Raw genomic sequence first — 130114 nt, 5'->3', positions numbered from 1 at the left:
GCTGGCCCTGCCTCACCATGTGGTGCCTTCTATTACACAATGGGGTGGCGCTGGGCCCTAAAGAGATGAACTTTCCAGCCAATCAAACTTGTGTTCTTAGCATATTATCTAGTCTCAGGCTTTTTATTATAACAACAAAAAAAGATCCCTAAGGAAGGAGGAACTCCATCAGCTTGTGAGCGCAAACAGGCTTTCCAGGGGAGGGGACATTGAGCGAGAGCTGGAAGATAATTCCCCAGGCAGAAGGAAAAAGAACTGTAGCCAGAGTGCAGCCTGGCCCAGGATGGACGGTGTGGTGCCTCCAGATAAGCTCAGAAGTCTGGAAGGTTGCACTGCAGGAACCTGCACCAGCAGGTGAGACAAGCCTAAAGTCCTAGCAGAACGCTATAGTAAGGTGAGGCCAGGGCCTTACAAATGTGTTTGGATTTCATTAAAGGTGATGGAGTCGTGGGTGTAGTGTGTCAGTGGCAAAGGGCCTTGCAAAGCAAAGATCGTATACAGAGGAGAACATTGGTGGTCGTGCCTATACTGTTTCCTTAGAACTCCATTTTCCATGCTTTGTTGTCCTTACCTGGATGTTGGTCTTTTTTTTGGGGGGGGGGGGAGGAAACAGAATAAATTGTGAAATAGGTGATTGATTCTCCTCCTCACCCCCTCCCAGACCCTTCTTCTGGGATTCTAGGGGCTATGGGTGACCCCTGGGGCTGGTCTGGGATTCTAGGGGCTATGGGTGACCCCTGGGGCTGGTCCTTGCTAGATGTGCGTGGTGGCTCCTCAAACACTATCCCTGGCCATTTTCATGTTCATCGATCCCTTCAGAGAAACATTTAAATGGGGTTAAAGAGTCTTAAAGGGGGAAGTCTTGTTTCTCTAAAACACTATACCTAATGCTTAAAAATTAAGGCAGTCAAGACAGAAAAGACAGTGCCACATCATCACAGTGTCTGATGCCTGCTGCAGAGGCCGGAAGGCCGGCCTCTGTGGCTCTGGAGAACTGAGATAACACACGTCAGAGCCTTGGTGATACGGGAAATAATCTCATCACAGATGTCATGACTGCACAGCATTTTCCTCGCTCCAGGCATCAAGGGCTTTGTTTATAAAGGCTAAGGATTTTGCATCTTGCTGACATGCCAAAGAAATGCCGGCTTTTGAGAGAGATTGGGTTTTGAAGCACGTTTCGTTTCCTAGGGCTAACATGTTCATCATATCTAAAAGCATAAGGCAAATCAGAAGACAAAACACAATCTTTTCTATCTTGCCCAGTGCCGAAGGACCATTTATATGTATAGATAGCTTCCACCTGCGTCCTGTGGGGACATTTCTTATAAAGTTGTCACTTCGGAACACACAATATCATGAGGGAGGGAGGGGTCGGTAACAAACATCTTTCACCAAACAACATTTCTGTTTGCTTTCTGTTACTGTAACAAAAATACTGACCAAAAACAACTTGGGAGAGTAAAGGATTTATTTCATCTTACAGTTGCAGGTAACAGTTTGGTTATTGTTAATGTTTGGATCTTTGCTAGAATCTGCTGTAATCCCACCCATTTTATCTCTGATTTTATTACTTTGGCTCTTCTCTTTCTTTTAGTTATTTTGATTAAAGACTTGTCAGTCTTCTTTATCCTTAAAGAACCAATTCCTTGTTGCAGCAATTCTTTGTATTCTTTTCATTTCTCTTTTATTAATTTTTGTTCTGCTCTTAATGGTGTTTTTACTTCTGTTGACTTGGGATCTAGATTTTTCTTCTTTTCCCAAAGCACTGGGTACATCATTAAGTTGTTTACCTGAGATCTCTGTGGTTTCCTGATGTAAGAACTTAGACCTATAATCTTCTCTTAGAACTGCTTTCTTTGTATTCCTAATCTTTGGTATGCTATGTTTTCTTCTTCATTCAATTCCAGGAATGCTTTTATTTCCTTCTGGATTTTATCAAGGATTGCTCATTGTTCAATAGTGTGTTGTTCAACCTCCATGAGTTTGTGTATATTCTGGAGTTTCTCTTGTTATTGATTTATAGTCTTGTTCCATTGTGATCAGATAGAACACAAGGAATTATTTCAGTTTCTCTACTTTTACTAAGACTTCCTTTGTGTTGAAATAAATTATCTATTTTAGAGAAAGTTCCATGGGCTACTGTGGAAAAAAAAATGAGTGTTCTGCAATATTTGGATGGAATGTTCTATAGATGCATACTAGGTGCAATTGATCTAGGTTGTCATTTAATTCAGATATTTCTCTTTTTAGTTATCTACCCTGCATAGATAGAATGGGTAAATCTGAACCCATAAGTCATGAGTTATTAAAAAAAAATATCCAATGCCAGGTATGGTATGCTAACCTACAGGTTGTTGTGCAGGGAATCCCCAAAGTCCCCCCCCAAAACAATATGGATTTTTGACATTGATGTTGGTGGCCCACCAGAACCAGACAGTAAGATGCTATTGTTGAAGACACCATACACTTTGGATGAAGGATATAGAGAAATCACGCTGTAACTGAGCTGGAAGATTTCTCTTGCTGGATAGCTTCCATGGTAGGGAAGTTGTTATGAAGGTCACTGAGGACAAGGCCAGGGTCTTAACGCAGCTATAGATGTTACATACTGCAATACCATTCTGCCATGCAAGAGGTGCTGCAATGCTATAGCGGCATGTGTGACATAGCTACATTCTGGTTGGATCTGAAGCCTACTCAGCAGGAAGAGGTTCATTCCTGGTATTACTGATCTGGTCAAAGGTCCATAGTTTCTCTATTTTTACTCAGACTTCCTTTGTGCCAAAATAAATAATCTATTACAGAAAAAATTCCATGGGCTGCTGCAGAGATCATTGATCCTAACAGGGATCCTACTATTTCTGTTTTGAAACATGGGCATGTTGTTAAGCTATCCCCTACATACTTATGTTTGTGTTCACAGATTAGAGCTGCCCTCAGCCTTGTCAGAAGTTAGTGTGAGAACTCATGACTGGTCAAAACGCTGAGAATAAATGACTACTAAATGCTAAGAACTCAATAAATAACCATAAGACCTTTTTCCAAGATTCAACGATCATCAAAGATGAGAGGGTAGAGTGAATGTAAAATCTTAGGCATGAAGAGATGGCCATGAAGTGCTGTCTTCTAGGCATAGTGTAGCTATCCACTCATGAGCTAACAGCATCCATGGTTACCTATACAGAACCTATCTAAGGTAGAGTCCACCGGCATTCAGGCATGGATGGGAAAATGGCTTATGGGTCCCATATCCTCCCTAGACAACCATTATGAATGGTGCCTTCAGTGAGATAGGCACTGGTGAGTAAGTTATCCATGCTCCAGTGGATAGCTCCACACCCACACCCATGTAGGCTGTGCAGGCTCAACTCAATGGATCCCAAAACAAAAAAACATAAGATGGGAGAGGGTGAGGACTTGATGAAGAGGGGTAGGAGAGGGTGCTGTGCTGTCAGCAGAATGTGTTATTTACATGTATGAAAAAAGACAATACATCAAACAATTTTTTAAACTTTGGGGGAAAACAGAAATGATCAACTCAGTAGGATCAGCAGATAGCATTGAGGAAAGCCTGTCCCCCATTTAAAAAAAGGGAAATAAATAAGAGACCCAGAACCCAATATTCAAATGATGAAAAGAAATAAAGAGAAAGTAGAAGAAAGATTATCATTAAAATATACTTTAGAAAAATCCCCAGATAGACAGGAGAGTACAAATGGAAAGAACCCATCCCAAAGCCAGCACAGTGGATGAAAATAGCCTAACACCAATGCAAAGAATTGTGAGATATCAGAGCACTGGCAGGGGAAATCACATCTAGGAGAAAATTGTCACATCTAAGACATCTGGTGTAAGAGTTGCTTTGGATTGCTGTGTGCAAGTTAGGAAGCAATAGTAAGCACCTTAGCATTCTGAAGGGAAAAAAATTCTGTGGAGGATTCTGGAGACAGCCAAGTTGCTAATGAGGCAGGAATATAGATTTAGGATATTTTCAGCACCACCGTGCCCCCTTTCTGAGGAGACTGGTTGAAAGTGGGCTGTGCCTGAAAGGCATGGCAAGCGGAGAAACAAGAAGGCAGGGACCAGGAAATGGAAGCAGCATGAAGAAAATCTTCAGAGTGATGGCTAAAGATGGAGGCGGGTGTACCATGTACCCCTGAGCAATGCTGGACCACAGTGGAAGAGGCCACACTCCACGGAGATCAATTCAGGAAGCCTGAGCATGACTTGGTGACAGCAAACATTCTCAGCGACTGCCTAAGCTGGCAAAGTGTTTAAATTTAAGGTACAGAGGGCTAAACTGACAAAGAAGTCAATAGGAAAACAATTACATCTTAGAAACTCTTGGCTGGATATTACATCATTGAGCCAGGAAGAAAAATTACAAAGTCAGGTCATATACAGATTTTATTGATGTGGGTTGAAAGAGAAAAATGGTAATATGGAAATGTATTCATTACAAATAAGTGGCATACATCTAAAACTAATAATAAGTGAATGGAGTTCACCTGTTATCCCAAAGCTGATGAGGCTAAAGTGAGAACATTATGACTTAAAAGCCAATCTGTGGGCCAGGCATAGTGGCACATTCCTTTGATCTCAGCACTCTGGAGGCACAGGCAGGCTGACTTCTGAGTTCAAGGCCAGCCTGGTGTATATGACATCCAGATCAGCCAAGGCTGCATAACAAAATCTTGTCCATAAATAAAATAAAGGCTGGTGTAGGCTAAATATAAATTCTAGACCAGCTTTAGCCTTATAGCAAAATCTTGTCTCAAGAAAGGAAGAAAGAGAGGAGAGGGAGGGAGGAGGGAAGGGTTGGATAAAATAGAAAGCAAGACACAACACAGTAGTTATGTGTTCAAAAATAGAAATAATCATGTTCTATTTTAAAAAAAAGATTAAACTAGAGTAGACGGATGGGACGTCTTTATACAGCTCAGGCTGGCCTCAAATTCACAAACATTTTGTCTCAGTCTCAAGAATGCTGGGATTAACAGGTGTTCGCCTCCTGAGCTGCCTCAGAATTAACGCTCTCATTTAAAACACAAAGAAGACCACATTGCACAAGGGAAGATGTATTCTGTTCTATGAGATAACATAATGCCACTGCAAGGTCAAAAACAAAAGGTTTTAAAACAAGCCAATCCAGTCAAATAATAAGAAAGAACAGAGAGGAAAATTTTGCCTGGTAAAGGTCTAATATAAATATCCAGCCTTTGCCAGCTGTTAGAGTCTGTTCCCACGTGCCTCCTGCTACAGTGTGAAAGCAGCGAGAGACACTAGTAAGTGAATGTGTATGGCTGTATTCCAGGAAAGCTACTCAAAACCCCAGCCATGCAGCTCACAGGTGTGGGTCGGTGTCTCTGGATCCAGTTAGCCCTTCCCTCCCTTTGGCCTTGCATCTGCTTTGGTCCTCTTTGCCTGCTCACCATGGGAAGAAAGCCTTTTCCCCCATCACACAATCTTAATATTGCGAGTCCTTATGCAAGGTCCTCATCGGGCTCACATCCTGGTTTCATGAAGACATCTGCTTGGGTGTCAGTCTCCTAAAAGAAATCCCCAGGTCACCTGATTTAACGCACCTCCATGTCCTATACCGCTCATCTCTGATTTAATCATTTCTGAAGTGCACACTGCGTGCTGGAGTGTGGTGTGCTGAAGACCACCTTCCCTGCTTAGTGTGTGCACACCGGGAGCAAGAGCTCTGTCCATGGACTCCCAGCTGCATTTCCTGAACCTGGACCACTGCCTGAGAGAGACGCTACTCAAGCTCAGGGAACATCTGTTGATTCAGTCAAGGCACAGGTGAGTAAATGACGCTTAACGTGTGATTCCAGCCATGAGGGAATCTCACCTTCCCTTTTAGTCTAGAAGAAAGAATGTTATTTCGTGGTCAGTCTGGCTTTCCATCTGTGGCAGCCTGAGAGTAAACAGAAAGAGAACAGTTGCATGGTTTGTAGCTGAAAGATATAGATGCGAAGTCACACGCCTAATCAAAGAGCTATTGCAATTGATGACTACTGGGAAAGGGGATCTCGGTCTTATCTAATGGAGAGTCATTGGGTAATACCAACACACTTCAGGGCAGGCCGGATGCCCAGGAACCATTGGCCAAAACAAAACAAACTCCAGTGTGTGTGTGTGGTGTGTGTGTGTGTGTGTGTGTGTGTGTGTGTGTGTGTGTGTGTGTATAAGAGGCTTTTTGTTTTGTCGTCTTCTTCTGTTTTGGCACCTTTGTTTCTTACTGAATTTTGTTTGTTTTGATTTTCTTTTATTGCCCTTGGTTTTTGAAGGGGTATTGGGTAGGGGATAGGGGATATCTGGAAGGAACTGTGGAAGGGGAAAACATGATCAAAATATACTGTATAAAAACATTTTAAATTTTAAAATTTATTTTAAAAAGAAATGAAGGAGAAAGGGAGGGAAAGAAAAGGAAAGAGGGGATTCTTCTTGTACCTTAAATGACAAATGCCACAAAACCCCTGTCCCAGACACACTGAAGTCCTGTGGATTGCAGAGGCAAAACAAGCTACTGTCATTTTTTTTTTTAATTTGTGTTTTTCAAAAGATGGCTCCACGTTTTCACAGAATCTCATATCATCAGAAGCCAAAAGCCTGTACCATCTTCAGGAGATTCAGCCTTCTCTCCCCAGAGAGGAGCAGCAGCCTCAGAGATGAAAGGGTCTTGAAGGTCACAGGGCACGAGTGAAATCACTGACCAGCACTCACACCCACACTCACACCCACACTCACACCTACCCCATATCCACCCTACTCCACATGCACCCCACATCCACCCCACCCCACATCTACCCTACCTCCACCCTCACCCATTCCCCACCCATTTTCCCCGACTCTCACACACCCCAACCCCCACATACACATCACCCATACCCCCCATACTCACACCCACCCCACATCCCCTGCCCCACCCTCATTTACTCCCCACCTATATCCCCCCAATTCTCACCACCACTCACCCACTCCCACCCACACCCACACCGCCATCCCACACCCCATCCCCCACCCACTTCCACTCACATCCTCGTCCCATACCCCCATCCATATCCACCCACTCCACCCACCCTCCCCCACCCCCTCCTCCCTCACCTATCCCACCATCATCTCTCTTAGTTATAAATAACCAGAAGATGAATATACTCCCCACGTCTTTAGGGGAAAAGTCCCCATTGCAGCTGAAATCACTTTTATCTTTGAAGCAGAAAATATTGGCTTTGGAGTCTAATTAGCTAATCCTTGGTATCAGGCCTCAGAATTTCCGGCTCTCCGATTTCGGTATCTAAGGGCTGATGTTAAGCAGGGAGAGGCTTTCATCTGCTTTCAAGCCATTTTCCTCTGATTTGCAGTATTTGAAGAAGAAAGCGTGTGTTCATCTTACCCCCCCCCCCCATTCTCCAGCCCCCACCCCCTCCCTCCCAAGCCCGCAGAGGCTGAGGACGGAAACAAAAGTTACTCAGAACAACATTTTACTCTGTTGTGGAGTTAGCTGACACAGCCTCATTAACCCCTAGCGCAGCTCTTTGAGGACATCTATTCCTATTTTCTAGATTTAAAGACAGGGTGGGAACTAAGTTCTCTCTCTCTCTCTCTCTCTCTCTCTCTCTCTCTCTCTCTCTCTCTCTCTCTCAAAGTCAGGGAAGTCACACAAACACAGAACTCAGAGTCAGACAGATTTGGATTTACATTTCATCCCCTGGCCCCTATTTCATACCCTAGGCCTCCCTGGGGCCTTTGGGGCTGAGTTGTTCCATTAGACACCTGTGACAACACAAGTGCCCTGCACCTAAGCTGTCCATGCAGACACCACGAGCCACATGTGTTTTGCAGCTCTTAACATGTGGCAGATGCATGTATGATCTGGCTCTTGTGTTTATTTGATTTCCACATGCAGAGTGGTATGTGTGACCATTACATTGCATTGCATTACGTTACATTATATTACATTACATTAGTGGGTGCCATTTTTCATGCATGCACTTTGCATAGAAGAGTCTCAGACCCAGGCAAAAGAGACCTTCCTGCAAGCCACATACCTTAGAGGACCTACACAGCTGTCTTCTGGTCACAGGCCTCCCCATGGTAGGGAGTTTGCATGATAGCCTGGCTCACACTTCTTTCTGCTTCTGTCTGTCTTGTGCTCTGGGTATTATGACCTGGGACTCCTGACTGGACAGCCCAAGTCCATTTCCTGGACCACTGGCATCTCTTGCCTAGTTCTGTACAAGGTGGCATGCTCCTGTGCCATGCACTGGACACAAACACCATCCAAGGAGTGGCCACTCAATGGAAGAAGAAGCAGAATAGTCCCGTGGGCTTCTGTGTCCATGTGGAGGTGCACAGGGCCCTAGAGGGACAAATAGAGTCAAATCTGGAAAGTGTGGAGTGTGGATAACATACCAGGTCTGAGCTTTTCCTCACATACCAATTACCACCGTTAGGGAATGTGGTTGTTTGAATGGCCTACTCTTGGTCATTTGAACGATTGGTCCATGGTTGGTGGCATTGCATGGGCAGGTAGTACATCCTAGAAGAAGTATGACACTGTTTTGCTCTGTGTTTTAAGCTTGCCATTAAAGATGCGGGTTTCCTTTTCCTGTCCCTGCCACCATGCCTGCTCCCTATTGCTGTGCCCCTCACCATGGACTTCTATGTCTCTGGAACCATAAACCAAACCCTCCCTTCCTTAAGTTTCCCTGATCATGGTGTTTTGTCACAGAAACAGAAACTAATGCAGGGGATTCACCCAGCACATTCCCATTACTTCCCCTTCCACTGAAGTTTTAGACCTTAGTTTACAACTCTCGCCACCATGATCAGCCAGAGAACATGAGTGCACCATCCTCAGCCAGTTTCCAGTTTCCAGTTACTGTGGCTGCTATTACGTGCCACAGGAAAATAGAGCTGTGGAAGTTGCTACATACCTGTGGTCCAAAGATTATATCTTTTACAGACCTGTCTTCCAGGGGCGGGGTAGGGCACAGTGGGGATATCTCTAGATTCACAATTGCATCTACCCCTGTTCACCTTCTTTGTCATCACTTGTATCTGTGAGCAAATATTTTTTCGATTTCTAACAGCTTATTTGTTTGTCTGCATGCTTGTGGACGCGCACCTGCCCCAGCTCAAGAGTGAACATCAGAGGGCAACTTGCTGAAGTCAGATCTCTCCTCCCATCATGTGCGATCCTGGAATGAAACACAGACCATAAGCTTGACGGAAAGAACCTTGGCCCATCAAGCTGTCTTCACAGCCTGGTCAACAGCTGTTTCTTAGATGCGCACAATAAGGGTAAGGTTAGAAACAAGATGCCTCATTGACACATTGAGAACCACTGAGAACTGTATCAACTTCCACTGAACCAGATACCAATGTATCAGTCTTTGTTGGTGTTTGTGTAGCTTTGGTGTGAGTCAAGAGAAGCCAAAAGATTGGAAACCCTGACTGGAAGTACCAGAGGATGCTCATAAGTTAATGCAAACACAACACTGTTGTATATGAGGAGCCTCAGCTGTGGACTTTGATGTCCACAAGGGATCCCTCTAACCAATGGAAAACTGTTAAAAAGGTAACTTTGAGCTTTGAGTTTTAAACCGTGGACACATTTCCCATTGGATTGCTGTACATGGTTTTATTTTGTTAATTCAATTTTTTGCTTATTTATAAAATTCAAATCATTAAATTGATTTTTACTTCTAATTAATAATTCATTCAGTCAATAAAATGACATGGTATTGTATTACACTGAAATAAATACAGAAATGGCTGTCTGTAAACTTTCCTTTATGAATAATTGAAATGCCTAGCTGCATCAGCTTCCTTGGCATAGAATCTTCTCAAAAAATTATATGGCGTTTGATATTCCAAAAGTAGAGAGTCATAGGCTGAGCTACGATTCAGAGTTAGGAGTCTTCTTCCTTCCTTCCATCAGACTGTGAGAGTTCTGGTTGTCTTCCCTGACAAAGATAACTTAGGGATAAAGGGATTTATTTTAGCTCAGTGCTCCAGGTCACTGTCCATCATTGCTGGAAAACCACAGCGGCAGAGCCTCTGGCCGGCTGGACACATTGTGTACATAAAGAAGCAGCAAGAAAGCAATTAACGAACTCATGCTAGAGCTCAGCTCAGCATCTCCACTCATACAGCCCAAGAGCCCCTGCCTAGGGAATGGTGCTGCCCACAGGGGGCAGTCTCCCCCAACAGATGTACCATGGGCCAACCTGATCTAGACAGCTCCTCACTGAGAGTCCCCGCCCAGGTGATCCCAGGTTTGGTCAAGGTGAAAAGACCAGCCTTCAATCTTAACATTTCTTTCTTTACTTAGGTTGTTGGGAAACTCAGAACAAGCTTGGGATAAATTTAAAAACAGCTAGCTAGTGCAAGGTACTAAATTTTTGTGCCCACTCCCTGCCACCCCCCTTCCTCTGCCCCCCCCACCAGCTTCTTGCATTCTTGTGCTGAAATCCTAACCTCCATGTACTATTGTGCTGGTATGATGGTGGGATCTTCAGGAAGTCACTTGGGTCAGGAGGCTGGAGTCCTCATGAATAAGATTCATGTCCTTACACTAGGGCCCACGGGACTCTCTTATCTTCTTTTTGTCATGTGAAGGTACAACAAAGAGTAAACCAGGAAAACTCATCACGGAGCCATGCGGTATTGTGATCTTACACTTCTGTCTCCAGGCAGTGAGAACCTTCTGTAGTTATGAGCAGCTCAGCCTGTGGTGCTTTGTGACAGCATTCCAAACTGACAAAGACACAGTCTGAGGTTTCTTTTCCAAGCTTGCTTTCTATTTCCTACAACTAGGTCCTTTCTCTATCAATATTTCCTGTTTCCTCCTATTGGGTCCCTTTTTTGTTTGCTTGTTTCATAAATATTTACTTACCAAATGAAGTGTATGAGATGATTATATGACTTACATAAACATTCATGACGGTCAGCACCATCCACTCACATTTCTCCCCAGGTCCTTAGCATATGATGTGGCTTCTTCTGGAGATAGGACAAAACTCAGTAATTTGGGAGAGATTCCATAATGGAAAGGCTGTGATACATGCACACTAATATTGAAAATTAATTACTTGAGCTAAACTTTAGATATACTTATGTTGATGCATAACAACAGAAGAATGGATGAAGACAAACCACTTTTTGTCTTTAAATTCCTTTTTAATAAATGTACTTTGAATAAACTAGATTGAGTCTAAAATCTAGATAACTTTACCTCTTACTTTCAGTTTCAGTAAACTGTAAGCCAAGGCTGTTGAATCTATATCTTGAATCTATAGTGGAGTGGGATAGATCCTTACCCACATTCACACAAGGACAGATAAGAAAAGTCACAGGGCTGGGGAGATGGCTTAGTGGTCAAAGCCCTAGCTAGCTGCCCTTTCAGAAGACTGAATTACCAGCACCCACATGACAGCTCACAACCATCTGTACCTCCAGTTTCAAAGGATCTGACACCTTCTTTTGGCCTCCAGAGGCACTGAGGACATGTGTGGGGCACAGACATATTCACAGGCAAAATATCCATGCACGTGTTTTCTTTTTTTAATTTAAACAAACACCTCACATCTCTTCCATAAGGTAAGCTCTTCCTTGAACAGGCAGCAGGTCACATGCTGCACCTCAGAGGTACTAAACTCACAGCTGCTAAGATGTCCTGATGCGGGGAGCCATCCTGGCACATCCCGTGACTGCGACCTGTCACTCTTCTCTCCTATGACTGCAGATGCCCGGCAGCCGCTCCCTTCTGCCCTCTCGGACTCTCTGAACTGGATGCTCACAAGACTGACTGGACCCCTCTGCCCCACTTTTTTCCCCCTGAGATTTGACACCGATACCATTTTCTATATCTGAGTACCAGCCGGTGCCTCTCTCTCTCCCTGTCCCACCTACGTGACTCCATGCTCCTCTCTAGTCATAGTCTGGAGCCTGGTGTCCACACACCCCAAGATAAACAAATTCCCAAAATGTATAACCTTAGAAGAGAAGGCAAAACAGTGTCTCGGCAATTCCCCTGATTTTGCCTTCCCTCCTCATCTTTTCACAGAACTCACAGGAAATGAGGTGGGGTGGGGGGTGGGGGAAAAGACAATGTCTCAAACTGTATAACACAACCCAAAATCTAAGCATTCTACATCCTTGCAAGGACATAAGAATCGGAACAGAACAGATGTAAGAAACTGAAACCCCGCCCCCACCACCTCTAAGCTGGGTAGCCTTGGCACGTTCTCAGAGCTGCTTTCTTGCCCAACAAATTTATGTAGTAACATTAACCTCCCAGAACTTTAGAGAAGACTGAGGTAATATGTATAAGTCAGCTGGCACACACCAGGCATTAACCGGCATTCTAGCACCTAGCTCCCACCTGGGCTGTGTCAAACAGGACAGAGTTCTCCCCACACCCAAGAGGGCATGCTTCGAGCTACAGGGGGAGCTGATTTGACACAAAGCCATTACCAGAACTCACAAGCATTACTGGATATTCCCCTGGTGCTCATAAACTGTTGCAAATCTTTCACCCTTGAGTTTGTCAAAGCACATCTAGCAGCAGTTTTACATTTTCAGCTCATAAACCCTCCTGGGATAACGAGTCGCACCCATTAGTCATAGTCCGCAGTCACCTTTTCAGTAACAGTAAAGGTCAGGGAGCCAAGGCGAGGGGAAGGAGGTCAAAGGCTGCGCCAGATGTGGGTTGAACTCGCTACTTTCTACCTGTGAGGTCATGAGTAAGCAGCTTGCCTGCATGTTCTTCAACTTCCTGAAAAGTAGAGACGGTGGTACCCAAGCTGATTGTTTGTTCCTGAGCCTCAGAACCTTTGGGCCACATTTGCTTTCATGAGATTGATTTTATGTATACGTCCATATCTCTTGCCTGTTCCTACTGGCCCTGATAGTCTGGCTTTCTTATTCTCCAGCTGAAGCCCCTCCCCTCCCACCCAGTAGGTGCATGACGATCCACATCGCTGAACATGCTACCTTTGCTTTCCTGAATCTTAACTCTTCCTCTTTCTCCTCCTGGCAGCTGATGAGATTTACAGCTTGCCTGTCCTATTGTTTTCCCTCAAACTCTGATATAATTGTCCCTGAGCTTTCTCCTGGGTCTGTTTCTAAATTCTTTTACTGATAAAACTAAGAACCCAAAGAACTGATCTCATTCTCTTCCCATGTGGCCTGACAAGGCAGTCCTGCCAGAGGAAGTGATCAAAAATCAGGCAACAGAGTCCATGTCAGAGACAGACGCACATGAAGCCTGAGCTGCCCATCGACTACATCTATGTTAAGGATCTAAGTCCAGTCCATTCATGGTCCTTGGTTGGTGCTTCAGACTCCACAAGACTCTCTGGGCCCTTGTTAATTGGCTCTGTTGGTCTTCTTGTGCAGCTCATATCACCTCTGGGTCCTTTTGTCCTTTCCTCAACTTTCCCACTAGACTCCCTATGCTTTGCCCAGTTTTTGGCTGTGAGCCTCAGCATCTGTTCAGAACCGCAGCATGGTGCAGCCTCTCAGAAAACAACTCTGCTAGGCTCCTGTCTGCAAGCATAGCAGAGTATCATTAATAGTGTCAGAGGTTGGCTCTCTTCCATGGCATGGGTCTTAGGTTGGGCCCGGCTTTGGTTGGATGTTGCCTCAATCTCTGTTCTATCTTTATCCCTGCCCATCTTGTAGACAGGGTGAATTTTGGGTAGATGTTTTTGTGTGTGGGTTGATGTTCTCCTCCCTCCACTAGGAATCTTGTCTAGTTAGAGGGTGTCCTCTTCAGTCTCCATGGGCCGGCTCATATCCTCCCAGATCCCCATCCTGACTTAGGTTAAGATCAACTTCTTAATAACCATGATATGGCCTAAAGGTTGTAAAGTTGCCCAATGCTTTTAGTGCATCTAGTTTGACATTTCTGTGTGGGAATCTCTATCTCAAACAAAAGACCAGTTACCTTTATGCTTCAACTGAAATTGAGATAGTCTCATTTAAAAGGCCTGATATAGACCCATAGAAAAATTAGGCAGACATAAAACTGAGTATGTATTCAACCACCTTTGTGGTAGATACTGCGATTAAATTTTTAGGGTTAGAAGATTCTTTTAGTGAATTTTGGCAAGTTTGATAAACTAATCATCATTTCTATACCTCTGTTCATCAGGAACATATCTAAAACAAACTCTTAATATTAGGTTGGTGAATTCATGAAGGTCCAATGTGTTTCTAAAGATATTTTTATTTCCTACCCTTAAAACAATTGCATGATTGCCAAGTAGTGGTGGCACATACCTTTAATCTAAGCAACTTTTGAGACAAAGGCAGGTGGATTTCTGTGTTTGAGGCCAGCCTGGGCTACTCCAGAACACCCAGGGCTCCACAAAGAAACCCTGTCTCGGTAATCCCCCTCAGGAACAGTCAGAGGGGAGGGGAATAAGGGGAAATTGGGAGGGAGGGAAGAATGGGAGGATACAAGGGATGGGATAACCATTGAGATGTAACAAGAATAAATTAATAAAGGAGGAAAAAGAAAAAGAAACCCTGTCTCAAAACAAACAAACAACAAACAAAAATGAAATGTATGTTCATTGTATAAAAGGAAAGGAAAGTCTATCATGGATTCATAAAGAGAAAAGAGAATGCTATGTTGCATTTTTTAAAAAATATGTTCAACCTAAATCTAAGTTTTTGGTGGCCAAGAAGAGTATGGAATGCAGAAGAGATTGTATTAGGAGATTCTTCCCCTCTCCTGTGTTATGTGACCATTTTCAGTACCGTATACCCAAGAAGCCCATGGCAGAGCCTGGTTTTTAATAAATAGTAGCCATTCTGATCCCCTTCCTCCCTGTGTGTACAGAGGCCTCTGAGCAGCACCAGCCTTCTATCACCTATTCGAGACCACTGTTCTTGGTGAGTCATTGGCAATCTCTCCCAAACACATGGCCATGGTTGCTACTGTCATTGTCATCATCGTCATTGGTGGCAGTGGTGGCAGCAGCAGTGTTGTTGTCATCATCATGGTTGTCATCATCATCACCATCATCATCATCAAGTGATCTTCCAATGGAGATCTTCAGAGGTTTCCTTATTAAAGATGTCTACCATCCTGTCACCTCAATGACTTGTTCTGTCTTTGTCAATTACAGACTCAGATTTTTAGAAGAACTCCTTGGTCAGTTTTCTGCAGTTATAACTGAATACCACATAAATAAAAAGTTCAGAAGCATGGTACCAGCAACTACCTGGCATCTGATTCTTCATAGTGCTGCATGGCACAGTGTGAAGTGCATAGCATGGTGAGACTGAGCAGCTAGCCAGGAAGAAGCTTCTGTTTTAACAAAACTGCTCCTGTTATAACCCACTAATCATGAGTGGATAAGTGCACCCTGGAGACCCAATCACCTTCCCACAGTATACCTGCTCCCACCTGGAAATACAAATTCTGCTTGAATTTTGATGAGTACATTCAAGCCATACTGTGTTGGCATGAGTGCATGTGTGTGATAATCATGCTACATGTGTACATGCTACAGCATGTGTGTGGTAATCAGAAGACAACTTATGGCACTCCTTCCACCACTGACTCCAGGTAGTAAGATCAGGTCAGCTAACTTGCATGGAAGCATTTTTATCTACTGAGCCATCTTACTAGTCCAAAGTCCTATCCTTTGTAAATGAATAAATTATAATAATGTACAATAATTTAAATATATTTATGAAATAAATAGTATTTAATTTTAATTGCTTTGTTTAAATAAGATAAAATTAATCTATTTAATTTGTTAGTATTTTATATAAATTAAAATTATATGTATATATATAGATATATAACTAATTGGTAAAACAAATTCTTTTGTGAAAAATGTAATAGCTCCCTCCTAAATGCCTTTATATAAATAGGTACAAGATGTGGCAGTCAACTAAAAAAAAAACCAACAAATAAAACACATTAAACAGTTTTGTTCTCAAAGTTCAAAATGAAAATTCAGATTTTTCACCTATTAAGTTAGTGGTAGAGAATTTCACTTCTGGGAAGGTGAATCCAATTCTCTTGTCCTTATTCCTTTTGGTAAATACTTCTAAGACTTTTAATGGTACATGTCATGAGGCAGTGAGGATCGAGGCAGGCGGGCTAGAACCCTGGGTGCCTGTGGAATATCACTGAGGCAAATTCTCTGGGCTGTCCTTTCAGTTCACACAACCCAAGCTTCATTCAGGTTGAGGATCCCTAATCCAGAAATCCAAAAGGCAACATCTAAAACATATTGAGTGATGGTTTGATGAATGGAGGATGAAAACATGGCACATAACACAATGGGATTTATTCACATGTAAAGGAAAGCAAAATTATAAAATGCCCAGGTGAGTGGGTGAAAATGGAAAAAACAGAGTGAGAGGGCTGGAGAGACGGCTCAGAGGTTAAGCGCACTGTCTGCTCTTCGAAAGGTCCTGAGTTCAATTCCCAGCAACCACATGGTGGCTCAGAACCATCTATAATAAGATCTGGTGCCCCCTTCTGGTGTGTAGGTGTACATGCAGACAGAACCCTGTATGCATAATAAATAAACAAATCTTTAAAAAGAGAGAGAGAGAGAGAGAGAGAGAGAGAGAGAGAGAGAGAGAGAGAGAGTGTGAGGCAGCCCAGGCACAGAAAGACAAAAGCTGTACATTCTCCCTCAGATGTGCCTCTAGCTTTGAATCTCTAATTGTGCGTGTGTGTGTGTCCGTGTGCGTGGGTGCGGTTGCTTGTGGGGGGAGCTAGCCAAAGCGAAAAGGACATGAACGGCCATATGGAAACCTACTATCTTGTAAGCAAGCTAAAAATTATAACCTTTAAGGAGACTTGAAAGGGAAATGCTCTACATGGCTAACAAAAGCTCCTTTTTGAAGCCGTGGGTTATTAAACAAATCCTCCCTCCACCCCCGAGCGCCAGGCACACAACAGCATCTTATGAGGTACGGGTATAGGAGGTTCCAGAGCCACCCAAAACAATATAAACTTTTGTCCTTCTTCTTGGTTGCCCACTAAAACTAGATAATAAGGTCTTTACTGCTGAAGCTCTTACTTCTGTGGTTGCATGATGGGAAAATCAAGATGAAACCTTCCTCCCAACTAGCTAACTTTCATGGTGCTCAAAAGTTCTCTATGCAGGCTCTTGGGTTGGGGAAAGACATGAGTGGTCTTCCCAGCTGAGAGCTCTTTGAACTCTGATAGCCACCTTCCAAGCCAGAGAGCCCCACTTGTGTAATAGTGACATGGATTCCTATGGGGGTGACCACTGGCTCTCTGGCTGGACTGGAGACTCACTCCATAGGAGGCAATCTGTGCCCAGTGCTGTAAAACTATTCAAAAGTTCTTGGTGGCAGAGGACGAAGGTCCTGGGTAGAGACTTAAGTGTGTTGTTTAGCTAAATTTACATCTCATAGACTGTCTTTTAGCCATATGTGCTTGTATTCATTAGCGGTTTCTGTTCTCAGACTTAATTGGAGAAGACTTTCTTTCCAGTGAATGTTGGTAAATGCGGATATTTCATGGCTGTTCTGGGGGTTGAAAATAAGTGACAGTTTGATTGCTCAGTTCCAAACAACGTATTTATACCATGCTCTCTAAGGCTCGGGGACCACTGCAGAAGATGAGACAAAGACTATAAGAGCCAAAGGAAAGTAAAAGGAGCTGTAAAATGCCTGACCCAAAATACCTGGCTTTCGCCATATTCTGTCGCTCTTCCATAGGACACTCCTAGTTTTGGGAAAAGAATTGGGACAAGGAGGGGACTTGACAATAATGAGATTGGATTTCTTTTGAGGACTGGAAATTCCCAAACTTGACAAAAATAAAAATAAATAAATAGCATAATCACCCACCAAGCCTCCTGTGTACGCATGAAGCGTAACCACCCAACTTCCTGTGATTTTCTGCGGCTATGCTTTCCTGCTTTTGCCATGATGGAATCTGTCCCTCTGGAGCTGTAATCACAAATAAACCCCCTTTTTCAGGATGTCTTACCACAGCAATGAAAAGCAGCTAACAGAGAAGTCCGTATCAGGAAAGCAGGGCTGAGAGCTGTGACAAGCCTGATCACGTGACCATTTTGTGAAAAGTTTGAAACTTTGGGCTGGAAACATCACTGAGAGCTCAACAGGCCATACCTTCGAGGCTTAGCAATCAGTGGTCCTGACAGAACTATGAAAAGTGAGGTCCAGCTTATGAAGTTTCAGAAGAAAGCTAGGGTCTCGGTGTCCATGAACATCGTGGTGGGGAACACAGTGGCAGGCAGGCATGGTGCTGGAGAAGTGGCTGAGAGCTCACATCTGGTCCTTAAGTTGCAGGCAGAGAGAGACAGACTGGCATGGGCTTTCAAAACCTCAAGGCCCACCCCAGTGACACACCTCCTCCAACAAGGCCACGCCTCCTCATCTTCCCAAACAGTTCCAATGGAAGCCGTTTCTCATTCAAACCACCTCACTGGGAAAAGGTTTGTTTGTTTTTGTTTGCATAGTACTATGTTTAGACTACATCCTGACAATCAGTACAAGGCTGAATTTAAAAGCAATGGACTGATTTCTTCAACAGGGGACATGTGAAGACCAGATAACACTGAGGCCGAGGCATGCTCATTACTCTCATGCTGGTCTACAATGAAAAGCGGCAACAAGTGGGGGCGGAAGGAATTTTTAAAAATGAAGCTTGGGGCGGAAGGAACTTTTAAAAAGCGAAGCTTGGAGCACAATGTAGCACCAGCAAGCTTAAGATTGCAGTCAGGCTGTGTGCTGAAAAGAAGGCTGTAATTATAAGAGCTCGGTGCCACTGAGAGAAGCCTCTGGGTCTCACAGATCCGTAGGAAAGGGGCCCTGAGGGAAAGGCCTCAGTCAGCGAGGGCTCCACCTCGCAAAGGAATGAGCTTAAGGTCTTTTCTGCCCCCTAGAAAGCGATTGCCCAGGGAAATCTGCCCCCAGTTTCAGCTACTGCGACTGTGGTCCAAGGAGAAACTGAATCAAGCTCAAGCTGTCAGCAGAACTTAGCAATGTCATCCCCTTGGTACAGTTTTCAAGGCGAAAAAGACACAAGAGTGAAGTGTCTGGGCCTGAATGGCTTCAGGACTGGCCTAACTAGACTAGGGAGAATGAAGAAAAAACAAGCAATTGCGTGTACAGAAAAGCTGGTACCATGTGGGCCGCGTGCTCTGATGGAGACACACTAGCAGCCTGGAAATGCAGCATGTTTATTACATATGACAAATGTGGTGTGGGTGTATTTATTGCACACAGCTGAACAGGGCCACGTGCTTATTTATGACAGACAACTGAATGAGGAGGGTTAGCTAATCCTACAGCGATCTCTGTAGGAGAGCACTCTTCATGCTACAGTCAACTGAGAGGGGGACGCTGTGGATTCATGCTCTCTGCACACAGTGTCAGCCTCTGTACTTGGACCAAGGGTAGGCCTTGTCATTCCCGTAGGCGTGACTTAGTTACTGGGGTCCTTCATATGGCTGGCCTTGTGCCAATAATACGTATTCCCTCGGAACTTTTTCTGGTCCCCACATTGAAGGGGCCATAACTTCTTCCTCCATGACTTCAAAGGACAAGAAATGCGTACTGTGGTCAGAGCCCCTGCCTGGAGGCCTTAAGAGGCCACTGTGTAAAGCCATGAAGGTGAAACCCAAGACACAGCGGAGATTCTAAAATGTTGGGGAGTCCAGAATGGTGAGACATCCGCTAAGGAGAGCTGTGTAGGGGAAGTAACAATCCCCCCTCCAAAAAAAAAAAAAAAAACATGTTTGCTGCAGATAGCAAGGCTGGAGGAGACCCAGACACCAGACATGATGCTGAAGGATTCGGGGTTACACTGCTTAGTCTTGTTTTTGCTTTGGCCCAATATTTCCTCACTTTCCCTGTACCTGGGTATTTTAGTTACCTTATTGGATTCTTGTATCTACCACCCTTCCCCTCCCCAATCCCTTCCATCCCCCCCCCCCCCCCCCCCGCCACCTTCACTAGGTAGGAGAAAAAAAGGTTAGAGAGAAAAGGGGACATAGATCTCTTTAGACTAATTCCTGCTGATTAGGGCCAACGAGTTCCTAGGGGCAAACTTGATCTTCGCCAACAGGATGTCCAACTTCCTGTATGCATCTCTTTGAGTACAACCACTTGACAAACAGCAACAAACCACAACAGGAGGCGGAGCAGCAGCCGCCTCTTTGGAGCACCTCTGGCTCCCCTTGGGGCTCTGGCATTTATAAGAGTCCCCAGAACCAAATGTAAACTGATTTCAGCTGTCAAAAATCAATCACACCCCTCCTAGAGCAGGAGCCAATCATAGTTAGTGGCTGTGGGCAGTCTGAAGCAGCTCCATATCCCATACCTGGGATTAAAGCAAAAACATAATCACACAACTTAACTGGGTATTTAAAAAAACCAAAATTCTCATTGCAGTGTCCCTGTTCCTCCAGGAATGCGCATTTATATTCTGTGCCACTGTGTATTGGAAGTGTAGAATTTAGCTTTTGACTTTACAAAGGGAGGGAGGTTACAGTCAAAAACTTTCCCTGAGTCTCAGAAGAGACACATTGAACTTTTGAGTAGTGCTAAAACTGTTAACGACTATGCAGACTCTTAAAGTTGAACTAAGTGCATTTTTCATCTTGAGATTGCCATGAGCCTAAGAAGAGTAGTTATAGAATGCAATGGCTTCAGAGGAAATGCCCCATAGCCTCATGCATTTGAACACTTGGTCCCCCAGATGGTGCACTGTTGGGAGGCAGAGTTTTACTGAAAGAAGCACATCACTGGAGGAGGGCTTTAAGGTTTTACACACTAGCCCCATTTCCCATTTCCTCTCTCTCTGTCTCTCTGTCTCTCTCTCTCTCTCAATGGTGTGCATATGTGGTGTGTGTGGTGTGAGTTTGTGACATGGTATGTGTGTGTGGTATATGTGTGTGTGTGTGGTATGTGTGTGTGTGTGTGTGTGTGTGTGTGTGGTATGTGTGTGTGGTATGTGTGTGTGGAATGTGTGTGTGTGTGTGTGTGGTATGTGGTGTATGTATTGTGTGTCCTGTATGCAAATGAAACGTGACCAGCCAGCTTCCTGCCCTGTCATGTTTTCCCTGCATGTCACCATGCCTGCATGTTGCCACGCTTTCTTTGCTTTTCCTGCCACACTTTCCCTGCATGTTGCCATGCTGTCTCTGCCACAATGGACTCTATCCCTCTAAAATCATAAGCCTCAATAAAGAGGGTTTTTTTTTTGAGAAAACAAAAACAAGTAATAACAAAAGAGTCTAAATCTAAGTAACTCATGGCAAAACCCATCCTATCTGACTTCTGAAAACCGAATACTAAGCTGTAAAGGCACTGCAGTATCTACTGGGGACATGTGAAATGGCAATGTTCTCATCAGGAACCTGAAAACACTTGCCACTACTGTCAGATCTGAATTATCAGCCAATGAGCATGTTCTTCAAAAACTAAGAAAAATTAAGGCATTTTCAGATTTAAAAAACTCAAAAATAAAGATATAATACTCATGAATTGGAAAACTCAAGGAACAGAAGTACCAATTCTTAAACTGATAGCCAAGTTTTACATGTCAAAATTATATCATTAATGACATCTTTAGTCTAAAGTGCATGTGGGAAAGCAAGAAATAGGAACTAGGATTAAAGTCCAAAAAAAACTGTATTATATGAAATAATTCTATAAAAGAATAAAGTATGCAACCTTGTTCTACCTGGGTTATAATTTTATTGTCCTATGTAGATATAGAAATTAGGAATGTACTATTGGTAGAATAAATATGCCCAAATAAAGAGCCAAGAAATAGCCCCATGCATGCGCACCCATACATAGCTGATTCTGACAATGGAACAGGATACTTGGTAAGAGGATGAGCAAAAGCATGGATAGACGCTGCACAGAGCAGCCTTGCACCATTTTTCTATTCACAGCCATATTTCTACCTGACATCAAACTAGACATGCATGTTCTGCCAGGTGTGCTGTCATGGAGTTTTGCACTGTGCTGTTGTTCTCTGGCATCCATTGGTTTATTGATTCCAACCCCCCCCCCCCCGGGGATACCCAAATCAGTCATTGAAATTAAATGGTGCAGTGTTTGCAATGGAAACTGGGCAGCCCCGGGTGCCTTAGATCATCCCTTGATTACTTGTATCAGCAATATAAATGCTGTGCAAAGCACTGTTGTGCTGCACTGTTTTGTGGAAAAGCAACCAAAACAAGTCTCTGCTTTCAGTACAGGTGCAATTCATTTAAACGTGTATTTCTTGTGTGTGGTTAGTTGGTTGAATCTGTATATAGGCAGCTGATACAGGAAATGGGTGTGCTGTTATCGTGACGCAAGGAATAGAATGGGAGATTTCTCCTGAACCACTCCGTTTAGCCCACTAGCCAATCGCTCTATGGTAGGCAGGCTGATGCCCACTGGGTCATTGTCACTCACCCTCCCTGGGGTACTTTCTAGCACTCTGTGTTCCCATGCTCCCACCAATAGAGCTGTCTGCTTACCAAGAATGAGTTATATTTGTTCCCAAGCCTGAGAAGGCCCCTTGAACTGTTTTTCTAATTATGTAATTAAAATAAACATTATGAAAACCAATTAAATAGAAGTGGGATAAATAAAGAGTTGCTGTTTCAATGAAAAGTAAATTAAGGGCTTTGGAAGGGGCAAAAAAAAAAAAAAGCAAATCACTCGTGTAAAATTATAGGTGTTGAATTAGGTGTGGGTGGGCCAACAGTGAGAGCTTCAGAGCGGGTAGGGATATAAAAATTCCAGATGATTTTATAAGGCTAACTCTTCTAGAGGAACTATGCCTTTCACAGAATCCCAAACTGGAAATTTAGAACAGCAGCTGCTAGTCAGTTCTTATGCAAGAAACAGCACAAAACTCCCAACAAGACACACAGCCATCTTGGCCCTATACCAAAAGATCACCGGCATCATATTTATGCAGACATTGTTGGAATAAAATGTTTACCATGGCTACATAGTTCCCAATTCCTCATCTTAATCCACCATAATCTCAGCTACAGATGTTCCCTAATGCCCACAGGGGATTGGTTCCAGGACCACACCCCAACCCCCGCCATGGATACCAAAATCCACAGATGATCAAAAGTTCCTCACATAAAATGGTGTAGTATTTGCATATCACCCACGCACTCACCCAAATGCTTCAGGTTACCTCTAGATTGCTTCTGATGCCTAATGTAATGGGGAAACTGTACAGATGCTTGTTTACTGTGTTACTGAGGCAATAGTGGGGAGGGGAGTGTCTGTACTTTTCAGTCTCTTTTGTTCCCTGTTGCTTGGATGTGTGGACACAGAGCTGTGACTGTGGGGAGTGCTGACCCCCAGCAAGGGTTTCATACACACACACACACACACACACACACACACACACACACACACACACACACACACACCTGAAGGTGCACAATACGAAACACCCTAAGAGTCTGACCTTTTTGCCCAACTATTCCACCTTGGCAAATGTCAACTAGGAAAATTGTTTCAAAACCTAAGAAGAGCACACGTATGAAGGCAAAGGATTTATACAATGAAATGGAGGTTATTGTTCAACAGTCCCAGCGTCTTTGTTTTCTTTAAAAGATATTTTTACCTCTGCCCTACTGTGTACAGTTTTGACCCTACTGTGTATCTAGGCCTATGGTCTTCACCTCCTCTGGCATATGTCTTCTCTCTTGAAACTTTGGTGTTTTGTGAAATGCTTGCGCAGGGACAGGAAAGCACATCTGAGTCTGATTCACCTCAGTAACACCAATGCCTGTCAGGTTGCCCCTGGCATTCAGACCCTACGATGCGCAAGCCCTAGCCTTCCTGTCGTTCTTCAAGCCCTTTCAAGTTTTGTGAGCATTTCTCCAGCATCCATGATGCCTAAATCACACAGCACTGCTCTCTCTTAACTCACCCTACCTGATTCAGCTTGGAAAAGTAGCAAAACATAGCAACGACTCCGTAGTCAAAGAACTGGAAAATACCCAAGTAAATTATACTTTATCTACTCAAAGAAATACCATGTTGTTGTTTAAAAATTATAGTTATTAGGACGTATGATGAAATAGAAGTGTCAATAATATCTATAAAAATAAGTCAGGGTACAAGATCTTATTCACAGCATGATTACAACTGAGTAAAATATAGACAGAAAAATTGGAAAATCATAGCCATTGTGTTGAGACTACATAGCTTTTGGCTTTTGAGATTTTAAATGCTTTTCTAATTAGCTAAATTCTGTTTTTAAATGGAGGCATTAGCTTTTGTGTTTGTAGACCTTTTTCAAAGAGAAAAAAAGAAGTCAGTTATGGTCCCATTTCTCTTGCTTTCAGTCTGTCTTTACCATGAGGCATGGAGTCCCTGCAGCGGTACAGGCTTTTTCCGTCATTAACACATGATGAAGAACCATAGCTCAAGTTCTTGTACGACTGGAATATGCTAAGCACAGTTCAGCGAGTTGGCAGTGAGGCAGTCTTGTGAGGTTGATGCCATGGCTTCCAGTTGTCAAGGAAACACACTGAAGATCAGAGTCTACATGGTGCCTCTGCAGTCTGCAGAACCTGTAACGAGAGTAGGGGGGCTGGGGCACAGACAGGCTCAACAGACATGGTGTACGCTGTATGGTCGACAGCACAATCTGCTGACCCATTCTGCTAGTCTGTGTCTTTTGACTACAAAATTGAGTCCATTCATACGCAGCTGTTACTGACAGGAGCGTATTGATTCCTATTATTTTGTTGATTTTTATAGTGTTTGGTGTTTTCTTTGTCTTCCTTTGCCCAACAACTGCCATCGTACCCTTTTTGTTCCTGTCACCTCTCAGTTATTCTCTTCAAACCAAAGTATTTCTTCCATATTCCTCAGTAGAGCTGGCTTGGTGGTTATAAATGCCTGTAGCCTGCCTTTGTCATGGGAAGGTTTTTCTCTCGCCTTCAATTATAACAAGTACTTTTGTTGAATATAGTGGTCTGGGTTGGCTGCTGTAATCTTCGGAACTTGACATACACCCTTTCAAGCCCTCCTGGCTTTGAAAGTTTCCTTTGATAAGTCAGCTGTTTTTCTGACGGGCCTGCCTTTATCTGTAACTTGATCCTTCCTAATCTTTCTTGTTCTGTACAGTTAGTGTTTTGACTATACTAGGACATGGTGAGTTTTCTCCTGTTTTTATGTACGTGGTGTTCTGTGTGCTTCATGTACCCAGACGATGGGTATCGCTTTGCCTAGGTTTGGGAAATGTTTTTCTATGTTTATTAGAAAATTTTCAATGTCTTTGTCATGGAATTATTACTATTATATTATTACTATTACTGTTATTATTAGTCAGACACCTACTGCTCTCATCACAGCTGACTGGAAGGCAGTTGCTGTTTTTCTAGCTTGTGTTTCCATTGGATGAAGGACTCATTGGGATGAGAAGCAGGTTACCTATCAACTGATTCCAGGACCTAACAGTACTTGGCATACACAGGCATGCGGTATGAGAAGAGCAGACGATGGAGGACCAGGGTGGTAGGAAAGTGAGCAGTGCATCCTCTTTATCCATGGGAGGTACATGTTAGGGCTCTCAGTGGATACCTAAAACAACATGTAGTACTGAAATACGTACGCTATGTTTCTTACCATATATGCATACCTATAATGAAGCTTAATATATGGATTTGTATATAATTACTGATAATAAAACTGAACAATTATAAAGATTAAAAAAGCGAAGTGAATGTGGACTCTCTGCTCCTGCTCCCTGCTCTTCTTCCTGTGATGATGTAGGGTGGTTCAATGCCTGTGTGACGAGATGAGGTGAGGGAGATAGCATTGGCATTGACATAATGTTAGGCTACTACATGAAATGTTACTTCAGTACAACACTGGGATACCAGGTCAGTTGATGTAATAATCCAGGTGGCTGCAAAGGGGAGTACTGTGGGTACTCTGGACAATGGGAAATTTGCTACTTGGGCAGGAGATAGCTTAGAACAGTAAGATGTTTTAATGCATCAGTCACAACAGGACACAATTTGAAACTTACAAATTTCCTGAAGTTTCCATTTAGTATAGGCTAGTGTTCATTCGAAATAACTGAAACCGTGAAAAGGTATCCTACAGACATGAGGTCACTATTTGACTTTGGTGTATAAATACAAACTTCACATGCATAAATCTATGATATCTTAAAATACACATACATGTTTAACAGAATTAATCTATGAAAAATGTCAAATACATTTATACAGGACTGTGAGTAGCATGAGCTGTGTGTATGTGTGATCTACTTTTTAAATTATTTCTTTTTTTTTCTGAGATTGTATCATTACCCTCTTCCCTTTGCTACCTCCACCCCCTCCCATATGCCCTTTTGCTCTTTTTAACATTCATAGCCTCCTTTTCCATTAATTGATGTTTTATACATATATGAACATGTATATACATAGATATTCCTAAATTCATAAGTGGAAGCATTTTTATTCTTTGCTACATTTTTAAATGACAAATGAATGTGAATTTATGCCACTGCTTTCTTTACATCAACTGACATGGCCATGTGCTTTCCCTTTATGCAGCTAGTGCAGTGGATACGTCGGTTAGGCTGTTGAAGGAGCCTTCCATCACGGTGAGGATGCCAACTCCATCATGGTATGTTGTTCATTTCGGTCGTTTTATTCTTCCTGACTTAAGGAAGTTTTCTCTTGTCTTATTTTGTTTTGTTTTCACATTGGACTCCTTGATTATGCTTTCAAGCTATGAGATTTGTTCTTCTGTTTCAAATCTTATTCTTATGATGCTAAACATGGAGAATGCTGCCAATACTGCTCTTAGACTTGTATTAAGATTTTCCTAGTGGACAAACCTGTGTTCATACCTTTTCCTGGAGTACACAGAAAGAAACTTTATCCATGGTTTACAAAAATGAAGTTTTCTATATGCTGATTTGTCTGCCTTATCAATTAATCATGTGATTTGACCTGCCATTGTCAGAATGAACTGAATTAAAGCCCCTACTAGCCCTGTGCTTGTGTTCTGTGTCTGTTTCACTCTCCAGGTAAGTATTGTCCTCTTCCATTGATTGGTGCTGATACTTTTTGCAGCTATAATGGAGAACACACCATATTTTCATTTTTCACTTCAGCTTAGTATAATCTTCAATTTTACATGGGGGTCATGAACATCGTGGTATGTGTCTTCACTTGTGACCCATGTGTGTTCACTTTTTCACTAACAAGTGAGTAACATGTTTTCTGCTGCTGCTATTACAAGTTCAAAGCCATGACAGTTCAAATACAGCTTTTGATTCTGCAGGCTAGATTCTGAAAATGGCTTTCATGAGGCTAAAACCAAACTCTGGCAGGCCTGTGTTCCCTGTGGTGGTTCTGGGGGACCAATGCCAATCGTGATCCCCCCAAAAATGCACAGTGCCCAAGACCACAATCCTGACTGTCAGGTAAAAGGCTCTGACGTCTAAAATCCTGGCGATGACAACTCCAAAGTTTACAAATCTCAAATGTTGAGAAACAAAATCCCTAAGACCAAAGTCTCAGGCAGGAGGGAGCAAATACAAGCTGGACACAATGCCATGTTCTGGAGAAAGAGTTGGGTTTTGATGAGACAACGGCAAAATGTAAGCTAAGTAGGGGCTGTCTGTAGGTAAGTGGCAGAGCCTTGGATCCCATTCCCAACAACAAACAGACAAACAAAAGCATTTCTCTGCATGTCCTCGAGCTGATGGTATGCTGGGAGCTTTTAGAATGCAGTTAGAAATTACACCGCCTTAAGAAATTGGCAGTCGCAGGCTTTTTCCTACATGGATCATGGCCTCACCAGCCATGGGTAATAGAATGTTTACAGCAACAGGCAGGAGTTCTCTTCTTTTTTAAGGGACTTAAGTCAAGTTGGATGGCTGTTGGTTACCTCCCAGGACATAAGTGCCACTCACTACTGCACCTTTAGAGCCATCTTGCCTTTCTAGTCACCATTCTGATCGTGTCAGCTGGGTAGGGCTATTAATAGCTTTTCCCCCTTGGAGGCTTGAGTAGCCTCTTCCAGGTCTGTGAGAACCAGTCCTCGGGAAGGAGGCTTCCGGGCCAGTCCCCGCTGGCTTCCTTCAATCCCTCTGCCCAAAGTGTACGCATGAAGACAGGGAGGTTACTGACTAGCTCCAAAGTGGAGTAAGAGAGCATTTGATAACGCCATTGTTCTAGAACCGTGATTATTTCTGCCAAATTGGTGACCCATGTACTAATGGCCTAAGGGGAGGGGAATTTCATGTGCCCAAATCAACACAGAAGCATGGCACAGGAGAGAGGCAACTATAGCAAGGGGTATTCTTAAACATGGATGTCAAAATGTGCAGTGCCATGTGAACATACTCCTTAAGGAGAGCCACGGCCTGAACAACAACAAAAACAACAAAAGCACAGCAAGTGTTCTGCCAGATGGGAGCCCTTAAACTGCAGTTAATGGTGTGCATTCCCACGGGCTCCTCCACACGGTAGGTCTAGTGGCAGATAGACTTTCAGATGTCAAGTGATTTTTTTTTAAGTTCCTTTGTTTCTGTTTCTGTTTCTTTCTTAGCAATTTTCTTTAGCCTTTTAAACTGCCGGAATTATTTTGTGCAATTTTCTGTGCTGTGTATTTCATCTTCGCATCATTTTCAATTTATACTAGAGGTATAAACTGTGCAAAGACTTCTAATTTGTTTTATGTGCGTTTATAGATGTGACTCTGTGACAGTGCATTTTCACAACATTTCTTGTGTGTGTGCAAACACTTCCAAGCTTCCCTGGAAAAAACAAACATCCTCTTTGTATTTTTGCATTTGTGGAGGATAAGTTTCTCTATATCTCAGCTCTTTGGACAACCATACATACAGTGGTGGTTACTTTCAGATTTTGGTCAATCATATCAAAAGATAGACTACTTCTTGTGGTCCTAGAAGATCACAGCTACAAACTACTCACCACAATGACTGGGATTTTTGCCTATTTCTATGTGAGTATAGTTAATGTTCTCAAAATTGTTACATCTATGTAACTTCTAAGTGAGGATACTGGAAGGAATACTTTGGAATGAAAAGGTTAACTCTAGCCATGATGTCATGGACAATAAATAGACTTCTTTGGTGAACTGCTCTAGAATTGTTTAAGAAAACAGAACAAAAGCAAAGCAATGACAGGAGTTGATGCACATTGTTCAATAATAACTCACAGTTAATGGCCTCTAATCCCCAATAAAGTGACACAGACTAGCATATTGGATTGAAAAATAGGTCCATCTCTTTGCTACCTCAGAGAAACACATCTCACTGTCAATGATAGATATAACCTGAGGACAAAAGGATCAAAAAAGTATGTTCCATGCAAATCGAACCAAGAAACTGTCAGGCATAGTTATTCTAATATCTGACAAAATAAACTTCAAACCAAACAAATCAATAAAAGTGATACTTCATTTCATACTCATTAAAGGACAAGTCCAAGAAGATATTACAATTCCAAATGTTTATTCACCAAACATAGATGCACTCAATTTCATAAAAGAAATACTATTAGATCTAAAACCACAGATTAATCCCAACATAGTGATAGTGTATGACTTGAATATACAACTCTCATCAAAAGACAGGTCATCCAGACAAAAACCAAACAGAGAAGTGCTGCAGTTAAATAACATCATTAACTTAGGTGGACCTAACAGATGTCTACAGAACAGTCCACTCAAACACTAAAGGACATACATCCATCTCATCAGCCCATGAACATTCTCCAGAATCAACTACATATTAGAACATAAATTAAGAGTCAACATATATAGGAAAACTGCAGCCACAGCCTACATTCTAGCTGGCCTCAATGGATAAAGCTGGATATCAACAGAAAGTACACAAACTCAAGGAAGCTAACCAACACACTACTGAACAGTAATTGTGTGAAGAAGAAAAAATAAAAGAGAATGGTTTAAAATTCCTATAACTGAATGAAGATGAAAATGTAACATATCAAAGCCGGGCGTGGTGGCGCACGCCTTTAATCCCAGCACTCGGGAGGCAGAGGCAGGCGGATCGCTGTGAGTTCGAGGCCAGCCTGGTCTACAAAGCGAGTCCAGGACAGCCAAGGCTACACAGAGAAACCCTGTCTCAAAAAAACCAAAAAAAAAAAAAAAAAAAAAAAAAAAAAAAAAAAAAAAGAAAATGTAACATATCAAAATCTATTTGACCATTTCTATACTGAGTGAGTTAACCCGGAAGCAGAAAGACTCACATGGTATATACTCACTTATAATTGGACACTAGCCCAAGAGGCATATCACATGAAAGTCTTCACTTACCAGGAGATTGGGATAGTTGTGAGGACATCCTATTGGGAGTCTTGGTGAGAGAAGTATGGGAGAATGGGAAAATAGAAGGATCCAGAAGGTCCTAGAAACCTACAAGAAGAACATTATGATGGGTGGATCTGGGCCCAGGGATTCTGCTCAAACTACTGCACCAACCAAAGACAATACTTGCAGTATACATAGAACCCCTTCTCAGATCTAGCCAATGGACAAGACACACTCCACAGTTGAGTGGAGAATAGGGACTGACTCAGACATGAACTCTGGTGTCCCATATTTGACTACCTCCCCTTGGTGGGGAGGCCTAGTGGCACTCAAAGAAAGAATAGGCAGGCTACCAAGATGAGACTTAATAGCCTATGACCATATAGTGGGCAAGGAGGTCCTCCTCAGTCACAGATGTAGGGGAGGGGAATAGGGTAAAGGTGGGAAGGAGGGAGAAATGGAGAATATAAGGGATGGGATAACAATTGAGATGTAATCTGAATAAATTAATTAAATAAAAATATTTAAAAGTCTATTTGACACAAAGAAGATAGTCCAAGAAGAAAGTCCATCACACTGTGCTCCTATGAGAGAGGGGAGGGGAGAGAGAGCTCTCTAATTAATAACTTGATTCACCTGAAAGTCTTCAAAAGGCAACAACAGCTAAAAGCAGTAAATGAGAAGAGATCATCAAAAGCATGGCTGAAATTAATGGAGTAGAAGCAGAAACAAAAAGGAATCAATGAAATAGAGAGTTGGTTCTCTGAGAAGACAAACAAGATTCCAAACTTTTAGACAAATTAACCAAAAGAAAGAGTAAGAAGACCAATATTAAATTATAAACAAAAAGGAAACTGTTAGCCATGTGTTAGTGTCACATGCCTTTAGTCTCAGCACTCCTGAGGCAGAGGCAGGTGGATCTCTGAGCTTCAGCCAGCCTGGTCTAAAGGCTACCCAGGGGAAGCCTGTCTCAAGAAACAAATCAAAAACAAAAGGAAATTTTATAACAGACTCTGAGGGCATTCAGAAAAGCGTATATATGCTAAAAATCTACATTTGACTATATTGATAAATCTAAAAGAAATATATGAATTTCTAGATGCGTATGACCTACCACAGTTAAAACTGATTCAAGATGAAGTGAATAATTTAAACAGACCCATTGCAATAAATAATAGAAAAGCAGTAACTTAAAATACCCCAACTTTTAAAAAGCCCAGGGTCAGATGAATTCAAAACAGAATTCTACCAAACCATCAGAGACTAAACACTAACACTTCAAATTATTCTGTAAAATAAAAAAAGAGGGAATGCTTCCAAATTTTTTCTGCAAAACTGGTATTGTTATAATACCAAAACCAGATAAAGACTTAAATGTTGGCTCAGTTTATTAACAATTAAACTTTATTATACAACCCAACTAGCATATACAAGAAGGAAAAAAAGGTTAAAGGGACAGAAGATTAAAACCTCCTGGAATCCGTTCGGCAGGACGGGTCCTTAGGTGTCTCAGTCCCACGAGCTGGTCCGGTCCTTTCCTCTCTCCCGAGCCTTCTTCCTCCCTCCTCCTACCTCTTCCCAGTCATATGCAAAGGGCGGTCCCTTCTCCCTTCGAGGGTCAATTAGGAAAACAATAGCCACGGTGGGGTTCCTAGGTAGGCTTCCTGAATTCCAAGCCCAGGAAGGCTCCAAACAGTCTCTCACAAGGTATTCATGGTGTGCCTCAAGGGTAAAGCCCGCCAAGACTGCTTCCACCTGAGACAAAGCTTAATCTTTCCTATACCTCACCCTTCTCTCTAAAAAATTAAGAACTATATACACATATATACATATATACATACTCATCAGGAATCAAGAACATAACAAAGTCCTTTTATGCTTGTTAACCTAAGGGAAAGTATACCACTATCCTACCAAAGAGAGTCCTTTTCTTTCATGAGAAATTGTAATTATTAATCTACTAAAGCTTCTAGTAACACTGTGGCTATCTAGTCTTCAATCCCATCAGAGACCCAAGAAGGAAAATCTATCTAATAAAGGAAGTGCTGGCAGGCAACTTCCAAGTTGCAGGGTACAGAGAGAGCAGACTGCCTGGATAGTCACTGAATTCTCTCCTTCATTAGGGCAATCAGTCTTCAGCCTTATCGGCCCAAAACATCCAACGAACTGCTTTTGCTGGCAGGCAACTTCCAAGTTGCAGAGTACAGAGAGAGCAGACTGCCTGGATAGTCATCGAATTCTCTCCTTCATTGGGGCAATCAGTCTTCAGCCTTTCAGCCCAAAACATCCAACGAACTGCTTTTTGAAGCAGGAAATCCGACGGTCTGGTCCATCTATTCTCTTTAAAGCTGGACAGTCATCTTTCCAGCATCATTGTTGATCGTTGCAGACAGTCAGCCTGTCATCAGCCGTAGAGATAAGAGCAGTAGCAGAGCAGTTTTTCCGTCTAGTGACCATTCTGTCACCAGCGTCTCTTGAAGCCCCCATCTTCAATGATGCAAATGGAGAGGCGGCCAGGAGCGGATGTCTCTCTCTGTCAGGAAAGCCCTCATCATTAAATGCCATATTCTGTGGATCTCTGAAGAGTTTGAAGAGCAAATCTATCTATTCTTACAGTTATCAATCTATTCCTTTGCAGACATAGACAAGCTATTAAACAAACCTGCTCTATAACAAAGTGAGTATCTAATAGGATTTCTACGTAACTAAATACCAACTTTTATCCCCAATGATTCCAAACAGTTTTTTATAAGACATTAGTGGTACATGAATAATACATCAAATAAACATTGAACAAAAAGAACGTAAATTTCTGACATACAATATACAATATTTTGTCAACATATAACATACAATACATAAGGCAAAAATGAATGGAGTATACAATTTAAGTTCATATCAATGTGAAGCAAAAGTTGAAGTCTTAAATTTCCATCAATCAAAAGTCTTAAATTTCCATCAATCTACAATACCAATGTAGAAATTTTTAAGTTAGTAGATTCAATAATCTACCTTTTATTCTACAATCCTGTATCCTCCCTTCCTTCCCCCCTTTTTCTTAATATTAAAAGGGATAGAAAGTAAGAGAGAAAGAAAGATAGAAGAAAGAAATCCCCAAATGAACTTTTATTAATTGTAAATAACCCCGTTAGGCAAAGATGAGCATTGGTAACCCACCAAAAACACACATCCCACCTACTGGGAATGGGGGCGTCGTGTTCTCAAAATTACTTGATGCTGTTTAAGAGAAAAATATTTTTCGGGTACCCAAGAAAAATAATATATTGGCCAAGCGCTGGAAAAGCTAGCTGTTTTTTGTCCAGTCCTTTTGGGATCGATCCTTTCGGCTAGCCGATTTATTGTTAATATGCATGCAATTTCTGGAAGAAGCAGTAGTGCCAGAGGCAGAAGTTCGATCTTCATAATTGTCCTGTTTTTTGCTCTGAAAGTAAGCAGACTTTATAAATCATTAGTACAGGTATGTTAGTACATATATAATTTTCAAGGGAACATCATTTGAGGCATCTTGCTCGAGGTGCCAGAGGCATGCTTTTGGGGTTAAATCACCCATGCTGCCTGCTGTCTTCAGCATTGTCCTGCTTTTTGCAAATACAGGGCTCTACCTGCATATACACCAATAGGACAGAAGAGGGCATTAGTTCTCCAAGCTGTAAGGAACAATGTCAAGCTGTTAAGAACCAGGTAGCTCTTAAGATTCACTTGTTATATGGTCAGATCTAATCTTTATAAGTTTAGTTGGTAGCCATATATTTTCATTCCCTGTGGAAACATACGCATACCCACGACCCCATCTCAAAACTACTGCAGGTTTCCATTTCATACTTTCCAAGTCCTTGAAGAATATTGGTTGCCCCAATTCTTCAGTTTTTTCTATTATCCAATGTCTCTCCGCAGCTGACGTCCCTTCATCATTCACATTAAGAAAATTTAGAGTCAACAAAGCATTATTTAATCGATCCCTGGGTGTCTTTACCCTTCCCTTTTGTTTAATAAGCATTTCTTTTAAGGTACGATTAGCTCTTTCCACAACTGCTTGTCCTGTGGGATTGTGAGGTATACCAGTAACATGTTTTATATTATAATACATAAAGAAGTTTTTCATCTTAAGGGACACATATGCAGGAGCATTGTCAGTCTTAATTTGTGCAGGTATTCCCATAAATGCCATTATTTCTAGTAAATGAGTAATCACACAGTCAGCCCTTTCAGAACTTAAGGCAGTTGCCCATTGAAAACCTGAATAGGTATCAATGGTATGATGCACATATCTCATTTTTCCAAATTCTGCAAAATGAAACACATCCATCTGCCAAATTTCATTCCTTTTGTTACCTCTAGGGTTAATTCCAGCAGGTAATGGTAGTTGACTATATAAGGAACATGTAGGACATTTATTAATTATTTCTCTAGCTTGTTGCCAAGTGATAGAAAATCTTTTCTTCAACCCCTTACCATTGACATGATGTTTTTCGTGAAATTTGGAGGCTTCGAATACATTACCTATCAATAATTTGTCGATCTCTTCATTTCCTTCTGCCAATGGACCTGGTAAACCTGTATGGGATCGAATATGAGTAATATACAAGGGATAATTTCTGCTTCTGATGACCTGTTGCAGCTCTATAAATAAAGTAGTCAATTCTGTGTTATCAGGAGTAAATTCAGCAGTTTCTATATGCAAAACAACCTTTTCAGCATATTGAGAGTCAGTAATTATATTAAGAGGTTCAGGAAAATCTAACAAAACCATAAGGATAGCATATAATTCTGATTTTTGAACTGATGTAAAGGGGCTTTTAATCACCTTGGTCATTTTCTCAGACTTATAACCAGCCATACCTGATTTATTTGCATCAGTGAAAAAGGTGGGTGCCCCTGAGATTGGTGACCTCTTTACAATACTTGGAAGGATCCAATTAGTTCTTTTTATAAACTGTATACGTTTGCTTTTTGGGTATCTATTGTTAATGTCTCCCAAATAATTACTACAAGCTTTTTGCCAATCTTCATTAATTACCCATAGTGACATAATCTCAGAATCAGTAAGAGGCACTACAATTTCCGCCGGGTCCATCCCTGACAGTTGACGCAACCTTATTCTTCCCTTTGTAATCAATTCAGAAATTTTCTCTATATATGTTTTCAATTTTTTGCTTTGTTTATTTGGCAGGAATATCCATTCTATAATCCGGTCTTCCCTTTGCATGAGAAGCCCAGTAGGAGAATGTTTTGAAGGCAAAATAACCAAAATGCAACCAAGTTCAGGATCAATTCTATCCACATATGCCTTTTGAAGTTTTTGTTCCACCAGAATTAACTCCTTTTCTGCTTCAGCAGTTAAACACCTAGGACTGTTTAAATCCGAATCCCCTTGTAAAATCTGAAACAAGTTACTTAACTCATAGGTAGCTAACCCGATTGTAGGCCTTAACCAGGTAATATCGCCCAATAATCTCTGAAAGTCATTAAGAGTTTGTAATTGATCTCTACGAATCTGTACCTTTTGTGGTCGAATTTTTTGTTCAGTTATTTTATAGCCTAAATAGGTAATTGAATCTCCTCTTTGTATTTTTTCCACCGCAATCTGTAATCCCCAGCATGGCAGAATTCTTTGTGCTTCCTGAAACATTTTTTCTACAATACTAGGATCAGAATCAGCTAGCAGAATATCATCCATGTAATGATATATGATAGATTGAGGAAACAGCTTACGAAGTATTTCTAAAGGTTGTTGTACAAAATACTGGCATAAAGTTGGGCTATTTAACATTCCCTGTGGAAGTACCTTCCAATGATATCTCTTCATTGGAGAATTACTGTTCAGAGTAGGTACTGAGAAAGCAAACCTTTCCCTGTCCTTCTCGTGTAGAGGTATGGTAAAAAAACAATCTTTTAAATCAATTGTAATTATATGCCAAGACCGAGGTAATAAGGAAGGCAAAGGAATTCCAGGTTGAAGCGAACCCATGGGTTGAATCACCTTGTTTATGGCCCTCAAATCTGTTATCATTCTCCAACCACCTGATTTCTTTCTTACCACAAACACAGGGGAATTCCAGGGACTGGAAGATTCTTCGATGTGTTGAGCCTCCAGCTGCTCTTGCACTAAACCGTGAAGCGCCTGTAACTTTTCTTTTGTTAAGGGCCACTGCTCCTGCCATACAGGTCTGTTTGAAATCCATTTTAGGGGCAAGGCGGTTGGTATCTCAGCAGTGGCCCCTCTTATAAATTTTGACACTCTAAACCTGAAGAATTCTGAGGTTGGACAATGGGCATAGCTGGTGGTCGCCTCTGATCACTTACATTAATCTCTTCCCTAGAAGCGCATACCAATTCACCCATTGTTTCAACCTTCTTTATCCCAGTATTTGCAGGAATAGTAATCTGAGTACCCCATTGCTGTAAAAGGTCTCTTCCCCATAGATTTATAGGAATGTCAGCCACATAGGGTTTCAGCCTCCCTATCTGCCCATCTGGTCCCACACACTCAAGCCACTGTACACTTTGTTTTATTTGAGATAACTTGCCAATTCCTACAATTTCTGTATAAACCTTCTTAAGTGGCCAAGTTTGGTTCCAAGACTTCTGGCAAATGATGGAGACGTCAGCTCCACTGTCTACCAAGCCTTCTATTTTAATACCATTCAATTGTATAATTAACTTAGGTCTCTGATCATTAATTACTGTTTGCCAGAACACACGGGTCCCTGTGTTCTCGAACGCACCAGTCCTTTCCACTGGAGCGGCTTTGTCCTTAATGTAAGGAAACAGTAGGAGTTGAGCAATCCTATCCCCGGCATCAATTTTCATCTCCTTTTTCACACATACCAAGATTTTTATTTCCCCTTTAGAATCTCCATCTATAATACCAGGATGCACAATAAAACCTTGAGAAGTCAGCCCGCTTCTTCCCAGAACCAATCCTACTGTGCCTGAAGGCAAAGGTCCAAAAACACCAGTATTTAATTTGTAACATTCAACCTGAGGAGTTAGGGTAAGAGACATATTTGAAGCCAGATCCAAGGCTGCACTGCCTTCAGTAGCATGCATTAGATCGCTAACACTCAGTTCCCGTTTTCCTGCGGGTTGGTCACTTCCTGACTGGCCAAAGGAATTCGGCTGGCATTGTTTACGGGGGCCCGAGCCGATGGCCCCCTCCTGCCGTTTCCCGTCGGCAAGATATTGCCTTGCACATCTCGCTTAGATTGACAATCCCGAGCCCAGTGTTTCCCTTTTCCACAGCGACTACAGTACCCTGGGAGTCTTGGTACCTCATTACCATCATAACCAGAACCCCCCTGTTCTCTTCTATGAGTTACGTTTTCTCCTGGGTTAGTGCGCCTTCTATTTCTACAGTTTCTTTGCACATGACCGATTTGACCGCAATTAAAGCACCGAGTATTATGATATCTGGGCTCTCTGACTAAAGCTTGTCCCACAATATTATTCTGATATTCCTGAGAGTTGATATTAACTGTCTCCTTTACCCAGTCATCTAATGGAGCGCCTCTTTCCTTTAACGGTCTAAGCACCTTCTTACATTCAGCATTTGCATTTTCATAAGCCATGATAAGTTTTAATGCCTTTTTGTTATCAGAATCTGGCATCGCCTTATCCATAGCAGATCCTAATCTCTGCAAAAATTCTGTAAAGGGCTCCAGAGGTCCTTGGAACACCTTAGTAAAAGAAATAGTTGTTTTCCCAGGTTCCTCTACCAGCTCCCAAGCTCTCAAGGCTGCCTTACGACATTGTTCAATCACTCTATCGTCAGCTTGAATTTGTTCTCTCATGTTAGTATATGGTCCATCACCAAGTAACTGATCTCTATTAATATTTATTCCCTGTGCGATATTTTCTTGTTCTATTTTTATAGCCTCTGTTCGCCACCATGATAACCACTGTAACTGTTGTGCTGCTTCCAATACCGCTGAAACTAAATTTTTCCAATCTTGGGGAACAAGTCTATTCTGATAGGCCCAGCTGTTTAACGTTTGTTTAACGAAGTTAGAATGCATACCATATCTGATGATGGATTCCTTAAAATGTTTTAAATCCATCATGTCTACAGGACACCAGGCTATTTCGTCATGACCCTCAGCACCATTTGGCTCGATTACATGTCTTACAGTGACTGGAAAAGCTGAAGGTGCCTGGGTGACTGTGGAAGTATCCTCCACTGGTACATTTACTTCCAAAGACCTTTTGGTCGGTCTGGCTTCCTTTGCCTCTGGTTTCTGACCTTCTCCACCCTTTTTAACCAAAGGTGCCTTCTGCTTTTCCAGCCCTTCCACTTTTCTCTGTATTTTGCCTATTTGTTCAGTCAAGTCAGTAATTCTTTCCAAAAGGATAGAGCTTATTGACTCTTCCTGATTTTTCTGGCTTTCCGGTCTCTCTATTTTCTGTCCTTCATCACTACCAAATGCCAAAAATTCTATCCGTTTTCCCATCCCTTCATTTTCATACCTCAGCCTTTCTATCTGTCCAGTCAAATCTGCAATCTTTTCCAAAAGGATAGAACTTACTGACCCTTCCGGCTTTTCTATGCCATTAGCCTGTCTTCTAATCCTTCTAAGCATGAAATATTGTAATAAAAGGACAATGAGAAAACAAAGAATTCCCTCTAAGTATAATGCAGGAAAGAGTTTTGCAACAGCAGTTGCAATTTTGCCAATACCCTGAAACAACATTTCTATCCCGTGGAATACTGAATCTTCCCTCATATCATTAGGGATTGTGGAACCAATCGGGCCCCACATCGGGCGCCAGATGTTGGCTCAGTTTATTAACAATTAAACTTTATTATACAACCCAACTAGCATATACAAGAAGGAAAAAAAGGTTAAAGGGACAGAAGATTAAAACCTCCTGGAATCCGTTCGGCAGGACGGGTCCTTAGGTGTCTCAGTCCCACAAGCTGGTCCGGTCCTTTCCTCTCTCCCGAGCCTTCTTCCTCCCTCCTCCTACCTCTTCCCAGTCATATGCAAAGGGCGGTCCCTTCTCCCTTCGAGGGTCAATTAGGAAAACAATAGCCACAGTGGGGTTCCTAGGTAGGCTTCCTGAATTCCAAGCCCAGGAAGGCTCCAAACAGTCTCTCACAAGGTATTCATGGTGTGCCTCAAGGGTAAAGCCCGCCAAGACTGCTTCCACCTGAGACAAAGCTTAATCTTTCCTATACTTAAAGGAAATGAAAATTAGTTCCACACCTAAAAGAAAACAAGGACTATTTAACGAAAGACTCAGCCAAGGGTGAGCACCAACCATTGTCTCCACCCATTGGTGGAGCTCCACAATGGGCAACACCACCAGATGTCCCCTAAGGATGCGGTAATGGCATTTGTTATCTTGGTGGTAGCCGAAAAATTTCCTAATTGAACATAAGGCCCCTCAGTAAGAGGGAATCCATGCCTACCCCATTACCTGTGGCTGGTGAGGTCATGGACCTTAGAGGAGAACCATCTACTGCCATTTTCCTGAACCAGTATAATTTCTACCTGCATCTTTATTACCACTGCTAAGTGTAGCTATCACACTTCATCAAAGAAGCTTCATTTGCAGCATAAGTAAACCATTATAGCAATCGACTACTGGCCAAAGTAAGTGCAGGAAACAAATGACAGTGAGGTCTTCAAACAAAATTGATATATCTACAATGCAAGTCCTACAATTGAGACTGAGGGAACATTGCCTAATATAGAGAGGGAGGTGTTAAGAGCCAAAGGACCAACATACCTCCTGGGAAACAGTGTTTTCTATATGTGACAAGGGAGCTACAGCTATGACAGACACATCAAAATTTTAGTTGCTTTGTATTTCTTATGCTTTTTCTTTGGCTTGTTTGTTTGTTTGTTTTCTCCTGTCCTTGTTTGTTTGTTTTTATTTATCTTTTTAAGATATTTTAGGTGCTTGTTTTTATTCTAATGTGTGTGTGTGTGAGAGAGAGAGACAGAGAGAGACAGAGAGAGAGAGAGAAGGGGAGAGAGAGAGAGAAGGAGAGAGAGAGGGAGAGAGACAGAGAGAGAGAGACAGAGAGAGACAGAGACAGAGAGACAGGAGACAGAGAGAGACAGAGAGACAGAGAGAGACAGAGACACAGAGAGAGACAGAGAGACAGAGAGAGACAGAGAGACAGAGAGAGACAGAGACAGAGAGAGACAGAGAGACAGAGAGAGACAGAGAGAGACAGAGAGAGACAGAGAGAGACAGTGAGAGACAGAGAGGAGACAGTGAGAGACAGAGAGAGAGACAGAGAGACAGGGGGGGGGGGGGAAGAATGGATTTGGGTGAGTGAGGAAGACCTGGGAGAAGTTGGGGAGAAGAAATACATATCAGGATACATTGTATGGAAAAATCTATTTTCCATTTTTAAATTTTTTAAAAAGAAGAGAAAAATATGATTGCCTAAACAAGACCTCACAATGACAATATTGATGACATGCTAATGTGGACTGGAGAAATTCCACAAGGCCTTGCCCATAAATGAAGATTTACAAGCAACTGATGACTATTGAAAGAGAGAGAACTAGTCTTCTCTAGGGGACATCTCCCTGACAGGTTATCCAGTCCTGAGCGGCCAACCCTAACATTTGCATAGAAGAGCAACACCCAAAGAATTCAGTAAGCTGAGTGTGAGGGAGTGTGTAGGTGTGAATGTGGGTTTGGGTGCATGTGCTCACACATGCACGCATGCTCACATGCTGTAATTTAAAAAGAGGTCATAAATATGAAAAGTGAGGAGGTACATAGGAGGAGGTGGACAAGGAGAGGGAAGGCGGAAATGATGCAAATACAGTACTCATGTATGAAAGTCTCAAAAAAAAGGTAATGTAAATTAGAAAGTAATAGGTGGGATAGAACGTGAAACTGGAGTGAGGAAGAGAGGTGGAGGAAATCAGGAAGAAGACAGAAGAAAAAGCAGGATGGTGTGAATGTGATCAAATTACACAGTATGAAAATTGTCACTCAGAAGCCCGGCGTGGTGGCGCACGCCTTTAATCCCAGCACTCGGGAGGCAGAAGCAGGCGGATCGCTGTGAGTTCGAGGCCAGCCTGGTCTACAGAGCGAGTCCAGGCCAGCCAAGGCTACACAGGGAGACCCTGTCTCAAAAAAAAAAAAAAAAGAAAAGAAAGAAAAAAAAAGAAAATTGGCACTCAGAGGAAAGATAGCAGGCTACCAAGAAGAGACTTGATACCCTATGAGCATATACAGGGGAAGGAGGTCCCCCTCAGTCACAGTCATAGGGGAAGGGAGTAAGGGGAGATGGGAGGGAGGGAGGAATGGGAGGATACAAGGGATGGATTAACAATTGAGATGTAATAAAATAATTACATCTAATTAAACTAATAAAATATATTAAAAAAAGAAAATTTCAAAGATCTAATAAAAATTATATACCAATTCTACTAATGAACATAGACACAAAAATTCTCAATAAAGTAGTTGCAAGTGAAATTCAAGAGCTCATAAAAAATATCATCCACAATAATCAAGTTGGCTTCATCTTGGAGACTTAGGCATAGATTGCCCAGCATGCAGTAAAAGTAACCCATAACATAGCCTCAACAACAAACACAAGATAATAGTCTCATTAGATACAGAAAAGACCTTTGACAAAATTCAACATCCCTTCATGATACACATCCTAGAGAAGCTAGGACTACAGGGGACATGCTTCAGTGCAATCAAGGCAATACACAACATGCTCACAGCCAGCGTTACACTAAATGGGAAAAAACTCAAAGCATTGTCAGTAGCAAGCCAAGGCTGTCTGCTCCTGTGCAATATAGTGCTTGGAGTCTTAGCTAGAGCAATAAAGCAGGAGAAAAGAAAAGGGATACAGATAGGAAAGGAAGGCTCCAGAGCATCCTTATCTATGTTGTATGCATAAAAGACCCTGAAGACTCCACCAGAAAACTCCTACAGCTGATAAACAACACATCCAGCCAAGTCACAGGGTATGAAATTAACAAACAAAAACCAACAACTGTCTACGTACCAATAACAGACTGAGAAAGGAATTGGGGAATTTCATTCATGATAGTTTCAAAAAAAAATGATGAAATAAATCTAATCAGGGAAGTAAAGGACCCATGCAGAAAAAAAAAATGTCAAGGCACTGAAGAAGGCACCAGAAGATGGGCAGACCTCGTTGGCGTGAGAATCTGTAGCACGAATACTGGGAAAACAGCCATCCTAGCAAAAGCAGTCAACAGATTCAGCACTTTCTCCACCAAAATTCCAACGTAATTCTTCACATAAATTGAAAAAAAAATTATCTTAACCTCGATCTTGCCTGCAACCCTTATCACAGACTGTAACATCCAGCTCTCAAGTGACTAGAATACACTCAGCTCCGTGAGGGAGGGTGGGTGTGCACGGTTTTCCTACCACAGTTACCTCACAGTGCTTTGGTCTCAGTTCTGATGCACATTTGTATTTTCTTCACTTCAGAGCTGGTTTGTGCTTTGTTTCCTATAATATTTCTGATGTTTATAAGCGTTTGTATTTTATCCTGATGGCTGACTTAAAACAGTTTAAAGTAGTGTTTGACCTTTTTCTTTTCAAAGCCATGTCAAGTTTTGGCTAATATGGCCTTTGTGTTTATATTTGCATATATTTAACTACGTGTTCAGATTACCACCTTGGGCTCTTCACTCCGGGAGCCATATAGTTTCCCTCCCTCCTGGTTGATGGGCTGGGTTCTGTGAACTCACTTGGCCACGGAAATCCTAGCAGTGGGATGTAAGAAGCCAGAGGCGTGCTTTTGCTTGCCTTCGTCTCCTATGCCCGTGGCCTGTGCTGTCAGGAGACTTTCCTCCGTATATAGCCACAGCCCTTGTGCCTGGGTCCAGAAGTAATGAAGGTGTGTATCTTAATTAACAGCCAAATGCAGATGGTCTGTGGCCTGGGGCAAAGCAGCCCGACTGCGGACAGATGGGTCAGAGTAAGAGGGAGTGCTCTGAGTTTGGCTGTTGCACAGCCACAGCCAGTCGCTATTTTTGTCTTCTCACTTTCAGCCAGTTCTAAATATATTTTTACACTCGGCTATGACACGAAAGAAACACTTTTTTCTCCTGTTTTCCTTTCATGTTCCTCTCCTGTTCTTCATAAGTTTCATCATTTCTGTAGTTCTACATCATGTTGCACTTACAGCCATTGATGCCAACTAAATAATCACATTATTATTAGTCTTCACCAAACAGAGCTGTCTAATGCTCACCAGGAGTCCTGGCAGACAGTTTCTTTAATGCCTTAGTTGGCTAAGGTTTGCTATTTGTGTTTTTCCTATAAGGGAGCTCAAGAAACAGACTCTTCAGCTCTTGTGTCTTTGAACTTGTCTTTCGGCAGCATTTCTATGTAAGGAGATTTCTGTTTGGGGCGTTCTTTTTTTTTTTTTTTTTTTTTTTTGACTATTTATAAAAATCATTGGTTTGTGTTCATTTACCTTAAATGTTGTTTAGCTGTTATCTATTGTCACCTGAAGTTGAATGCCCTTGAGAAACCTAAAGTCAGCCAAAGGACAAATGAAACAAGTTCCCACATGTGAGAAAGTACCAGGAGTCTCTCCATGTGACATGCACGGCCTCCCTAGGCACACCTCACTGCTTATCAGCACAGGTCTTTCTTACACAAAAGATTTATTTGGGGTGGTAGGTGGGGTCACCTGTTACTTTAGGAAGGTGTTTTTGATTGTTTGTTTCTTTTTATTTGCTTGTTTGATATGTTCTTTGCAGCCTCCAAGTATGCCTGCTATCTAATGCAGACCCTATAGACGGCAGGAAATTGCTCTGTCATTGCACCACATGCCTGTCCCAGCTCGTGCATATTTGGTCTGTTTCTAGAGCATCACGAGCTAATCTTTTTTGTTTGATTGGGTTTTTTTTTTTTTTTTGGTCTGTTTTTTGAGACTGGGTTTCTCTGTGTAGCCTTGGCTGTCCTGGACTCGACTTATAGACCAGGCTGGCCTCAAACTCACAGCAATCCGCCTGCCTCTGCCTCCAAGTGCTGGGATTAAAGGCGTGTGCCACATGGCTTTCATGATCTAACCTTTAATCTGATGGCCCTTTATTTACATTTTATTCCGCTCAATCTTCCCATCCCAATCTCTATGGACTTCTTGGACTTCTCAGTGTGTTTTGTGGCACTTACTAACATTTTTCCCTTTCCATTTTTATTTGTAGAATGGTTTGGTTTATTTTTCTCTTTTCCTCTGGCTTTCGACATACCTTTTTCTGCCTTCTGCCTTGCAGCCTCGTTTCTGAGTGGCTTCATATTGGGTGTTCACGGATGTTGATGGTTCCTTACACAGCCTGTGATACAATGTCTGTTTGTGATTCTGATCTGTCCTAAGCCAATTTTAATACTAAGTGTTCTTCATTGATTAAAAAAAAAATCTGCTGCTTCTCTCCCCTTTTCTTTTTTTTAATCCCTATAGTTTCTTTGGAAAAGGAGTGTTTTTCCATTGTCTATTACGTAACACATTCCATTTCCGCCACAGCCCGTATGCGGTGGTTCTCTGAGTCAAGTGTCTTATAAAATTGCTGTAGGTGGAGAGGCCAGGGTCGGACTGTTTAATCTGACTCACAGATTGTCTTTTTACTTGCTACAATTTAGACCATTGCTTCTCTAAGTGGACAGTCTTAACGTGCTTCCCCATGAGATCTGGTGTGAGTGGTAGTTTGTATCTCTGTCCTTCTTCACCTGCTGTATGTGCCATGCGTCCATATCCTTACCATGGTATATTGGGTGATCAGTGACTGTAGTACCCTAATCTTTGACATTAGAGTCAATCATGCAACTTCCTTCCCCTGATGAGCTATAAGTGGGCATGCGCTGCGCTTACACTGGTCAGCTTACTCTCTTGGGTTTTGGTTTTCATCATCATGAGAACATGTCTTGAACAGCCATCGCTTTAAAGAAGTTTACAGCCACATAGAGATAACCAGCACCAAAACCCTCAGTCTAGAGTCTAAACAAATTTACAACAGCCTAGACAGGTCAACCCCAGCCACCCAGCAGGCACAGAAGCAAGAAATGTTATTGAGTTGGTTGAGCTTGCAGATGTTTGTTACATAGAAAGAACTGACAGATACATTGAGAGTCCTCACTTGGCAATCTAACCAAGTCTGGGGTGGGGTAAACTTTATCTATCATTCAGCATACCCTATTTTCTTATTCTCTTTTTAACCAAGACATGGCGATTTCCCTCCAGACTCAACATCTTACTGAATTCTCACTGCTTCTGGCTGCTTCCTTTCACATAGTTTCTGTGTTGAGGGTCCTTACAAAATACTCCTTCATCTGTGTCCTAGCTTCACTGAAGAAGCTCTCTTCATTGCTTTGAGTGGCTACAAAACAGAAGGGTTGAATATTACTTATTTTCAAATGGATATTTGCCCTCCTTCTAGGAAAAAAAAGGTAGTACAGAGACTCAAAACAGCATGGGCTTTGAAATCAGACAAACTTGGATCAAATTCTGGTCTAGCACCAAGTTGTGTGAATTTGAAAGGCTTGCTTTGATCTCTCTGAGCTTCGGTGTGTTCCGTCCGTTTATAAAGATCTAGCAACATTTGTCTCAAAGAATCATAGGAAAGAACATCTTAAGAAAATTGGTGTGAAAATATGAACAGCTTCCAACAGTGCAAATAATGATTAGAACACCATGGGCTAATGCTCTCGTTGTGTTGTTGGTGACGGTCAGGGAACAAAATGTCTAGGAGGAGGGTTTGAAGTGCACAGGTGAGGAGGTGAGAAAGGCTCGGAGTGTGTCTCCCGGTCTGAAATCTGCTCTGGAGAGTGACAGTCACTGATTCTTTCCAAAGCTCAGAAGGCGACCTCGTTTCTAACATTCCGTCCCCCTTCTCTGCACTTGCATTTTCTTCCCTCACAGCTTCCCACAGCCTTGGTTCTAGGGAGGGAGCAGGTGGCTCAAGTCAAGGCAGTGAGTACCACCCCATGGCCTGTGCATGCCCATGGGTTTGCTGATGAGGGAATGGCTCAAAAGCACCAGTAGGATTGTAGATGTCCACGGGCAGGTTCAGGAAAGCAAGAGTTTAATCTTCCAAGATGCCTAAGAACAACCATCTGCATCACACCCCAGAAGATTCTGGCAATCATCTCATAGCCAACAAGAAAGGGAAATGGTCTTAGCATGGGGCTGCCAAAGCAGAGAGGAAAACGCCCAATGCTTGAAGATCCCTGAGCAGCTCTGTCAAAGCAACAATGAGGTCCTCCAGCCTGGTTACTGTGCAGCTGTGTAAGCCAATTGGCCTGCTGCTTAAGACACTTATGGCCAGCCTGGCTAGCCTTCATGGCCATGTCCAGACCAGGGAGAGACTTCATTCCCTTCCCCCAGTGAAAGTAGACAGAACTGAGGAACAACACTCAACGCTGTTCTCTAGCCTCCGCACATGTGCACCCATGTAACACACATGCACACACGCACACATGCACTGCAACATCTGTGTTCCTTCATCTAATCCTCATAGTACCCTGTGAAGAAAGTACCACTGCCTCTTTAAGCGAAGAGTGAAACTGAAACACAGCCACTTGAGCTGTTCATTTGTTGATGAACAGAGTGGTGAGCTCAACAGTCAAACTTAGATTCCCTGACTCCAAAGTGGAGTATGTAGACACTAGGCAGACCTGTCTTGAAAATACAGTTGCTGAGCGACATCTATAAGTCAGTCACCAGAGGTTCCGAAGACCCAATCAGTGGCTGCACCTAGGCTAGTGACAGGAGTAAACACAGAGGTGAGGCCGCACAGCAGGACATGCCGGAACTTTGCCTGGCTGACCAAGACTGAACTTACCAGCTAGGCATCCAGAATCCTGTCAGCTCTGCCCACAGGGGACAGGCCACCATCGTCATTACAAAGTATCTACTGGATTGGGGCAGAAAAAGCCCTTGTCCTGAAAGCCCAGTGCAGCAGGGCTGTGCTGTAAGTTTTGTGTACTTGAGAGAACACATGCTCTCTGGAACTAGCCATCCGAACGCAAACCCCACGCCTGCCTTTCTTGCTGGAGGTCTTCCTCAAGCCTCTCAGACTCTAAGGATCTGTTTTTCTCTTGCAACTGAGAGCCTTAACAGCACCTACCTCCTTGGAGTGTGGCAAGGTTCTGTGGGTAAATAGCTTAACACAATCCCTGGCGTTCAGAGCTTTCTTTCCCTGTAGATAAAAGATAACTGTAATTATTATCTTTTTTAAAAAACCCTCTCTTGCCCCATGTAAAATAAGGGTTCTCACCTCCCAGAGTGGCAGCACTAAATGATTCCTGGTGGGGACATGGTTGGGAGAGTTGAACATAGTCAGTGTGACTGAGGGCAGCTAATGTTCTCTCTAATCCCCTCCCTCGCCTCCTGTAAAGCCTATGGGCCAACACCCAAAGTTCATATTCAGGTGAATAATGCAGGAAGAAAGTCAAAAGCCCCCACAACTGTAGCCCAAGACCGTCAGGCTGCTGCTGACAACCAGAAACACACAACAGCCTGGTTGTGTCCAGTTCTGCTTTAGAACTGTCCACCCATCTAGTCATCTGTCCACTTGCTCACTCATTCACCCACTCAACAGCAAATATTTGCCTTTCTTAATGATAACACACTGGCTGCAAGAGGGTCATAACAGGGCTTAGAACAAATGTGCTGCCTTTACCTTTGCAATCCAGAACACATTTATCACTTACACCCGTCCCCAAAGAGAAAATAAATTGGTCATGAGACATTTTTCAATTTCCAAAGCAAAGGATTTGCTGTTTGGGAAGCTGATGTAGCCAACTTCACTAGTTTAATATATGCAAATATTTTTCTTAGAATTTCAGCACATCAGCTTCAATGTCCCATTCAACTTCCTATGGTCTAAGTGTTGTTATTCTTCCACAAGGTTCCTGCCTGGGAGGTGACTGGATGACTGTTGCTCATGAAATCAGTGTCCTGGTAAGGAAGTCCCTTCCCTCTCCTGCCACATGAGTACATAACAGAAAGTGCCGTGAGCCAGAAAGTGAATTACCACCAAACCCACACCTCCTGCTCTGTATCATGCACTTCCCAGCCTCCTGCTCATGAGACGTAAGTTTCCCTTTACTTATCTAGTATATATTTTACTTTAGTAGCCCAAATGGGCCGACATACTATCCATCAAGAGAATGTCTTTCTTTCATCACAGGGTGGCCCTATGTATCTGCAGGGTGCCCGTCCAGTCTAAGGAGACAGTTGAGGTAGGCACCATCAAAAGATTACAAACACAAATAGTTCTGCTTGGCCCATCTGCCAGCATAGGCAACCAGGTATCTAGCTTTCATGGTAGATTAGGCCATGCTGTGTGTCTTCGAGGGTCATTATATTAAAACTGCATCTACCTGACATGGGCATCTCTATTGCTGGTCCTGTATTAGTCTCTCCGTATGCAGAATAAGGACAGAAATACTCTTCCTAAGTGCTCCTAAGTGTTGAGGTAGCTGCATCAAACCTCTACCTTCCATCGGAAAGCTCACTGGGGACTCAAGTCTTTCAATGTCCACTACCACACTTCCATGAGTCAGCTATGATCTGAAGTCTGTGTTACTAAGAATTCAACTAGCAGTCCATGGATGCTGCCTGGAGCTCCCTCCTCTAAACTCCTGGGTAGTTTTTACGAAGAAGTTGGTAGGTCACAGCATCAGTTTTAGTGGTGCCTCACAGACAGAGAGGATCATCCCACCTACAGAATCTCAGCTTGGCCCCTCACCTCATCTTTAGCTGGTGCAGAGGAAATTCTGTTCTTTCCCAGGCCTCTGTCTCACCTGCCTCCCGATCCCTGGATTATTCACAGTCAAAATGCCCACACTCTTACTCTGTACGTGCCTGGAGACTGATGATGGCAATTTTCCTGCTACATGGGACACATCACAGTAGATTGCCATGTTCTAATTTTATACTGCATTGTTTTCTGGGACCCTGAATCATTATTTTGAGATACAGAGGTAGAAGAGGGGACCCATGGGATGTAAGCACATTTCGAAGACATATTCTAGGCACTGTATTTTTAAAAAATGGTTTCCAAAGTGTCCAGCATTATGCCTGACTGAATAAAGGCACCAGTAAGTACCTTCCCTGTACCTCACACAACTTCATTCTCCTTGAGTCTAAAACTTCTAATTGCCCTTGACTTCCAATGTCACCGTCTCTAGCCCATTCCCCATTACTAATCCTCCCCGCTTGGTTCCTCCTACATCCCTTTTGTTCGCTCTAAAGATGGCTTTTCTTTTCACCTGTTTAAGTCTTGCTGCCTCCTACACTGATGAATTCAGCTAGACTGAAAAAGAGGGCCCTTCCTCCATAAAACCCCAATTAATCAATCATCCAAGACTGAGCAATTTGGTGCGATGGTATTTAGTGGGAAGAGCAACTCCATTGCTGTCAGCTCTGGGATGTGACATTAACAGCAGAAAGACCTAAGAGAAGTAATTTTACCTTTCTGTATCTCAGTTTGCTCACTCATTGTACCTTAATCTTTAAGACTGGAAAGAACAAAAACTACCCCCAGAGAAGTCTCTGGGCAAAGCCTTACAGCCAGGTAAACGTCAACATAAATTAAGGGTGCCTGTTCATACCCACTAGCATAGCTTTAGGTCCCAAATACCCACAAGAATAACAAAACAAGAAAGTAATACACGCTTTGTCAACACAGAGAACACCACAACAAATGGAAGCCGACCCACACAAAGGACGTCCAAACTGTCTACTTCCCAAGCACTCCAGCTAACTGTGACAGGTATTCAGTGCTGGCCGCAAGAGGACAAGGCAGAGATGGTAGACCACACACCCCTGAACTCCATCTGCATAAGACAACAGACAGCTCACCCTACAAGCTGTTTCTGGAAAAGCTAGCATTTGCACAGCCGTCACTGCCCAGCCGTCGCATGCAGGTGCATCATCTTTATGCTCAAGGAGTGGCCCATGTGCAATGCTGTGGTCTGACATTGTGTACAGTTGCTAAAACACTGTGAGGAATGCTTGAGTCTTGGGACAAAATTCAACCTTGAAAGCAGTATGGTCACACAGCAGCCTTTCCTGGTTTTTTCCCTTTGATGGAGACATGCCACTCCTAGCACATCCAGGATGCTGCCCGTAGGGGACCAAAGGGACAGATGGACATTACAGGGTTCAGCTCCCTGGCCCCATTCAACACCATAGGACTTGACCTATTGTTCTATCTGGCTGAGGAATGTAACATGGAAGCAAACGAAGTGCACCGTGTCACATGTATAGACCTGATCTAGATAATAAGAAAGTCACTTGGAAGATATGAACTACCAAGGTCATATGAAGACAAAGAGAAAACCCTCATAGTGCTATATCTGTTTTAAAATAAAAATGAATAGCTAAGGGACTGGGAAGGTGGCTCAGTGTCATCAGTGCATGCCTGGAAGACCTTGCATTAAATCCCCAGCACTGCAAACAAACAAACAAAAACCTCCTGAAAAAGAACACTCAGAGTCCACACGTGGTCCACAGATGAACTAGCAAACATTTCAAAAAGGAATAGTGCCAGTTCAGAAAGCAGAAGCAGAGGCAACATTGGTTACAAGGCCAGTCTTATCTAATGTCAAAACCAGAAAAGGGAATCCTGAAGATAAGGAGACCAAGAGAACATCTCAAAGAAAGGAAACGTGGCCACTTACTCCTCACAAACACAGACGCAAACGTCCTCAGACTCTCAGCCAATCAAATCCAACATGATAGAAATAGTTTACATGACAACCACACAGGATTCGTCGTTCAAAAATCACCCAGCTGGAGCATGCCACGTCAACAGCAAAAATAAGAAAAAACTGATGGTAATAATAGCAGGTGATTGCTAAATGCATTTTATGAAATCTACCAGATTTGTATGACTTGGATAAACTTAGCGAGCCAGGAACGGGTTGAGAACTCATCAACTTGGTAGGACTGAGACTGTGAACAAAAGTCGTGCGACCACCATCATTAAGTGGTTCCCGAGCAGATGGCTCCCCTTGGAGTGGAGAAAGGAATTCTTTTTCACCACTCATGTTCCACATGCTCTCAGAAATCACAGCTGGTTCAGTTAAGTCCAGAGCAGCAAATGCAAGGCACACAATTTGCCAAGTAAGAAATGAAATTGTCTTTCTTCACAGACGATGTGATAGTCTCTTAAACATGTGAGCTGGGGAAGTGCCTATGAGTATAAAATGAAGACCTGTGTTAAGTTTAAAAAAAAAAAAAGGTCTTGGCTGTGTGTACATCTGTAACAGTGGCTTTGTGGAAGACAGAGACAGGAGGATGGCCAGGGCACAAGCCCAGCTCCGGGTTCAGAGAGAGATCGTATCTCAAGGAACAGGGTAGCCATTGTCCTTCCCCGCCTCTACATATGAGCATGCATCAGCATACAGCACGGATGCACACCACTTATGCACAAATAAATAAAGAAACATATACATGCACACATGCATTCAAAGGACAGGGAAAAATAACTTGGGCATGCCAACTTTTAAGATGTGGATTTTCTCAGCTTGATCTGTACACTTAATGTAATCAAAATCAAAGGCACAGCAAAGGAAAAAAATTGTAGACACCATCAAAGGTATTCTGTTGTCCACACGGAAACAAGAGACCGAGAAGAACAAAACTAATTTGAAAAAGTGAAGTTGAAGGACCTGCATGACCTAGTTTCCAGATTACTCTAAGGACCACATGACACAGTGAGAAATAGACACAATTCAGGGGACAGGACGAGAGACACAGAGACAGACTCATACCAGTCATCAGTGCAGTCAGTTGACATGGGCACAAGGGCAATTTGCTTCATTTTGTTTGTGCTTTTGTTGTAATTTTTGAATTTTTATTTGTATTTTATGTATATGAGTGGTTTGCCTGAATCTGTGCAGCATGTGTATACAGTGCCCTTAGAGGCCAGTAGAGGACATCAGACCTTTAGAGCTGGAGTTATTGATGGTCATGAACCACCTTCAATGGTTCTGGGAATTGGACCCTGGTGCTCTGAAAAAGCAGCCATGGCTCTTAACCACTGAGCCATCTCTCCAGACCTCTTTGTTTTCTGACATATGGTGCTGGAACCATGCATGGGTGTACAGATATAAAAACAGTCTAGAGCCAAGCCTTATAATGTACATAAACTTAGAGTGGTTATCTACCTACCTACGTGTGAAATATAAAGCTATAAAAACATCTAGAACAAAATACGGGATGGATGTATATACCATTGGCTTTGATGATGAGTTTTAAACGCAATGCTGTTCCCCACCCCCCATGTCATGAAGGAAACATTAATGAGCTTGGGTTAAGTAGATAACTAAGTCAGTAAAGTACATGCCATGCACACATAAGGGCTTGAGTTCAAATCTCGAGCATTTACATAGAAATCTGGGTATGGCAGCTCATTTCTGTAATCACAGTACTGATGAGATGGAGACAGAACACAGGGGCTTGCTGGCCAGGCACTCTAGCCAAATTGGCAAACTCCAGATCAATGCAAACACTGTAACAAATGGGGGAGAGTGCTGGAGAGATGGCTCAGAGGTTAAGAGCATCGTCTGTTCTTCCAGAGGTCCTGAGTTCAATTCCCAGAAACTACATGGTGGCTCAAAACCACTTACAATGAGACCTGGTGCCATCTCCTGACATGCAGGCACACATGTGGGTAGAACACTGTATAAATCACAAAGAAATCCTTTTTTAAAGGAAGGCCTTCATGTGAGCACACATACCCACACATATATGCACACTATACACAAATGTGTTCACACAGAGATGGGAAATAATAAATTGGGGTTTATCAAAAATGTTTAAAAAAATTTCAGGTCAGTGAAAGACACTGGCAGTGGATGAAAAAAATGAACTACAATCTGAGAGAATATATGTGAAACACACACCTAATGTTGTACTCAAACTGCATAGGGACACAGTGAAGTTGGGACGAAGAAGAAAATAACCTGCTTCTTAAAAAGCAAATGAGGAGTCTGGAGAGATGGCTCAAATGTCAGGAGCACAAGCTATTCTTCCAAAGGTCCTGAGTTCAATTCCCAGCAACCACATTATGGTTCACAGCCATCTATAATGAGATCTGGTGCCCTCTTCTGACCTGCTGGCTCCCATGCAGGCAGAATACTGTATAAATAATAAATAAATTAAAAGGCAAACGGGGGCAGGAGAGAATCCAGCAGTTGCAGGCACTTGTCGATCTTGCAGAGGGACCCAGTTTTAGCTCCCAGAAGATACAGTGAGGACACATATGCAGATGGGAGGTGGCTACACTGCTACTGAGCAGGAGGTAAACAGCAATGGATTGTACTGCACAGCTTTTAGGATGACTGAGAGAGAAAAACGGTTGATACCCATTGCTGCTGAGGGTGTGGAGAAACCCTTCCTTCACCAATGGTGGAAATGAAGAATGGCACTGCCACTTTGCAAGGCATTTGGGCAGATTTTTCACAAAGCCGAGCTTTCTTACACAGTGCTGTCCCACGTCACCCATCTGGCTTGAAACATGAAAACCCCACATGTAAACAGTTATAGCCATTGTTTTTCATTGCCACCAAAACTAAGAAGCATCCAGGCTGCCTGCACTTCAGTAGATGAATGTTCTACATCACGGAACAGTGCTGAGCAAGAGAAGAGCACGGGAAAGCCACGCCAGACAATGGTGAATCATAAACACATCAGATAAGTGAAAGAAACTAGTCTGAAAACTACACGGAGGGCAGGTCTACTCATGTGACAATAGGAAAAAAGATGAACTGTAAAGAATAAATGTGTTTGTGGTCCCCAGAGAGAAAGGTTAAACAGGCAAAGTATAGATGGCATCTTGCATGCATGCCTATGTACTAGTTGTTTGCCTGGTCATTGAATTCCCTGAACCTAGATTTACAGATGTCTGTGGGTGCCACGTAGGTGATGGGGTTTGAGCTCTGGTCCTCTGGAGAAGCAGACAGTGTGCCCAGCCACTCAGCAACCCCTCCAGCCCCACGGTCTGTGTTTTTAGGACTGTGAAGCCTTCTGCATGATATGGGAATGCTAGACACACAACATGATGTGATTCCTTTGACAGCTCCTGAGAAGAGTGTGCCTTAATGTGTGGAGTTTTTAAAGACATTGTCATTTTAAATGTCGGGGAGCCCAAGATGGAGTTTAGCTGTATTACAAATGTCTGGAACAACTTTGTGAAGAGGAAATCTGATGTAACTATGAAAATGACGAAATCTGTAAGACTAAGATGGAATCACCATACGCCCACTGCATAAACACATGACAAACTGGGGCCCCACTGTGGTATCGGCTAATGACTGAATGCTGGGGTTGAACAGTGAACACTCAGTAAATTCATGGAAGATGGTGGAGACCAGGCTCTTCCCTTTGGGAAGGCTAGTGACAAATGAGCAAGGGGAGGGGTAAGGGTGGCCTATGTGGTGATGGATTCAAGCTGGAGACATCAGAAAAAATACAAATTTAACTGAACACACCTATCAATGTTTACAGTTAGAATCTTAACAAGCCTCAAATCTTCCCCTCCATCAGCCCTCCCCTCTGCCATCAATCGTCCCCTCCCCCATCAGTCCTCTCTTCCTCCATCAGTCCTCCCTTCCTCCATCAGTCCTCCCTTCCTCCGTCCGTTCCCTCTCTTCCTCCATCAATCCTCCCTTCCTCTATCATTCCTCCCCTCCCCCATCAGTCCTCCCCTCCTCTATCACTCCTCCTCTCCCTCATCAGTCCTCCCTTCCTCTGTCAGTCCTCCCTTCCTCCATTAGTCCTCCCTTCTTCCATTATCCTCTCCCTCCACCATCCCTGAGTACTCTGCTGAATTTGGAAGCTCTGTCAGCCACATGTCTGTGGTTTAATAACCATCAAGGTGAACCAAGAAAAGTCAAGCTGACAGCTCACACTTCCTACCCCTTGACTGTGACAGTGGAGGAAATCTGCATCGAGATCAGGAGAGTGTGGCCTTTGTCCCCCAGAAGCAGGAAGCCTCATATGAACTGATCTGTGAGAAGAGGACCCCCAAAGACCTCCCACACAGTATGTATCTGAAATAATTCATCACCTCTCTCTACAATTAACCATTAACTAGTCTGTTTCCTGTTGCTACAACAAAATATTTGAGACTGGGTACTTTAAAAAAAATACGTTTATTTGGTTCATAAAAATTGAAGACTATGTGCTTGGCCTCTTTAAAGGGCTTTGTGGCCAAGGATATCATGCTCAAGCAGTGCCACATGACACACAGGAAGGGAAAAAAAATAAAAATTTCAGCGATCAGATTCCCAGTTCTCATTTTGAAAGTGCACTCTGGTGAGAGCTGACTGATCTCACACCAGAACTACATTAATGCCTTCTGAGAGCCCACATTCAAAGGCCGAGCCCCTCCCAGTAGCCCTCCTCTTAAAGCCTCTACCATCTCTCAACACCACCACACTGATGACCATTTCACTCAATTCATATCCAGACCGTTTCCTCCCCAATTCATCTCAGGCCCTGGTGACCATGTGCTTTTAACTCCTTTTAGAATCTTGTAGCTTATAGAATCTGGTACTTCACACTTAAATGTTTCCCTCTTAGAACAAAAGACCAAACAAGGAAGCGCCTGACACTTCCTTTCTGTTATCTTAATTGGTTTTAATATCCAAGCCGGGGACTTTTTACTTGAAACCCTTCATTGCTACGCTCTAGAAGTATCTAAAATGAGCCTATGGGGACATTTGACAAAAAACATGTTGCTAAAGCATTTGCTATTTGTATCAGTGATAAGAAAAATTAAATCTGAAAAATGTCCCCAAATATTAGATATAGACGCAAACACTGGGGTGTTTTCCAACTACAGACCAACAGGCATCAGTTTGCTTTGCTGTGATGGCTGGCTTTAATTGTCAACCTGCTACACCCCAGAATCGCCTGGAAAGGCGGTATCACTGAGAAATTGTCTACATCTGGTTGGCCTGCAGGAGATTTCCGTAAGTGAGAAGGCCCATTCGGGGTGTGGACAGAACCATATTGTAGGCTGGGCCCTGGGCCAAACAATGGAGAAAACAAGCCGAGTACCGGCAAGCACACGCCCACTGTCTCTCTGCTCTTAATTGTGGTTATGACGGGTGACTCCTGGGGATGTGTGACCTGCCAGCCTTGCACCTACCACCATACCTTCTCCATCACGGTAGAACTACAAGCCAGGACAGACCTTTCTCCATTAAGGTACTTTGCTCTGATATTTTGTCCCAGCAACAAGCAATGACACCGAGAAAGTCAGCACTGCTCCCTGAGTAACAGCACTGTATGCATTTGAAGGATTGCTGCCTAACTAGACCGCCAGAGAGAGCTGCCAGGGGAAGCTGTAAGGAGTCTCCTGTGGTGCATAATAACACTTAAACTCTCAGAACTGGGAGAGAATTTTTGCTGTAGCTTATTCAAGGCCAAGGTCCTGGAATTCCCCCAGGGCCCTGAGCTTTAAGCAGTATACAAACGCTTCATCCCTGAGTAGGGAGATGCGTAAGCACCAGAATAAGACAAAAGAACTACAAATTAAAACAAAGAACTGTTTCACAAACAATACTTAAAAGTCTGTCTTGTAGCTATATAAGCATACATATGCATGTGCTTAAATGGACCGTGGACTATTTTAATGTGTTTGATCTGAGTACACTAGGGCATACTACGAAACCAGGGAGACTTAGAGAGCTCTTACAGAAAGAGAGGCTCTGAGAAGAGTCATTTGTCAGGCCTAAGGACTTCAGATCAGCAATCACTGATGTCCCCCAGCCTGAGGTTACTAGGAACCCCACCAGGGATGCCCCCCACCAGGGATGCCCCCCACCAGGGATGTTCCCCACCAGGGATGTTCCCCACCAGGGATGCTCCCCACTAGGGATGTTCCCCACCAGGGTTGTTCCCCACCAGGGTTGTTCGCCACCAAGGATGCTCCCCACCAGCGATGCTCCCCACCAGAGGTGCTCCCCTTCAGGGTTGTTCCCCTCCAGGGTTGTTCCCCACCAGGGATGTTCCCCACCAGGGATGCTTCCCTCCAGGGTTGTTCCCCACCAGGGATGCTCCCCACTAGGATGTTTTCCATTGTTTCCCAAAAGCTAAACTGAGAAAAGTGCTTTAATCTTGTTTTCTAAGTGAGATGCAGTTGATGAACAAAATAATCACACATACACACACACACACACACACACACACACACACACACACACACACACACACCGGCTCCATATTATCTCAGTTTTTAAAAAACTTTTCATTTAGAAAGTAAGATGTGTGATGATGAACCTATTTTTGGGGTGGTGGTGGGGGAGCAGAGAATGAAGAATAGTGCTGAGCAGGCCTAGTTTCTCCTCTGCCCTGAGTGGATGAGCACCTGAACCAGCCTGATTCAGTACCACATCAGCATCAGCACCAGCTTCAGCATCAGAACCCACACCAGCACCAGCATCAGCTTCAGCACCACATCAGCACCTGCACCAGCACCAGCATCAGCATCAACATCAGCATCAGAATCAGCTTCAGCACCAGCACCAACACCAGCATCAACACCACATTAGCACCAGTACCAGCACCAGCATCAGCATTAGCACCAGTACCACATCAACATCAGCACCAGTATCACATCAGCATCAGCACCACATCAGCACCATCAGCATCACATCATCAACATGAGCATGAGCATCAGCTCCAGCATTAGCACCCACACCACCAGCATCAGCATCAGCATCAGCATCAAAGCTGGTGCTGTGGATCCATTCAGAGATCCTCACAAAGTCCACAGTCATCAGGAGCATCCTTGATCCTGTGTTCTTTTATTATTTATTTATTTATTTATTTATTTATTTATTTATTTTGGTTTGGTTTTTCAAGACAAGGTTCCTCTGTGTATCCTTGACTGTCCTGGATTCACTTGTAGACCAGGCTGGCCTGGAGCTCACAGAGATCCACCTGCCTCTGCCTCCCAACTGCTGAGATTACAGGTGTGTGCCCTAAAGCAGAGATTAGGATCCCAAGTGTGGGATGGTGAATGGTCTTGTGAGAACAGGTGAGGTTAATCCACTGAAGACCAGCCACCTTGTGAGGGAGCTTGATTGTTGCCAGCTGAAAAGATCCCATGGAGGAGATATATAAACGAGCCCAAAACTGGAGGTGGGGCCTTTGGAGACTTGGGATAGTTTTGGCTGTTCATCGCTCCACTTCAAGACTCTCCTAGAGAGAACCGCTCGAGGGAAGGCTTCGGGGCTCCAGGCTCCTGCTGAGGTTCTGGGTTCTGGTTACTCCAGGTTCCAGCAGAAGAAATCCTGCTGATTATGCCAGGAGAATCGTTCCTCAGAACTGATATCTTACAGTTCTGTTATTGTAGTCTTTGATCATGTTTTCCTATTGTTTCGGTTAGTCGGGTTATAAGCGACGTACGATCAGTTAATAAGTTCGTAATAAAATATGTTGGCTAAGAAAATTGAGCCTACAACACCTGGCAACCCTGCCTTCTTTAACATGCCTAAGCCCCATTCCCTGCCTCAACCTCCCAGTGCCCTACCCATCCCCGTCCCTCCCCCATGCCATGCTTCCCACCCACAAAGCAAGCACAACTAGCTCTCCTCTTGCCTAGAACTCAGATCAGCAATGTTGCTTTTTCTTGCTTTAACTCTAGGTGTGATAGACATAAACAAAAGCTTCTTACAAAAGCCAAGAAATATACAGAGTACAGTGTGAAGTCCATCTCCTCTCTGGCCTGTGCTGAGGCTTTCTTCCCTCCCCAGAGATCCAGCCAAGGACACAGTCCTATGTGCAGCCCACACTTAGAAGGATGAACCTCTCTGCTGCCTGAAAGCAAATTATCTGTTTCACTTATTTATATAGATTGTTTATTAAGGAGAAAAGCACTCTTTTATATCTTGTTTTATTCATTATATAAATATGTATTTCCAGAACTGGAGAGATGGCTCAGTGGTTAACAGTGCAGACTGGCCTTCCAGAGGACCTGAGTTTAGTTCCTAGAACACACAGAGAGCTTACAATCATCTATAACTCCAGTTTCAGGGGCTCCATTGTCATCTTCTGGATTCCCTGGGTACTGCATGCACATTGTGCATATACAGAAAGTCAGGCACACACACATACACATAAACAAAAAATAAAATTTTTAAATGCTTCTTATACCTCCCAATCTAAAAACATTAATGCATTGTCTACATCATCTTGAAATATGCCTTCTTGCCTCACAGTAAGCCATAGAAGTCTCCCTAGCACCTGACTCCCCCTCCTTTGATACCCCTGGGCTCTGATGGCTCAGAGGCCTTGGAAACTACTTCACGGTCAAGGTTACTCTGACCTTCCCATTTCTTCTTCCACTTCTCTCCTAGAGCATAGAGACTCTATAGACTTGCCCGTTCTGTCTGAAGCCTGGGTCCTCAGCTTTCATCCATTAAACTCCTCTCACAGGAAAACTTTAGTCTGTCAGCACACCCAGCTTTCCCACACACCGTGGCCCTCCATTCCCCCAACAGAGAATCATTGCCAAACCACTGTCCGCTCTGTGGGTCAGATATGCTCTCTAAACCTACGGGGTTGCAGTCTCCAAAAACATTTACTGTTCCTCTAAAACTCCTCTACTGTTTGTTGTGTTTAAGTGCATAATTGTCCCCCAGTCTCATGTTTGAACATGTGGTTCCCAGCAGACTATACACACACACCATGTGTATAATGGCAACTAATGAGAAAAGAGGCCATGAATTTGAAAGAGAAGGAGAAGCAGGGCTGTGATGGTTTGTGGTGGGGGGAGGAAAGGGAAAGGAAAATGATGCAATTGTAACATAATCGCAGAAACCAAATGTTTTAAAAGGTAGAACTTCTGAAAGAAGTGGGTCACTAGAGACTGGCTTGAGGTTTTGTAGCTCAGCCCACTTCCTGCTCACTCTCTGCTTCCTGAGCGTGGTTACAATGTGACCAGCCTCTCCTGTCGTGGTGGAATGTACCCCCAAACTGTAAGCCAAGTTAACCTTTTTTCTTCTTAAATTGCTTCTTTCCAGGTATTTGGTCACAGTGACTAATATCCCTACTTGCCCCTCTTCGATAGAAAACAAGGGTTATATATGGTTCTGAAAAAAATGCTGAGCTAAGGGATGATCACACAGCGTGACTGCATTCCTGTAAAGTGTGTGTGCCTTTTCCTCTGGTGACTTTGCCTGTTTCTGCTTATTCTAGTGAACCTTTATAGGCCAGAAAGAAGACACTTCCTTAGACTTCTACAGCATCCTGCAGTTAGCTCATTCCTGTATCCCTGACTCCTGAGAGAGCCAGCAGGATGTACTCTGCACTCGGGGGAGAGGTTGGAATGGGCAGATTTCAGAAAGTAGAACCAGTGAGTTAAACTGTGTCTACACTTTAGAGTTTGCTAACCTGTGTAAACCCCCTCTCTCTATTAGCCACATTAGTTTACAGTGCTGTGACCAGGAAAGGAAAGTGGCTGTGTCCTATCCTCAGCTGGAGATTCCACCACTGGATGAAGCCTCACTCAAATGAGACATTATAATAAGACGCATGCTACCAGGGGCAAGCAAGGGAGTGGAGTGTTGGCTTTGCCATTGACGCCACTGGATGCTTTCTGAAAATGGCGTTTTGCTTTTGCTTTGACAGTACTGAAACCAAGCTTTTTTAAACAAGCTAAAGCCACCACTTTATTGCCCCTGGTCCACCCCCCCCCTCTAAAAGTAGGTCCTCTTTAATCTTCTTATGTCCGTCAAAAACAGTCTGTTTATAGCTAGCCTACTATGAGGTCAGCAAAATCCACAGATGTTTTTCACAATTATGGGTGCGCACCCCCTTCACCCCCAGTTTAATAGCTAACAGCAGTGTGCATTGAAAAAGCATCTCAGAAATGGGACTGACCATTATCTTAATTACACTCAACCTGTCTGTAATGCTAAATACATTTGACCTAAAAACTCGATCTCCACACAGCATGGGTATGACTAGACAATCCAGGAATGCTCTTGTGACATTTGGTTGGCATTTTCCCCATCTCCTGTGTAAAAGCCTGCATCATTATCTGGGCACATACACATGAGAGCTGTCACTTGCCACTTAAGTACTGTTTCAAACATATCCTTCACTTCTGCCAGCAAAGATGACCCTGCAATAAAAAAAAACCCAAACGGCATGTATGAGCATCTACCACACCCTTTCTACAAAGATATTGACCCACTGATGCATCTAAAATTCATTTGTTACCTACTGTGTGGACAGATGTCCTGGCCACTAAGAGTGTTTTGTTGTAAGGATGCACGGTGCCCTCCAAGGCCTCCAAAGCTCATGGGAGAAACAGAAAGCATTCAGCACGGAGGCTGGTCCTACAAGGAGCTGCAGGATTCAGGGAGAAGCACAGGACGACTGAGACCATGGGGAGTATCGTGCAGATGTGGACGACAATGAGAAAGAAATGGCAAGGGCTGTCACCTAAGAGCAACACACAAATGAATATGTCAAGTGTGAGGAAACATCCTATGCACAGCACGTGAGCAGCTGGTGTATTCTCCAGGTGCACTTACATGGGGGCTTTGCAGAAGGTGAGACCATCTCAGAGCAATGCGTTTGACAGTCCATGGACCAAATCTTCGTCTCTGCATCATATCCCCTATCCAGAGCGCTGGCTCAGCATCCTTTCCCCAGCCCCATGGAGACATCATTCTATACAGTCCTTCTCCTTGTCCATTTCTACCATCCATCCCTGTGGCCTGCTCCTGATGCTGCTCACTTCCCAGCCCTAGACCCAGTCCCCACGCCCTCCATTAGCACTGCCTCCTCCACCCCTCATCTCCCTCTCCTCTCCTCCCCATTCTCCTTTCCCCATTATAGAGCACCCCTGAGCATGAGGCAGGTAAAGAAATGCTTGCTGAGATGGAGTAAATATGTCTGAGCAAGCTGGCGTGCAAACGGAGGCAGAGCTCAGCTGTGAACAGGTCACCTCTGGATGTCCTTGAACTGCACCAAGTCATGGTTTTTGAAATTTTGACATCTTAAAGATCTGCTTGTCTTAAACTTTATGCACCACTCAAAGGCACACATTTCGTATTGTTATTACTCACCAGACTCTTTCAAAAACCAACCCCTTGGGCTCTGCTCTACTGGGTAGAGCTTGGAGCTGGGTGAGGGGATGGAAGCACATGGGATTAAGTTGATGTTCCATCTACTTTTTTTTTTTTTTTTAACAATGACATTATTTTATTCTGTACGTGCCTGGTGAATTGTCCCAGAATAAAAGGTCTTTTCCATACACCAACTTGAAGTGGTTTAGAACAGGCTTTAAGAATTACTTAACCAACTAGGACTAGTTTCTAATAAAGAGAACAGGCTCCTGGTTTAAAAAGAATCATTTCCCAGCTGTGTGACTTTGAGCTCATCATGTGCCCTCTCTGGGTGTTGATGGTGGTATTAACAGTGCCCTCTGTAGGACGGATGTGAGAATGGACTGAGCCCCTAAAGCAGTGGTTCTCAACCTTCCTCATGCTGTGGCCCTTTCGTACAGTTCATGTTGTGGGGACCCCCACCCCCAACCATAAAACTATTTCTGTCGCTGCTTCATAACTGCAATTTTGATACTGTTTTGAATTGTGATGTAAATGCCTGTTTTCTGATGGTCTTAGGTGACCCCTGTGAAGGATCATTGGGCCATCCCAAGGGGGTTATGACCCACAATTGACAACCGCTGGTGGGACTGGGTGCTGAAGTCACCATTACTGGGGCTCCATACAGTGGAGCCACTGAACTGACATAACCTGGAAGAAACCCTTTTCTTTCTCCTTGCATCACACTCTCAGCGCTGGTTTATTTGCATGTCCCCTTTTGCCCAGTATGAAGCTCCTTAGAGGCTGGGATAAAATCTGATTTTTTCTACTCCCTGGAATCCAGCATAGCACGGAATCTGCTCATACACAATGTTCTTAGAAGGTTACTAACTGAAAACTATATCAAATTGTGTTTTCACACACACACACACACACACACACACACACACACACACACACACACACACTACATAAACAGCCATATGTTTATGTGGCTGGCTCTGTGGATGTATATGTCTGTAGATATACGGAAGTTTTTCCTGTAATATATTTGAATAATTACCTCTGTACAGCCATTACAGACTTCAGGGACCTATAGCTCAAGCATCAAATGAAGAACGTATCCAAACACATTAGAGAGAACACAGAAGTCTTATGAAAATATATCAAAAGTGCAAATATATCAAACGCATCTCCAGGGGACACTGAGAGAGAATTCAGAGAGTAAAGCACTTGCGGTGAAAATAAAAGAAACTGAATTTGAACCCAACTAATGACATAAAAAGTCAGGCATGGTGGCATGGGTTGTAATTCCAATATGGGGGAGGCAGATCCGGAACAATTCCTGGAACTCATTGGCCAGCCAGCCTAGGCACCGTTGAGAGCCTTTATCTTTAAAAAAAAAAAAAAAAAAAATTAAGGTAGATAGCTCCTGAGAAACAACCCAAGGTTGACCTCTGGCCTCCATATACACATGCATGCATGCAAATAAACACATACAAATAAATAAATACATTTGAACAATAAAACTATGGGGGGCTGTGAAGATGGTGGAGTTAGCGCAGTGCCTGGAGCATGAACATGGTAAACTGAGACCAGATCTCCAGAACCCCTGTTTAAAAAATCTAAGTGTGGGCACTGGAGAGATGGCTCAGAGGTTAAGAGCATTGACTCCTCTTCCAGAAGTCCTGAGTTCAATTCCCAGCAACCACATGGTGGTTCACAACCATCTATAATGTAATCCAACGCCCTCTTCTGGCCTGCAGGTGTACGTGTGGGCAGAGCACTGTATGTATAATAATAAATAAATAAATCATTTAAAAAATCCAAGTGTAGTTGCACATCTATGACATCTAGTACAGTTGGCATGGAGACAGGTGGACCCCAGAGCTCATTGTTCAGTGGAAAGGACTGAGGAAGACACTTGACATTGACCTATGGCCTCCATATGCAGAAACACATGTAGACACACATACACCACATGTGCATACACACACACAATGGCTTCAGCATTTCCTGTTTCAGCTCATCCATCCATCCACTCATCCAGCACCTCCTGGAAGCCACACATCCTGAATCCTTAAAAACAGACACAGAGGGCTGGAGAGGTGACTTAGTGATTAAGAGCACTGGCTGCTTTTCCAGAGGACCCAGGTTCAGTTCCCAGCACCCACGTGGCAGCTCATAACTGTCTGTAATTCCAGGTCCAGGGAACCCAATGCCATCTCTGTGACAAGCCAGGGACAGAAGTGTGCACAGACCTACATGCAGAATATATATATATTATTTTATATATATAATATATAATATATTTTAAAAGATAGGAGCATGGGAGAAAACAGTTGTGGGACAATTTCCTTTATTAGTGTGACTCTCTGGCAACGCATGACCTCAGAACAATAATGAAGGAAATTGTCCCAACTCAACCTGACAGTAATGGATGAGACAGTCCACAGCAGTATGACAGTAATAGAGGAGACTGTACCACAACAGTGTGATAAAAATGGAGAGGACAGTCCCACAACAGTGTGACAGTAAGAGAGGAGACAGTCCCACAGCGGTGTGACATAAGGGAAGAAGAGGTTAAGGTAAAACCACTGGCGGCTTTTACCTAACATAACCTTAATGGGTAAGTCATGGTGTGCAGTCACTTGGCAGCAGGGAAGGGTGTCCTGGCAGATTGAGTAGTGTGTGCAAGGTACAAAAGCAGGAAAGGACTCCAGGCACTGCACAAAAGTGGAAATGCCTGTGGCAAGACATGAGGCTGCAGAGTCCACCAGGCTAACTTTAAGCTAGATCATGAAGGTCTTTGAATGAGCTTGTGTGTTTGTTTGTTTGTTTGTTTGTTTACTAAGAAAATAATTGGGAGCCATTAAAGAGTGCTGTGAATGTAAGAGAGTTCTGTTTGTATTTTTAAAATATCTTTCTGAGATGTAAATTTAAATTGCTATATGATTTAGTTGCACCCCAGTCATAATGGTTACCATTTAAAAACAAAACAATTGCTGGTGATGCTTGGGATCCAGGGTTCCGTTTTCACTATGGGTCAGAGTGTAAACTGGTGCAGCATTATGGAAATCGGTACGAAAGTTTCTCAGAAAACTAAAAGTAGGACTACTGTATAACCCGATTGCACCACTCCTGGGCACACACCCAAAGAACTCGAATCTCTACCACAAAGATCCGTGCTTACTGCTACACTGTTCATAATAGGTAAGAAATGGACCCAGCCTGGACATCTGTCCACAGACAAACGGGTGAGGAAAATGAGCTGTGCATACACAATGAAATCTGACCAGTCCTAAAGAAAAAGTGAAATCATGACATTTGCACAAAAGTGGATGGAGGAACTGCAATTATCATGTCTAGAAAGCCAGACTTGGAAGACAACCACCATGTTTCTTCTCAGAGGCAGAGCCGAGATTTCAAATTTTCAATTTATGTATGTGAACGTATTCTGGTGGGTACATGCTATGAAACCACAAAGAGGACAGTGGGAAGAGGAAAAGAAATCTTAGGTGGGGCATAACACACGTGCCAGGAAAACAGGAAGGGGGGCTGCCACAGGAAAGGAAGGGATGATAGGGAAAGTGGGAAAGAAAGAGGACTGGGAACAAAGGATTAGCCACAAAAAAAAAAGTGGGACACCATAATGAAATTCATTACTATGTTAATGAAAATTATCCTTCGGTTAAGGTTTCTAACAGCTAAGAGACTCTACCAGGGCAAACCTGTCACAGTCAAAGCTTGCCCATACCGGAGCTGGCGTCTCATAATTTTCCAACCAGAGTGTATCCAAGAAACCCCTCCATCTGGTCACTCCAACCACATCCTTGTTGTAGAGATGAAGACTTACTTACAGGTGATGTAAATAATGGCTCCATTTGTTTACATGAAATAACACATCCTGCCCTGTGGCCATGTCTCCCTGGGTCCCTTTCCCATCTGCCTCTTTACTATGATCTCTGTTCCCAGGAATGTGCAAGGCACCCTCAGTTCAAACCCTTCTCAGTGGCTGAAGACATGTACAAATGTCGGGTGCTGATGGCGGCGTCTCATCTGCACCCACAAGAAACATCCTAGCTGGTTCCATACATCTTTCTCGTAGCGATTGGAGGCTTAAGCCCTTTTAAATCAGGGACTAATCCTGGGCTTCTAATACCATTTAAATTACAAGTCCCAAATCTTGAACAGCCTACGGTCCAAATGTTGCTGCCTTAAATCTGTGCATCCCATGAACATTAATGTGACAGAAGGCCAGGCAGAGAGAAACCTTAGCGGTACGTTTGTGCTGTCGCGCGCTGTGCCCTCAGTCCTCCGGCAAACAAACAGGTTGCCTTACTCCTGAGGATATTCTCTAAGATAAGGAGATTTGATGGATTAAAATGTTGTGGGCAGATTCGATCATCATGTAGTGGCAGCTTAAGGCAATTTCCTTAACCAGGAGGACACAAAATGTCACTTGTTTCTGGAAGAGCCAAGAGCTAACAGCAGACACTGGTGTCTGGGAGAATCCCAAACCACATGTATGCTGAAAATTAGCTACATTCGATTTAAAAACATCTAATGCACAGCAGATCCACTAACACTAAAGGTCAGTATTACAAAGCCAGTATCCCAGGCGCCTGCACACTGCTTCCTTTCAGCCCTCAGATGACCTGCACAGTGAACCTCATTGCACAGACGGGATCAGAGAGGTAACTACACCTATTGATGCTCACCCTTATTGAAAGGGGACCTTGTACTTTCTGCATTCCCAGACCCTAACCGTGGGCTGGTTCTCAGCAGAGGGGTTGGGATAGGATGTGGAAATAGGAAGAGATGCTGGTGCATGCCTAGGCTGAGGTCACACCGGGTCCCCGGAGAAAATGAAGAGCTGGGGCCTGGTGCTAGGCTGAGCCTTCACTAAAGCAACCTACGCAGAGGCTCCACCTTTCCCACTGATGGGCACATTCAAGTAGGACTCACAGTAATACTTGCTTAGCTCCCAGAAGGAGCCAGTGGCGGGCCTGAGGGGTCTTCTGGTTCATCCACAGGCCTGGGGCTCAGGCTTCCTTCCTTTGTTGTTGCTATGTGTGCATTGAATAAAGGCAACTTTTTCCATGAAGAAGGAAGAGAAACCCTGAAACTGTGCCCGTCTCAGAGAAGTGTCTCAAACATATTGGACCTGATTTCAACTCATCACTAGAGTTAAGAATTAAAATGTGAGTCTTACCACAATTTTGCTTCTTATACTTTTATGAGCTAACATTGCTTAGGTGGCCTCAATCAACCCAGAATCGGAGTAAGCGTAAAGCACAGTCTTGTTCAAGGTGTGCAGAAATTTATAATCATTTAAAACCACTGCTAACTGCGCTGTCAGAGGGATGCCCTGGGGCCGGTTGTCAGAGGCTCCACGGCGACAGGCTTGCCTGTGCACTGTAGCCTGTGCCTGAGCCTCTGCCTTGAACATGAAGTTGCTCCTCCAGGAGCAAAGACATCCAGAAGCCATGAGGTATGAAGGAAACACACAGGATTTCCCCATGTGCGTTCCAGATGTGTTCGGTGGATGCCAGGGCCTGGGAGAAGCAAGCAGGGATGCTCCAGAGACACCATCTGCGGTGTGAGACCCCAGATAACAAACTTAACCCTTAGTTTCTACCTCGCCAGCTGCTGAACCCTCCTCCTTCTCTGGGATATGGGGGAGTAGCACTGGCAAAGTCCACGAGTGCACCTGCTAAGCATTACGATGATCCCAGAGTCACAGCCCCTGTATTCTTTAGAATAGATCATTTCTAGTTATCTTTCGAAGTAACCACCCACTTGCATGCATAGTGGTTGCTGTCAGCCATGAAGCCACAACTGCCCACAGGGAGACAATCTTTTCTAAAATATTTACTCCGTTTACAAACAATCTCTTGGAAGGAAAGAGCTTTAAAATGAGAACATTTTTTAAAATCTGAAAAATTGAGAAGCAGAATTAATTCTTCAAGTGAACAAAGGTTTCTTTTCAGAAGGCAATTAAAATATAATGAAAGTGTGCGGGCAATGTTTTCCACTTAAATATTCAAAAGCAACTGGGGGCATATACTAGAGAGATTCCCATCTTAAAAGGGGAAGGCATACCTGAAGATGACCTTGTTTTCTTAGCTGTCAACCCGAAACAGTCCAGCTTTGAAGATGGGTTTAACAAATGCAACACAGCTCCACTGGGTTTTATTTGGATTCACAAAATAATTTTATTGTATGTAAGAAAGCATACAAGTGGCAGAGCTGAGAAAACATTCAAAGTACGTGACCCAGCCCCAATGCAGGAGACACACTGTCAGCAGGCTGCTTGTCTTCTCATCAGTCCCATCCACATGTTGCCAACGGCTTCTCAAGAACACTTTGTAAACATTTCAAAAACAAAAAAAAAAAAGACTGTTGCAATGGCCCCACATGAGGGGACCTGATGGTAGTTTTTGCAGGCCAGGCTATGACGTAAAAACTAAGTTCAAAACCACAGGGGGGGAAATAGCATTTGTGACCAGTGATGGCTTTGAGGTGCTCAGCACACACAGGAAAAGGGCGCTTTTATTCCTCCCACCAACAGAAGTGATGTTGTGATGATGAGGCACCCTTTACTAGCTACTTTACCACTGCCATTAAAGAGGTTTTTTTTTAAGGGGGGTGTACTAAATTCAGATTAAAACGCTACAAAAGCGGCCCCTTGAGCAGCCTGGCTTGTAGACCTGGGCAGATGAAAAGCTAGTGATGAGACCCCCGCGATCAGCAATCGGAGGGGCTGCTGTGACCCGTGAATTCACAGCTCATTCTCCTGCTGCAGATCTTAATCCTGGACATCCGTTTGTTTGTTTCAGAAAGCTATTTCAAGCATGAAATGAGAAACGACAGGGAGGGCCAATTATTTTACATAAATACAAAGTGGCATATGCTCTTCCTCAACATCCAAAACCAGAAACGTAAAGTTGTTTTCTTCTTGAGCTGGCTTCTACATAGATATTTACAGAAGTGCAAATTCACCCCAGGAAAGCCTTTGCCCTTTAAAACAGTGAGAACGCAATAGTAGCTTCTTTTTAAAAACATTTTTTAGGGGGAGCATTGGTGGCACTAGTCATTTCTCATCTTGTGTTTATTTGTGTCCATGTTAAGAAACCACCACATCAGTCTTTGCTATGTTTCTAGAAGTAATTCACAATTCATGATCTCAGAGTCTGTGTGTTTGTTTCATTGGCTCATTAAAGTGCTAGTACAATGGACAGTTCAGTCTCCAATAACATTGGTTTGTTCTATTACATATGATAAATATAGATTCACTATGATGAATTTAAAATATCCATATAATACAATAAGACAAATAAATACATAAATAAAACCATTATCAACAATGCATCTGTCAACTTTGAGAACAGGAAATCCCAGTCTTGCTGTAAGGCTCAGTTACTGTTGCAGAAGTAGTTAATGAAGGCATGCACCTACCTTTACAATCTGAAAACTGCTCGAACAGTTTTAGCACCTGTTTGGATACAGCAAACTCAAGTCTCTCACTTCCTTCCTGGAAAGTTTTGTTTTTTAAGTGAAGCTGTTTTACTGTGGACTCTTTGCCCTATTTTTTTTTTATATCGTTCTAAGATGTTTTGAAAGTGATTTCAGAGCCAAAGTCGTTTTCCTTGCAGCTCTTCACGCATCCCCATCAGACTGTGAGTAGCTAGAAAATACACTGGAATGAATGCATTTGGAAAGCTTTGTAATTGTTCAAAAGCAGCAGAGGGATCGCATGGTACCTCACAGTTCCACCAGACCTTAATTCCTTAACTGCAAGCCCCATGGAGCTCCTAGCTTCAGAGTTGGGAACCCAAAATTCAGGTTGAGTGCTGCCCGCTGTGTGTGAGAGGTTGGATCTTCTCTAAAGAGACGTCAGTATCATAGTCCAATATAACCGATAGGGCTGGGGACAGCTTCTCCAGTGGCTTAGCTATTCTGCCTGCCTCCTCCTTTTTCAGGTCCTCCGAGGAGCCCACGGCATGAGGGATCAGGTAAACCAGATTGCAGTCCTTGGAGATGGAGCCTCGAGGCTCATGGTGGCTGGAAAACATCGCAGCCCCATTGTTGTTGATGCTTACTGTCTCTATGGCGTTATTTGTTGTAGGGCAAAGTCTGTAGCATCCTAACAGGGTTGAAAATGCCTTTTGAAAATCAGCATTAAAGGCATAAATGATGGGGTTCAAGGAAGAATTGGCCCACCCAAACCACACAAATACATCAAAGGTGATGGAGTCGATGCAGAATGTCTGGGTCTCCCCAGATCCACAGAAGGGTACCATACAGTTTGAGATGAAGAAAGGGAGCCAGCAGCACACAAACACCCCCATGATCACCGACAGGGTCTTCAGCACTTTCGTCTCTCTCTTGAAGGACATCTTAAAGGAGCTTTCTGATTGAGAGCATTCAACAGGGTTTGCGTTGCCTGTCGTGGTCTGGCAGTTCTTGGCGTGGACAGCTGCCCTCTCCAAGGCTGAAATACGCCGGATCTGTTTCTGGGCAATCCTGTAGATACTGGTGTAGGTGACGATCATAATGGCCACGGGGATGTAAAAGCTTATGAGGGAGGATGAAATGGCGTACGTCCTGCTCAACCTCGTGTCACAGTTGTCATCCTCAATGTCTTCCAGGGAGGTGAAATTGCCATCCAAGGGCCATGTGGGTTTTGCCTTGTGCCAGCTTAGTTGCACTGGGATGAAGGAGATGAGAACAGACAAAGTCCATGCTACACTAATGAGGATGAAGGCTGCCTTGGGGGTCATCTTCCTCTCATACTGGAAAGGGCTGGAAATAGCCCAATACCTGTCCACGCTGATCACACAGAGGTTAAGGATGGATGCGGTGGAGCACATGATGTCAAAGGCTACCCAAATGTTACAAAAGGACCCGAAGGGCCAAAAGCCAGCAATCTCAGCCACCGCTTTCCAAGGCATGACCAAAACAGCCACCAAGAGATCTGACACAGCTAAAGAGATGACAAAGAAGTTGGTCACCTTGGACCGCAGGTGTCGAAACCTGATCACAGCAGCACAGACTAGGGTGTTCCCCAGGAGAGTGGTCAGGATGAGCAGCGACAGAAAACAGGCCGTGAGGATGCGAAAGGAGAAGTCCCTCTCCACGGCCAGCCCCGCCCCGTCCATGGTAGAAGTGTTGGGAGCCATATTCCGGGAGAAAAGCACTTCCGGGCGCCTGGGCCCTTGAGTTCTTGAACAGGCTTAGCCAGACTTCCCCAGAATCACTCACCACCCAGCCCCTTGTCCAGCCCCAGATGCTGCCCCGACTAAAGGACAGTGGTGTTCCACCCGGAGCTTCCCCGTAGCAATCCAAGCCATGCCGGTAAAAGGACCCTCTTGTTTTTCATCTGTCTTCCGTGATCCAGGTCACTGTCCTGGGCACCAGCCGGTCCCTAGATTCTCCCAAAGAAAACATCAGCTTTTTAGCATATTCCAAGTCCTCAACTCCAGATTCTGAGGCCTTTTCCTGGTCAGTTTCTTCAGTCACTCATCAGGGCTGCTCCCTCTTCCTCTGAGAGACAGCCTAAAATACATGTATTTCTCCTCCAAGCCCCTGGCGCCACAACATCTCTCCAAATGCCCTAAAAAGCAAAGGGAAATACAAAGTCGTTCACCAAGACTCTGTGCAGACCGCGTGTTTAGCCACGTTAAATCTCATCCCATCCCATCGTCTCCTGGACAAGTCCATCAAGCCCTCTTACCTTGCTTTGGTGTCACCTCGCCCCAAACCCCTGAAGCTCCCACAGTGAGTCCAGCAAGCCTTGCAAATGCTCCCCTCCTGATGCACAAAACCAAAAATCTCTCGAACAGAATTGGAAAAGAAATTCCAGACCAGGTACAGGGAAGCACCGCCCCTGCTACCTTGGCCACCTACAGATTGCTGCCCCCCGCGGGGCTGTCAGAGAGTCCTTGGGAGAGGTACCTTCCAGGGCTAGTCACTGGGGCAGCTTTCTGTCGTGTCTGCAAGAGCCCAGCGCTGGATGCCCATTGGGCTCTTCGTTCGTAGGGCAGGACCCCACCAGCTTGCTCCCCGTCAACAGTGGCAGGAACTCCAGGCAGGAACAGCTCCTCTGCTCCGAGGGCACCGGCCGGCTGGGTTCCAGCGGGGCACAGCCCATCCCGCCTCCAAGTCCCCTCCCGGCCCTGGGGGTGGGCTGAACTTGACAGGCAGAATGGCGGGTGACAGGCACACGTGGTTCCCCCGAAGGCACAGCTGGAGCAGGAGTGTAGGGCGCGCGTATGTAATCGCGGTGCCGTCTCTGGCGACCTCGCCCACCCAGGGGACCCTGGCACAAGACAGAACCTGAGGGACAAATCCTGATGTTCAAATCTCAAGTAAGCCAAACTTGGGTCCCGCACTCAGCGTCTCTTCGGGCCAACCCCAAGTTCCACCCAAAGCTCGGGGTCAGAACCAATCTTGCCCAAACCCACGCCCCACAAGCTCTGGCCAGCTACCCGCGTCACTGCACTGTCTCTGAGTGCCCCGCAACTGGGGTGAGACCCGGGACGGAAGTGCTCACCGCTCAGGGAGGCCACGCTCCTCGACTCTGCCAATCCTGCGCCAGCTCCCGGCCACTCGCTCCGTGTTCTGTCCTCCAAGAAGGCGCTCCTGCGGTCAACTCACGAGTGCAGCCCGTGACCCGCGCCCCGCAAGCACCTCAAATTCGTTGCTGTACGCTCAGCAGGCTCCTTGCGCCCTCTGCCGGCCAGTATGGTTTCCTGCGCCCCGCCTGCGCCCCATCTTGACAGAGGCATCAGCCTGTATCCACAAGATTCAGGGCCTCGACTCTGCTGGCTCAGATTGCCAGAATCTGGAAGATGGGAGGTCAAGTCTTCCGCACTCTGAGCTCCCCCGCTTGAATTTCCCCCTAAAGACTTACAAGAGTAGGATTTCCCTTTGGCTAGCATTTTATTCACTGAGCCAGGACTTCCTGTTTGTGCCCACTGTGCGCGAAGGTTGGAGCACCAAGTGGGAGCAACATGCCAACTTACTCTGAGATTGAACAGAGAGACCTGGCATAAATTCGGCAGCCTCTAATCCCCCACCCCAACACACACACACACACACACACACACACACACACACACACACACACACACACACACCTTAGGATGTTCTGCGTCTTGCAAAAATCCTTCCTCACAGGCTTGCGTATATTCATTTCAGCTGTGTGGAAAAATTATGCTCAGAGAAGTGTAGGGCCTGCTCAAAGTTAACACAGTAGCAGAGGATGGTGACCCTGTCTGCCTGCCTGTCGCTTCCATATTCTTCAACATAACCATGTCTAGGGTGGAGTCCGTTCTCTCAACAACTACCTCAGGGATAAAGTGGAGACAGCATTTCCGTGCATAAATGCAACAGCAGAGTGCCTTCCCATCTCTGTGGAGAGAGACTAAGTACGGAACTTGGAAGTCATTTTGCCTGGACTCTTGTGCTTACCTATGTGGACCACTGTACTAAACGGGATACTTATTTAAGGGCTGGGTCCCAGATATGGACTCAGTCAACCCTTGATGAGCAGAAATCATTCAGGAACCATTTTTTAAAATACAGTAGTCTTTTCTCCATGAGAACCATATACCACACTGAACGCCGACATTGTCTCTAAATAACCTAAATAACAATCCTAATTAGTGGGCAGAAAGCAGATCTTGGTTTTAGGTGCAGCAGTCAAATGATTGGCACAGATGCTCCTCCATCTATGCTCTCGGTTCTGTCCTCCCATCCCAAAATAGCCTTGCTGTCCCCCACAAAGCTGCGCAGACTAGTGATCAGACATATGTGCCCCAAGCATCACATGCCTTGGGAGCAGTGGATCTCAGCCTTCTTAACGCTGTGACCCTTTAATACTGTACTTCATGTTGTGGTGACCCCCAACTATAAAATTATTTCATTGCTACTCTGTAACTATATTTTGATAGTGTTATGACCCCTAATGGAAATAGCTGATATGCAAGATACGTGACAAGTTGAGACCCACTGCTTCAGAGCCTTGAGCCAGCACCCTGTGAAACTCCCAAGTCTAAGTAACTGGAACTCTACTTCATCATACTTTCTTCCCTTTTTTTTTAACCAGTAAACACAAATTAAAGGATGTTTCTCATCCAAGATGGCCGTATGAGCCTGAAACTGTGTAACTCCTCACACTCTGCATCCTCTGGGAATTACTGGAAAAAAGGAAGGGGAGGGCACTCAGCACCCTTGAAAGCTCAGGGTGCCTTGGGATCTTTTGGGGGCAGGATTGGGCACACTGGAAGAGGAAGGAGGGAGAGCACTCCTCAAGCCAGCTCTTGGGGAAGATGCGACAACACAGTAATGCTTAAGGTTGTAGCAACAGAAGCTGGAGGTGACAACAAAGGCAGTTTGAGGGGTAAAACACCCCCTAATGACTTGCCTTTGAGAAGTGTCCTCAAGTCAACAACCCTGGAAAATGGCCACTGCTCTTTAAAGGAGGATGGCAGCCATGCCAATTCTGTCTGGGTGGTGGGGGTGGAGGGGGAATGGCCTTGCCTGCATTGCCAACCCCTGGCAAAAATATTCATATAAGATGGGAGGAAAGGATGGTCATGGAGCACAGTACAACTTTGGTTTCTTTCAACACTGGCAGCTACCCAAACAGAGAGATCTCTAATTGAAAATTTCTCTAAGCTATTAAAGCCAGTCAAAATCTGTCATCATCTTCTTTGTTGTCAGTTATCACTTTGCTCATGATATTTTTCCACCATTAAAAAAAAAATCAGCTGGTTTTGGTGTCAAAGCATCAAGTTGCCAGGAAAAAAAAAAAGATGTCCGTGGACAGTAGAGAAAGATGAAAGAAGTGGTGACTCATAAGGGGTCGATTTGTTTCTCATCCGCAGGAAACACAAGTGTGAGGTTATTTCTCTATGATTCTGTAATTTGAAAACAGACACCCAGGACCCTTTCCCACCAGGCTTAGCTCACTAGCATGTGAATGCAGTCTCTAGGGGAACCGGGAAGAGTAAAAAGTAGCTTAAATCTCAAGGCTTCAACACACACAGTGTGAATATCAGAGGATCTCAAAGTTTAGCTAGAGATATGAGTTCTGTTCTCTCTCTCTCTCTCTCTCTCTCTCTCTCTCTCTCTCTCTCTCTCTCTCAAGGTGAAACAAAACCTTCCATTTTGTTCTTTTAAAATCTCCCCTGCTAACAGTAAGAACATGAATATAAATGCAAGCAGATATTAGCATTCGGTCATGCTGGGAATGTAGACACAAACACAAAAGCATCTTTGTTTCCCAAATCAGCATGTCTTTGAAACTATACTGTGATTTATGCATGGTGAGGAGGAAGAGGTTAAAAAGAAGCTTTCAGTAACTTCTTTTATTTGGGGACTGCAAAAGTCAGTGAATATAGAAGGCACTGTCAGACAACTGAACTGTTAAGTACTTTCAAATGATGTATGGAGGCAGCTTCGGGATTATTAAAAGTGGCTTTATACCTAAGATGATTGCTCACAACGTGAGTGAAGAGAGTCGACAGCCTGATCTTCAGCAAGCAACTAGACAGTGCAGACATTAGCACTGAAATCCCCAATCCCGTGTCCTGTTTTCCTCTTCCATAGCTACCATACAACTTTAAATCAAGACGTGTCCCTTTGGGTAGAAATTCACAGACAGAGTGCATACATACTACATGCTTAATGGTTCTGTCCTTCTGGTTCCTCTTTCATAGGCTTAGATGTGGTTTGGTTTGGGTTTTGGGTAGTGGGTTGAACCCAAGACCTGTCGAACACTAGCCAAGCCCCCTACCACCGAGCCACACTTCAGGCCCTGGGTCATTTTATAGTTCCCCTGTATCTCTGTATCTTCTTCATCATTTCATTTCTTTGTAACCCTTCGCTGTTCTTGATAGCTTCCTAGCTTGCATCACAGCCCTACTCCAAGTTAACCCAAATATCTATACAGACATTATAATCGTCTTCTTCTGCATCTCCTCACACATCCATACCTCAGAAATTGGACTTTTTTTTTTTTTAACTCCTGGGGTCCTATAGAGTTACTCAAAATTGGTTTGGTCTTTTTTAAATCTTGCATTGAAGATTTATTGAGTAAAACACAGGACAAATTTTGATCTGAGGCTATTTTAGTATAACTGAGAGGAGCTGATTCTTCTCTGCCCCTCTGCCCTATGCTCCAGGAGGGATGAGGTTTTTTAGTCTGGCTGATGAGAACAGGTACTGTCTGTGGGCCTTTGTGAGTGCCAGGCTTTGTTCCATCAAATTCTCATTTACAGTTCCTCATCTTCAAGAAGCGTTAGTTCTCTAATGAACTTGAAAGGATTCTCTGAAGATACAGCTATTCTCTCCCTCTCCCTCTCCCTCTCCCTCTCCCTCTCCCTCCCCCTCCCCCTCCCCCTCCCCCTCCCCCTCCCCCTCTCCCTCTCCCTCTCCCTCTCCCTCTCCCTCTCCCTCTCCCTCTCCCTTTCTCAGTTTCTAGCTATTTTTCTTTTGAATTGCTTCAACTCTTTAATTTGGAGAGTCTCCCAGACCGCACCATGGGCGGAACTTCTCTTAATGCAGGAAGTGGATGCACCTGTCCAGTTTATCTCCCTGGTTCCCCATCATCCAAGAATCAAAAGGCAGGGCACCTGTCCACTCTTCACACAAAGGACTTTAATGTCCTTTGTTGCTTGGTGTCAAGAAGTCAGGAACTATCTCAACTTTTACATTTTATTCTCAACATTTTTTTTATTTTAAACCTAAAAAGGCAAAATATTCTTGGCAGACACGGAGAACAGGACTTAGAGATGGATAGTGACTTGGGTATATAAATTTTCCTTGAATTTTTTATTTTAAAAAAGACATTTTTATATTTATATATTTATGTGTATTGTGCAGGGACTCATGTGCCACCGCACATGGAAAGCAGAGGACAATTTGTGAGACAACTTCTCGCCTTCCACAATGTGCATCCTGGAGATTGAACTCAGGCTGTCTGACTAAGCACCAAGTGCCTTTATCCACTAAGCCATCTGCTGTCCCATAGATTTTTCTTTTTCTACTCACACTTCTATCACCTCATGATCCTGGCCTGCTATCACATAGGTGCTAGTGCTGGTCCCCACTGTGGTAGTGACCCCCCGCTTTTCCCTTCTCCCATCTGAATGCCTTAGTTTTGAGAGATGCAGAATCTATTTGACCTACACTGGCTTTGGAGTATCAGGAGCATAGCCGATTCTCCGATAAGAGATTCAGTCATTGCAAATATCACCATGAAACCTATAAATATTCTGAGTGTCTGTTACTGGCAGCTGCTAGTCCACATGCTAAGACCACAGCCATAAGAAAGCAAATATCTCTATGATTATGGAGTTTGGATTTCAGTGTTAAGTTATAGCTACCTTTTGTACAACAGAGTAAAGAACTGTGGTGCCATTCAATATTTTGTTCTTGTTAAAAAATCAAAGGATGGCTAGGTGCTTTGGTTCACAAATGTAATCCCAGCACTTGGGAAGGCAGAGGCAGGTGGATCTCTGTGAGTTCAAGGCTAGCATGGTCTACAATGTAACCTCAGGCCAGCCAAGGTTACACAGAGAAATCCTGTCTCCAGAAAACCAAAAGCCAAGAAAGAAAGAGAAGGAAGCTAAGCCAAGGCAAAAGAAATGTTAATTCAAAAAATTATTTACTCTGTGTTCAGAAACTATTAAAGTCACTAGAGAGAGCTATTTGTAACCACTTACAAACAACATAGTGCCTAACAGGGGTCTTTGCAAATATGTTGCTAAACTGGATTTTTCAGGCTAGAAACGATTGCTCTGTAGAGAAGCTAAAACTCCAAGAGTTTCCACAGGGCCCAAAATATATATGAATAAGCCCAGAAGAGCCCTTCTGGTGTTGAAGCAATTCCTTGCACCAAGGCCTGCCCACTGTTCTATTGTTGGAAGTCCTGGAACCTTAGGAGGGAGAGTTTCACTGGAGAAGTAGCTCGTTGAAGAAGAGCATTGAAGTTTGTTTGTTTCTTTGTTTGTTTGTTTGTTTGTTTGTTTGGAGATAGGGTTTCTCTGTGTAGCCTTGGCTGTCCTGGACTCGCTTTGTAGACCAGGCTGGCCTTGAACTCACAGTGATCCATCTGCCTCTTGCCTCCAGAGTGCTGGGATTAAAGGCATGGACCACTATGCCCAGCTGGCATAGACATCTTTTAAAAGCCACTTTTGCTTTGGATCTGCTCTCTGCTTCCCAGTTCCTGAGATGCAAGCAAGCAGCTGCCTCATGTTCTCACTGCCATGCGGTGGCAGCTGCCATGCCTTCCCACTAGGATGAACTTACAGACCATTGGCTTTAAAAAAACAAAACAAAACAAAACAAAAACAATCCTCTAGTTCCTCAAGTTGCTTCTCCTCCAGATTTTGATTACAGTGATGAGAAAAGCAATCAGTGCATGGCCCTGCAGTGGAAGGGCACACGTGGACCTGAAGACTGACAGCGTTTGTGTCTGCCTGTGAGAAGCCAGGTTTCTTCATCTTTCTGGTTCCTTTCTCTATACCTGAAAATCCGATTTAGCACACAAGACTTTGAGGAGCAAATGAAGTTCTGTCTAAGGAAGACCAAGGAGGTAGGAGCAGGTTGGGAAATGTCACTTTTAGCACCTTGTCCTAGCACATGCTGTCTCTCTGGTATGCACTTGTTGGGTGTGGGGCGTCTGGCTGCTCTTCACTGAACATGTCCTCTTGGTCTGATAAAGAAGCATGCCCACTCTGTGCAGTAGACACGTGACCTGAAGTAGGCCAGGTGCTTCCTCCATGAGAAGGACAGGGAAGACAAAGAAGTTTTAGTGAGAATCTGTGTGCCCCACCAATGTCACCTTGAGCAGACTGCTGCGGAGACTCCGCATGTGACTTCTGTTTTCAGACGCTCAGTACACTTGGCTTCCGGTCCATTCCCAAGCCACCCCAGTCCACCCAGGGTGACGATCCAGTGAAATTCCTTGTGCTTAGTATAGCCATAAGGGATATCTGCAGCTCACACCCAGAAAGCATTCTCTGATCAGAAGGAAAAGGAAGAAGACCATATCTTGTGCTTTAATTGTATTTAAATGAAGTGCAACCACCATGTTCCTTTGCTTGGGCAGCAAAGAGAAAAATCGAATACAAAGAGTCCCAAGGTTTTCCCCTGGCAGGTTAACCCACATAACTTATGTGGTATTGCATCTTCCCAATGACTTATCTCATTTACAAACTTCTGTTCTTGACAAGAAACATAAGACAAGAGAATCAAGCAGGAGTCTGTGGGCTCCTCATCGCTGGTACAGTGAAGCCCTCTGGTGGCCTGAGTCATCCAGTGTAGGTTCATTTTTGCCAAAGAGCATCAGTTGGAAAACTGGCTGCTACAAGATGCGGCAGAAGTTACCAAGCAAGAAGCATCCTTAATTTACTCTTTGCCACAAAGAATAGCTGTCATGTGTTGCACACTTCTTCCGTGTTCTGTGTACACCTGCGCCTGACACCTCACTGCAGCTCACCCTGTCTGTTTTAGTCACTCCACACTTACAACTCCTTGGATGTTAGGATTGGGAGAAGGAAGCGGCCTGGGTTTGCCAACTGTACAGAATGAAGTTGCTGACTGTGTCTTGTCTAGTCCTTCCTGACTAGCGCCACGATCTCCACGTGGTGAAGTGTCCATAGCTGCATTAGTCCAGCTTCTATTGCTACAATGAATACCTACAGCCGGGCGTGGTGGTGCATACGCCTTTAATCCCAGCACTTGGGAGGCAGAGGCAGGTGGATCTCTGTGAGTTCAAGGCCAGCCTGATCTACAAAGTGAGTCCAGTACAGCCAGGCTACACAGAGAAGCCCTGTCTCAAAAAACCAATAAATAAATAAATAAATAAATAAATAAATGTCAAATGATGAGACAGTAAGTCAGAGAGTCGAGGCCCTTGCTTGCACTTTTTCACAGCTCCTTTTTGCAGAAATATTATCTAAAATCCCTATTAATCCTTCCCAAGGGTGATGCCCTAGGAGCCCTTGACTTCTCTCTAGACCTCATCTCCTAAAGGTTCTACACTGGAGGCTTCCACCACACAACACTTTGGAGACACAATAAAGCCATCTCTACAGTGGTGCTTAAGGTCACTGGAACAGTTAGCCATTCTGTTAGGCACTAGAAAGTCAAAGCTAACTCCTCAAAAACAGATTCAGACAAGGAGTCAACTTTATTTTTTTTTAATTAGAATTTTTGACTACTTGAAAGTGTGAAAAGCAAAATCATAAATTGAATCAAAACAGTCTTCATATCAGCATGTATTATTCTTAAAACCAGATTGAGTGTATAATTAGTGTATACAATTCGATGGCAGGGCAAAAGGTCATTAAGTTAACTTACAGATTATGGAATTAATTGGTTGTGCTAAACTACATCAAAGCAAAGCCAGTTCCCAAAGGATGGGGGTTTCTGAATCAAAGCCAGTATAAAAATGTTTTATTTTCATTTCAATGTGATAAGTGTCATTATTACTGTTCATATTTGTTAAAATGAAATACATACAAAAATAAAATGAAAGCAACAAAATGGGAAGGGAATAGCACCCCATTAGCGCCCTCTATGGGCCAACTCTGATGCAAGTTTTATCAGCCTGTTTCAAACATAAAGACATTAATATTTATCAACTAGCATGAGATTGCTCATGGATAAGAGGCAGGACTGATAAAAGAAACTATCTTTCTTCATAGTCCCTCATTAATCTACACACACACACACACACACACACACACACACACACACACACAAATGTGGATATTTAAAACTTGATTGTAATTGCTATGAATTTCTTAAAAGGAAATATGGGAAAACACAGACTAGAAATAGCTTTTGATTAGAAAGAAGATTCAAAGTTCCCCATGCTTGTAACAGGATTTGTCGCCAAAGAGGAAAAGAGGCTCAAAATGTCACTTTGAAGCTTTGGCATACACAGGATAACATGGAAACACTGCCTCACCTCTGCCACAAGCATGGTAGAATACATCAGACAGGAAAGGTGCGCATGCCAAGCCTCCTTTGGCTTTCTACTCCGTTCTTTAGGGGCTAGAGAGTTGTGAAGCACATTTCCCAGAATCCTTTGCAGAAGAGCTCCAGGTGAATGACTAGTTCTAGCTTGTCTTATCCCCCATTCAACTGGGATGTGACCCTGAACAATACAATGTGAAGTCATTTGCAGATGCTGGCTCCCCTGGCCACCTGTGTGGCTGACGGGCCAGAGGCAAGGTGCCTAGTGGTAACAGATACACTGTTTCCACCATAGTCAGGCTTGATACAAAGGACTGTTTCTCTCAACAGGATGTACCTGGTTCTTAATATCCTTTCGCAAACTGCATTGTATCCACCCTGGGAGAGGGATCTGTCTGTTGTTTCAGTAGAGCATGCTATAAGATGGTACCAGCCGGAGCCCACTGAACACAACTGATGGATCTGTGTATCCAAATTGAATGGCAGATCACTAGGGCTTGTCTGTGTGTGGCCCTTCACAGTCTAGCCTCTGCAGCATGCACACACAAGGGGTGGGAGGAATCACAGATACACCTGGCAGGCAGTATCATGACTAAAAAGACTTTCAGCTTTCAGATCTACCTAGAAATTGCCTTGAAAAAGTCGGACTCTTTCCCCTCATTGTGTCAAGCTGCCTTTCAACAAAGTACAGTACTGTTGGAAAGTTTGAGTCCCTTCGATACAACTTAGGTAAGCTGTTTGCGGTCTTAGCCCCATTATCCCCTCCCCCACCCATCTTTGGGAGGAGGAGTACTTTGACACCATTTAAAAGTTGCATTTTCATTTCTCCTTCCCTGTAAGCCCAAAGCAAAGCCAGTTACTTCGGGAGAGTTCTCTGTGTGTGCCACTGGCCAAACGAAGGAGCAACCCCCTCCGGGCTCCACTGGGCCACTTTAGAATCGTCTCCTGCATGCAAGGCTGCAGTAGGGCCAGGAAGGAAGCAAGAATGCAAAGTCACATGCTGGCAGAGGAAAACCTGGGCCAGGGTCCTGGCTCTGCTGCTGAAGGTGACTGACCTAGAATGAGCCTGTCCCCTCCTTGGGCCTCAGTTCACCACCATTCTGCAACCTGCTTCATGAGGTCATCATTAGGACTGTCCTGGAAAGAGAAGCAGATGAGCAGAAAGGCTCAGTGGACTCTTCTATGAACATGTACAGTCCTGAATAAAATCCCCATACTCCCTTTTTCCTGAGAGAGCATTGCTTTGAAAATGACTTCCTGCCCCCTTCCCTGCTGCGGGTAATGAATCTCTCTCCACCCTTTCATGTCTCGGGTGTACTGACTTTGGCTTCCTATTCACCAAGGTGAGACACCCTACCACCCATTACATTTGGTGACTGAGTGACTGGATTGGATCTAAACAGCAAGCCGAGGAAGGCATTCTCCAAAGGATTAAGGGAGCAGAGCACCAAGTGCTTCACCACAGACAAGAAGATATGTAGTGTGCTTTACCGGAATTCTGCTCAACTACCTTACGATTCCTTTGATTGGGCTGAAAAGATATCTCGGCAGGTAAAAGCATTTGCTGCCAAGCTGGACAACGTGAGTTCAGTTCCCAATACCTACATGGCAAAAGGAAAGAAGCAAATCCATTCTCTTAAGTGGTCATCTAACCAGTTCCACATGTGCCCTGTGGCATATGCACATGCTAATATGGGCTCTCACACTCAGACACACACGCACGCACAACACACACACATACACACACACACACATATGTATATATACACATACATACATACCATTTTTTAGAGACTGGTTTGACCAGTAAATCAGCTCCTTTAGAGGCCGTACTGGAGAAGCTCCAGTTTCTCAGTAGAGTCACCATCAACTTTGGCCTCTGACCTATATAAAAGGCATAAGTAGCTTATTTTATTTTTCTTGTCATCTTTGATTGGCTTGGAACTTGCAGTGCAGACCAGGCTGGCCTTTAACTGGTGGTTATCCTCCTGACTCCTGCCTCTGAAATGCTAGATGAAGGGCTCACCAGGCTCAGCCTTCTTAATAGGATGGAATTACTTTATTTTTAAAGAAGCAGACACTTTGGAGGCTTTGCACAGAAGACCTGCTAGACTTTCACTCAAACACAAGAATGTGTGTCAGAGGATCGTGTAGTTGGCAAATGAAGGGCTAAAGGCCTCTGCTTCCTGGCCCATCTCCATCCAGTACCACCAACCGGCAAATGGCAGGTCCAGGTGGCAGTTACCTATAAGATGGAACAGAAACCCAAGGCTGGCGACTTCAGGGTGATGATTCCCTCATCAATGTCTGCCCCTTCATTTCATAGCACACAGATGCTTGAAGAATACAGATTCTGTATTCTCCATTTGGAGAAGAAAGCTGAGTCTTTCACGATTCCCTAATTATTTCAGTGTGGAGCTGGCTACGACCTGTGCAATGGACCATGGAGCTGCAGTGTCCACACTCTTCCTGGAGAGCATCTGCATTTTGCTCTTTCTCTCAGCTTCCAGCTCCCCTTCTGGCTCTGGCTGTGGCTCTATTGTGTCTCCTTCTGGCTCTGGCTATGGCTCTATGGTCTCCCTACCTTTATCAGAGAAGGAGCCTGTTCTGGTGCCCCAGAACCCTTTACCTCAGACCCTCTTCAAAGCAGAATCCCTGCATGGCTTCCAGCTGCACTGCATGGCAGAACTACACCTGGCCCTCCCAACTGTCCAGGTCCACCTGATGCCCACCATCCCCAAAACCTGCAGCTTGTCACCCCTGGTGGGGCTTCGGGCAGTCACCCATGCTGGTCCCTTTCTCTTCTCTCAATTTACCCTTTTTTTTTTTCTTTGTTTTGTTTTGTTTTTTGAGACAGGGTTTCTCTTATAGTCCTGGCTGTCCTGGACTCTCTTTGTAGACTAGGATGGCCTCAAACTCACAGAGATCTGCCTGCCTCTGGCCCCTCCTCTGCCCCCCCCCTCCCCGAGCGCTGGGATTACAGGTGTGCACCACCATGTCTAGCCCAGTTTATCCTTTGAATTTCAGTTAGTCTGACCCCGCCCCCTTCCCTGAAGGCTCCAGTCCACGCCCAGAATGGAAATCCCTTCCTCTGTCTTTTGCTGGGTTTTGTTCTCCTCTTTCCTTCACTCGGATCGTCTTGACCCGGGGACTGTATAGCTCACCCCAGTGTCTCCAACACCCTGAACCCAGGCTCACCTAATAATAATAACAATCTGAGAGCACCGTGACTGACATGAGACACAGGACACTGGGATTCTGGGGCTTGGCATGCAGGCCAATCTTCATTTTAGCTACAGACAGCCATAGTCTCATAGTTTTTGCTCTTATTCTTCCAAAGTAAGAGCTATCAGGATGCATATTTTATGTCGCAAAGCTCCGTGTGCAAGAAACAAATTAGTGCCCAGGGACACTGGCCTAATATATGACAACTTCCAGCTGTCTCACTTTTCATTTAATAGTAATCTAGTTGCTAACATTCAAAACATTAGAAACCTTTTGCACAACAAATCTTAATTTATGGCTTCTGTTGGAACAAATCAAAAGAGGCAGCCACAGAGTTCTTGCTGTGACAGTGTGCTAAGCAGGCGGGCTCAGCCCTTGGGTAGAGGGTGTGCCATCCTCATTTGGCCCAGCTTCCGGTCCTCTGTGACTCCCGTTATCATTTCCCCATCAGCCTCTGAGCCTTTGACCTCCAACCCATGACACTGATTAACTCTGTGTGTGCCAATTAGTATGAGATCCACCCCATGCTGCTACGGACAGTGAGTCAGCCCTTTTCAAATTTCACTATAGATAGACCAACATTCTAAGAAAGTCAAATTGGGTTGCTGTTCCAGACGGAGACAGTCCACCAGTCCACCAGTAAGTGACCATCACTTCCTCCTCCTGCACAGAGGTTAGCAATGTCTTTGCTCAGATCACCAAATTTTTATGATGCTCAAAACCGAACCCCCTCCACCCCAGGCACTGGTGCTGCTATCAGCATCTCTTTGTTCATGCTGTTCCCTGAATGGCTCAAAGTCCACATTCAAAAGTAAAGTTCTCTCAGCTCTCTGCAGTGCTGGAGAGCCAAACTCCCCAAGCATTCCATACCAACAAAGGTCCCCAAGTCCCCAGAAAGCTACTTTAGGTGGAAACAAAACAAATAAACAGCAACAATGAAACCCATGTATTTAAAACAATGGTACAAACACATGGGGACACCCACTTTCTCTTTTAATACCTTCTCCTGTCTCTTCCTCCTTTGTCCACCTATGCCTTCTACTTTCTGAAAGACATACACAGGGGGCGGGGGCCAGATTTCTCCTTCCTATAACCAGAAGCCCAGGGATGAAGGTTTGACACGCCCTCCAAACTCGTTCTGCCTTCCAGTTTATTCACTTCTGCAGACTGGCAAAAGGGATGGCCTGGTTCCTTTGACTCAACGCCTCTTCGCTGCACTCTCAGTCCATGCTCCTGTGGGACACAGGGACTGGAGAGGACTAAAGTCTCCCTCTTTCCCAGTGTTTACATGCAAATTCAGACCAGGAGTCTGCTTGGCCCAGTGTGAGTCTGTACCTGTAACTGAGGCAGGTCTGAGAGGATAAAGCCCCATAAGTGATCATCTGAGTGGATCAAATGGAAGGAGGAAGAGGGTCTATTTCCAGGAGAATTGTGGTGACGAAAGGTCAAAGACATACATGACAGAATTTGGGGACACCCAATTATCTACCTGCACAACATTCCTTGGCAGCTCCTGACAATGAGGTTGTGATCTCTTCCTCCTGAATAGGGGCTGGTTTTGTCACTTGGTTGGACCACAGAATGCAGCAGATGTACAAGTGTGCATGTTCCAAGTCTTGGCCTCTACTGTCTTCCTTCCCATCATTTCTCCCACTATACAAACATGCCCCAGGACAGCCCATGAAAGAAGAGAAATTAGAACAGAGGGAAGCCAGCCAATTGTTCTTGCTAAGGCCTCAGATGCAGAGGGAGTACAGCCGCTGCCAGTCATCCAGGGATGGATGAGTAAGCCAGCAGAGAGCAGCTCAAAGAAAAAGAAACGCACAGCCTGCTTATCCACTCAGGAATAGAACACACTGTTGTGGTTCTATAGCTTGAGGTTTTGGAGTTGTGATATTTGGTTACTATAGCAACAGAAAACTGACAGGTTGTATCTACAGTGACTTCTGCTCTTTAGTCAACCTCGTAGCTCCTATCTGGTTTGCATAGTACTTAAAACAGATACTGTTGCAAAGATGTCAAGATAGATATTCCACTGTTGCAAATTTCACACTGGATTAATAGCACTTATCTTTCTTTTTGGGGGGAAGGTGGAGACAAAGTTTCTTTGTGTAATCTTGGCTGTCTTGGAATTCACTCTGTAGATCAGGCTATCCTTGAGCTCACTGAGATCTGCCTGCCTCTGCCTCCCGTGCGAGGATTAAAGGCATGCACACCACCACACCTGGCAATACCATTTATCTTAAATACTTGTTTACAATTTCTCTTTCAGCCTACTGACTCCTTGTAGTATCCTTTTGAGTTTTGTTGGGTATCTTAGTAAGGATTACCACAGCTGTGAAGAAACACCATGACCAAAGCAACCTGGGAGGAAAGGGTTTATTTGGTTTACACTTCCACATCACTGTTCAGGACAGGAACTCAAACAGGGCAGGAACCTGGAGCCAGGAGCTGAGGCAGAGGCCACGGAGGGGTGCTGCTTACTGGCTTGCTTCACAAAGGTTGCTCAGTCTGCTTTCTTATGGAACCCAGGGCTGGTACCACTTGCAGAAGGGCGGGGGCCCTCCTCCCATCAATCACTAATTAAGAAAATGTCCCACAGGCTTCTTACAACCTGATCTTGTAGAGGCATTTTCTCAATTGAGGCTCCCTCCTTTCTGGTGATTCTACCTTGTGTCAAGTTGACAGAAAAGTAGCCAGGACATTGGGTCTTTGTTTTCCTTCTCAATCCTTTTTTAGTCCATCTTAGAATAAGAGTAAGGGCATACGGAAGTTCTGAGGATAGTGAATATCATTCAAAATGCCTGGGAAATATTACTCAAAGTATTTTTCCATGTTTGGTTTATGAATTCACCTGCAATTGAGTTAGTTTTACACTGTCTAAGGCAGGAATTGCATTGATTGCAGTATGTTAGGTGAATTCCTAGCCTTTCCATACTGTCTTGTAATACAGAATATTCAAGAGCCACATCTGTCTTGGGGGATTGGTGGGCATTAAAAGAATTCATGCAAGCCAGTGCTAAGTAGAAAGGGACACATTTAATGAATATAGTACAATGGGCCATGTAGTGTCAGACAAACGCTCTACCTGACTTAGACCAGCTTTTAGTGTGGGAACTGTCTTGGTTTCTTATTCGGTCGCCATAATGAAGCATTCTAACTAAAGCAGCCCAAGAGAGGAAGGGTTTATTTTAGGTCACAGTTCAACCCAGTCTATCATCCTGGGGAAGTCAAAGCAGCAGGAGATTGACGAAGTTGGTTGTGTGGCACTCAGTAGGTTCCAAGGCAGCAGCTCTTTTATGTTCACTGGTAGCTAATTTGATCTGTGGTCTTGGTCACATCATCCCACTTCATACTCAGAAGGAACAAGGCTTTTCTCTACAGTGTTATTAGGGCCTTCTTGGACCAGCCTTGCCTGGTAGAAGCTCATGACAGGAGCCTGATGCCTTTCCTATCTCTCCCTGGTGACTCTGGTACAAACACACTTCCTTCCTTTTTTTCTTTCTTTCTTTCGGGTTTTTGTTGTTGTTGCTTGTTTTTGTTTTGTTTTGTTTCAAGACAGGGTTTCTTTGTGTAGCCCTGGCTGTCCTAGACTCACTTTGTAGACCAGGCTAGCCTTGAACTCACAGAGATCCACTTGCCTCTGCCTCTCAACTGCTGGAATTAAAGGCATGTGCCACTACACCCAGTTCCTTTTTTCTTTACCATTGATCTGTGTCAAATTTTGTTACCGTAAGACAACCTACTTCTTTAAAGTGTTTTGACTGTTTCAGGCTCTTATTTTCACATACACATTTTACAATCACTTTGTTGGGTTACACACACACACACACACACACACACACACACACACACACTGTGCAAATTCTATTTGGAATCTCATTACTTCTACAGGTTATTTGGGGGAGAATTTGTGTCTTTAAAAACGGGCTGGGTATGGTAGTGCACCCCTTTAATCTCAGCACTCCGGAGACGGAGGCAGGTGGATCTCTGTGAGTTCAAGGCCAGCCTGGTCTACAAAGTCTAGTTCAGCCAGGGCTGTTACACGGAGAAACGCTTTCTCAAAAAACCTTATTTTAAAAAAAAAACGAATTTTTCAGCTGGGCGGTGGTGGCACACACCTTTAATCCCAGCACTTGGGAGGCAGAGATAGGTGGATCACTGTGAGTTGGAGACCAGCCTGGTCTACAAAGCGAGTCCAGGACAGTGAAGGCTACACAGAGAAACCCTGTCTCGAAAAACGAAAAAAAAAAAAAAAAAAAAAAAAAGGAATTTTTCTACTGTGCACAGAATGTAATTCCTCATTTGTCAGACTGTGCTGGCCTTCAAAATGCTCCCAGGATTCAACGCATCCCTCCATCTAGCCCAAGCTGATCTGTCCTGGCTAAACTCAAGAGACTCCAGAAAAAGACCTCAGGTCTGCATCTTCCTATGGTCCGATCTCTGTCCAGGATCGAGTGCCTATTTTGAAGCTGTAAATGAAGTGATGGCACTTGTGTCATTTAAATTTTCTTATAGCCGCTTGTGTCAAGCGTGCATTCTAAGAAACACTAGCCCAAATGAATGAAGGAGCAATGATGAAATGTGGTCTACTAAGGGAAACCAAGCTGAAAAACAGTGGCGTTGACCTGGGCTGCATACCACGGCTAGGATGAACAAGGGCGTTCATAGTGGGGCCAGAAGCGGAACCGCCAGCACTAGACACGTGCGCAGCCCAAGTTGCAAGTGACTCCAGGCAGAAGCAGGAGCCTCTGGGCGGGGCCGCGCGTCGAGGGCGCGCACCAGGGCCGCGCTCCTGGGGGCGGCGCGCGGGATCGTGGTGCTTCCGGCAGCGGGAGGCGGCGCCGAGCGGGACCGAACGGCGCGGGTGGCGGCAAGGGAGGCGGTGAGTGGTGGGGGGTCTGCGGGGCGCGCGCGGGGAGCCGGGGGCGCGCGGGCCGGCGCAGTGTCGGATGTTGCAAGGGACCCAGTAGGGTCCACTGAACGCGCTGGGGATACCTGGGCGGGTGCCATTGCCGGGGGTGCCTCGCGGGGCCGCAGATCTCTGCTGAGGCTAGAGAGACCCCGGCCTGGAGCTGATCTCGCTCCCCGGCGGGAAGGGGCGCGTCACGCACCCTGCCACGCGTCCCTAGCCACCGCGTGACGAAACTTGCTGGGTGCAGGCGGCCAAGATGGCTGCCGGGGGACTGTCTCCAGGAGGATGGGCGCGCGCATTTGCCAGGTGACAAGGTGGCTCCTAGCCGCTGGGACCTGGAGGTGGGCGAGGAGACCACCCGGTGGCTGCCTTCCAGTTCTTAATCTCTTCAGGGGACAGACGTGCCCTGGTAGATCCGTGGGATCTGCACCCTCAGCTTCCACATCATGTTACTGGGCATCGCAGGTCCAGCTGCCCCATAAAGACAATGACCGCACTAAGGTCTGTACCTGCTGGATTAGATCTCTGACTTTTGTGTTCATCCAATGCTGTCAAGCCCTTACTATTGTCTCCATAATACAGATTTGGAAACTGAGGCTCAGAAGTCGAGTAACTTGCCTAAAGAGTTCAGCTGGCCAGGGGGAGAGCAAGGCAATCCGAGTATATATTATAGTGTCCGTCAGTGTGCCCTCAGTGAAGATTTATTGAGAGACCCCATGGAAAAGCCTAGTTCTGCTGGACTTCAGAGTCTGAGCGTTTACCCAGGACCCTTTGTGTCTTTCTCACACTCCGGATCCCTCCTCTGCTGCACCTACTTTGAATGCCTCTAGTCAGCGGTTCTCAACTGGGGCCGCATATCAGATATTACTTTATGATTCCTAACAGTAGCAGAATTATGCTTAGGAAATAGCAGTGAAAAAATTTTATGGTTATGGGTTTCACCACAACATGAGGAGCTATGTTAAAGGTTGCAGCAGCCCGGCGTGATGGCCCGGGCTTTTAATCCCAGCACTCGGGAGGCAGAAGCAGGCGGATCTCTTTGAGGCCAACCTGGTCTACAAAGTGAGTCCAGGACAGCCAAGGCTACACAGAGAAACTCTGTCTCGAAAAACAAAACAAAGGAAAAAAAAAAAAAGGTTACAGCATTAGGAAAGTTGAAACCATTGCCTAAATTTTTCTCTGGGTCCATATTTGGGGGGAGGGGTAAGAGCAGCCTCTTGGGTAAATAAGGTGACTTCGTGGATCTTGCATGTTGTTGGACACCGGCTTGCTGTGTGGCCAGAGAGCTGTTTGTAGGACAAATGGAAGTTTGGCAGGAAGTCCCAGGACCTCAGACACCCCTTCCTCCCCTCAGAACTGCAGGTGCCACAGTCACAGAAATGCCATTGTTTGGAGAGAATCTGTTAGTTCCACCAGCTCTGATAAGGAATTGCTCCATCTGTGTATTCAAAGGTTAGGTGAATGGTGCGGCCAAAGGTCTGCATAGTGGAAAGCGTGCACTTAGTTTTCTGTAAAAGTTTGGTGAAAACCCCTGGAGTATACATCCAAAGCTGCTGACTGAGGGGAACATCCCCTTCCCTCCCCTAACTTCCTGCAAAGAAAGCTATGAAGACAGCCAGGCCAAAATGAGTCCTACAGTGGAGAGTCCACCCTCTACTCTAGCTCTGTTATCTAAAAAGTGTGTGTGTATGTGTGTGTGTGTGTGTGTGTGTGTGTGTGTGTGTGTGTGTTCCTCAATGTGTGTACTGCAGGTATGCAAGTGCCCTTAGAGGCCAGAAGGGGGCATCAGATGCCCTGGAATTGGAGTTGCCTACAGCTGCCAGACGAGGAAGATAGTAACCAAACCCAGGTCCTCTGAAAGAGTAGTCCAGTGTCTGAACCCAAGGAGCCCCCCAGACAGTAGGGCTATTTCATACCCGCTCAGGCCCAAAGGAGCAAACTGAACAGGGAGCCCTGCCTCCAGCTCAGTGCTGGGAATGGAACCAGGGCAAGTGCTCAGACACTGAGCTGTGTCCCCGGCCCTAGACCTTTGCATAACTTCTCCAAAGTACAGTATTTAACCGGCAACGTGCTTTCCAGTTTAATAACGTGGTTACCATTGTTAACCTTTAGCCGGGGTGAAAGGTTTGTCATCTACGCGCTGAGGAACTCCATTCTCTGTTCATTTTCTATGAAATTTCAGAGATTTTTTTTTTTTAAAGCCAGGAATCAAACATGCTTTGGTGTGTATCTAAAAGTTTGAAATCCAATTTATTTTGAAGGCAGTTTCTTTTGCTTAGACACTTGTGAGGATCTTTGGAAAGCCAGAGCAGCCAATCTCCACTCTGTACCAGCAACTCCCAGTGAAAACGTCAGCTTCCCCTCTCCAGCACGGCTTGCTCAGACACCCTACCTTTGGCCCTTCCCATCTATGAGGTCAATGCCGCCTTCTAGTTGATGATCCTACCGGCTCTGTGAGCTAGCCCAGGTCTCCCATTTCTTCATCAGAAAAAAAAATGAGATTTGGGGTGAAAAGTCATTTCCATTTTGTGGGGTTATAGAAACCATACTCCAATCCAAGCCATGTTTGTTTGGTCCAGTTCCCGTTCTGTTTATTGCCATGGTTGATTCAGGTCTCTGGGTAGGTCACAAACTGGGGAGCCTCCGGAGACAGGAACCAGACCGGGAAAACAGGCCAGTAACAGCAGGGTACAAAGATCTGGGCCACCACTGAAATATTTAGACTGCTCTGACTCAGGCCTTAAAGGTCCTCCTTAACTCTGGGTCATTTGGTTTTTGTTTTAGTTTTTTTGTTCTTGGTTTTGTGTGTGTGGGGGGGGGGGTTCCAACTGTGTTTCCTAACTTCCCTGGCTTAGGATATTCCCAGTATACCTCTGAAGAACTAGGTCTACCTCAGATCTGCTCTGTCGGATTCTTTATAATGATGCTACCCCCTAATCACAGGTATTTCTGGAGGGAGCAGAGATCTTGGCAACAAGTGAATGAGGTTCACATTTGAGCACTGCTGAGTTAAGCTAATGAACTGCTTTCCTATGCTGCATGAGGGCTGTGGTGGTCCCATGGTGTAAAATTAATGGTATTAGCAATAGGGGCTTTTTCTAATACCCCCGTAGCTCCCAAATAATTGATACAGAGACCTGTGAAGTTTATTCAACAAGCTCTAAGCTCTATAACTAGCAGATAGTCATTCATCTGGTCTAACTCAACTGTGCTAGTCTGGCTACTTCCCAGCCTTGTGCCCTTTGTTATTTGCCATCTCAGTCTCACCTTGGCCTTTGGCTGTATCCCTATGTCCTCAGGAGACTCCTCACGGAGACCCTCTCTCTTCCTCCTTTCTCTTCCCTACCTAAGACCCCCTGACTGGGCACAGAAGTCCCGCCTTCTGTCCTCTCTGCGCAGCTATTGGCTAATCAGCTTTTTATTAAACCAATCAGAGATAAGTGGGAGTGTCTTTCTGTGCCCAGCAGGAACCTAGCCCTAGCTGGGTTCTCTCCCAGGAAGCAAGTCAGAGCTATGTTGGTTTCTGCGCTGAAAAGGGTGAAGTGCAGGGTCAAAGGTTCCTTCTCTCCCAGGAATTCTGGTGTCCAGGCCAAGAAGGGCAGAGCGCAGAACTGAGATCTGTGCCAGCAGATCTCCAGTTCAGCTGGAGCTGCCGGAGAAATTTAAGTGTTCCTGCTCTTTTAACTGGACTGCCAGCACCAGTTAGCAGTGAGGAGCTCAGGACTCCAAGAAACCCAAGCCAGGCTTTGGTTCAGACAACAGCCAGCAGCACATGTCTGCCTGACTGGCCGTCAAGCCTTGGGGTCCAGTGGCAAATCTCTCAGGGGTTTCCTTCCCCAGAATAAATGATGACTCTCAGATGGTCTTTGGGTAACTAGATGGTGGTGCCCACCCCCAGCTTTATTTCATGCAAAATAGGGATTTCTAAACCTTGGGCAGTGAGCGGGGTTGAGGGGGGTGAAAATGTTTAATTCTCTGGGGCAAGGAGTGCCAGGGATACTTAGATTATGTGCAGCAGTACAGTCCTGTCGTAAGAAGAGGAGCACAGTACTTAATTATCCTATGGGCAGTGGGAGTTGAGGGAAGAACTCCATGTGTGGTTAGAGGTGTGGACAAAAGTCATTGGTTGAAAACTAAGGTACCAAGACACCTCATTACCATGGAGAGTATTTCCAGGAATCCCCAGGTATACACTGAACTAGTTTCTAATCAGGAAAGGGCTGGGCCTATAATCTCTCTATAATGTAACACTCTTTAGAGAGTCTGGGGTTTCCCCCAGATCAGGCAGGGAAGAGGGAAACCCACTTGAGGAATGGAGTCTGTCATTTTAACACTGAGCTCAGGGTCGATCTGGTAATGCCAGACTTCGACCTTAACATCTGAGTCCAACAGGGGAGCATCCTTTATACAACATTGACGGCAACGTCCAGATCTGGATTGTAACCAGATCTCGGGCACAGAAACCATCATCCTTGTGAACACACAGTGCACAAGACCGACCCCAACACCGTGGTTCAGACAGGGGTGCTGTGAGGCCAGAGAAAGTGATTAGCAGATGTTAGTGCTTATTGGTAGGCAGAAATCCATGTTTATAAAAGTTTTAAAGATGTTGACTAGTGTGTATCAGTTCTCCAAGTAGTTGGCAGAGCTGAGATTTGAACTCACAATTTGCAATGCCCACAAGCATAAGTTTCTGCCTTGAGCCTAGCGGCAGTTCTCATGCACGCACCCCACCCTCCTCCTCCTCCATCTAGGACTCGTGTTGCACAACAGCTGGCAGAGATTGAGCGTGTGACACAGAACAGGATTTCGGGTCAATGTGAGTGACTAGCCCACTGGTTGACAGTGCCCTGTTGTAACAAACCCAGGGCCTCCGTGTCACCCAGCTGTATGTTGCCAGTGTGGTGTCAGGCAGGATTCCTCCCTAGAGGGAAGGCAGTGGTATTCTCTCAGAATTGCTCATGAAGGTTGGGGACACACACTCTTCTAACCATGAAGAATCTGGTTCCCTGTTACCCAGTGAAGCTAAGAACAGAAGACAGAGCGGTGGAGACAAGTACATTTTCCTGGCAGCAAGCCGGTGAGGTGGAAGGTGGAAGGCTTCCTTACAGATTTCTTCCTGCTAGATACAAAAATTCTTTGGCATTTCTAAGGGGGTCTAATCTTAGAGCCAGGTGAGTTGCCCAGATGGTCACCAGTTCTCTTGGTGTGGTTTCTGCATTCTTTACTAGTCCTCGGGGGCCCCAGATGCTTGGGGATCCCAGATATTTGGGGGTCCCAGATGCTTGGGAGTCCGATAACATCTTAAAGAAACATATGGTCAGGCCAGATGAGTTCTTTGATACTTTCTTGTTTTCAAATAAGGATAATTTTATTGGAGAGAATGCCCTGACAGAAATGTGAAAAGCAGGCTTCTAAGTGCCAGGAGCGTTAACCGGTCCTGTTTCCGCTTCTGGTGGCTGGTGCTGGCAGTGAGCTGTGCCAGCCATTGGCCTCACCGTGTAACATGCTGAAGATGGCGTCTTCTTTGTGCCCCTCATCTTGGTTTGTGTGTGACTTGGCTGCTGTGAATTTTAAACCAGCAGGTTGAGCTCCATTGCAGTAAGGAGTATTTTTGAGCAGCGCATGGATTCAAACACCAGCCAGTGCTATCCCAGTGTCAGACAAGGCTTGCTGGGTTAGTGGTCTGACAACACCTCTTCAGCAGGCTCAGATGAGGCCTGTGCAGAGGAAGCCTGCTGTGTGAAGGGTCTCTGTATGAGTGTTTGAAGAGATCAGTGTAGGAGATGTTCCATTATAATGTGTTTGCTTTCCAACTTGATGTTTTGCATGTTAAGAACTTTGGAAACAAGCCTAGGCCAGTGAAAAGCCTTAGTGGGCACTGGCTGCGTCTGTTAATTGTGTTTGTTAATGAATGTCTACAGAGGCTAGAGAAATGTGTTTTGATGAGGTTCCATGAACCTTGGCTAGAGATTAAATGCTAGCACTAACAGAATGCTCCTGTCCCCTTTGAAACCTGTTTTGAAGTCTGACACAATGACTCAACGAGTGCCTGGTGTTTATCCTGATGGCCTGAGTTAGATCACTAGGGACTCCACCTTCAGGAGAACCAATTCCTCCAAGTTGTCCTCTGACCTGCGCGCCATGGCACCCACGAGCGCCTGCGGACACACGCATTTACATGCACTCACCCATGCACGCAAACTTGACAAACAAAAAAATAACTAAAATATGGGTGGCGCCTCTATGGTTAAGAGCACTTATTGTGGGGGTCTCTGCAAACCCCATGTACAGCAGAATACTGTGTGAGCCAAGAAGGAAGTCCAATTCAACAGGACTCAGGACCCAGGGTTGGCTCAAGCATTACAAGTCTGACACGGGGCACTTTATTTTAGGCATATATAAGTGATAATTACCTCAACCCCATGTGCACAAAAAAGCTCAAGGCATGACTACATCAAAATTCTTTGTAAAGTACGTGCGACATCTTCCATAAAGAGGAGGTCTATAGATTGACTGCATGTGACATCTTAAGGGTCTGGGGGAGGATCTGGTCTGGTCTTAGTCATACAGACAGTGTAAAGCTCGCCAGGCCACAAACCACGTCCATTCCCAGCCTTCTAGGCAGAAAACAGGTTCTACGGTCTCTTTCTTCAAAGAGACCAAAACGTGTTTAACCTTCCTGGATTCCCAAGTGCTTATCTATGAGCACAAGTGCCTCTGTGCCTACTACAACTTCCTGCTCTTGCCTGAGTGCAGTTCGCAGCCTCCACATGGCGGCTTACAACCATCTGAAATTCCAGTTCTTAAAGCAGCATAATGCTATAATTATTAACGGTCCTAGTGGCTGGCATCCTAAATTGTTTGTGAGGTGCTCTAGAGTGAGTGGCTAGTAACACCTCACGGTTATTTGTCAGCAAATAGCTTGAGATCACTTAGCTTCTTAGTAAACTACAGAAAAGGTTTTACATCTCAGGGTTGTTTGTTTGTTTTGTCTGTTACAAAAAACAGGTGTTTCTAAAAGCCAAGGTGCTAATTCTAAGGATTAAGATCATTCATATAAAAGATCCTTTTATGGAACCAAGCATCAGTGGAATAGACTCAATTCAAAATTAACCCCAATTGGCCAAAAAAGTTTCCAGAAGTTACAGTTCAGCTTTTTTAAGGTTTTTTTATTTTTTGTTCCCCCCCAAACCCCCTCCCTAAGACAGGATTTCTCTGTGTAGCCCTGGATGTCCTGGATTCACTTTGTAGACTAGGCTGGCCTCAAACTCACAGAGATCAGACTGTCTCTGCCTCCTCAGGGCTGGGATTACAGCTGCTGGTTATTCGTGCTGCTGTGGTTTGACCAAATGGGCAGGAAGAAGGAGGTGTGCCCAGGATCCCATGCAGCAGCCCCCTTCTTTGGCCCACTCTTAACCCAAAGCAAAGCTGCCCAGGCATCTTCTCAGCCTTGCTTCCTCCTCCCTTCCGCCACCTGCAAACACATTGCTCCTGATTTCCAAGTACGAGAGCAAGTCCTGTTCCTGCCCATGGCTGACGCAGATGAACATGGGAATCAGCGAAGGGGTGGGGATGGGGGAAGGAGTAAATAGTAGTTTTGTTGTTTTGTTTTGTTATAAAAACCAACCAATCCTTGAAGAAAATGAAAGGGGAGAAAGTGAAAACTCTGCTTGAAGGTGGAAATTTTAAAGGGCTTCGTGGAATTGATCATAGTAAATAATTAAATTTTATCTGGCATGGTATCAGCCTTGTCTGTCAGAATGCTGATATGGCATTGCTGCTGAGCCTGGTGACCTTTCTTTTTCTGGGATCAGGAAGCACAGATCCTTGCATCCAGTTTGCACTCACAGTGAGAGAATGGCGCCCTGTTTGTTTCCTTTGCCACACTAACAAACCACACAGTCGGTAGCTGAAACAGGTTTCAGCTGGTGTGCTGGAGGTCGGAAGCCTGAGTGGGGCAGCCCTCCCCCTGGAGGCACTGGGAAGCGTCCCTTAGCCTTTCCAGCCTCTGGAAGCTCCTGTGGCTCACCTGTTGTGTTTGTGTTCCTTTATCCAGCCCCCATGTGACTCTGAACTTACCCTGAGAATCATCGCATCCCCCTCTCCTTACGATCAAGAGCTGACACCCCTCAGCCAAGCCCCAGAACCATGAATGCAGCATTTTCCAGCTCCTGGGGAACACTGTATATCATGGGACTTCGAGGGTCCTGAGGCTTGGCAGTTTAGCCTGGAGTGTGCCAGCAAAGCCGCCTGCCCCCCGCCCCCCTTCCTCTGTAGGTCGGGAGTAGCCTCTAACAATCTTTCCTCATCAGTGAGATGTTCCTACTGGTGGAAAGGACACAGCTGCTGTGGTCTATGAGCTGGCTTACTCCAGCACTGGCCTGAGGGGAGAGCACGTGATCTTACAGATCCAGGGTAACAATGAGATGCTGACTTCCTGGCCCATCTTTGTCCCTTAGAGGGGACATTTCACTAGGTGACAGTGGTCCTGTGGCTCTGTTGGGTGGTGCTCTGATGTTAGAGGACGTTTAGTGCAGCAGACAAGTTCTTATTTAAAGAGAAAAGGGGACCTCAGGGACACCGGTTCTCTGTAGATATTAACTGATGGTATCCAAAAATAAACCCCCCAAAACAAACAACAACAACAAAACCAAAACACTAAAGAGAATGGTGAGAAAATGTGATGTGGCTGGGATCCCCTCCTTCAGCCATGTCACCTGACAGATTATTTCCTTCCCTTAGGCTTCAGTTTCCCTGTCTTATGATGATGAGCTTGTTAGATAACTCGCCTGTAAGGTGCTGTGTAGTTCTTAGCAATAGTACCACAAAGTATCCATTCTGTTATAATGGCTTCATGTTGGTTACAATTTAACCAAAACGTTGCTTGTACTTAACACTTTGGACAAAGTTTGTGGTTAAGAGCTACACTTCTGTGAAAACTACACTTAAATTTTTGCCTTGTTATTTGTATCAAGCATAAAAGAGAAGAAAAATGTACCCAAGAAAAAAACCAGGTATCCTCGGTCCCCTGGGGAACAGTTGGTTCTAGCCTGGGACACTGCAGGGAGGGCAGAAAGGGAGCATCAGCTATCCAGCCCCATGTAGAGCCTGGCCCGGTGCACGCCCATCAGGCTGAAGGTTTGCTCCCAGACCACCTGCAGAGTCACAGGTCTTGCCAACTTCTGGCCATCCCTGGGGTATGAGCATCTCTAGAAGGCCTACGTGTATTTGTAAAAAGCTCCTCCACATGGTGTATCCAGTGGTTTAGAGCTCCTGTCTTTGCCGTGCCTTTGTAGGAATAAATTGAGCAGGGAGCCTGATGGGTCTTTGCTTTTGCATCTCTGGGCTCAGTGAAATGTTCCTTCATCTTCAGCTGTATCTATTCAGTAGTTATCAGTTACTACTGCTGCTCCTACTATTTGCCTGCACAATAGAGATCCTTTAGTAACCTTTGTAGACACTGAGGGCGGGTCAGACTAGCTTGAGGTACAGACAAACTTTAGGCTCAGGACTGACGTTCCTGATGCCCCTCCATATGGAAGTTGCTGAGATGCCTCGGTTGAGCTCTGTGGGCAAATCTGAAAGCGTCCCTACATATAAACTAGAGTTTTAGTTTTACTGTTTGTGGGTTATATAAATAATCCATGTTTCCACACAGTGATAGCCTTTTGATTTTCCATAAGTCCCCATTTACCTTTTAGCTACCTACAGTCCAAAAAACATTGAATGAAAATTTTCAAAAAACATTAAAATATTTTGCGAGAGGACACATTCACAATGTTTATATTGTCACATGTATCGTTCCCTTGTTAGGTAGTGTCAACTTCTTGCTGTGCCTAATTTATCAATAACCTTATTCTAAATTTATATGCATAGAAAAGAACATTATACGTAGGGGTCCATACTACCTGTGGTTTCAGATATCCATTGTGGGGACTTGGCACCCTTCAGAGAAAGAGAGTTACTCCATGTCTCTGTCCCTGGGCTTACCATTTGCTCTATTTGTTCTAATTTGTACTTGGGTGCTGTTCTGTATTATAACCTATCAGCCAGCAGCCAGCAGGGGCGGTGCTGCTGTTGATTGTAGGCCTGCTTCCTGGGAGGTCAGGACCAGGGGAGTCAGGTGGAGTCTAGCCAAGCAGAGAAGGGAGTCTCCCTTAGCTTTGTAGGGAGCAGTATAGTTTAATGCTGCAGCATTACGATGGGCTCAGACCTTCACGGGGGAAGAAGTGCACCATGAAGTGGACCTGCATCCCTGTTTCCTTGGGAACCACAATGTTGAGATGAGCCTAGGATACTAAGTCCAGAATTCCCCCAATGTGAAGTCCTGAGCTGAAAACTGAGTGACTCCCATGGCAGGCGGGCGGGAGCAGAAGTGGGCCGGTGGGGTGACTTCATTCTTATTTTTTTGAATAGCAAAGTTTCTGAGCATCAGTGAGCATCAGCAAAGCCAGGCCTGTCTGCTAGCAAGTGTTGTCACTCACACATGACTGACATTTTATAGCTGAGAGGAAAGTGGTTTCCTGTCAGCTCTGGGTCTGCTGTCCCAGACGATTTTATCAATAGCTGGATTTTGCTTTCTTTCTCCCACAGCCCAACCACTTCAGGCTTGAGTGCGCCTGACTGACCTGTTCAATTTTGATCCAGTGGGCAGTGATGTGTCATTTGGGGGTTTCGATAAGGACAAACTATAGGGTAACCTAGCATTTGTATCTGATGCTTCAGTGGTCCTAAAAATTTGTAACACACTAAAGAAAGCTATGTTTAGAACTGATGTTAGAAATGGAAAAAAAAATCAAAGTGTAAGAAAATTATATGAAGCCTCCGTGGATCCTTTGACCCACCATCACCAGAGAGTTCGAGATCCCTAGACAAGGGTGTGGTGTTATGTGTAATGTTGAGAACTAAAACAAAACTGTACTAAAGGGTTATTGTGGGTCCAAAGGGGAGATCGGATGCCTCTGGAGCATCTTCATGAAACAAGTAAATGAACATCCAAGGAGGGGAATGGAAAGATTGTAAGAGCCAGTGTGGTGGGGGGGGGGGGGGTGGACCTGCTGAGAAATCGTGTCCTCTGGAGGTGATGGGCAAATTACACCCATGTACTCTCAACAGCATGGGTTCCCTGAGCAAGACCATGTGTGTCAACACTGCGGATGAGGGTGGGACCCGTCAGCTGCAGAGGGAGGCAGGGTCTGTTTTCTTCAGGGTGAACTGATAGGTTGCCCATGCCCAAGTAGTTAGTGCTACCCATATACATACAGGAAACACTATTTGGACTTGGTATCTTTATATATAGCATACACAGACACACATACACACACACACACACACACACACACACACATGCGCGCGCGCGCGAAGAACAGTTCATAAATTTGAGAGGAGGATATAGAGGGGACAGGGGAGAATTTGGGGAGAGATGGATACACTGAAAATACATTATATTCATGTGTGCAACTCTAAAATAATAAAACTTAAAAGATAGCATATCAAATTTTTATATACTTGTAGGAGCTTTCAGCAAAGGAATGTGTAAAGACGGTGTTAGTTATTACAGAGAGCCTGGACTGCGGAAGTTTTTCTTTGTTATTTGCATAGTAAGATTGTGGCCCTCAGCAAACCATAAGCATGTAGTAGAACGCTACAGTGCAGTTCTGAAGGAAGCACTATGATCCCAAAAATAAATGAGCCGGGAAGCAGGCCTTCTCTAAGGGAAGGCTCCATTTTTGGTCTGTGGGGCTATCAGGTCTTATTTCTTGTCTCTTTGTTTCTGGTAAATTAAAGATGATTTTAATTGGAGTGGGGGTGAGACAGGGTTTCTCTTGTATAGCCTTGCCTATCCTGGACTCACTTTGTAGGCCAGGCTGGTCTCGAACTCACAGAGATCCTCCTGCCCCTGCTTCCCAAGTGCTGGGATTAAAGGCGTGCGCCGTCACACTTGGTGATGATTTTCATTTTTGATAACTGGTTTTTTGTGCTGAACAGACTGCATGGATCTGCCGTCTTTTCCAGTTTTATAATTGTTAGTATCGTTGCTGTCTTTGCTCTTGTAATCATGCTTGTCATCAGTTACTTCCAGCAGGAAGGACATTTGTCGAATAAGAAGACAGTGACTCTGACATCAGCTGCTTTGCACAAAGGCATGTGTGAGTGGAGGCCGGGGTTGACATCAGGTGTCTTCCTCCATCACGCTCCATCCAATTTTTTGAGACAGTGCCCCTTGCTGAGCCTAGAGCTGGCTACTTTGGCTAGACTGACTGTCAGGGAGCTCTGGGCATCTGAACGTGGGCCCTTATGCTGTGTGCAGGCAGGGTATTGCCTGATGAGCCATCTCCCTGGCCCTTGTTACTTTAAAGCTTTGTGTGTTTCTGCCTCATCTGGAGTAATTTTGGCTTTCCTTCAGGAAAAGAATGACAAAGTACTATGTACTTAAATGTGAAATGCACTGAGGTTTATAAACAGTTTGCTTTGGTTTCAGGCCTGCAGCTTATGGGCCACACACCCATGATAGCTATGAATGTGACCAAACACAAAATCAAAGCTTACTTAAAACATGAAATGTTTTTGTGTGATTTTTTAAATTAATTAATTAATTTTGGTATGCGTGTAAGAGTAGATGTGTGTGTGTGATGTGTGTGGGAGGGGGTTAAGTGCATGCAATGGCACTCTGGTGGAGGTCAAAGGTCAACTTTGTGGAGCTGATTCTCCTACCTTGGATGTAGGTTCCAGGAGCAGAGCATAGGGCACCATGCTGCCGTGGCAAGCCTTTACCCACCGAGCCGTCTTACATGCAGGTTGCCGTGACTGCAGAGTAAATTGTGTAAAGGTGTCACCTCCCGTTTTTCATCTTTCCCTATTCAGGATCTGGGACAATGTCTGGGGAAGTGCCACCCAACATTAACATCAAGGAGCCTCGATGGGACCAGAGCACTTTCATTGGCCGAGCCAGTCACTTCTTCACTGTCACTGATCCCAGGAACATCCTTTTGACAAACGAACAACTAGAGCATGCCAAGAAAGTGGTGCATGACTACAGGTAAAGCCACTGTTGTTGTTGTTGTTTCTAAACTGTTCCATGACTTTGCAGTATTGCTTTTTTTTTTTTTTTTTTTTTTTTGCTTCAAAAGACTACTGCTTGCCAAAATAAATGAGTAAATAGGAAGACCAAGTATATCCCAGAGCTGACGCTTACCACAGAGAGCCAGTGTCCATGGGAACTTGATGACCTGTCTGTGAAGTCCCCTGTATACAACATCCTGTATTCTTTTCTCTAACACAACCATCTCAAGCATCTTTCTATCTTTGCGTAGAAACAGGGTCATTCAAGAAACTGGCTCCTGATAATTAGGGGAAAGCCATTGCCACTGAGATGCAGGCCCCTGTGAGAGGACTTTCTAGGTGTGTAGTCAGATGGGAAGGATTCTGATTGGAGTTCAGGGGTACAGATGTGAGATGCACCCATCAGAGAGAGAGCCACACAGGAGGTCAGAGGACGCTACCTATGTAGGGACAGTCAGTCGGTCCTCCATATCCACTGAGTCCCTGGCTTCACCTTTAACTAGTTCTGGGAGAAATCACTTGAAAAGTCTTATATCAGTGTTGGGCATGAACAGACATTACTCCACGAACAATGCAGTCTAACTGTACAGGACATTTCTGTTTCATGGGGTGCGACAGGTAATCTAGAGATGGTGTCAATGCGTGGGAGAGAACACAGACATGATGCTACCTGCTTAAGTTCCAGCTACTCAGGAGGCTGAGGCAGGGGACCCACTTAGCCAGTGCTCAAGACAAGCCTGAGCAACATTGTAAGACCCCCATCTCAAAAAATAAATAAGGAATGCGTGGAATTAAATACAAATGAACAAATGCTATGCATCCTATAGAAAATACCCTAATGTCAGAGTCTGTATGCCTGGGGACAGCTAATTTGACAGTAGATGTATGTATACACATGACTGGATAAGAACTACTTCAGAGGGCTGGAGAGTGGGTTACATTTAAGAACACTTCCTGCTCTTGCAGAAGACCCGGGTTCAGCTTCCAACACTATATGGCATCTCACAACTGCAGTTCCAAGGGATCTGAGACCTTCTTCTGACTTCCATAGGCCCAGGCACACACTGGGTACACTTACACACATGTAATTATACATATAACAGTTTTTGAAAGAAATAAATACTTCAGGCTTTGCATACCTTAAGGAGTCTCAATCACATAATAATTTTAATTGCGTTATAATCTTTTAAAAATGTAAGATCCCTGTGATCTGGGGGACATGCAGGTCGTGGACAGTAATTTGCTGACTTCTGCTCTAGGGAAAGCCAATCAGATGCAGGAAATTGGACAGCAGGAGCTTTGCACCTATACATTCCGAGAATAACAGGCCTCAGGCGTTTCCTGTCAGCTAGTTGTTAGAAAGGGGCCAGTGCAATCTGACCAGATTCTGCAGTATTTCAAGAGAGGAGAAGAAGGAAGAGAGGAAGAGGAAGGAAGGAAGGGAGGGAGGGAGGGAGGAGGGAAGGAAGGAAAGAAGGAAGACCAGTCATGGCACCTTATGGGAAAGTACTCAGAAACATTGTAAAAGAAGACCTCTCACATTAGCATGTTTTTAGGAATTCAAGAAAATCGATGAGCCAAGTGGTGATAGAGCACGTCTTTAATCCCAGCAGTCAGGGAGGCAGAGGCAGGTGGATCTCTGTGAGTTCAAGGCCAGCCTGGTCTACAAAGCAAGTCCAAAACAGCTCAAGCTGCACAAAGAAACCCTGTCTCAAAAAACCGAGAGAGAGAGAGAGAGAGAGAGAGAGAGAGAGAGAGAGAGAGAGAGAGAAGAGAAAGAGAAAGAGAGAGAAGGTTGACCACTTGAAAAGAAGACGTTGTAATGAAGAGACCAAGAACTTTAAAATCCCATAGGAAAGTTAAAATCTTCCCTGGAAACAATGGTCAAGCACTAACAACAAAGTAGAAAATAAACCAGGTGGGTTCGCCAAGGATGGTAGTGAGAGGTCAGCAAGCACTAATAAAGGGCCAGAAGGCATTGTTAGGTATTGAGGTAGTCTCTGTGGGCTGTTCTGAAACTGTCACAGTTGCTCTTAGTGCCCAGGTCAGGCTCAAGGTCATCCTTGCTGCTCCCTGACAGATGAGAGTAAGGAATGAAAAATTATGTGTTCATTACTTTAGTAGTTACATTTGTGAGTTTTCTGACCAAAATACCTGACAAATAACTTAAAAGAGGATCCAGTCTCTTCCCTGTTTCCATGGTTACTGCAGAGGAAGAGGGAAGTGAGCATGCTCAGCTTTTTCCTCCTGTATTCCATCTGAGTCCCCAGAGCAAGGATGGTGGCGCCCACAACTGGGGTGCACACATGCTCGCATGCGCATGCAAGCACGCACTTATGCACATACACAGTTAATCCTCTCTGGAAAGGCTCTCAAAGACACACCAAGAGGTAGTTTTCCTAATCTCCTAGGGGCGTTCTAAATCCAGTCACCTCACCAATGATTAAATAAGGGAAGTACAAAAAAGAGGGTGAAGATGATTACTTGGTATTTGCTCCAGGAAGACTCAAGAAAACACTGATCTGTGTAACAGGAAAGACTTTCGGTACTCAAAGAACTTATGGAAAAGCCAAAGAGATCTGCCCTTTCCAGGGGTGAAACCCATACATGGCAATTCTTTAAACCTTTTATGTTGTCTATAAACAAACTTTTATGTATATGGGTGTTTTGCCTGCATGTGTGTCTGTGAACCACTTGGGTGCCTGGTGCCTGCAGAGACCTGAAGAGGAAACTGGATTCCCTGGGTCTGGAGTTACAGACGGTTGTGAACCACCATGTGGGTGCTGGGTATGAAACCCAGGTCCTCTCATGAACAGCCAGTACACTTAATCACTGAGCTGTCTGTCTCTCCAGCCCTAACAAACTTTTTTTTTTAATAACATTATTTTTCCTTTGTGTGTATTCATAGTACTGGACTTGAGAAAGACATTTTGTATAGGTATAAAACTTTGAAAGCTGGGTGTGGTGGTGCACACCTTTAATCCTAGCACTCGGGAAGCAGAGGCAGGTGAATCTCTGTGAGTTAGAGGTCAGCCTGGTCTACCAAGTGAGTTCAGGACAGCCAGGCCTACACAGAGAAACCCTGTCTCAAAAACAAAAACAAAAAAACAAAACTTTGAACATTTTTCTATAACCCCCTGCCTATTTGTTTTTCACACACACACACACACACACACACACACATACACACATGCTAAACTGGCGTCCATGAACAGAATAAGAATGTTCTTAGGAAAAAGTAGATGTCAGGGAAGTCTGTGGTCTGCACACTGAGCACCAAAAGATGATGAGTCAGCAAGTACAGTGTCCAGCGGAGTCTGCAGCCCAGGCAGTTTAGACCAGTTTGTCATCACTAGCAAAGGCAGCGATAACATGCCAGCACCTCAGATCCACACACCTTGAGAACTCTTCTTGAGTAGACAGGAGATGGATTTTTTTTTTAATTAAAATATAAAAGACACAGAGATTTCTGTATGGCAGTCAGACAAGGGACAGGTCAGGGTGAGTAGATCGGAGAAGTTCCATGTTGGTTAAAGGTCCAGTGAGCGTCAGAGACAGGCAGGCAGCACTCACCCACCGGACAGCTAAAGCTATACCAGGAAGGGACTGTTAGGAACACAAGATCCCAATCACAGCTCCGACATGGTAGAAGCCCCGGTGAGCAGATCATTGAATCCACTAGCCACACCGGGGTCTTTAAGTACCTTCACTTTGTTCCCAAAAGGAGACCCAGAGGGAGAACTGTACAGTAAAAACAATGATCCATCCATAGGCGATCCTAAAGGATTCGCTCCCATGGGAAAACGTATGTCTTTGATTGAACAATTCAGTCCACAGTGGATGGATGGGCTGAGCACTGTTTATGGAAATAGAAGCCGCTCGCGGTGCTGAGAAGGCTTGTTCAGCACTCTAAGCCTGACAGCAATCTGGGAAGGCAGAGTCAGTGTTGTCCCCCCATTTCTCAGAAAGAGGAGCTGGAGCTCACGGCCTGGACTTGGATCCCAGCTCTGAGTGTTCTGCCTGTGGGAAGAGGTGGGGAGGATGGGGGCCCAGAAGGTCTCACTGCAGTTTGTGCTGTCACCATCCACCTGTGCTGACGCTAGAAAGAATGTGAAGGACTTTAAAGGCTCAAAAGCCAACTAATTCCCAGGACTCAAAAGAACTGCTGCGGAGCCCTCCCGCTACCCTCTGCCTTCGCCTTTGAGACAGAGTCTCTCCCTGAGCCTGGAATCCACTTTCTTTCTACTGAGTGGGCAGCGTGCCCCAGTGATCCTCCTGTCTCTACCCATGCCCTGCCGCACCCCATGCTAAGGATCCAGGCTTGTGCCAGTGCTGGGATCTGAACTCCTGTCCTCACGCTTGCACAGCGAGCACTCTTAACTGCTGAGCCATCTCTCCAGCCCAAGTTCACTTTCCTATTACCTCTTTCTGATCTTTTGATGGCACGTGCATGTAATAAGTATGCTTAAAGCAAAAATACTGTGTCTCCTAAATAAGCAATCAGCACCACACTGGTGGGTCAGGGCAGCAGAACCTGACAGGCTGCAGGGGTGAGAAAAGAGGAAAGAGAAAAACAGTGTTTGCTCAAATGAAACTTGAGAAAGTTCCAGTCTTGAGGATGTCATATTGTCATAGACCACCTCATCCCCCGCCCCACTTTGCTTTCAGTTTCCAAAATATTTAGGAATTGGGGTGGTAGCTCTAGGCTGCTTTTCCAAACTTGCACATAGGCCTCTCTTTCTCTCCCACATCTCTATTAAAGCCTGAGAGAACACCTGTGGGAAAGCGTGTAGCGGGAGGCGTCAAGGCCACCCTAACCTTCACTATTTGAGAACACTTTGAAGCTAAGAAGTGGACATTTTAAAAAGATGGAGCAGTTGGATTTTGCAACTAACAATATCCTAATCAACTCAAAACCTGTAACAAATAAATACGACGAGAGGGGCCGCTTTTAGTCCACGTAAAGCATCCGCCTGCAGAGTGACAGCAGTTCACACGCATCGGAACACTCACGGACACAAAACATGTGGCGAGGGAGATGGCTGAGCAGTTAAGAGTGCATACCGCTCCTGCAGGAGCCTGACGTTCGGTAGCCAGCACCCACATCAGGGTACCTCACCAACACCTGTTAACACCTGCGCATAGACCCACACAGACACTGTGTGTGTGTGTGTGTGTGTGTAAGACAGAGAGAGCACGAGAGCACTTGAGGACAGCTTACTCACAAGTGTGTGACAACTAAAATAACCCAAGTAACCAGAGAGCCACTGTTGGGCTGGAAAGAATGACTTCATGCAGTGGCCCTGACACGTCTCTCCTCATAGCAGTTCCCGTCAGTACAGCTGTGATCACCTGTAAGACTTAGAAAACCATTGTGACGCGTTCCTAGAAGAATAGTGGCTGTAAGGAAGGCATTTTTGTAAGAGGAGAAATAGAAGGAACAACACTTTCCGCACCAGCAGTTAAGATGAGCTGTCATTACGACGGTGGGCGTGGGCCTCGCTCTGCAGCTGAGCAGGAGCACAGCCGAAGCCTAGAAACCAAGCCTGATGCCCCTCACATCTCAGCCGATAGAAACCAGCCAACTGGAAGAAAGGCTAAGTAGACTTCACATTTTCATGCTTAGGATAAATGTCTTCTGCTTTTGAAGACAGACTTGCCACAACCTGCAGCTTGGATCCTGGAACCCTGGATGGGATCAGGGAGGAAAGGAAGAAAGGACAGACAGACAGACAGGAAAGCTGAGGTTGGGTGGGGATGTGTGCTGTGATGGAAGGCACCTACCAGACCACCCTGAGCCTCCGGTGTTTATTAAGGTACAGCATGGAGGAGGGGCTGGCTGGTCTAGGTAGGAAGTCTCTACAGCCTCCTCTGAGGCTGCAAGCACCCTGGAGGAGCAAGCTGCAGTTGCTAGTCTTGTTTCGTTTTTTTCCCGAGACAGGGTTTCTCTGTGTAGCCGTGCACTGATCATTCACACTTCCTACCCATCCTTTGCCATCCATCCTGAGCCTAACCCGCATGAGGATCTGGCTTTGCCAATTTCTCATGGATTTGCGGCCTTGGTCTATATACCTTTTCTCAGGGCTTCCTCCACACCCTGCAAACTCAGACTCAAGTGCAAAGGATAAAAGTCATAAAGGCATTTAATATCTTACATGGCTGTTGCCTTAGCAAATTTACTCGTTTACTTGGATGTGGGGAACATTCTATTATGAAGGTGCATCACCCACATCCTTTGTAAATGGGAAAGGTAGGACAATTAGAATCCCAGCCTTAAGAGAGTGATGTTTTAAACTCCTGCTGTGCACTAATCCGTAGTGTTTAAAGGGTAATGTGCCCCCTCCCCGGGTTGGAAGCTGGAAATCTGAGTCTCATAGGCTCACACTCCCTCTGGGGACTCTCAGGGAGGAGCCCTCTTGCCTCTCCCAAGGTGCTGCTGCCTCTTGGGATTGTCGGCACCCCTTGGTTTGTAGGTGCATCATTGTACTCTGCCGCCTCTGTTTGACCGTAGGCACTAATCCAGGGATTTATTGACCACTTAATCCAATAGGACTCCACTTTGGCTAATTGCATAGATAGAACCACACCCTGCTCTTCAATGTGGCCCAAAACTCAGGAGCTACTATTCAACCCAAGGCAGATGGTTTAGAAGAAATATTTACAGAATATTATTGAATAAAAGCTGTAGATAGTGAAGCATCTGGTTTGGTCTCAGACCTTAAACACCTTAGAAGATTGAAAAGGTGTTTGCCCAAGTGTTGCCAGTGGCAAATAGTAGATAAGCCTGGGGGCAATTTCATTGCTTCACTAAATTTGAAATTTTCTAAAGTTCTGAGTATTTCCTTGATGAGAGAATCTGACAAATTGTGCACCAAGCCTTTTATTTGCACCAAAGGGCTCCTAACCTCAGTCTGGCAACTGCAGGTTTAAAATAAAGTAATAGCCTTAACTGCCATAACTTTGGTCTGGCTGGTTAAAAATGTTTCAGAGTTTGCCAAATTCAGATGGCGTTTTTTAATATGTCATTTAAAACAATGAATATTTTCAAGTTGAATTACTCCTTGATAGGCATGTTACTTTCTGTTATTTTCCAAATTACAGATAATTGAGATGAGTGGGTTTGAGAAGTTCGCTGTAGCTGTGGGGGTTTTTGTTCTTATGCTTTAGGCTGTGAAGGTGGGTCACGGATGGAGCATGAGGCTCTGGGTTCAACCCCCAGCACCTGAAACACATAAATAATAAAAAAAAAATCATAATTACCACCCATACCACCCATGCTGTAACAGACCTCCCCCCCAGGTCCCATAGGCACAGTAAAGTGTCAAACCATGTAGCTCACAGTGAGATATCTGGATGGAGCAGTTGCTGGGGTTTTTGTCGTCATCTTCTAGGCAAGGAATCGTTCCTGCTGGCCTCACGGAAAATGAGCTGTGGAGAGCAAAGTACGCGTATGACTCGGCTTTCCATCCTGACACGGGTGAAAAGATGACTCTGATAGGACGGATGTCTGCTCAGGTCCCGATGAACATGACCATCACGGGCTGCATGATGACCTTCTACCGGTAAGTTACAGGGTGTGCGGCAGGCGGTAGCTGATGTGCTACTGTGGTCATTCGAAGACTGTCTTAGTGTAAATTTTACTGAAATAAATGTCCCAGTGGTTATGTTAACAAGAATGATGAATTCACTCGACGGCCTGTCCGAACATGCTGTACCCCATAACTATAGTCAGTAAAACAATAAAATAAAATGTAGGGCTGGCAAGGTGGCTCAGCGAGTAAAGGCCTGAACATAGAGTTCTATGCCTGGGAACCATTAGCAGATGGAGACTGCCTAATTATTACAAGTCGTCCTCAGACCTCCACATGCATGCACGTGCGCATGTATACAAAGTAAATAAAAATTCAAATTAAAAGATGTAAAATAAAGTAGAACATGTAACAGCTGAAAACAGGATGAAGGGGGCTGTTAGGTTCCACCCCTGAAACCACTGCTCTTGGGAGGCTAAGACACAAGGATTTTTATGTGAGGCCAGCCTCACTCTATAGCTAACACCTGTCTCAAACTAACAATAACAACAAAAGTAATTGATAAAATGAAGTGGTGTTGCTTTAACATAAAGAAAGATATCATTTCGTCTTTAGTTCCTCTCTGAGTAGCTGTTGCCACTCTATTCAGCGACAACTCACACGATACACATAACATGTAACATCCATCTATCTGGGCACAAGGACACATGACTAGAATCTTAGCACACAGAAGACTAAGGTACTGGGAGGCCAAGAGTTTGAGGTCATTTTCAGAAAACAAAATGAAATAATTATAATAAACAGATAAAATGATAATAGCAACAGTACAATCCACTGTATTTAAACATGTGTTTTGCCTCTAACAATGCTAAATAAGGGGCCAGAGAGGTCGCTCCGAGGCTAAGGGCAGTGACGTGCTGCTCTTGCAGAGGACCCCAGCTCAGTTCCCAGCACCACATGGTGGCTCACAGCTGTCTGTAATTCCAGTTCCAAGGGATTCAACACCTTCAGGTGAGCACTGTGCACACTTGATACACACACACACACACACACACACACACACACACGCAGGCACAGCACTTATTCACCTAAGATAAAAGTAAATAAAACTTTTTTTAAACGATACTAAATGATACCTTTGTTTAAAAGGAAGCTGACATTTTCCCTAAGTCTGAAACCCTTAAGAAAATAAGATAGAAAAATAAGGGTCTAGAAACAAAGTCTTCTACAGTTTTTCTCTGTAGATGCAGTTGTGCTTAGGTGTAGGGATAGACATAGCTACAGTGCCCTTGTGCATTAACCCTTGGACAGCCAAGACCGCTTTGCTTGCAAATAGATTCTTTTTCACCCAAGAGAAGGAACCTTCCATTTATTGCCTACTCTGTGCCAGACTCTTTTTTGCGGGGGCGGGGCAGGGTTGGGGGGATTCTGATTTTTTGAGACAAGGTTTCTCTGTATAGCCTTGGCTATCCTGTCCTGGACTCTATTTGTAGACCAGGCTGGTCTTGAACTCACAGAGATCCGTCCAAGTGCTGGGATTAAAGGCGAGCGCCACCACAACCACCTATGCCAGGCTTTTTAAAGTTTGTTTGTTTTTTGTTTTGGTTTGGTTTTTTCCTTTGTGATAGAAGATGTCCTGGATAGTTTTCGTCATCTTGACACAAGCTAGAGTCATTTGGGGAGGGAGCCTTTCAATTGAGAAAATCCCATCATAAAACTGACCCTGTAGGCCAGTCTGTCAGGCATTTTCTTGATTAATGACTGATATGGTCACGGTGGGTAATGCCACCCCTAGGCTGGTGGTCTTGGGTTGGATAGATAAGAAAGCAGGCTGAGCAGGCCATGAGGAACAAGGCAGTAAGCAGCACTCCTCTATGGCCTCTGCATCAGCTCCTGCCTCCAGGGTCTTGCCTTGGGTACCAATTGGGTGAACAATAATGTGGAAGTGTAAGCTGCAATAAACCCCTTGCTCCCCAAGTTGCTTTTAGTTATGATGTTTATCACAGCAATTGAAACCCAAAGACAGGAGACTTGTGAGCTTGATGGTAAGGAAACTGGGTGTTAGAATAGATGCTCTGTGCCTGCAGTGCTCCTCCCGTCTGCAGCCCAGGCTCTCTCCCTGCCAGTGCCCTCCCTTGCTGGTAGTTGGTGTTTAACATTCCCCACCACCACCACATTGATGGATGCTCACTGCTGCCAATGGGTATGTGACACGTCACTCTGTTTTAGGACCACACCAGCTGTGCTCTTCTGGCAGTGGATAAACCAGTCCTTCAATGCTATCGTCAACTACACCAACAGAAGCGGAGATGCTCCCCTCACTGTAAAGTAAGGCTATGGAGCTGACCCATCCTCCGTGAGCCCCTGTTTCTTACGTAGCAATCAATGCATTTATACACATGGCTGGCTCTGGGCAATGTCTCTACTTCCTCTGTATCAGGGTAACTGTCTGCTTTTGTCTTGCCTTCTCTGGACTTCTGTGCTGTTAGTTGGATCGTGCTGTGTCTCTTAAACCCTAAGCTCAGGGCTCTGCAGAACACCTACCAGGCAGCCCTCAGGTGTGACCTTTAAAAAACAAAACAAAACTCGCCTCTGGGCTACATGAGTCGAAGCCACCAGTCTCGAAACAGAATGCAAGGACTTTGCTGGTATGCCCTTTATACATGCTTTACTTTAAAAGCACCTCATTCCTGGAATCCAAAGCAAGCAGTGAGCTTGTGGGATTTGTTTCATGTTTCAAAAGATTGCAGGGGGGCGGGGGCAGGGGCGGGGCACGTAGCTGAGACTGATAAAATAAAACTATAGCTATAACCTGCACAACGCTTGAAAGAGAAGTCATTTTCTTGTTCATTTTGGAAAGTGACCTTTGATTCTCAGTATTCTGCTATCATCAGATGAAGCAAAGGAGGCTGAAACCTGCCACCCAGGGGTGTTTCTCACAATTAGCAGAATGGCTTGGGCTCAGCTGCACATTAGAGAGAGCTTTGGACTCTTTTTTTTTTCCATGTATATGTTAATATTTTGAGTAATAGTTTTGATTTGCACAAAGGTGCCCCAGACACTTAACCCCGAGCCTTTCCTGTGTCTGTCACTTTCCACACACTCACAGCTCTGCTCTTCCTCACCTTCCATGGGTGCTTCGTCCACATGTCTATCTGTTTGGGGTGTAGCCCATTTTTTTAGGGACATGTTTGCTTTGTCTCTGGATTCCCACACTGATGGAGTGGCCCCAGATGCTGCTCTGTGGACTCTCCATTTCTGATTGGACAACATCTGTCTCCCCAGTTTCTTCAGGTCATATGCTCATGAACCCTGATGTGCACCTGTCATTTACACGGCATCTTTATTCTTTTCAGTGAGCTGGGAACAGCTTATGTTTCTGCAACAACCGGCGCTGTGGCAACAGCCCTTGGACTCAATGCCTTAACCAAGGTACTTTAGTGTTAGTTCCATGGCAGAGTGTCTTAACCTGTTCTCACCCGTCATGCTGGGTGCCTCTGTTAGTTCTCAAGAGTTCCATCACTTGGCTTTCTTGTAGCCATCTTCATCTGGGTGCTTTATTGTATCTTCTAGTGGATTAGGAGAAGGGCTGTAGCTAGGAGCACCGGCCAAGACTGGTCTGTGCATTAAATATGAAATGCCTAATGTTTGGCTGTGGTTCTCTGCATCTGCTACTACAACTTGATATGCCAAGGCAAGTTGATGTCCATGGGAGGTCTCTCCTTCTCTGAGGAGAGAGAGAGGGGGACATAGGGGCAAGAAAGGTGAGAGGGAGGAACTGGGAGGAGAAGATGGAAGGGAAGCGCCAATCGGGATGTAAAGTTAATTAATCTATTAATTAATGAATGAAAAATATGAAATGCCTTTTTCTAAAGAGCCCTCCTGAGACGGGTGTGTATATGGCACGGGGGTGGGGGGGGTTGGTGAGGGGACAAGGGCACAGGGGACATGTAATGTGCCTTGAAGAGGTAGAGCTGGCATCTGAAATCAAAGTTCTGGAACTTGGGGACTCTAAAGCCTATGTGCTTTCAGCCACATGAATTAAGCTATCATGGTGTCTGTGATGGATACATTGTCTCGGTATGTCCTTGCCAGAGATAGAGAGATAACTCTAAGCAAGGAGTTGAGGGCCCCTTGGCCTAGCTCTGTCTGGCCAGAACTGCAGTGCTCTCAGGAGGACATAAGCTGTCCAGGAAAAGTAAGGCGATGCTTCTGGAATTATGTTTTCTACAGCGCGTCTCACCACTGATAGGACGTTTTGTTCCCTTTGCTGCTGTAGCTGCTGCTAACTGCATCAACATCCCACTGATGAGACAAAGGTAAGATGAACACGAGTGCCTTGTGCCTGGCAATAGTTTCTCATAGTGTAGAAAGTAAATGAAACCTGATCTTTGCTTCGAAATACTCTGGGATGGAGATTGTAAGGGCAAGATTCATTGCGTTCTTTCTGATTGAAGTAGGCTGAGCAGTACCTGGAGGCTTAGAATGCATAGCCTTCCTATTTCTAAAGTGTGTCTCTAGCCTACATGGACTACAAAGAGAGAATTCTGTAAGATCGAGACCGGAGAGAAAGAAAAGCAAAAGGTTTTTGGGTTTTCCTGGGAATTTTCTTTGCAGCTTAAGGTGATTTTAATCTTTATCTTTAACAATATTTTTAGCACTAACAGAAGTAAAAGGAGAAGAAAGAATAAGCAGTTGAGGCAGACAACAACAAACAGGGCAATTGCAGGAGTTGGGATCCCGGCATTAGGAACTGGTGAATACCCAACGGGGCTGGGTTGCAATGACTGTCACTACTTGAGTTGACTCAATAACACTATGTACTGTATCTATTTCTGATTTAGAAAGTTGTTCAAATTTGTGCATGAGCATAGAAATTAACCTTACCTTTGAGCTAAGCGTATCCACCCCTCAAAGTCATATCGTTATTGGAAAAGTACATCCTTCTGAAAAAAAGAGTACTCCTGTTATTTTCCCATTGTGTCTATCACAAGAGGCTTGAACCTGTTCGTGGGATTCAAAAATAGGCTTATCAGTGCCAAAAATGACACTTGAGTGGGAAACTGGATGAAGGAGGCACTTGATCTTTCTCAACAGAGACCTCCTTCAGGATGCTCACTGGAGGCATCTGTGAACCCTTTTGTGTGTTTTCTGCCCTTCAGGGAACTCAAAGTTGGCATTCCTGTCACTGATGAAAATGGCACTCGCTTGGGAGAATCGACCAGCGCTGCAAAGCAAGCCATCACGCAGGTGGTCATCTCCAGGATCCTCATGGCAGCCCCTGGCATGGGTGAGTGAACTTGGTATTCTGCCTTGTAGTTCCTACCAAGCGTCTGTGTTTCAGTAACCAAAAGCAGCAAATAGCATTCCACTTTGTGAAATTACCTTCTGATGGTGGAGCCAGCAACTGACCAAGTAAAGAAAATACATGGAATAAATGAGACATCCTTTACCTAAATGCTTGGGGCTTTCAGAAGTGTCCCAGATTTAGGAATTTTTTTTGGGTTTGGAACATTTACATATATATACATACATACATACATACATACATACATACATACATACATACATCTTGAGGACAAGGCCCAAAGTTAAGTTTGAAGTTTATTGGTGTGGCATAAAATACTTTTATGCACTATTGCTAGTGGTTTCATGCACTCACAAACATTGTATATTGTCAGCAGAGAGGCAGGTGCTTGCCTTGTGTGAGAGGTGTTCTGCAAAGGCAGCTGCAGCTGGAGGAGAGAAAGGGTTTTCAGAGGGCTGAAAGACTGCAGCCAGCTACTGCAGCATTCCACACTCTAACCCGTAGTCTGAGGAATAGAACCGTGCACAGTTCAAACATGGTAACTCTGTGAATAGGGGTGCTGTGGAAGATTAGAGGAAAGGGGTGCAACAGTGGTAAGCAGACATGGTTCAGGAGGCTATCTCAGCACCACAGGCAGCAAACCATAGCTAGCTGGACCCGAGTGATGTAGTGGAGTGATGAGCAAATACTTCCTACTGAAGTCTCCCTGGAGCATGGGACAATGGTAATGCTGAGAACAGCTATGAGAAAATGGGCGCCTGGCAGCTACTCTGTTATTTATATGGTGTGGGTCAGCATAAGCAGAGGGAACAGCTGTGTCCTATTAAGACCCTTTGAGAACCTCCTGTCTCCCCAGTGGGCTGCTCAAAAGGCCTGGAGAAAGTTCTCAGGCACTTAGAATCAAAGGGCCTGGGAATTGCGGCATTGTCTGCAGGAAAAGCAAAGAAAGAAACCCAGGAGCTAATGCGCTTGAATTTCTCCACCTACGCTGGGTGGAAACGGCACTCGGCTCTCAGAAGATGCTCTCACGTGGAGCGTGGCTGTCAGCTGCTGTCAGGTTTGCATGCTGATATTTTGGCTACCGTCAGATGATGCTCTGAGCTGGCTAGTGTCAATGAGCGACAAAGGTGGAAGGAAAGCGCAGAAAGGAAAACGGAAGCGCATTCTGCAGCCAACCCTGTATGTATGCAGCTCAGCATCTGCAGAGTCAACCAACCTTCAGAAAGGAAAAGACAGGTGCGCTGAACACATTCAGGCCTTCTCGCTGTCCTTCACAATAGTGTGTAGCTATTTGCACATCATTTATGTTGTACTGTATGCTACAAGTCACCTAGAGATGACGACACCTATGAAGGCTGAGTATCCATGCACTTTGTATCATAAGGAGCCCTGGACCCAGTCCCCTGTCCATGCTGAGAGAGACAAGCAACGATGCTACTGCATTTCAGCCAACTAGGGGAGATCACTGGTGTCTCATTCAACACAGGAGCCCTTCTGTATACTATGGGATGCCAGTGTGCTCTATGAACGTATCTAGGAAACCACAGTCCTGCAACCTACAGAGACTCCATGGAGCCCAAGATTGGCATGCCAAAGAGAAGGCTATGGAGCCTCCAACACACCTCCTGAGCCCTGATTTCCAGGCTTCCTGAAAACAGTGCTGCACCGCAGCTTCCGCTCAGCTCCAGCTCTGCATTTGCTTTGGTCTGAGTCGTTCCTGTCTTTGAGATGCCCTCCTCCCAGAGTCAGCCAACTCAGCGCCCGTGTTTCCAGGAACTTGGCTGTTTTCAACACCATTTTGTCTGCACGGAAGACCCAGCTCTCTGTGCCACTGAAACCTGTTGAGAGTGGAGAGGATGCTGAAGTAGCCGATGTGTTGTTAGCTGGTAAAGGCTGTGAGCTGATGAGCTGGTGCTGCCTCCCTCAGTACAGCCCGGTAAATGGAATGGTTCCCGTTTCAAAAATGGGGAAAAAAAACAAACAAACAAACCTGAGGCTCTGAGAAGATGGGTAAGTGTTCTAGGATCCCCAGCTGGCAAGGCACCTTCATTGTCCTGAGCTGTTTTTAGCTGAGCCAAACCAGGATCCTTCCAGCTGCCCTCCCTGCATGGTAGACACCCAAGGAAAAGGGCATTTATTTTGCTAACAAGGGAAGAAAAACATCCCTGGTGTCTAGTATTGTGACTTCAAGGTGAGCAGTGGATTTCCCTTAAAGATTCCAAAATTTCTGGCTGTTAGACAATAGTAACATTTTACTTTTCAAAATTCTAGAGGATTAAAAAAAAAAAAATCAGTTCACTTTCTACTTAGAAAAAAATAAAGAAAAATAAAATAATAAAAGAAAAAAGAAAAAATTTCCATTGGATCAATCTGTGAAGCATGCCAGGATAATTCAATACTTACGTATGATACATTAACAACCAGTAGACCTAAATGTAATCATTTAAAGATTGCTACAGTAGATTTCATTCTGCCAATGTAAAACGAGCCTAAAAGTGACACAGCTTTCCATCAGATTGTTACAAGAGACTCGGCTGTAAACAGGCAGTACGTGGAGGCTTACCTGGCCATGTCTTTTTTACAGCCATCCCTCCGTTTATCATGAACACCTTGGAAAAGAAAGCCTTTCTGAAGGTAAGACGCGTTCCTCTGTTGTCATTTTCTGAGTCCTCTTCCTTCTTTTTCTTTCTTTCTTTCTTTTTTTCTTTCTGTTTCAGACAAGGTTTCTCTACATAGTCCTGGCTGTCCTGGAACTCACTATGTAGATCAGGCTGGCCTCAAACTCAGAGAGACTCACCTACAATTGCCTCCCTGTGTGCTGGGATCAGAGGTGTGTGCAACACTGCGGCTGTGAGTCCTATTCCTTGCTCTTCAGATTTCACACTGAGCAGGATGGTTAGTGACTGACTGTAAGTGCCCATGCTTACTTGCTGGGCCAACATTAGCTGATGCGGCTGGCTTGACTGGACTGAGGCTATGACAAGTTTATTGAGAGCAATCAGACTTTTTATATCCTCATCAGAGACAGGATACAGTGACAGGTGCCAGGATCGATACAGTTGTAGTTGCCAAGGTACAATGACATTTGCAAGCTAAACAGGGCACACCAATTGTCCTTTCAAGCTTCCATGCTTCCTTGACATCCGAGGGAGCATACAGAGAAACACAAAGTGGCTTTAACATTTCACTGCCTGAAGGAGTGCCTTGGGTTCTCAGAAACTGAAAGGCATAGCAGTGCCCCAGGAGCCGTGGACTCTAACCTGAAAACACTATGATGCACGCCTCTCAAGGCAGATAGGCCAGGCCAACTTCATGACTCCTGCGAGTGACAACTTGAAGGTCAGTTTCCCTTAGATAGGCACAAAGTTGCTTCTGAAAACATCTCTCCACTCAGGTATTTGTACATGAGACTTCGGCTGCGGTGAGGCAGTGACTCCACCCAGTCATCTGCTGTATGCTTACTTAGCTGGCTCAAAGTGAAAAGATGACAGTGACTTTGGGATGTGGGAAGTTGCTTATCTGTAACATTGGGAATGGAAAGATCTGGAGTGGTCACTTCATAGAACATTGAATTTAGCATTTCTCTTTGGTAGTCAAATCTAAAAATTTAATAACCTATCAACTGTTTCCCTGAAAACCTGGAAATAATTACACAGGAAAGTGTGTGTTGCTGTGTGCCATCTCTATACCCTCCAAATTGTGTTTTGCAGCTTCCAGGATTAGCCCAATGGGGATAGAGTGGGATTAGACCACTCTTTCCTATCATGGTGTGTGTGGAGACATACTTAGAAGCAGAGGTCCTGGCCCTCCCTGGAGGAATGGGTGTACCGTGAACATGGCAGCTCCCTTGGGGTGGACCATTTGGGTCTTAAAAGTGGAACTGTAAAAGGCAGGGAGTGTCAGATGTTTTGGAGTGAGGTCATGATGTATACCCATAGGTCCATGTATACCACTTAGGCCCCAGTAGGAAGAGGACGGCCAAATGATGAAGGGACCCTTCATAAACATTCTCCCTGTGTAAGCCAAGAAAATGTACTGGGAAGAAAGAGTGTGAGCACCCCACTGTGCCTCTGTATCAGCAGGGAACTCTCAACCATGCTCTCAGAACCTCTGGGGACATAGAGAATTAAGGCACCAAGGTTCTGTCACTCTACTGTGGCGATATGCAGTAGTGTCAAGAGTCGCTGTGTAGTGACAAACTGTCTCTTTGCTCTTGGAGCATTGCCAGAGGCAATCCTCCAGCTTCTCCAGAAAGTGCCACACTTCTGACAGCCTCGGTCACAAGTTAACAAAATGGCAAAACAGTAGCCGGTACTTAAGCAGTGAGCTTGTCAATGCCCTAGTAGATCCCTCAGGTCTCAGCTACCTAGGGTCACCTACAGTCCAAATATACTAAGTGGAAAGTTCAAAAAACCAGCAATGCATATGTTTTCCATTGTGAGCCTTTCTGAGGGGCCCTCTGCATCCTGTCCAGGATCCTGTCAAGAATGTGAATCAGCCTTTTGGGCAGGGTATCCACACCGCTCACGTTATCTGCCTGTTAGTCACTCTGCAGCCACCTCACTAATCATGTCAGCTGCCATGATTTCACAGAACCTGCATCTAAGGATACCTTATTTTATGTAGTAATGGCCCAAAGGGGCAGTAGTGATACTGGTAGTTTCATTATACTATATTATATCTTTCTCTTAGAACTAATAATTGTGTTATTAGCTATTGTCAATTCCTAAATGTCTCTGTTTTATGGTAAACTTGGTCATAGGAAGGCATGTATAAGCAGAAACATAGTACATGCCAGGCTTGTACATCCAAGGTTCCAGGTAACCACTTGGGGGCTTCTATAAGGGGAAGTTGCCACCTGGAACAGAATGGAATTGTGTCCTCCCTTGACATTTAACCTACTTCAATAGGTTATTGTTTTGAAGATGTGTGAAAAGATTTTACTAAAGTCTTTTCCTAGTACGAAGTTTAGGAACGGTTGTCTTCCAGGGTCATGTTAACTGACACCGAGCTGCCATCTGTAAACTGCCAACTGATGACGTTATATGCAGTTTGCAATCAGAGACCTCCATGGCTTTCAGATGATCAGAAAACAGATACACATGTCCTCCTGTCAGTCTCTGCTTGACTGACAGGAACAGATTCGGACTGTGAAGGAGGAAAACCTAACAACATGAATTGAGCCCAGGGACTTAAGTCTTGGGAGCAGTGGGGTGATAAGGGGGCTTTCCCAAGGATCCAGTCAGTGTCCAGGGCTGTTCACTGTCAGCTCTCAATCTGGGATGGCACCAAATCTTTATCATCTGCACTGAGGTTATAGATTCACCCAATCCACCTTTTCACTTGCCTGGTCCTCTCTTAAGGCACTGTCATAGATAACTCTGAAAATAACAGAGAATTGAGGACATATTAAATAAGGCAAATATCCCCAAAGCAAGACGAGGGCTGGAGACATGGCTTAGTGGCTAAGAGCACATGCTGTTCTTGCTGAGGGCTCACATCCCTTTCCCAAGCCCCACACCCTGTAACTCCAGCTCCAGGAGATGCAGTGACCTCTTCTGGCCTCCTGGGACATCGATACTCATGTACATATATACATATACAGAGACACAAACACAATTAAAAATTATAATATATATATTAAAGCATCCCTAGATTTCTAGTTTTGGGTTTTGCTATTTGTTTATTTTTCTGGCATAAAAGTAACAGCTTTTGCAAGAAAAAAAAATGGTAAAGGTTAGTCCTTTGACCCACAGATAATGGTCAACAGGATTTTGTAGGTCACTACGGAAAGTCTGCAGGCCACTTTCAGTAGCAGCATCATTCTGTGTAAGCTTTCCTGGTATCACCCCACACCCAGTTACCAATAAACCCCTGATGCTTCAGTTATGTAGGGCCACCCACAGTCAAATCGTGTTAGGTGGAAGAGTCCACAAACAAGCAAGGCATGAGTCACAATGCAGCCTGACAGTGGGACAGAAGCTGAGAGTCTCATCACTTTTTGGAAGGACACTATTCAGAGGAATTGGCTCCAGGCCTGGGCACAGAGCACGCTGGCTGTTGATGTGTGTCTTTACCATGGCTCAGAATTACATCACTTCATAAGCTTGCATCCCTTTGATAGAGGACAAACAGCCATGGGGGAACCTGAGACATGAAAGCAGTATTCCAATGTACTCATGCCTTTGAACTCCTGGGGTCTTGGTGTTGGGATGGTTACCATGGTTACTCTTATCTTATCATGGCAGACACTGGACAGAGCGTCTAGTTAGTCATACTGCACATCTTTCTGACTGTGATAGATGAAACTCCCTGTACGTCTATATCCTGGCACATGAAAGACAGGCACTGAGTGAAACAAGCACTCCAGTTACCATGGCCACATTGTCCTAGACGTCTACGAACTTAAAAAGACATACTTGTCATGGTCTTATCCTACCTCGTCTTTTTTAATTTTTAAAAATATGTTGTTGTTGTTTTGTTGTTGTTTTGTTGTTGTTGTTTTGTTGTTGTTGTTTTATGTGTGTATGGGGGGTGAGCACATATGTGCAAAAGTACACATGTGGAGGCCAGAGGACAACTCTCTGAAGTTGCTTCTCTTTCTATCTTTATGTCATTTCCTGGGATCGAACTCAGGTTGCCAGGTTTACACTACAAGTGTTGTTACCCACTGAGCCATCACTGCCCTCCGCCCAGCCTCATGTATGGTTTGCAGCATGACTTGCCTCCACGCCCCTCTGTAGTTTGAAAGCATACCACCTCATTTACTCTTCCCTCAGAAGCCACTGGCTTTGGGATGCTGGTTGCAAGGTGTAAAGACATGGCCAGAATTGTTAAGGAACATTCCATGAGCCTCCCTAGCTACAGGGAGTCTGGCTGTAACTGCATTCCTTCCCGTTCCAATGGAACACGTTGCTTTGCAACAGTCAAGGCTCAGGGTTCCTGAAGGAACCTTATGTACTTCAGCCCTCACTCCCAAGTTCAAGGTTGAGCCATACATACCTACCACTCCCAAGTTCAAGGGTGAAGTTCTACGTATTATCTTTGTGCTTGGGGCTTGTTTAATAGTGTGAGCATCATTCAAACACACACTGGGGCAGAACATAGCAATGCTCCTCTTTGGAGTTTGAAGCATTTTCTCGCTGTTTTTGGAAATGCAGATTTTTCTGTGATGACCGACGACTCCTCTACAGACATGAAAGCAAATTGAACATTCTCAGCTTTTTAAACAGCAGTTCTTAGGGAACATTCAGCATGACTCATCCTCCCCCACATCTTAGCTTTTTCCAAGTGAAGGGCTGGGAAAAACATTCCAGCTATGAGCAGGTGACTCATGAAAATCCCTGCAGCTAAACAAAAGTTCACCTCCTAAATTACAGCATCGCCTTGAACAGTTAGCTATCCCAGAGGCTGCCTGACACTTTCATTGGGTTTAAAACCAATAGGTTTAGACCCTGAAGTCACTCTTAGGACTTTTGATTCTGGATCTTTTGTGTCTCTGATAACGGGCTGCTATGTGTGCTTGGTAGCTGTTTGGGATTGTTTGCTTAATGGACTTGAGTGTGACATTCTTTACTTAGTCTCGAGCCCTTTGCTGGATGCCTGGGGTAAGCAGTGTTCAGTACCAGAGTCACAGAAGGAGGAGATGAGCCTTGCCTTTGGTGTATGAATGAGGTAAAGGACCAGTGGCCACAACACAGGAGATGGAGCTTGGGGCAGCAGAGAATGCAGAGAAGCTGTGGCTGGCATAGACTCACAGAGGACCAGGTGGCATCCCGGGTTCGGTAGTGAGAACAGAGCATGGCTTGGTGGGGACTTGTGGGTGGTTGGGTTATACAGAGGGAATTGATTCTACCCTCTATGAAATGAACTCCCCATGGTGCATGGAATCTAAACCTAAAAACTCAACTACAATAAGAAAATATCACTGAACACAGAGTTTGGGCAAATACTTCTTTTTGTTGTTGTTGTTGTTGTTGTTGTTGTTGTTGTTGTTGTTTGAGACAAGGTTTCTCTGTGTAGCCTTGGCTGTCCTGGGCTCACTTTGTAAACCAGGCTGTCCTCAAACTCACAATGATCTGCCTGCCTCTGCCTCCAGAGTGCTGGGATTAAAGGCATGTGCCACCACACCCAGCTCAAATATTTCTTGAATGCAGGACCAAAAGAAAAAAAAAAAGAAAAGAAAAAGAAAAATTAGACTACTCCAAAACAGTTTTAAATTCTTTCAAAAACTAGAGAAGAGACCCACTAGGGGAGACAAGTAGCAAAGCAAGCTGTTTTGGTAAGAAAGTAAGTCCAGTGGTGGTGGCGTGCCTTTAATCCCAGCACTTGGGAGGCAGAGGCAGGCAGATCTCTGTGAGTCTGAGGCCAGCCTGGTCTACAAAGTGAGTCTAGGACAGCCATGGTTACACAGAAAAACTCTGTCTTGAAAGAAAGAAAGAAAGAAAGAAAGAAAGAAAGAAAGAAAGAAAGAAAGAAAGAGAGAAAGAAAGAAAGAATCAAGAATTTGTAAATCCAAAATTGGGCAGAGGATAGAGCAAAAGCCTAACTAAATAGAGACAGCACATAGAAAATGCTTGGGATTTCTTAGTCACTGGAGAAATTCAAATTAAAATCACATGAGCTGCTATGAAATACCTGCTGGGATGGCTACAATTAAGGAACTGGTAGCGTGTAAAATAGTGCAACCACTTTGGAGAGTATTTTTAGCCATTTATACAAACATATGCTACAGTGCAATCCAGCCATTTCACTTCTAAGGGTTTTCCTAAAAGAAATGAAAGCAAATATCCATAAAGAAGAAAATTTACCACAGCTTTGTTTATAGTATCCTCAAACTGGAAACAGCCCCAGAGTCAACAGGAAAGTGTGCCAGCACAGTCGGTACTTACCTTGCCAATGAAAAGTAATGAATTACTGATGCATGCAGCAGCATGAATAATTCCCAAAGCAACGACACAGAAACGTAGATACTACATATAAAACCCTAGATCCGGGCCTGGGGGTGCACACCTGTAATGCCAGCCATTGGGAGCTGGAGATAAAAAGAGTAGTTCGAAGTTATTCTTGGCTCTATAGTGAGTTTGCTTAAGCCAGCCTGGTCTACAGGAGACTCTGCACACACACACACACAAAAAAAGTAAATTCAAACTCAAACCCCAGGAAGTATAAACTAGTCTGTAGTGAGATCAGAGCTACAATTTTTCCAAGAAAGGAATCCCAAAAGGCACAAGGACCAAGGAGCGCATTTAAGGTGATAGATAGGCTCATTATTTTTATTGTGATGACATCATCAGAACTCTGCATATAGGTCACAAGTTACATTGTATACTCTAAAGATGTGTAGTTGATTGTGTGCCAATAAATTTAACGGGAAAGGAGCCATTGAAGGAAAGAAATTGAGATTCATGGTAACATTGAGATACACAACCATGTCACCATGTATCCTGAGCATTTTCAGCCTGAAGGTACATAGCTTCTAAACTTAGTATGTTCTCTTTAGTTCACCTGAAATGTTTTGTGTAATATATCTGCTAAGCAAGACATGTCCCAGCCCTGAGGGGTTGTGTGTATGTAGTAAAAGGTCCTCAGTTCACTCATCCTGGGCCCCAGACCAAATTCTCTTTGAGGAACAGGCAGGATAGGGTAGTGGAGACAGTCAGAGGCACAGATGATGGTGGTTTGATTTTGCAAGCAAGTCAAAATTCTCCAGAATCCTTCCTCGTCATTATGAAGAGCTCTCAACCAAAGCCAGCCAGAAGTTTGTGTGTGTCCGTGCTGAGGTGGCACACAAGTGCACTCTTGGATAAGTCTGCCTCTGTTTACTTAGGCAGACAAGAAGCCACTAGAGATGAGGGCCTGCTCTTACAGGCTCAAGTTTATCCACACTTACGAGCTCATTCAACAGCCTGCTGTCCCATCCCCATGACTGGGTACCATCCTGGGCTTCTCATGTCCAGGAGTCTCTTCGGTGAGAAATTTTCATCTCCCTGTGAAAATCCCTCATTGGACAGTCAGTTATTTGCAGAGACACGGGGGACCATATTTGTTGAAATCAGATAGCCCAATGGCCTGAGTTTAGAATGGGTGCTAATGAGTACACAGACAGCCTGGCCCAAGGATGCACTTCTCAAAATGTATCCTGTCTTTAAGTGGCATGTGATAATAGTTTCCTTTTTCAGTCTCTTAGGCTAAGGCATGGCCTGTGTGGGTTGGTTTCATTTTGATGACATTTTCCCCTTCCTCTTCGTTTCCTCTTTTCCTCCCTCCATGTTGACCCTCCTGATGATCCCATTCACCAAAGGAGTCTCCTTGGGCACCAGGGTATGCCTTCTATGCACGTTAGCTGGCAACAGCTGTGTGACTCAGAATTGAGGTGTCTGATTGCATCCCAACCAACTCACAACTCTCTCACAGAGATATCTGTGGTCTCACTTAGATAACCCTGAATCTCATCACACTTTATATTGTATTTTTTCCTTTTATTAAAAAAAAAACTAAATATCTAACAATGTCTACGTTCTCAAATATCAACCTACTCTATCATTGTCTAGAAAGATAGTTAATTCCTGAAATAGTTTTAACCTACTGACAGCAACATCCCTGAAAGAGAATGTGCAAGTGAGTGGGGAAGATGGTGTCTGCTAGGCTCCTCCCACACGCCACCATTGTCCTGGGTTCCTGGCTTGTCTGCAATCTCACGCTTAAAAGGACTGTCATTTTGCATCCTAACAAAATCCGGGCTCTGCCTGCTGTTTACACCCAGTTGGTCAATGCTGGTGAGGCAGAGATTTAGAACTAGTTCATGTCTTTTCACACATGTATGTTGAGTTCCTTGCCTCCCTAGCAACAGATAAACCATAAGCAAATGCTAGCTCATGCTACCTAGCTGGCTCCCTACCTCGAGAACAACACATGGGGGGAGCAGTGGCTGCTGCTTGGTCTTTGCACGACAGGACTAACCCTGTGGCAGCGTTGCCCCAGATCTTACTAATCCCTGCGCATTTGGTCTTCTACATTATGGATGCTGTTTAGTCAGCAGAGGAAACTGTCTTGAAGACCCACATGAAAAATGTTCACACTTGTGTATTTCTCAATACAGAGGTTCCCATGGATGAGTGCACCGATTCAAGTCACATTGGTTGGCTTTTGGTAAGTGGACATTAGCCTTAAAAAAAAAAAAATAACCTTCTACTGTTATTGTTGTGCATGTAATTTATTCACTAGGTGTGTGCATCCTGTAATCGCAGTAGTCAGCAGAGAAATTACACTTATACAGTTAATGTTTATACCTATGGGAGGTTGGTGACACAAGAGGAGAGTTTTGAAGTGACACCAGCCCAGAATGCCTGGAAGTTGGGCCTCCAATAATTAGAAAGATGAAATTGTCTGTACAGGAACCTATACATTTAGCTATTTGGGGGTTCTTGTGTAAACTCCAGCTACCCTTTTGGTTTGTTGCTTTTGTTTGTCACTTAGGTGGTTAAGCGTATTTGTAAGGCAATCTTGTGCTTGAAGGAAAGAGAAAGGGGTTGTTACTAAAATGTATATATAGGGGAAAGGAAGCCAAGACGTGACCACTTCAGCCTGCTGATCTGTCCTTCTGTTTTGTGTTTTAAGTTTGGTGTTCGCCACACCCCTGTGCTGTGCTCTGTTTCCTCAGAAGAGGTAGGTGGTGGTTGTTTGTTTGTTTGTTTGTTTGTTTGTTTAATATTTTTGTCAATTTTGACCCTAAAGATGAGCCTGAGACCCAAGTACAGCTATTTGATTTCAGTAGTAAGAAATCAGGACTCTAAAGGACCAGGGAAGTTCATGCTTCTGAAAGGAAGAAACTGGGAGGACTAGCTCTGACGTGTGAGACCTCAAGACTCGCTCTACCCAGGTCTTTACTGCCCCTACTGTTACATTTGAAAATGTTTCAGCCTTTGTGAGAGAAAGTCAGGCTACCTGTTGCATACTTTGCTTCTATGACCTTTAGTGTGACCACAGGCAAGCACATCTGTAGTATTTGTGCACTAGTATGGATTCCTTGACCATAGCTCTGTTCCTGGGGTGGGGGCGAGGAGCTGTTTATAGCCCAGTGCTGTGGTCATATGAGTCGGTGAGTGTCATTGCTGGGTGCTCTTACCAGCGGTGAGACCTTTTCAGCTAGAAATAAGAGGTAAACAGGCTTCGCAATTGGCTTCTTCTGGTTCTTTGTGAGTTCTGAAGAGAGCACGATGCTTGTTTTGCAACCATGTGCAACCTTTCTGGTGTGTTTCGTGCACCAGCCCTGGATCTCTGAACCTGTGTCCTCTTCCCTGCTCTTCCCAGTTCAGGTCCCCCATCTTTGCTCACGTGATAACCTTCTTCCTTCTGCCTTGTCCCAGTTCCATGTCTGTGACAAGCTTGGAGGATGAGTTGCAAGCCAGCATCCGAAAGAGTCATCCTGAGTTACAGCGTGTGTACTTCAACAAGGGCCTGTGAAGCCAAGATCGAGCCGTGGAGGGTCCTCCTGCCATCTGTGAACCTCCCGAAGCCACAGCAGTGAGGAACTGCGTGGCAGGGCATGCGTGATGGGGCGCTCCCAGCTCCAGAAGTCTCTGTGAGATCTACGTTAGAGTCAAACTGCCAGTCAGGAGCCTGACATTTGAATCATGTTGTAATTTACAAAAATACCCTCCTAGTAGATTTTAATGACACTTTTTTTTTTCAAAGCCCCACCTGGAGCTTTCGAAAGCACTGGCAGGCATAGCCTAGGTGCTCAGTTACACGCTCAGTAAACACTGCTCATCAATCATTGGAAAGGTTGCCGATTTGACTCCCGGATTTCATTTCTACTTCTGTCCCACAGAGGTCTCAGCAGTGAATTGGAAAAACACAAAAGGTCTAAGACTAAATATCCAAGCATAAATACTAAGGGAAATTTGCCTCCAGATTGGCAATGGATCAGCCCAAAGTAGATGGTGATAAGAAGTGAGGTTCAGAGCGTAAACACTCCATACACCGCCTCGCAGTCAGCCACAGACCAGGGTGGCAAGCCTTCCTTGTGGTACTGGATTCTCTTGGCTGATTTTTCAGTTTGTTTAGTGTTCTTAAAATATTAATCGTACCTCAAAGGTACTTTATGATCATGAATTTCCACCAAATGAACTAAAATGCACACGTCAGGTCTTAGGGGTGTACTCAGTACCGGTGCAATGTGACTGGATGAGTCTGCTTCTTTCAGAAGTGAAACCATGGTTCTCAGTCTGCGCCCCACCCTGTTGGATGACCCTGAAGCTCCGTGGCTTTGTCTGTCTATATTCTCTCTAGTGATGTCATCACTGTGATGTGTTCAGTGTCATGTTGGAAGTCTGTGGATGTTCCACATCATAGATAAGCCACTTGTGACACTGAGTGTAAATCATTGTAATTCAGAGATTTGTAAGTGAAAAAAAAAAAAAAAAGACTATCTGGTTTCTGTAGATCTGCCCTCCCCCATAATGTGTCCAGATTGAATTTCCCCGTAAAGAAAAACTGGTGTGCCTTGTGTCTGTGTTCTCTTGTCTCCAAAAGGAAGGATGGATCTGAAGCTCTCAGCCTTCCCCAACGCTGCTGGAATCTTCTCTAGAGTTAAATACCAAGCCACTTGAAATGCAGTTGTTTCCCATGGCGTTCTGGCCTTGGACGAGCCTTGGTGCCTTCAGTGCTTCTGTCTAAATGGTGGTGAGAGCCCGGAGCTCAAGCAGAGCACCACGGGTGCTTGGAGGACACTTTTAGAAGAAGCTGAAGACTTTGAGGTCCTCCTGCCAGCCCATCCCGGAGTCCTTGCCCCTGCGCGTGTGTAACTCGGAGGACATGAAAACTCCATAGCTAGTTGGGAGACTGACCAACTCACCAAAGTGTCAGCCCAGGTGTAGCCAGAACGGTGCAGCAGACGTGCAGCTGGGTTCTTTCAGATTTGTCTTTTGAAATGTTGACCTTTTAACGCTTTTGTATAGGGATACTCGCCATGTGGGTTAATTGTGACTTATTTAAAAAAAAAAAAAAAAAGAACAAATGAATGAAAATTGGCAATCTTTGCTGATCTTTTAAAAATACTTTTTCAGAAGAAAAAAAGCCACCCGAAGTGCAATACGGCTGCACGGTGACTAGTTAGTGTGTCTCTGACGTGAGATGGTTGTGTGTGCGCGTGACTGACTAGCAGCTATCAGTATTAGTGAGGTGTCTTGCCAACATCAGAGCCAATGTGTCACTGCAGTTTAACTGGATGAAATGTTAAATAAATGCAGACCAAAAATAAACTCTCTTTTATTGGCCTGTAAAGTGTACAGTTTGAGTGTTGTAAGCTGCGCTGCCTTTCATCTGAGCACTTACAGTAACCCCTAGTGCAATATCTTGTGTTATGCCTGTCCCTTATCAGTGCATCCCGGCTTTGGGTTGCTGGTCTTCCACCCTTGAACTCCACAGGAGCGGTACCCCTGTCTCCACAGTTAACATAGCCAGAGACCCCCCCCAAAAGAGACCTACACCATCGCAAAATCACAACCTCACAAACTCTTGACTGTAACAAACATCAAAATGAAGGGACTTAACAGTCACTGGTCATTAATATCTCTCAACATCAATGGTCTCAATTCTCTAATAAAAAGACACAGACTAACCGAGTGGATGCATAAACAAGACCCA

General features: G+C 44.6%; 2 protein-coding genes across 6 annotated transcripts; one reads left to right on the top strand and one right to left on the bottom strand.

The window, feature by feature from the left end:
- Nucleotides 1–68623: 68623 nt before the first annotated feature.
- On the bottom strand, nucleotides 68624–73112 carry DRD1 (dopamine receptor D1). 4 transcript variants are annotated; one of them, XM_084796077.1, is made up of 3 exons: nucleotides 72983–73112; nucleotides 72164–72765; nucleotides 68624–72043 (listed from the first exon to the last, which is right to left on the bottom strand). In XM_084796077.1, the coding sequence occupies exon 3, from the start codon at nucleotides 71607–71609 to the stop codon at nucleotides 70269–70271; it is 1341 nt and encodes a 446-aa protein (XP_084652203.1). In that variant the 5' UTR covers nucleotides 71610–72043; nucleotides 72164–72765; nucleotides 72983–73112; the 3' UTR covers nucleotides 68624–70268. The 4 variants fall into 4 exon arrangements, with proteins under 4 accessions (XP_084652203.1, XP_084652205.1, XP_084652204.1 ...); XM_084796079.1 differs by having other exon boundaries at nucleotides 72385–72765; XM_084796078.1 differs by having other exon boundaries at nucleotides 72164–72675; nucleotides 72983–73111.
- A 16276-nt stretch (nucleotides 73113–89388) lies between these two features.
- On the top strand, nucleotides 89389–129745 carry SFXN1 (sideroflexin 1). 2 transcript variants are annotated; one of them, XM_084794011.1, is made up of 11 exons: nucleotides 89389–89533; nucleotides 102431–102605; nucleotides 110020–110190; nucleotides 112387–112485; nucleotides 113514–113589; nucleotides 114391–114476; nucleotides 115320–115447; nucleotides 118050–118099; nucleotides 126567–126616; nucleotides 127085–127132; nucleotides 127834–129745. In XM_084794011.1, exons 2-11 carry the CDS (start codon nucleotides 102442–102444, stop codon nucleotides 127928–127930), a joined length of 969 nt encoding a protein of 322 aa, XP_084650137.1. In that variant the 5' UTR covers nucleotides 89389–89533; nucleotides 102431–102441; the 3' UTR covers nucleotides 127931–129745. The 2 variants fall into 2 exon arrangements, with proteins under 2 accessions (XP_084650137.1, XP_084650138.1); XM_084794012.1 differs by lacking the exon at nucleotides 89389–89533 and adding an exon at nucleotides 89934–90064.
- The last annotated feature ends 369 nt before the right edge of the window (nucleotides 129746–130114 follow it).

Source organism: Acomys minous (assembly GCF_964271855.1).
Source record: "Acomys minous genome assembly, chromosome: 9".
In the NCBI taxonomy this organism is placed as follows: domain Eukaryota; kingdom Metazoa; phylum Chordata; class Mammalia; order Rodentia; family Muridae; genus Acomys; species Acomys minous.
This window is presented reverse-complemented; position numbering and strand designations above follow the sequence as displayed.

What these genes read in the sequence shown, in the direction of transcription:
- DRD1 (XM_084796077.1), bottom strand. Translation starts at nt 71,609, where the DNA reads ATGGCTCCCAACACTTCTACCATGGACGGGGCGGGGCTGGCCGTGGAG.
- SFXN1 (XM_084794011.1), top strand. Translation starts at nt 102,442, where the DNA reads ATGTCTGGGGAAGTGCCACCCAACATTAACATCAAGGAGCCTCGATGG. An exon ending in ATCCCACTGATGAGACAAAG is followed by an intron (nt 114,477 to 115,319) that starts GTAAGATGAACA and finishes TCTGCCCTTCAG; the next exon opens with GGAACTCAAAGTTGGCATTC. An exon ending in CATGGCAGCCCCTGGCATGG is followed by an intron (nt 115,448 to 118,049) that starts GTGAGTGAACTT and finishes TCTTTTTTACAG; the next exon opens with CCATCCCTCCGTTTATCATG.